The sequence below is a fragment of the Spinacia oleracea genome, chromosome 1, assembly GCF_020520425.1.
Source record: "Spinacia oleracea cultivar Varoflay chromosome 1, BTI_SOV_V1, whole genome shotgun sequence".
In the NCBI taxonomy this organism is placed as follows: Eukaryota; Viridiplantae; Streptophyta; class Magnoliopsida; order Caryophyllales; family Amaranthaceae; genus Spinacia; species Spinacia oleracea.
In genome coordinates, this window is record NC_079487.1 from 50649234 (window position 1) to 50793412 (window position 144179).

Sequence of the window (144179 nt, forward strand, 5' to 3'; positions counted from 1 at the left end):
CTAACTTATGAAAAAAATTCCATGCACTTTTTCTTTATGAGGATAAAGGATTTTTTATTGTTGTGTACAAAAGAAATAATAAATGCATAAAAGAACCATAAAACAGGGAAGTTTTCATTTTCGGGCCTTCAATCAATATTGAACTCTATAGTTAGCTTCTCGAGTCATATATTCCTAAAAACTTTTTGCTTTCTCATGGGATATTCTTGATCTTAGTACTTGGAGATGTGGTAAAAGAATCTTGGGCCATCAAGAATTATGGCGAGAAGTTGTGATTAGTATATAGAAATGCTTAGTGAAGCTACCATATATTGTGGGTGAATACTCATGCATTGTACAAACCAAAATTTATTTTTGAACTTTTGGTCTCTTATTTCACATGTTAAAAGCTACGGAGCATATTGTAAAATGAACTATCACTTGGTACATTATCTTTCTTATGTTAAAAAACTATTTTGAACTTAAGGTATATTTCAATATTGCATTTATGTTGATCTCCAAAAACCGCAAGCGGAGCATGATGGGAAAGCATGTGCTGTTGTTGGGCATAATGGTCTCATGGCTCTCTATGACACATAATTTAGTTAGGTCAATATTTAAGTAACTAAGTCTTTATTTATGATTGTGGAAGAACCTGCCCTGCCTCTCTTTAGTCGGGCTTGTTAGCATATGTTGATTATGTAGTGAATGTTTTTTCAGTTGGACCTGACTGCTGCTCAACTTCTTGTTACAGACAACTATTTTAGGGATCCAAATTTTAGATCACAACTTTCTGAAACTGAAATCAGTTACTGGATTCAGAAGTGGTACCTGTACTAAATGAAAATAATGCAGTAAATACTAGGAATGCACCTTATGAGGTATGTACTTTTATAAACTTAATTTTCGTTGATGGTTTTCTTTTCCCCTTTGTAATCAGGGTTCTACATTAAACAGGGTAAAACTCGTGACCAGGATATCTCAAAAAAGTAATATCATTTGAATACTCACTGAATTCACAGGGGGGGGGAGCAGAGCAACTGAATCGTTTGATTTTATGCAATCCAGAAAGTCAAATATTTTGTAATATTAAATATGCTTAATGTAAACAGTAAATCTATTTTAATTAGCGAGCGGATATAATAAATTATTTGTTGTCAATGCGACCAAGTTTTTACATAGCATTTTGTTTTTCCATGGAGGTAAATAACAGGAAGAAAAGGATATTATATAGTGTATTTGTTCCTCATATAATAACATGATTTTTATGTTATTGAGGGTTCCAGATCAACAACAAAAGATATTGTTAATTTTCTTGTTAAACTTTTTTCTTGATTATCTTACACAATTTCCTTTACGTGAGTGTTATTTGTAATTTCTTTGAAATTGGCAAGGCAACCAATAATATTATCAAAGTGGCACTCTAAAGAAGAAGCTGGTTTACTACAATTTTGATCGATAGCTAGGTATAGAGAAAGCGTACATGGAAGGATATTGGTTTGGAAATGGTGGCGAGCTTCACTTCAATTTTATGGCAGATGATAGTCCATCTCTAAAATATACTTCTTACAAAGTATTATGTTAGTTTTTTAGCTTCTTTTGTTGAAACTTTGTTTCTTAGCTAATTTAGTGGCATTTCATTTTGTAAACCCACTAATGGGAAAGGCTAAATTGTATGTACATTTTCAATCTCAATGAAATATCATTACTTATTACCATGAAATACCATTATCAGTATATAATTATTTTTATATATTACTGTTATTTATTATTATATTTAAGCGTCTCATTAGGTTCATATGAATACAATTGTACTTCAACAACTACCACCGTTGCATTAGGTAAGATCCGTTGTAAAACCTCTCAAAACCGTTGCAAACACGTCCGTTGCATCACACATAAAGCTAATGCAACAGATATTGTAAATGGTAGCAAGCCGTTGCATCAGGTACCAATTGCCGTTGCATTAGGCCTGATGCAACGCCAGCGGATGCAACGGTATGGAGTCGTTGTATTAGGTCTAATACGACGGTATTTAGGGCCTATTGCAATGGAATTTGCCGTTGCATTTGCTCTTTAATGTAGTAGTAGCTAAATAAATCTGACTTCTCAATAAAATACTATACCCAAACAAGCTTAATAGCTCAGTCATACTAGTCAAACTTAACTTCATGCTCAATCGCACATGGTTACGTACAAAACTCTATCACATAGATCTTATAACTAATTCTCATTAGGGTTAAAGTATAAAACGGATATATAAATCCACAATTTAATCGTGTTGAAATATAAATATATTATTTCATCTTATTCAAAGAATAATCTTGGTCTTTCAAATTCAAACATACTCTTTACAGAAAACCATATAAAGATCTCAAACGAAATAATTTAATAAAATGTTGAGCTTCCCAACTCGATAAAGGATAACTTGCTAAATATAGGTCATACTTCATAATTCGGAAAATCAAGTAATTAATTAAAATACATAATATATCGAGTAGTTCAAAAACTAGATTCTAGAAGATCAATTAGTTTACTTTCTATGATTACTCAAATCATAAAACTTAGTTCAAAAAGTGTTTTTCGTTGTAACCAATCATTTTCGTCATATTCGAACTAAAATCATACAATAACTGGTATATTGGTGAAACTATCATTTAGAGATAACTTTAATCATAACATAAATAAAGAAAATAATAGTCTCATAAAAGTAATTTGTAGATCTTGTTATAAAATTTTATGGCTCAAATAATGGTTCAAGAAAACAAAGAGTACAAAAGAAATCTATCTCTCACGTATGGGTCAACTAGTAGTTCTTGATAAACCTTATTAATCCGAAAATAGGTCAATATATATATGATTCACGTACTCATAATTTTTTAATCATGTACTCCGTAGGTTATTTCAAAATTTGTCACACCATAGCTCGAAAACTTAGAAAGATGCTCAAACACTATTTATCAAACATACCAACATAATTACACTAGCATAGTCTTGCCCATAGCTTTCCGTAATGCAAATGACTAATAACTTCACAACCCATATCATTCTTATATAGGCATAACTATTTTCAACAAAATCTAGCACCGAACATATACCAAGACACACGTTACTTTTCACAAATCTCACACTCAAGCTTTCACAATTCACACATTCATATCAATCATATATTTCACATTTGAAAACAAAATAGGAAGTTCTTTGAAATGTTAAAATAAATGTACATTTCATACTTTCTTTCCGAAATCTCAAATTCCAAATCACAGCAACATAGTACTTGAACATAAATCAAAATTTTATTCTTAAATGTAAATCATATAATTCTTAAAATCCAGGAAAAAAAAGCAAACTTTTAGCAAAATGGATGGACAATGTGTACCTTCAATCATCACACCCAACCTCCAAGAATCTCATTTCTCGATTACCATCGATCGCTTAAATCCGAATTCAATCTTCCAGAACACATCCCATACTTTAATCTCCAAAGATGACTCATAATCTTGACTTCCAATTTTATCCTGAACATCATAAATTAATCACCAACACTTGCCCTTTATAAGCCAACAACACAACTAAGAAGTTGGGGAAGTGAGAAGTAACAAGGAAGAGAGGCAACAACAACAACACGTTGGCAGCATTAACTGTCAGCTTCGGAAGACCGTATCTCTTAGCTCAGGGTTCCGATTTTAGTAATTCTTGAGCCTAAATTAATCAGCTTGAAGAGATATACAACTCTTGTTCAGAGAATAGAGTCTCAAAATGATCAGAAGATCGTTGAAATAAGAGAAACAAAATCTGGTGCTGACATCACAACAACAGCAGCATCACCTAGTTTTATAAGGGATTATCTCCTAGAATAAAGCTCCGAATTGAGTGATTCTTGAGCCTAAATTCATTAGCACAAATAGCTCTACAACTTTTATGAAGAAATAATTTGCGAAAAAGTAACTAAATGTAGACATATTGAGAGAAACAGATGCAACAGTAGTAGAGGGGAGAATATTAGTGAGAGTAAGATCAGTTTTTCCATTTGATTAGCTTGTGTGAGGGGGTCGAAAAAGCACGAGGCTAATGCGTGACCTCGTCCCTCATGGGTGTGACGATTCATTTTTATTCAATCAAGTGTAATTGGATTTCCTGTGAGTTTACACCCAATTGACTAGTAATATAGGAGTCGCCATTCAGTTTTTAACAACAATGAGAAAAACTGACAAAACCCGGTTATCGTGACATAAAGGGAGTGCAATTATGTTTGACCACGACAGCCGTAGGTTCCCTTGTGATCCCTGGTGTGGGGATCTCTCAACATACACCCGCAAGGTAGAGATTGAGGGTTCAAGGGACTGTAACTACCGAGAGGAGTACTCGCTCGTCGCTAACTCCAGAGGCAGGATATCCTTAGTAGCTCAGCATAAATAATTGAAGGGATATGCGTTAACTATTAAACTAATCTGAGTTGATTTTAGCAATATGCAACATATAATACTAGATCGATCGCGATTATCTGATTTAAATAGCATTAAGGGACCTAGCATGATAATCCAATTTCCCAAAAATATTATATTTGTTAGGCGTGGTAGAACAATCAGATTTAGTTAGTTTAACAGTTCATAAAAAGGGCGAGGAAGGCAATTAAATCATAGAAAAGGGACACATTACGACGCACCCTTGAGAGGTGCGTCACGGTTCTCAGAAAACTAACCACTTTGACTTTGCTATTTCTCCTTTTTATTTAACGAATCTCAAATTATGGGACAGGATACGTTCTGTTCGATTTATGGATCGATTGCGACAGAACGCGTGAACAATTTTGCAGCGTGAGGCTTAGGCTAGGGGTTGGAGTCAATACTCAGAATATGAATTGTGTGTTGTTGTTGTTTTCACGTCGAACTTAAGGCCCTATTTATAGAAAAGAGTTCGTGGAAAGATAGAATTGCAGAGTTCTAACCCACAAAGAATTAGGAAAAAAACATGTACCAGGTATTTTCAGCGCCCAGTGCTGGGCGTCAAAGATTTCGACGCCCAGCTCTGGGCGTTGAAAATAGGATCCAGGCAATTTCAGCGCCCAGGGCTGGGCATTGAAATTGCTGTTTGGGCCGTTTCTTTGTCAGATTCGGATTCCTAGAATCCAGAGTGTTTGAGATTTAATCGAGTCTTTCATTGCGTATCAATTTTATGACGGAATGCGTCTGGGCCCGTTACGAACTCTAGGCTCGTTAGGATTTTAATTAATACGTAACTCTTATTTCCGAATCATATTAGGAATAGGATTCTCGCAGTTTTCTATCTCATTTAGGATTTATGTTGGAGTGCAACACCTAATTCTGACAGGTTTCTATCTTTTATGACTTGCCACTTTTAGAAGCTACCCTTTACGGCAGTTACTATTTTTAGCAGGTTTCCATAAATAGCAGGTTTCTATAAATAGCAGGTTTCGGGTGAAATGAAAAGGGGAATTGAGATTCGTTATTTTATAGGAGATGCGTTGTCAAGTGGAGATTTATGCTTTCATCATCGAACCTTCCCTTTCGGGAATGGGGACAAAAGTAGGTGTCTACAGTTAGCCCCCACTTTGACTGAGTCTTGGAGTAAGACGATGGTCAAAGTATTAGACGGAGTGCGTCACACAAGTCATGGTGACCTGCTTTTGCGAGGGTCTCACGAGCCCCCGAGTGATAACATTTGACTTAAGGGTCATCACTTGAAGTGTCGACATATCCCTCACGTGTCATTGGGATTTATCAACGGATAGTATAGAAACTCCCTCACTTTGTCATTGGAAGTATCTAAAGAGGCGTAGAAACTCCCTCACCTTGTCATTGGGAGTAGCTACAGATGTTTTCGAAATCAAAGCTATAAAGTGTAATTGGGCCTGGCCAAGCCCAACCACGAGGTAAAAATGTTTTTAAAGATTCTCATTTTCAGGGCAGTGAAACGAGAAAACCCCCTTGTTTTTATGGGACGTAAAACGAAGGAAAATCCAGCACATGCTCTTTTTTGGAAAAAACGGAAAACCAATCCTTTTAATTTTTGGAAAAGGGAAAACCAGAAAAAGTTATCGCTGCAGCGACTTAGGACCTACGCGACTTGTGACGTAGACCCCGCCGGCTAAAGATGGCGAGCCTGTCCGCTAAGGGTGGACGCCCCGTCCGAAAAAGTGGACGAATCTTGTTTTTTGAATATTTGAAAATAAGGACCTACGCGGCTTGTGACGTAGACCCCGCCGGCTAAAGATGGCGAACCTGTCCGCTAAGGGTGGACACCCCGTCCGATAGAAGTGGACGAATCTATTTTTGAAATTTTGAAAATAAGGACCTACGCGTCTTGTGACGTAGACCCCGCCAAGATGGCGAACCTGTCCGCTAAGGGTGGACACCCCGTCCGATAGAAGTGGACGAATCTATTTTGAAATTTGTTTTGTGTTCATTTTTTGAAAATGAGGACCTACGTGGTTTGCGCCGTAGACCCCGCCGGCTGAAGATGGCGAGCCTGTTTCATTTTGTTTTTTGAAGATTCTATTTTTCGAAAACTGAGGATCTGCGCGGCTAGTGACGCAGACCCCGCCCGCTAAAGGTGGGCGAGCCCTGTCCGCTAAGGGTGGACATCCCTGAATTCGTTTTTCTATTTGGAACTCGCGCGGTTCGTGGCGCGATCTTGCCCGATTGAGGTGGGCAAGTCCCTATTTCATTTGTTCTTGTGATTTCTTTGAGAATTTCTTTTCTTATTCATTCTCGCAGGAGCGAATTCTTTCGAGGGATGCTCGGGTTTAGTTGTAACCTGAATGTGGGTTGACAACGTGCTTAGACGGACCATTGTCTTGTGGTCATCATCTTTCATGGTTTTGAGCTAGTCCTTACGGCTCAATCTTGCCACTACCTGGGTCCTTGATTAGGGGACTATGTATAAGCATCAATGGCGACCTTTGTCTTGAGGTCGTAAACCGGTTTTATTTTTTGAGACATCCAAACACGGGACTTCGTACATCGTAGTCCGGGAATATTGTTTTTACTTTGCATAATATATATTTTCCTTCGAGCCCCCCAAGTATTCGTGCTTGACGGTCATTTCTTGTCAAAGAGGTTCCTTGGGGATACGCATTCTGTAATGTCCTTGATCGTGTTTGGGATTGTGCTCGTAAGTGCGAGCGATCTTTGTAGTGGTGTGCTACTCTTAAGAAAGCCGTGAGGTGCGACTTTCAGTAAAGAAATCGGCAACTTTCAAGTCAAATGAATATGGCAGGGCCCTATAGAAGTCAGAGAGGGTCTGGGATCATTTTCGGCGCCCAAGCCTGGGCGTTAAAGATTTCGGCGCCCAGCGCTGGGCGCTGAAAATAATTCCTGGCGAGCTTTCTTGATGACACAGTTGGCCTCTTGTTCGTTCGTTCGTTTTTTTTTCTTTTGAACGCGTTCGTAAATGTTCGATACTTAGAAAAGGTGATATGTATGTGCGAACGAGCGTTCATAGAATGGCCGTTGTGTGCGGTCCATTAATCAGTTTGTTTGAATCATATTTTTTTGAGCAATGACTGATTTTGAATAGTTTTCTTAGAAGCTTGATAGGGTTCAGGCCCATTCATGAAGTGGGCTCAAGCATCGTGCCCTTCTTGATCGTTCAAACATTTGCTTCGAGTTTTTTATTTTGCTCTGGTCGTTTCGTAGCTTGGAGCCCCCAAGTATGCATGTTGGGATGCTTCCTTTTGGCGTACGATTTTTGTAAGTTCTTTCGAAAAAGATGCCTTGGGGTTCCGCTCGTGTAGGTGCGAGCTATCCCTTTCGTGGTAGGTAATATTTTGCTACTTTCAATCCTTAATGTGGAAGTCGTGTGGCTTGCATTTTGAATTTGGGCGATAAGTAGTCTTTGCCTCTTTTACACATGCTCTTTGGTCGTGCCTACATTAGTGCAATATGCCTTACTCTTCTTTTAGACTTGCACCGTGGGACGGTTGAACTTATGGTGCGACGTAGGCTTGTGTGGCCTAACGGCGTGTCTTAGAACATTCCTCCAGGTGTTGGGATATTATTATTTTTTGCATTGGAGTACTTCATCATGCCTCGTTCAGGTGTTCGAACAAGTGTAGCATCTTCTGTGTGGGTTTGCACGGCTTATTACTTCGTTCGATGCGAGGATTCATAGGTGTTTCTTTCTTATTTTTATATCTGGGCAAAACTTGGCTAGCAGAAAGAATCAGCGCCCAGGCTGGGGCGTTAAAGATATTGGCGCCCAGCTCTGGGCGTTGAAAATTATCTCTGGGTATATTTTGACAGTTCTTATCCTTGATTTTTCTTTCGCTTTTGCTTTGGAACGAGGTAGACTGTGTAACGGGCGCTTGTAGGGCGAGCGTTAAGTGCAGTAATTTGATCGGAGTTTTGGTGACTCGCGATTTTCAGTTACCCTTGTTAGTGGGGTGACTTTATATATTCTAAGTAGTGCTTAGAATTTGGGAGGGGTTGTAGCCATTCTAAGGTTTGTTTTACACGATTAAAGCTTAGGATTGTGCCCCTATGATGTATGTATAGCATTAGCGTCGAGAATTTGCGATAAAATCGTCATTTTGAGCATTTTTAGAGTGTTTTTCTCAAGCCCCCAATTGTAGCTACGGGATTGGCTTGGTGCTATAATGCTTGGCATACGTCTTTATGCATTCATGGTGACATGGATCATGAATAGTTTGAACCAGACTCGTTTAGTGCGAGGTATGTTCGAGTAGTGACCTGCTACTTCTCTTGTAAATGTCGTATTATGCGACATCGCCATGGTCAAGGTAGTAACATGTGGAAGTGTGCCTTGACCAAAATTAGGTGCCTTTCTTTACCCATAATCATATTTAGAAATCTTTTTGACTCACTTGCAACATCGGGATAAACGCATACTTAGATTAAACCAACGACACTTTAATATGTTCGAAAAAGTCTTTGAAAATTATTTGAAAATTATTTAAAATCCGAATCCTACTGTGTACAATCCGAGGTGTCCTAAGCAAGTTGACTTATAGAAGGGTTCGTACAGGATCACATGAGTGAATCAAAATACTGTTACGATTTTTGGAATGCTGTCTAAGGGTTTGCTGGAAGCCAGGGTGCAGGCGTCAAGATATTACTTGTGCCCGTTTGGCATATGCTTTTAGGCTTTTAGGGCCATCTTTTCCAGAATTGCGGGAATATAAACCGTTTTCAAATTGACTTAGATTTACTTGGTGTATGTCTGCACAAAAGGTGAAGGTATACTTAGTTCTTTCCCTAGCTCTTTCATTTCAATTTTTAGCCCCCAGTTGCTGTTATGTCTTCCCATTAATGATGCTTTCAGATTTCGATTTTAGATGCCCATGCCATATTCCTGAGTAGGGTGAGCCTTGGTTAAGTGCCAAGTCCTATTGACAATGTATGATTTTTTCAAAGGAGATTCGCAAGCATTTGAATTACCATGAACGGATACCCTGAGTTCGAAGGAACGATGGGGCGATGCCGTAGAACAATCCTCTTTATTGCAAGCTTACTGCCTTTACTACTTGTTGGCGATTATGACTGTGTCTAGTGGTGAAAGAAGGTCTTTAAGCTAACGACTATGTCTAGTGGTGAAAGAAAGTCTTTAAGTGAGTTAGTTCGCTTTAGGGAGGGTCAAGTCGAGTACTTTAGAGGTCATGGACGCTTGCGCTAGCCCCCATTCAATTGAGGCAAAGCGATCTTTTGAGTCTTGGCTAAGTGCCTAGGAGTGTAAGTGCTCCTTCTGGCAAGGGTACGTGCCCTTATTATGTTTCGATGTGTGCTCGCTTTGGCATCTTGATGACTTGGATTCTTCCTTTGACTTAAATTTTTCTTTCGACTTGGGTTGCAAGTAATTAAATTTCAATAAGGGACTTCTATTTTTTATTCTTGTTTTTCTATAGGCTTTAATATTTTTGCAAATTGGTTGGACCGAATCATGGATTGCCTACGTATCCACCTTAAATAGATTTAATTTGGAATCAGGTCTTGCGTAGTTCTTAGCCTAGAAAATGGTTTCTTAGAATGCCGATTTTAAACAAATACGTTCTGAGGTGGAAACATATTATTTGAAACGGTAGAATAAGTGAAGTTTTTTATTATTTTAATCCGTTGCCTTGCCGTAAGCCAAAAATTTGTTTTATATATTTTTTTTTGAGTACATGTATATTTTTTGGTGGTACGTATATCTGAATACGTGCTGTACCCCTCCAAGTGTTCGATATTTTTCCGTGCATGTGCGGATAAAATGACGAGCATTTCTGGACAAAATTTGGCGAGCAGAGAGATTCAGCGCCCAGGCAGGGGAGCTAAAGATTTCGGCGCCCAGCTCTGGGCGCTGAAAATGACTTCTGAGCGGATCTTTTTTGGTGCGCTAGATGTTTCTTTTCTTTTTAGAATAAATTTAGAGGCGCTTTGCAAAGTTTTCTTTTGTATTATTTACATTTTTTGTACTTTTCATTTGTCTTCTTTTTTTTTATATTCGTGACTCAAGACGGTTTGAAAGATGGGTTGAATGAGATAGGATAATTTGTATAGGTATTGGTCAAGCATGAGGATTATATTTGCTAGGGCTCACAATTTGCAGCCTCGAACTAGTGTCATGGGTTTACCACAACCAAGGCCAATGAGTAGCATGGGGACGGCTCAAGGGAATATCAACAGGACGCATTCAAACAAGTTATATGGTCATTATGCTAACGGTGGTGTAATAATGGGTTTGGGCTTTGGAAATAACGGGTATGACGCACGTGTCAATGGCCGTGCGTGGTTTGCGGTTGACAACAAGTTCAAGAACAAGAGTCGAGGTAATGGTTTCTTGGGTTATGGCAATGAGAACATGGATGGGTCAAATGAGCTGAACAGGGACCCCAGAGCGAAGGCGTCTAAGAGCATAAGGATTGGAAAGGGTAGATATCGTAGAATCTTATGATTTGGATTGGTTGACTCGATTCTTTTCCTTCGTTCACTTGGGTAAATTTCGCACTTTGGGAGGTACGGGCTAAGTATTTCATGGCTCGCTCTTTTCGCTCTCCCTTTTCTCTTTCTATTTTTTCCTTTTTGCATGGGATTTCTCCCCAACATAAAGGTAGATGGTTGTGGTTTTTGAGTCACGAGGCGAGACTGAGTGAGCCTCGTTTGGTAGGCCTATAGTGGACCTTTAATTTTAGTAGGCCTAGGGTGGACCTTTAATTTTAGTAGGCCTAGGGTGGACCTTTAAATTGTCTTACTTTGCAAGCGTATTTAGTTGTTTCTTAAAATGTGCAAATAGCGTAGATCCAAAAATGTTGTTTTTACCTTATTGAAATTTAACGAAAGAATTACTTCGAAAATAATTTTTTGCTTCTTTTTAGATTTCAGTTTCTGGGATTTAATTGGAAGTTGTGATTTAGACTCGAACTTTCATTAATCTTTCTGATTATAACCCGTGTATGAATATAAGGAAGTGGCCTAGACTCAAAATAATGACGCGGCGTAAGCCTATAATACTTGACCCAGCGACTCTAAGACTTAGGCTAATTGGACCATAACTTTCGTTGGTTGACACTTTAGATTTTAACCCTTGGGTGTTCATTTGTCATGCGTCATTTTTCTTAATGTTGGCAAGGTAGTTAATTGGGGAGATCGAATTTTTATTTTTGCAAGACTAGAATCATTAGTGCGGCTTCTCTCTTAGTGTGTATTGCTTTACCCCAATGGTAGCCTTATGGCATGCCGATTTGGGTATTTTCATGGTTTGTCATGTTGCATTCATGGAAAATCTTTTAGTCCGTACTTAGTAGTATTTCAAGGAGCGAGTGACTCGAGAGGACTATGATAGTCGTGACCCAATGTGATTATAAGCCTTGAGGCCATTAATTTTTGCTAATGGTATTGACACCTTAGGTTCACTTTGGGGGTTGTGCGACTATGGGGGAATGATTTTCAGAATGTGACCGTTTCCATTTTGCAAATACATAACATATTCTTTTTATGGGTGAGAGAGAGTATTGAGGCCGTAGACTCTTAGCAAGGGATGACAATTACATACGGGTGCTTATTGATTTAAATGTTAGAAAGGGAGACTCAATATGGTTTAACCTTTTAACTTGCGGAACGACACCAAGCATTAGGACCGATTCTATGGATAAGACAACTACGACTTTAGCATTTGGATTGTACTTTGGCATAGCCTAGTCTAGACTCGGATTTACTTACTTATTTATTTGAACATTATTTTTTCTTGAAGACTTTATTCGAACATCATTTTTTGAATACTTTGCCCATGTGACATTCAAGGTTATTTAATTAGCATGCTCGGTTTTGGTGCCGAGCATTGTCGTCGTAGGAGGCCTAACAACGACACAAAGAGTTATTTATTTTTATTTTTTTAGTCGCTTTTAGAATCGAGTGCCTTTTCATACGCCCTTGCAGCAATTTTTACGAAAAGTGTTTTTTTTTGCTACTTGTCTTTTTTTGCGCGGGCACCGAGGCTGCTGTGCCTGACCAAAAAGGCCAGGCAGCAATTTCAGCGCCCAGTGATGGGCGTGAGAAATTTTAGCGCCCAGCCAGGGGCGTTGAAAATGCGTCCCTGGCTGGTTCTCGTTTTCAGTTTTCGTCTACTTTTGTTTTTGCGACTTTAACTTTGCGTGCTTGCCTTATAACGTCCTTACGCGTTGCAGCGTTTTGTGGGATTCGTTACAGGCCATCCCGAGCGTCTCTTATTTTTGTGGCGATCGTTCGGGCTTGCGGAACACGTATTTTGGTATAACTCTTTGATAAATTAGTCTATGAATGTTTGGGCAATTTTTAAGGTCGTTGGTTTTCTAGGATAGTTTGTCACACACAATCACATATTTCGCTACACATAACTAACATTAATCATGAGGCGATAATAACATGTTATGTAGTTTATGATAGGCTTCTATGGGTAGTTATTTGCGCCTGGCTTGGTACCGCTTCTATAGTAGATCCAACACGTGCCCCGGTCGAGGTAGTGTCTTCAACAGACGAATTTCGCCCAAGAGGCCAACCCGCAAGTGCAAGCCAAGGGGGCATGCAGGCGAGAGGAACCTAATGAGCGAGCGATTGGGTTCGGGATAGGTGTACTACCTGCACAAGTACCGAGTGGGCAACATGCGCGGCGTATGCACCCCCCTATTGGCGAAAAAAGGTATCCTTAGTCCCAACTCCCGAGGGAGCCGAGATTCGTTATGCGGTTCTGCCCGTTCACATTAATATGCTGATTTTCAGGTCGTCCCAACTTGATTGGGAAATAAACGCGGGGTAGGATCGTTTCACCCTTCGGCTATTTTGATTACCTACAAGCACGAGTATTTCCTTCACTATCCCCAGTGGAGTCACCACTGTGAGGGGGTCGAAAAAGCACGAGGCTAATGCGTGACCTCGTCCCTCGTGGGTGTGACGATTCTTTTTTATTCAATCAAGTGTAATTGGATTTCCTGTGAGTTTACACCCAATTGACTAGTAATATAGGAGTCGCCATTCAGTTTTTAACAACAATGAGAAAAACTGACAAAACCCGGTTATCGTGACATAAAGGGAGTGAAATTATGTTTGACCACGACGGCCGTAGGTTCCCTTGTGATCCCTGGTGTGGGGATCTCTCAACATACACCCGCAAGGTAGAGATTGAGGGTTCGGGGGACTGTAACTACCGAGAGGAGTACTCGCTCGTCGATAACTCCAGAGGCAGGATATCCTTACTAGCTCAGGATAAATAATTGAAGGGACATGCGTTAACTATTAAACTAATCTGAGTTGATTTTAGCAATACGCAACATATAATACTAGATCGATCGCGATTATCTGATTTAAATAGCATTAAGGGATCTAGCATGATAATCCAATTTCCCAAAAATATTATATTTGTTAGGCGTGGTAGAACAATCAGATTTAGTTAGTTTAACAGTTCATAAAAAGGGCGAGGAAGGCAATTAAATCATAGAAAAGGGACACATTACGACGCACCCTTGAGAGGTGCGTCACGGTTCTCAGAAAACTAACCACTTTGACTTTGCTATTTCTCCTTTTTATTTAACGAATCTCAAATTATGGGACAGGATACGTTCTGTTCGATTTATGGATCGATTGCGACAGAACGCGTGAACAATTTCGCAGCGTGAGGCTTAGGCTAGGGGTTGGAGTCAATACTCAGAATATGAATTGTGTGTTGTTGTTGTTTTCACGTCGAACTTAAGGCCCTATTTATAGAAAAGAGTTCGTGGAATGATAGAATTGCAGAGTTCTAATCCACAAAGAATTAGGAAAAAAACACGTACCAGGTATTTTCAGCGCCCAGTGCTGGGCGTCAAAGATTTCGGCGCCCAGCTCTGGGCGTTGAAAATATGATCCAGGCATTTTCAGCGCCCAGGGCTGGGCGTTGAAATTGCTGTTTGGGCCGTTTCTTTGTCAGATTCGGATTCCTAGAATCCGGAGTGTTTGAGATTTAATCGAGTCTTTCATTGCGTATCAATTTTATGACGGAATGCGTCTGGGCCCGTTACGAACTCTAGGCTCGTTAGGATTTTAATTAATACGTAACTCTTATTTCCGAATCATATTAGGAATAGGATTCTCGCAGTTTTCTATCTCAATTTGGATTTATGTTGGAGTGCAACACCTAATTCTGACAGGTTTCTATCTGTTATGACTTGCCACTTTTAGAAGCTACCCTTTACGGCAGTTACTATTTTTAGAAGGTTTCCATAAATAACAGGTTTCTATAAATAGCAGGTTTCGGGTGAAATGAAAAGGGGAATTGAGATTCGTTATTTTATAGGAGATGCGTTGTCAAGTGGACATTTATGCTTTCATCATCGAACCTTCCCTTTCGGGAATGGGGACAAAAGTAGGTGTCTACAGCTTGACAAATTATTTTATGTGAATATGGAGAGATGAAGTGATCTTATAATTTGACAACAATGCAAGTTTGGTGGCACTTCCTCTATTTGACACCAATCAAAGAAGAGAAAAGGAGAGTGGAGATGGCTTTCTCATTTTTAGTGTAATAAGGGTAATTTCGTAATTTAGGCTTAAAAAATATCTGATTGATTTTGATAAAAAAATAACTTGTTTAATAACATGTAAGTAAGCCAGAAATTGAAAATTAATCTTAAAATAATTTTAAGACTTAAATTTAGCCAATGAAATATATTAGCATTTACTTAAAAGCTGCTTAAAAATCAGGTTATTACAGAGTAGCTCCCAGCCTTGGAGTGCAGGATCTTGGGCTTACTGGTATGAGGTGGACTGGATGCGCCAGGTCCGTGATTTTGAAATGCTGCGCCAGTTCATGGCGATTCCGCAGCCTTATCAGTACCCTTCCTATCAGCAGGGAACTCGTCGGCCTCCCGGTACCCTTCGTATTTCGGAGCAGGAGCCTGTTACCCCTAGGATGGAGCTAGACCAGGATCTGGAGCGCTATATGAGCCGAAACAGGGACAAGGAGCCTGCGATTGACATTACGGCTGATGATGATTCTGATTGATCCTACATGGTAGCGAGTTCCGGCTTGCCTTGACTGGACTTTTGTATGAGGACTTTTGTATGGATTTTTGTAGCTGGTACTTGGATTTATATTTGTATGGATTGTACTTGGATTTTGTAAAGTTTGGAATTTTTGGATTTTGTATGATCGAAAATTTGGATTTTTTATGGTTTGAATTTTGTATGTGTCTTTGCAGGGTTTGAATTTCGTACACGTTGTGTGTGCTTTTGAAATTTGTAGCTATATGTATGCATGCAAAATTGAAAAAAATTGCCCATTTTTTCGGGTGTACATACCCACTATAAGCCCCCACTTTGACTGAGGTTTTTTGGTTAGAAAAAGCGCAAGTCAAAGTATATTCAACTCTTGCTTATGCAAATGCAGATTCAAGAAAAAAATTTGCCAATTTTTTCGGGTGTACATACCCACTATAAGCCCCCACTTTGACTGAGGTTTTTTGGTTAGAAAAAGCGCAAGTCAAAGTATATTCAACTCTTGCTCATGCATATGCAGACTCGACTTAGGACGCCGATCTAGAACTAGAATGCTTGAATTTTGAACAGATTGACCCGAAATCGACCCGAAGTGCTGATTCGGGTTGCTTGAATTTGCGCTACTTGCGGCTTTTGGAATCTTCAGCATGACTTATTGGGGCTGCACTAGCTGTCCAAAGCTATAAAGAGTGCGTACTCGGAATCATAAAGGGGACATTGAGCTCGTCCTTGTTGTAGGCCCTGCGCCTGGCGCAGGCCATGGCACCCAGAGCCGGTTTACCACCATAAATGCCGATTTTTTTATAAATAGGGAGCTTTCCGGATCACATTCTTGCACCAATCCTTCCCTGCTCTTCTTTGCATACTGCTTCTTCACGAAAAAGAAAGAATGGCTCAGATCCATTAACTAAACCTTTGCCGCAAGCGAAGCACAACTCGCACACTGCAGCTATGGGAATCAAGCATATTGGAGAATGGCTTTGATGTCCTTAATAAATGTTTTAAAGTTTTAGAGTTTAATACTTTGTAAAACTTTTTGGTTAACCCTTCATATAAATGAATAGAAATTCATTTTTCCATTTAATTTTGTGGTTTATTAAATGATGAGTCCCTTCAATTTGACGAAATATTCAAGATAGACTGTCAGGACCAGTCCTGTGACTAAGAAATGTTTATCAAGTGAACTTGAATGTCAAAAGTTGAAAATGGTCCCTGGTCGGAAGTTTTCTATAAAGGTGGATGCATAGAAAACGCTAGACGACTAGAAGGCAAGATGACTAGTAGTTCTGTTTCTTGAACTATGTGGACATGGAAATGTCGCAATCATTTGCATAGATACTTACTTGAGAAGACTAGTATCGGACAGACCTATAAAACTTTACTGTAAGAGATGAAAATCTGTCATAAGTAAATTTCATTAGATTATTAGACACTAATCCTCAATACCTGAGTGATTTGAAATTACTTGTTTGAGAACTGGTTACTTTGACGTTATCAAGCGTCGCACCGTAAAAGGAGACTATAACGGCAACGCTCAGGTAATCACCTATCAAACAAAGTCTAACCTCAAGATCACAAGATTGGGATTTTCCTCCCATAAATCGAGATGAGACACTGAAAGTTGTACAAGGCCACTCGGAGAGCTAGAAACTGAAAAATGCATGGCCGTGCTCAGATGAATCATAGGCTATGATTATCTGTTTATTTGATCAGTTGAACTCTAAAACCGAGAAATGCCTCTGGACATAATAAGGATGACTACTCTTACCTTATGTTCATGAGCAGGCATCAAGCGACAAAGGAATTAGGCAATGCACACTTGTCCCTAAGGACAAGTGGGAGACTGAAGGAAATAATGCCCTTGGTCCAAGTATGCATTCAATGCTAAGTCTAATAAATGCGGTTCAGTATTATTATGCCTAGCTAGAGGTCGCTTCAGTTCGAGTGGAATTATTAATATTAATCCACAACTTACTCTTGACTGAACCGGTAGGGTCACACAAATAGTACGTGAACGGACCAAGTATTTAAGTGAATTAAATAATCTATTTATGAACATTCAAAAACGACGGATCTCGGCTCCAGTGGGAGCTGAAATAGTCAAAAGGAAAACTAAAGAATGCTCCGGAAATGATGATATTGCCAGAAACGGAAATATGGATCATGACGGAAATATAAATATTATCCAAGTCGTAGATGTTGCCGGAAACGGAAACATGGTATGTATCGGAAAATATTATCGGAAATAGAAATATTGCCGGAAACCGAAATGTTACCGGAATCGGAAATATTGTCGGAATCGCAAATAAATTCCGGAATCGGAAATATTAAATATTTGTTCGAATCGGAAATGAATTCCGGAATCGAAAAACGAATTGGAAGCGCGACGTAAGAAACGATCGACAGACGAGCTTGCAAGACGTAAACCCAGCACGAAGCCAGGCCCAACGCCCAGCAAGTCGACCGAGCAGCAGCAGCGCCCAGTGGGCCGCGTGGAGTTGCCAGCGCCCAGTGGGCCGCGTGCAGCTGCCAGTAGCAAGCAGCAAGCACTCGTGGGCTACGGGCTGCTTGGCTGCGAGCTGCACAACAGCGTGGGCTCAAGGGCCACGCATTGCCTTGGCCGGTTAGGATTACTTGTTTGTGAAGTAATCTCGTTTTCCTAATTCTACTCAAATTGAATGTTTTTGTTAAATCTGAAATACTTAGGTGTTTTATTAAACATAAAATTCTAATGATATAATTTAACTAGAATCCTAATGGAATTAGTTGTTGGAAACCTAGTAGAATTCTAACTCCGTTATTTCCACCCTATAAATATGTGGTTCATGATCACAATTTATAATGCAATTTCAATACGTATTCACATACATTAAGTTCAAGAGAGAATTTAATAATTTGCCTAAATTAATAATAAAGCTTTCCGAGTAAACATAAAACATGAGATAATATTCTAGTTAATTGAATCTAAGGCAGATCCGAATGTGCTGTGGACTATCTACGGAGGGACGACATTTGGAGTCCTAAACTTGTTCTTGTTCGGTTCGGGAGCAGCTAGGGAAGGCTCCTATCACATTGTATGTATCCTAATTATGCTAATTGACTATGTGTCAATTAATTTGGATTCCTAGCTTTATGGTTTTTCCGCATGAAATATATTGTTTATATTTGTCATAACCTAACACTTGTCAGGGAATTAGCGATAGATTTGGTACCTTTTTGACACCCAAGCCTATTACTGACCATAGAGACTTACATAAAAGTAAATGTGCATATTTTAAATTCCGCAAAATCATGCTCGTTGTTAGTTTCATGTAGAAAATTATGTCCTATGTGCAAAACTAATTAACCGGACGCAAAGTTTAAAGTCAACGATATTAAAAGTTAATTAATAAAAAGGGTTTAAAACGTTGAAAAATAAAAAAAGTTAGCTATGGATTGATTCAGGAAACAAAATTAAAAGCTAGGGGTCGGAACTCGGCAAAAAATAGTGTCTCACGCCAGCCCGATGTGTAGGGGTTTACAATTAAATACATAACATGATAGTGGAATAACGCAAAAGCCAGGAAGCATGTATAAAGTACAGATTAAGCATAACTTACGTTTGTAGCGTGTTTTACCCTTAGTTCAACGTACACGAAAAATAACTCCAAATGTCGTTCCTCTACTTGGTTCACCGACACGTTCAGACCCGTCTTGAGATTGATGGCTTAGATCTCCTTCAAGATATTTTTCTTTTGCGAAAAACATTCTAATGGAGGAAAAGAGAGAATTATGGTTTCTCTTTTATCCTAGGGTTGTGTGTACAATCTGAATTGTGTGTATTGGAAAAGTGTACTAAGGTTATTAAAATAACCTAGTAGTAATAATAAGCAAACCAACCAACTTGGTGGGAAAGCCAACCAAGTTGGCCGACCAAGCCCACACGCGAAGCAAGCAGCAGGCGTGCAAAGCTGGGGCGTGGGCCGTGTGTTGCTGCTGCTCCCTTCTCCTGTGATCCGCGCACGCCACACAGCCAAGGCCTTTGGGCCAGCATTGCATTTCCATGCGCGCTGCGCCCATGGTCCTTGCGCTTGTGCGCTCCGACTTGTGGGTTGCTTTCGTGTTGCGATTAAATTATCCTTCGACAATTTATTTATGGTTTCGTACTCGACGACCCAATGTCGTACAATACGATTATTCGTTTCACCTAGATTACGAATATACGCAATACGATATACGATTTCACGATCCATTGTTAAATCGTACTATTATGTTTTCCGAACTAATTTCCCGAAAAGCTATTAAATTAATTTCTGATTCATTTAATCCGGTAATCTGTTACATGCCAATGGTGTGACCTTATAGGTTCAGTCAAGAGTAAGTTGTGATCCTAATTAGGATTAGAACTCACTGATCGGAAGAATTGCTCCAATCAGCTGTTCCGATCACTTGATCTCACTGAATTAATTGTTTGTAATTAATCCGAACCTTGGTATTAGACTAATGCACATTGGGTGAAGGACATATTGAAGGAAATATGTCCTTCAACCAAGGTGCATTTAACATTAGATCGTGAAATCGTATATCGTGATTGCACATATTCGTAAGCTAGGCGAAACGAATAATCGTATCGTACGAAAATGGATCGTCAAGTACGAAATGATAAATGAATTATCGAATGATAATTAATTAAAGCAAACATGAATGCAAGCCCACGAGCAAAGCGCAAGGAGCAAATGCCCATGGCCTTGCTGCCTTGGCTGTGCACGCACGGAGAAGCAACAGCAACAACAACAGCGTGGCCCAGCCCACTACGTGCTGTGTGTTGCGCGTTGGTGCAGGGTCGTGGGCCTTGCTGGTCGGTCGGGCTCTATGCTTGGCCGGTTGGCTTGGCTCACTTAACATGTTATTGATATAACCTAGTCCATTATGTTTTTTATAAGGATAATGCAACAAATCAGATTACACACATCAAACCCTAAGGAGGAGAGAGAAACCCTAATTCTCTCTCAGCCTCCATGGATGTGTTCTTCCCAAAAGCACAAACTCTTGATCGATTGTCTAAGCTACGCGTATCAAGACGGATCTGATCGTGTTGGTGAACCAAGTAGAGGAACGACAAGTGGAGTTCTAAGTTCGTCTTCGTTGACAGATTACTGGGGAAAACACGCTTCAAACGTAAGTATGCTTAATCTGTGCTTTATACATGTTTCCTGGATTTGGGGATTGTTTCCGCACATGTTATTATGTTTAACTGTATTCCCCTACACATATTTCCTTCACGACCAGCGCAACTAATTCCCAACGCCCTAAAGGTAGCACAAGAATTTTGTGTAGGGGTTTACAGTTAAATACATAACATGATAGCGGAATAATCCGAAAGCCAGGAAGCATGTATAATTTAAAGATTAAGAAATACATAGGTTTGTAGCGTGTTTTCCACTTATGTCAACGAACATGAACAAGAAATCCAATCGTAGTTCCTCTACTTGCACCGACAATGCAGATCCGCCTTGATTGTTGATAGCTTAGATCTTGATCAAAATTTGAAACTTTGGGAAATACTTAACTATGGAGGCAAATTAAAGAGAAATTAGGGTTTTCTCTTTTCCTAGGGTTATGTATAATCTGAGTTGTGTGTTGCAAAAACATGTACATAGGTTACTAAAATAACCTAGTAACATTAGCAAGCTAACCGGCCAAGGCCTAAGGCCACTGGCCGACCAACAGGTGTAACGCCCCGATTTCTAATTAATTTTATTAAGTTAATTAATATATAACTAGCAGCAGAATCCTAGTTGAGTTAGTGTGTCACATGACGTACCTCTCTATTGAGAGATACAAGCCGTATAGTTCAATATTAATCAAAACAAAGATTAATGAAACATAAGACTTGTGATATTAACTAAATTGTCATAAAACAAACAATAATAATTCTTAGAATTAAAGCTAGAGTTTTAGTACAATATAACTAGTGAAGCTCACTTATTAAACTAAATAACCTTGCTTTAACTGTTAGTCCTCACCACTAATCCATCACGTTGTACTCTTCAGTACCTAAAACCAAAATCAACATCATGAGCCGAGGATCAGTAACAACTACCCTAACAACATAAATTCATTTTATTTGCAAACAGAGGGAGAGTAGAAATTTGTTAAACCTTTTGAAAAACATTTTATAAAATCCTTTGCAATTCAAGATAAAAAAAATAAGATGAACATAATAGGTTTCCATTATTATTATAAAACATTCATTCATGGTTACTGGCAAGTATGACCAGAATGTAGGACATCTCCTACTAGATCGTACCATCATGACAGAAACATACGTTACCCATCATGGGGTAACGGGGTACGAGGGTACGTGCATGACCATAATCAGAATCAGAATCATAACATAACAGATCAAATACTTCCAGAACCTTGTCTTCCACTTTTCATTATCATGTTGCGTTTCTTGTTCATGTGTTGACAGAATAACATTTCATAATCATAAATCATGCCTCGCAAAGCTCATTGAAATCATTCCTAATTTCATAAAATCATCTTGAAATCAAAAGAGCATCCCACAATCCAATCAAAAATTATATCATAAACATGGTTGTAAATCATAACACATTTCTCAAATTCATAAATCATTTTCATAAACGCATTTGCGAAGGGGATCATGGGTGTTAGCAATAGATGTTACCTTATACGCAATACATAATTCTTACTCCTTAACTTTAATGGATCGATCATCTTGAGTTCCGAGAAATGAATCTTGTAATGTAGGAATTTAATCACGATGTTAGTAATTATTCTAACTCAATCATTAAAGCTTATTGAAGTACCCTTAGTTTTTAATTAAGTCTTTCATTATAGAAAATACTTTGAGAAAATATATATTTTATAAGAAAAATCTTTATAAAACGAACATACTTTAGCTCATTAATATTTTTAAAATAGTTACTTATATAAAAACATGTTTATTTTGAAAAATATGACATTATTTACTTTAGTGTTTAAACATATATGCTTTGATAAACTTATCATGAAAATAGTATAGATCACCATATTTATAATCAATAACAATAAAAAAATTAAAGTAATAACGAATAATCCATTTTATTTACTTTAAAAATAGGAAAATATTATATAATAGCAATAGTAACAATATAATAATGATAATAATAATAATAATAATAATAATAATAATAATAATAATAATAATAATAAAATTAATAATAATAACTAATAATAATAATAAATAATAATCGTCATAATAATAATAATGAAAGTAATAACAATAATAATAAATAAATAAATAAAACATCGTTAGAATTTATATTTTATCATCAACGACTTTATCTAATAATTAAATTAGCTTAAAAACGTTATAAAAATATATGAACAATTAGAACATTAAGATTTAAAATAGAAACATAAATGGAAGTAATATATTACTCAAAATAGGAATAACAAATAAACAGGGCCGTCCCAATCCATATAGAGGCCCTGTGCTAGTGTTAAAAATATGCCTGCGTATTTATGTTTAAAATTTTGTAATTGCAATATTAATGGAGAAATATTTTTATTTTTTACTTGGTAGAGTATGAAATTAGTATTAGCTCAAGATCAATATGGTTTTTTGTTAAAAAAATTTAAAGAAAATGATAATGACCTAAAAGTAAAGCTGATTGGAGAAAGTAGTTATTACATTGGAAAGTTATCAAAAAAAAAAAAAAGTGGAGCGCTAAACCCCGCCCCATTAATACTTACCCGCTCTATTAAATGTCACAACTACCCCTCCCTATATTTACCCCATCATATTTTACCTTCCGCCTTACTTTTACTCACCATCTTACCTTCAACCTTACCACCCACCTTCAACCTTCCAACATTTCCTCCACTCCGGTCAGACCTCCGGCAGACCTCCGACGACCCAAATTCCGGGTAACCACCACTCCGGCAAGGGAATTGTTTTTTTTTTTTGTCCGGCAAAACTTACAGAGGCTTTTTCAGTTTGAGTTTCCACCATGGTAGAGACTTCTGCAGTTTAAGCTCGTACCATGGTAGGAGCTCAAACTGCAGAAGTCTCCACCATGGTGGAAGCTCAAAATGAAGAAGGCTCCATATTAATTCAATTTTAATTATTGTTGAACTTGAAACTAATATTCCGGAAAATATAAGGTAGACTTTTTCGTTTTAAGCTCGCACCATGGTGGAGACTTCTGTTGTTTGAGCTTATACCATGGTGGAAGCTTAAAACGAAGAAGTATCGACCGTTGTAGGAGCTTCAAACATATTAGTCTTCATGCGAAAAAAATGTAATAGTATAATTTTTATTTAATTATTGTAAAATATATTAATAAATTAATCAAATAAATATAATCAAATAATTAATAAATTAATCAAATAAATAACTAATATCAATTACAAATTCAATCGAATAAAAGTAAAATAAAATTCTATGTAAAAAAATTAGTTAGACTTTTTCGTTTTGAGCTTCTCCCGTGGTGTAGACTTCTTCGTTTTAAGCTTCCACCCTGGTAGAAGCTCAAACAACAGAAGTCTCCACCCTTGTGCGAGCTCAAATCGAAAAAGTCTAAGTAATATTTTCCGGAATCATTATTTCAAATTCAACAATAATTAAAATCGAATTAATATGCAGACTTCTTCATTTTAAGCTTCCACCATGGTAGAGACTTCTGCAGTTTGAGCTCCTACCATGGTACGAGCTTAAACTGCAGAAGTCTCTACCATGGTGGAAGCTTTAAAATGAAGAAGCCTCTGTAAGTTTTTCCGGAAAAAAAAAATTATCTCTTGGGATGACGTGGATGTTCCCCCGGATTACTCGTTAATTCATACCCTAACTTTATGTTTTCTTGTTTAATCCTTCTTCATTAGTGACTAATATTTGGTATCTATGTTCATTTTCTTAAAATTATTTCCCTTGAATCCATATTATATTTTCTTTTAGCGTACAAGATGATACTTTCAACTTCACATGAAATCAACAAGGAAAATAAAGCATGCGAGTTTAGTGCACAAGGTGATACTTTCAAATTTACATGAATTAAACATGGAAAGTAAATCATGTTAGGTACACAAATTTATGAGCACCCATATTTAGATATAATAAACAAGAGGTAAAAGATAAAAGAAAATATCCAAGTCAAATGTCTAATAACCAACTCAAATATCCAAGTCAAAAGAAAATATCCCTACCTTAATTACTTCATTCTCAACATTGATCAAACAATTTAGGTTATGTTTGCAACTAATCTAGCACTAAAGTCAAACAAACAATCATATGCTCATGCTAGGCAGCAGCCTTAATCGTCTGATGGGTTTGTGAGTGGTACAAACAGACAGTTAATGAAAGAATGCACACATGAATTACGTCATGTTGAAAATACAATTCTGATCAAATCAGTTCAGTTCTTTAGTTCAGTTTAAAAAAATACAGTCAACCTAATTTTGTGGTGTCTAGTCTATTTCTTTCTTTAGTTTCTATGGATTACAAATTCCATTCATGTTAGGTCTCAGGTTGGTTCGATTTTTCAAGTCATTATCGATTTACTTTATCATTCTATTTCTAATTAATAAGCTATTAATCTACGTCTCTACGAGTATTTTTAATTTAATGAATCACAACAATGTAAAACGAAGTACAAAGTATTAATTAAAGTTTGCTGTAATTTATAAGATGATGAATATGTTAGGTTATGATTCATATGACAATTCATAAATCATGCGGAAACAACCATTTAGCCAGGAATACATATTATTTACACATAATCATATAGCATAATTTAGATGCATACTCTTTGTTGCGTGCCTTCCCTAGCTGCGCCCGAACCGAACAAGAACAAGTCTTTAGGACTCCAAGTGTCGTCCCTCCGTAGATAGTCCACAGCACGTCCGGATCCGCCTTAAGATTGACCAACTAGAATCGCCCTTAAGGTACTAAAGATTTTCGGCACTTATAGTCAAGAAATGTGTCTGAATTTTCTCTCAAAAACTCACTTTGAATACTTGAATAATCTCTCTAAAATATGTGACCCTAGGCACGTATTTATAGAGTTATGGAAAGGGAATTGGAATCCTAGTAGGATACGAATTAATTAAACTTAGAATCCTATACGAACTCTAATTAATTAATTTATCCTTTTAGGAATAGGAATTTAATCATATACTAATTCTAATAGTTTTAGGAATCATGCATGAACACAAACTCACACACACACGGCAGCCACGAGGGCCGCCCATGCGTGTGCGTGCGAGCAGCAGCCCACGCAGCGAGGCCATGGCCTTGGCGCGCGCTGGGCCTGCCTTGCGGTGGGCCTGGGCGCTGCCTTGGCTGGGCGCGCGTTTGGCTTGCTGGGCGATGGCCCGACTTCGTGCTGGGCCTTCGTCCGGCAGGCCTCGTCCGATGCTAATTCGTACGATACGCTTCCGATTAAATTCCCGGTTCCGGAATTCATTTCCGATACGAACAATATTTAATATTTCCGATTCCGGAATCAATTTCCGTTTCGAACAAATATTTAATATTTCCGTTTCCGGAATTATTTTCCGATTCCGATAATATTTCCGATTCTGACAATATTTCCGTTTCCGGCAATATTTCCGATTCTGGCAATATTTCCATTTCCGATAATATTTTCGATTCTGACAATATTTTCGTTTCCGGCAATATTTCCGATTCTGGCAATATTTCCATTTCCGATAATATTTTCCGATACGTACCATGTTTCCGTTTCCGGCAACATCTACGACTTGGATAATATTTATATTTCCGATACGATCCATATTTCCGTTTCCGGCAATATCATCGTTTCCGGAGTATTCATTTCTTGCCTGTGACGATCTCAGCTCCCACTGAAACCAAGATCCGTCGATTCCGAATATCCATAGATGGAGTATTTAATGCCATTAAATACTTGATCCGTTTACGTACTATTTGTGTGACCCTACGGGTTCAGTCAAGAGTAAGCTGTGGATTAATATCATTAATTCCACTTGAACTGAAGCGGCCTCTAGCTAGGCATTCAGCTCACTTGATCTCACTGAATTATTAACTTGTTAATTAATACTGAACCGCATTTATTAGACTTAACATTGAATGCATACTTGGACCAAGGGCATTATTTCCTTCAGTCTCCCACTTGTCCTTAGGGACAAGTGTGCATTTCCTAATTCCTTTGTCGCTCGATGCTTGCTCTTGAACATAAGGTAAGAGTTGTCATCCTTATTATGTCCAGAGGTGTTCCTCGGTTTCAGAGTTCAACTGATCAAATAAACAGATAATCATAGCCTATGATTCATCCGAGCACGGCCATGCATTTCACAGTTTCTAGCTCTCCGAGTGGCCTTGTACAACTTTTAAGCATCTTATCCCAATTTATGGGAGGACAATCCCAATCTTGCGATCTTGAGATTAGACTTCGTTTGATAGGTGATTACCTGAGCGTTGCCTTTATAGCCTCCTTTTACGGTGCGACGGTTGGTCAACGTCAAAGCAACCAGTTCTCAAACAAGTAATCTCAAATCACTCAGGTATTGAGGATTTAGTGTCTAATAATTTTAATGAAATTTACTTATGACAGATTCTCATCTCTTACAGTAAAGTTTCATAGGTCTTGTCCGATACTAGTCTTCCCAAAGTAAGTATCTATGCAAATGATTATGACATTGCCATGTCCACATAGTTCAAGAAACAGAACTACTAGTCATCTTGCATTCTAATCGTCTAACGTTTTCTATGCGTCCAATTTTATAGAAAACTCCGACTAGGGACCATTTTCAACCTTTGACATTCAAGTTCACTTGATAGACATTTCTTAGTCACAGGACTGGTCCTGACAGTCTATCTTGAATATATCGTCAAATTGAAGGGACTCATCATTTAATACTAAACCAAGATTAAATGGAATATGAAAATACATTTCATATATGATAAATGTTCAACCCCAATGTTTTACAACCATGGGCCTCTAACCCATCTTTAAAACATTTCATGGAATTCAAAGCTATGCTTGATTTCCAGTGCTACAACGTGAGTATTGCTTCTCACTTGTTGCATAGGTTTAGTTATCATGCTTTGCCAATCTTAATATCCTTTTCATCGAATGTTCTTCGAGATATGATGATAAGATCTTTTCGAGTTTGTTTATTATGTGATCTAGTCTTTCTTACTTCGATGGTGGTTTTACTCATTTTGCAATGAAGAACCATCAAGTTAACAGACGTTTTTCTTGCTTCAAGAGTGGTTCTACGCATTTTTCAATGAAGAACCATCAAGCCAGCAGATAGGTGATCTACCCAAGTTCAGTGAAGAACTTTAAACAACCCTGTTTTATTGCTTCTTAGGCAATAATTACTTTTACTTCAACTGTATAGGTTGCTAGTGATGCTTTGTTTGGATTTACCTATCCAAGCAGTTCATAGATATGTGGAAGACTCTCCAACTATATCTTAGAACATAGAAATTATTATTTTAATTTCCCACGCAACAACTCATGGTCTCCAACCCATGTTGCCATTTTCAAAACACGATGCTCTATAGCTCGTCCTTATCAATGGTTAACTCCAAGGGAATCTTGCTTGATCCTTTGCCAGTGTTTATGCGTGTAGCATCAATATTTTGCATATCTTTATTTCCTTGAATCAAGAACTATTCCTATGTACCTTTTTAAGTACCATAAGTTTTTTCTTGATCTCAATCTAGTTGATCTTTACTTAGATCAATAGAGATTGGTATATGTTCGTCATGCCTAAAGTCATACGATACGTTTTTGGCGATCCTCATATTATATCATACATGATAAATTCTTTTGCAGAATAATTCCCAATTGAATTCTATTCATGTAACTTTAGCTTATCTAGTTTCAGTAGATACTAAATTCAGCTAAATTCTTTGACATATAATATAGGTTAAGAATTTCCTTTAGACTCTTTGATGTTTAACTTAGTAAATGCTTATACATAGTTCAAACATCCTTTACTTAGATTTATTCACATGGGTCAAATATCTCCAATGGAGACTTTCGTGTTTGATTTAGTAAATGCCATTACTTAATCCAAAACAATATCATAAGATCTTTGTAAATAGATCTTAATACCCAGTATGTACTAAGTTTCGCCATGGTCCATCATTGATGAATAATTTCAAATCTAAGTCATTAGCATTTGAATGTTATTTCACAATAGAGAGATATGTGTGTAATACACATAGGACCAATTAAGTTTTAAGTACTCCCACTAAACTTCTTATATATCTATAAGAATCATGTATATTTTATGAAACTAAAATATAGTTCCAATTCCCAATTGCTTGCTTAAATCTGTACTTAGATTTTATAAACTAGCTTTCTTTTTCAAGCATTTATTTGGATCCACAAATTTTATGACATACCATGTACATATTATATTCCAACATTTGATTGAGGAATACGTTTTGTCATCCAATTGCCATATGTACCAATATGCAATCATTGCTTGAATTATAGACTTAAGCATTACGATTTTGCATGAGGTTTCAACACAATCCATGCCATGAATTTGCTTGTAACCTTTAGCAACTAATCTAGCTTTGTGTGTGAACACAATTCCATGTTTGATGGTTTTTATCCTTAAAACAAACTTGCAACCAATAGGTGTGAAACTATTCTTGCAAATCAACAAAATTTCAATTTTGTCATCAAAACATTGAGTATGTTTTATGGCCTTTAACCAATTAAACATATAGTCTATATATGGCCTCTAACCATTTTAGGGAATCTGGGTTTCGTCATAGCTTTCTTACAAGTCACATCTTTTAGTTTGACTGCAAGTTGTAGGTTTCTTTACTATCTAATAGAAGAATTGCATAGTTTCAGTGACTTGAACTCTATGCCTACTAGGGTATAGAACATCAAACAATAGAATATCAATAGCCACTTGAAAGTCCTTTGAATATTCTGTTCTCCTTGAAGCACTTGTAAAGTCTTCTAAGAGATGTCTATTCTTTAAAGCCACTTCTAAAGTCCTTAAAGAATAAGTTCGGATTTTCTGAAGCACTTCGAAAAGCCTCCGGAATGTCCGTTTATGTTTGTTGTTCGCCTCGAAGACTTTCGAGGTCTATTTTCTCCCACTTGTCATTTTGGAAACGAATCTCCAAAAGGACATCATTTCGAGCAACCAAACATTATGTTCTCAAAAATTCGTGGTAGAAACAATACCCTTGTGTCTCATTTGAATAAATCACAATGAAACATATATCTATACTTGGGCCTTAGTTTGTTGAATAACAAACACTAAGCTCCCACTGAGTTTAGCAACTCTCTAGATATATATTATCGAAAAGATATTCTGAAATTTCTTTTCTATAGCTTTGACGAATTTAGTTTAGTTTGGTGGTAGTTGAGCATTTTGTTTTAGAAATTAAAGGAAAAGTCTTTATGATCCATCATTGATCGAATCAAGTACTAATCGACTTCGATCATTTCAACTTAGATATGCCATATCTTATGGAGCTAGATTGTGAAATTACAACACACAATCATTGATGATCATATTTGGTCTCAAGTAATCATCAACATGATCTAACCTAGATCTTTATGATTTCTTGCCAAGTGGATTTTATACTTCGAATCTTTGAACTAGCCAAACAGATTCAACTTATATCACATTTGAGTAAATAAACCTATATTCACTCAAATCCATGTGAAATAATAAAGTCATAAAATCTTTCTTTAGCTTTGAACTCTATTGTCTAGGCGTTCTAACAATAGTTCATATCTTTTGTTACTTTCAACAAGTAAGACTAGCTTGTCTTAAGTTGATCTAGAAATCAACCAACTTTCAAAAGTCCATTAAAATAGAGCTTGTGAATGTTAACTTGTTGACATGGTCTAAGCAACAATGCCAAAGATTAGTGGAACTCAAATCAAGGGGTTGATTTGAACCTAGTAAAGTTCTTTAAAGAGTTGTTTGTTTTAATCAAGCATATTGACTCAACCTGCAATTGACCATTTCATTCAAATAAACAAACAAACATTGTTTTTATTTTTCTTGAATGTGAGTCTTTCTGTGTTTGAAAACAGAAATTTAGGTATGTTGATTATGGAACAAAATAGCCATTAAGTTCCAGCCTTTGAAAGGACTTAAAACAAACTAGATGACCCTACAACTAATGCAGCATTGCCATGCTTCATTTCCCACTTGTAGGTCATTAGTGTATCCTAGCTTCCATTGTTTGAGTTATTACCGAAGTAAGAACCTCAAGCGGTATATGATACCAAGGAAGTTTGATTGCTAGGTCACTTATCTTTAAACATAAACTTATAGGTAGAAACGGAATCGTAAATTCCTTTCATTTGTTCCTCGTTTTCCTATTTCTTGTACCCTTTCTTATAGTCTTAAGAATTAATTTCTTTAGTGTTGACTTTTATACTTTGTTAGACATGTCCAATGTCACCAACAAGGTTTTTACCATTTTAATTTATGTTGAATATTCTGTTTCAACTAGATGATCTTACAAGAAGCTTCCAAAGTTCTCTAAGCATCGATCTATTCGAATTTCTAGAGACTAGACTCATTCGAGAATTAAATGGACAAAGATATTAGGTTGTTAACCATTGGTAAGGCTGAGCATTTAAACTCAATGCTTCATGATTTCAAAACTACAGTGTATTTTGAATTCACAAGCAGCAATTGGTTTGCCATTCGACTTTGATGTTCGAAAACAACCATAAAAGTCGCTATAAGAAACGTACATTTTAAATTGCTCACTTTCTCTCATTTCCGTGAATCGTTCTTGGATTCACTACCAATCGAGGAAATTTACTGTTACCTTTCTAAAAGGATTTATTGCAGTGCAAGATATTTAATTATAAACAATAATTAAAACATACATTGAAGCATGCAAAGTCTAAACATTTATCATGAATAATAACTTGAAAATAAAAGCATTCATGCAATTTATTCAAGTCATTAGCATTTTATTCGAATTATGTGTTCCGGCAGGTGTGAATAAAATGATTCCAAGATCCTAAAATCATTGAAGAACTAAGCACAGTTTGTTGACTTAATCCTAAAACATCTTAGGTAAGCAAAAGCCTTTTGCTAATAGTCTAGAAACTATTCTTGGTTGATAGGTACGTCTAAGAACTTATTAGGTAAACCTATCGATTTTGCCACGACATAAAAGGACTCCTTACTTATATCGTTGAGTTTCACCAAAACTAACATGTACTCACAATTATTTGTGTACCTTGCCCCTTTAGGACCAATAAGTAACACCTCGCTGAGCGAAAACTATTACTAGATTGATGTAAAGGATATCCAAGCAAGTGTATATTTTGGCATGGCACCTTTTAACTCAATTTTTAAGTTTGGAACTTAAGGCTCTTACTATGTTGGTTAGATTTTAAGTGAACTAAAATCCTTAATCATGCAACATAATCAAGCCACAATCTTATGCATAATTAAGACATATTTAAAGCAATAAATAACTTAAAGCATGCATAAGATAAATGTGATCTAGTATGGCCCGACTTCATCTTGAAGCTTTAACTTCAAAGTCCGTCTTGAAAATCTCCGTGGGAGGCACCATTTTCTTCAAATAGGATAAGCTATAATTAAAACTAATTACAACTATTTGATGGTACGCACACCATATTTGAATTGAAAAACAACTTTGGTACTTTAGACCAATTACCTTCAAATTAATGGTACGCAGACCATATTTTCTATCCTATTTGGGCCATACTAGTCACTTCATAACCTGCAAAACAGTACATATACAATATATACCATTCACCCATTCATTATCATGAATGGCCCACATAGCTGGTTAGTAAAACACATTATGCATCACGTAAACATTTGCAGCAATTAATCAAGGGCACCAATAATCTACCAATTATTCAGTCCTTATTAATTCTAATCAAGTTGTTTTAACCTTAAGGATTTGTAGACCTAATCAAGAGTTTATGACTAAAAGCGTTCCCACTTAAACCAATAAATTCATATGCTTTACTAATTTTAAACATAAAAATGTATTTCTAGTCTAACCGGAAACATACAAATTTAATTAAAATTTAAAGCTCATATGAATTTATAATTGAATCCAAAAAGTTTAATTTAATTTCAGTCGTATTTAAATTAATTCATGATTTTAATTTTAGTAAAATAATTAGAATAAATAAAATTTATTATAATTACAATATTCAAAATTAAAATCCAAGAAAATAATTTAAATTATTAATTTTAAAATTAATTAAAATTACGTAAACTGAAAATTTCAAATTAAACATTCAAAACGATCTAATCGCAACGCAAACACCCTACGCATCGCACGCCCATGGGCCGCACGCACACAGCCATCGCTGGCCATGTGCGCGCAGCCCATGCGCTCGTCGCATAGCTGCTGCATCTTCCATCGCAAGCCATCGCACGCTATGGTGCTCGCTGCGCGCGCGCCAGCGCTCGACGCACGCGAGCCATCGCTCGCTGTGCGCGCGAGCCAGCGCTCGCTGCGCGCGAGCCATTGCTCGCTGTGCGCGCGAGCCATCGCTCGCTGTGCGCGCGAGCAATTGCGCGCGATCAATCGCTGGGCGCAGCGCTCGTGGCACGCGAGCTTGCGCTCGCTGCACGCGAGGCTGCGCGCGCTTGTGCGAGGCAGTGCGCGTCGTGGCGCAGCTCGCTTGCTGCCCACACGCGACTGCCTTGGCTTGCCTTTCGCCCATGCCCATTTGTTCATAGCTCGTGGTCCACGACACAAGGCAGGGCTGCTCCCCTGTGCTCGTGCACCATGCCCTTGCTCATTGCATTCGTGCCGCACGGGCGACGAGCTCCCTTGCTCGCCGTCGCATGCCCGCACTATACAACACCCCTTATGGGTAACACGAAGCGTCCATTGCTTTGTGCGTGCAAGTTATATGAACGAATCGCATAAAAATTAAAATTTATATTTAAAATTAATGACAAATTAATAAATAATATTAATTTCATAATTTTAGGGCGAAAAATCGAAAATTTATTATCCAATTGATTTCCGATTATTATGGATTCAAGTCTAGGTCATAAAAATTTAAAATTTATCATAAAATTACAATTTTTATGGTGGTTTTTAATCATAGGTTTCTAATTAAATTATAATTAATTATGAAAATCAAATTAATTCTAAATTATTCTAATTTTCAACAAATTAATCATAATTACAAATTAGATTGCATAATTAACAAGGCTAGGCATTCAAACTTGTTAAACATATACATTAGGTCAATCGAAAATTCAAGATTTATCAACAAGAATCGCAAATATTTAATTTAACATCTTAAATTTACGAAATTTTGCATTCGAAAAACTAAAACCTTCGAAAAGTCATAGTTAGGCTTCGAATTTGAGAATTCTGGGTTCGGCAGAAAAATACTAGTTTTGTCAAAATTTTAGAATGCCTTTTACATGCGGAATTGACACAAAAATCACTCGATTTGGATGAGTAACGAAGAAACTGCCGAAAAACTGCGTACGTATAATTAAATAAACGCAATTTGCAATTAATTAACAATTACGAAAATTAATCACCCCTTTTAATTCTTGCAAATTTGTAATATTTAACCATGTTCATGCAATTTAGATTATGAAAATAATAAGAGGCTCGTGATACCACTGTGAGGTTATGATACATATGACAATTCATAAATCATGCGGAAACAACCATTTAGCCAGGAATACATATTATTTACACATAATCATATTGCATAATTTAGATGCATACTCTTTGTTGCGTGCCTTCCCTAGCTGCGCCCGAACCGAACAAGAACAAGTCTTTAGGACTCCAAGTGTCGTCCCTCCGTAGATAGTCCACAGCACGTCCGGATCCGCCTTAAGATTGACCAACTAGAATCGCCCTTAAGGTACTAAAGATTTTCGGCACTTATAGTCAAGAAATGTGTCTGAATTTTCTCTCAAAAACTCACTTTGAATACTTGAATAATCTCTCTAAAATATGTGACCCTAGGCACGTATTTATAGAGTTATGGAAAGGGAATTGGAATCCTAGTAGGATACGAATTAATTAAACTTAGAATCCTATACGAACTCTAATTAATTAATTTATCCTTTTAGGAATAGGAATTTAATCATATACTAATTCTAATAGTTTTAGGAATCATGCATGAACACAAACTCACACACACACGGCAGCCACGAGGGTCGCCCATGCGTGTGCGTGCGAGCAGCAGCCCACGCAGCGAGGCCATGGCCTTGGCGCGCGCTGGGCCTGCCTTGCGGTGAGCCTGGGCGCTGCCTTGGCTGGGCGCGCGTTTGGCTTGCTGGGCGATGGCCCGACTTCGTGCTGGGCCTTCGTCCGGCAGGCCTCGTCCGATGCTAATTCGTACGATACGCTTCCGATTAAATTCCCGGTTCCGGAATTCATTTCCGATACGAACAATATTTAATATTTCCGATTCCGGAATCAATTTCCGTTTCGAACAAATATTTAATATTTCCGTTTCCGGAATTATTTTCCGATTCCGATAATATTTCCGATTCTGACAATATTTCCGTTTCCGGCAATATTTCCGATTCTGGCAATATTTCCATTTCCGATAATATTTTCGATTCTGACAATATTTTCGTTTCCGGCAATATTTCCGATTCTGGCAATATTTCCATTTCCGATAATATTTTCCGATACGTACCATGTTTCCGTTTCCGGCAACATCTACGACTTGGATAATATTTATATTTCCGATACGATCCATATTTCCGTTTCCGGCAATATCATCGTTTCCGGAGTATTCATTTCTTGCCTGTGACGATCTCAGCTCCCACTGAAACCAAGATCCGTCGATTCCGAATATCCATAGATGGAGTATTTAATGCCATTAAATACTTGATCCGTTTACGTACTATTTGTGTGACCCTACGGGTTCAGTCAAGAGTAAGCTGTGGATTAATATCATTAATTCCACTTGAACTGAAGCGGCCTCTAGCTAGGCATTCAGCTCACTTGATCTCACTGAATTATTAACTTGTTAATTAATACTGAACCGCATTTATTAGACTTAACATTGAATGCATACTTGGACTAAGGGCATTATTTCCTTCAAAATAATCATATAACGAGAAACATATGTAAACACTCTAGTAGATAATATATATAAGTCTATATAATTATTTAAGTTGACACGAAATAAAACTTGACTACATAATGAACGATTATAGTATATAAGAACATACATCAAAATATAAATAACAACTCCGTATAAATTATCACATATATTCTTCAATTTATTAGTAGTCCTATCAAGTTTAAAGAACACAATATTTATTTATATATCATGACCTTGATCATATCATTAGACATTTAATGATTATCACTCGTATACAACTACTTAACATGATGTAGCTAGTTGGAACTGATAACGTTATATCGAGACAACATAGACATTAATGTACGAAACAATAAATTTAGAAAGCGACGAAGTGATAGCGAAGTTATAGGGGACTAATGGTCAGTGGATGATTCAATTGTGGGTAGGCAATAAATCTGGAGTAGCTATTAATATGTCAAAATTAAACTTAATATAACGATTCATATGTTTATCAAAATATTTTATAATCGTAATTGGTGGGTGATAATCACAAAACTTTAACAAATTAAAGGTTCTCGATCATATATACACAGTAAAATTAAGTTACAATCCCTAATTTTTTGTATTTATAGACAACGTAATAATAAGTGTGCTTGTTATTATTCGAATAAAAGGTACTATGTATTACATTGTAACTATAAGCTATTCAAATTTACATTTATGAGTAGTAAACATAGAATATAATTAAGTAACTATAACCTTATGAGTACTTAAAAAGTAAAGAAAAGTGATGTTAATAAAATTGGATTTTCAATTCAATATTTCGTTTTGGATAAAAAAGGAAAATAAGTTATTAATTTAAGTAAAAAATAGACAAATACTCTTTTAAAGTAATTACGAGGGGTCATGGTTCAATACTAGGCCGGTTAGATAAAAGGAAAATTTGGTAATATTAATCCAACCTTTGGCCGATTTTCTTTTATTAATCCCACCTACGACATATTTTTTAATAATCCCACCTTTACTACCCGACGACTTTTATTGGGCTTAAGTGGCCGGTAATCGGTGAAAAAGTCAACGAGATGGTGATGAATTGATGATGATGACTGAATATATCGAGAGAGAGTACTGCCATGTAGAGAAATAATGCCGCTTACAACAGTTTTATGACCTGTTGGGCCCAATAAAAGTTGTTGGGTAATAAAGGTGGGATTATTAAAAAATATGTCGTAGGTGGGCTTAATAAAAGAAAATCGGTCAAAGGTTGGATTAATATTACCAAATTTTCCTAGATAAAATGAATTTGAGTAATTAAAAAAGTTGAAGGTAAAATTATGAGGGGTCAGATATAGGTCAGGTTAAAACCAAATCGATTCAATACTAGGCCAGTTAGATAATAATTCGAGTCAAACCAGATCGGGTCAAATCGATGTCGGTTAAATAACAGTTCGGATCAAACCAAATCGGGTCAAATCAGATACTTACCGGGTCAAATCGGTATCCGGTGGAGTTCTGGTTGGGTAAAATCGGTATCGGGTGGAGTTTGGGTCGAATCCAACCGATGGCAGGTGGAGTTCGGTTCAGATCAAGCTCGTTACCGGTGGAGTTCAGATTGGGTGAAACGGATGTCGGGTAGAGACGTAGAGTCAAGTTGGTTACAAATCGAGTTTGGGTACTTAATTTTCCAGGTCAAATCAATTTGATTAGAGTTCGAAACAGGTTGTTTTTTCAGGTCGGTCAGCTTCCGACACCTCTATCCATACTTTGACAGTGAGCTTGTGCCCTATCTCTATAAACACGTGGCTGGCAAAAGTATATCTCCTTTTTCCTCCAAAACAATCCACTGCTTCACCATCATCATCATCATATTCTCATTTATCATCAAAACCATCAATCCACCACCAAGTCCATACGGGAATTTGTTTCAATTCAACCAAAACCATAGCCTCCAAAATTAATTTGCTTCAAATAAACGAATACTACCCACAATGAATAATTAATGGTTGAAGCATAAATCAAAAGTTTTGGAAACAACAAGAAAAAATGGTAGTGAAGCAGCAGCTAGTGGTATCAAAGTTTGTCAACGTTGGTGCGGGATTGCTTCCGTTGTTAGCTGCTCCATCTTCACTCCGCTCAATTCCCACTACACCCACACGCCGATTTTCTTTCTCATGTAATTATTCTCTCTCCGTTTTCTAGTTTAATGTTTTAATTGGGTTTTTAATTGTGCGTAATTTGTGTTTAGTTTATCTTTATTGGACTTCCATTTTATAAAAATAAAAAAATTGATTCATGAGTAGGAATTGGCAGTTTGACACTTTGTTTCAGTTTGGTAAATTGTGTTATTTGATTTAATTAATTAGGGGTTGTTTGGGAGGGTTTCTAAACCTCAACACAAGTGATCCAAATACAATCATCTTGAGTATCAACACATAATATGTCAGTACCAAAATGCAAAATTGCTTAGAAATACCACCAATATAAGTCATATGTGTTATTATTGGTATTCACATAATTTGTATTGATACTAACATATTCGGTACTCCAAATTCTGTATTGGTACTCACTTGTGTCCAATATGGACACAAGTCACTTGTGACAAAGACTTCCTCGGTTGTTTGGTGAAGCTGTTGAAGAATATTAAATATCTGGTGGTTGATTTGTCTTGCTATTATTTGGAAAGAATAAAACTATTTTGGTTGGATTTGTTTTATTTCAAGTAATTGTGATGCAAGAGAGAGCCGCTGATCAAATGCACACAAAACCGGGGAATTAGCTATTACGGAGTACCATTTGTCAAATGTGCATGAAAAATTGACAGATTCAGCAGTTTTGGCATCCAAATGTATCATATCAGATACTTAGGCCATAATGATGTTTGACAACTAGTTATTAAGTAGAAGATAGCATAGTAGATTAGCAGACTTTAATGGCGAAATGGCAAATGGGTTCGTAGGTTTGTAGGGAGTAAGTAGACTATGTAAAGTTAAGGTATTTGATAAATTAGCAAGCGCATTGGCTTTTACATTTGATTTCAGAAACTGAAATGCTGGCTGCCGGTAGGAAGAGCCTTAGGAAATTAGCAGACTGGGACAAATATGCTCTCCTTGAAGCACATCCATTGGCATGTTTCAGGTGGTCAAACATATGATTCAAAAACTATTGTGTGCCCCCGATCTACGGTATGGTATTGTACTGCACATTTAACCTAGCGCGTAAAAAGTGAAAAATAGAACTCACCCAAAGTAAAAAGTGACCGACACCAAAGTGTACCCGACCAAAGATATAAGTGACCTTATTCGAGTAAAACAGTTACCTTACCCAAGGATAAATGTGACCTTAACCAATGAAAAATGTTAGACCAACAATAAACAATGAAGTGATCATGTTCAAGAGTGATATGCTTCTTACAAGTTATAACTATGACCAATACAGCACCAACCATGATAATACACTAATACACAAGTGTAATATAGGTAGTAGGCTGTGTGGGGCTTGAATCCACACCATGTACAATATTGTATACTAGTCTTATATGCACGCGATGCGTGCGAATTCATATAAAAACTTAATATTGTGTTGTTACAACTAATATATCACAACGGTAGATCAAAATTTCATTACTGAAGTGGAAAATGTTCGCAATTGTTCTCAAATCTATGAATCTATTTCAATGAATTTTCATTCTTGGAGATGACATTGGTCAAGTCCGAAGGCTTGAATTGTTGCCCGAGTTTGAAGTTGTGAGCTCAAATCTTCAATCTTTTGCTAGTGCAATCCTTCCACTGAGCTACCTATATACATACAATATAGTTTAGTGTTGATGTCACTGAAAGTTGCATCCATGAGCTATGTGCATGTTGTAAAGCTTATAAAACCCAAAAAACCTCTATAAACACAAAAGTAAGGAGCTAGAATTAGATCAAGGTAGATCAATATGATGCACTCTTATTTTCCCCGAAAGACCCTCAAAAACCTCTAATTATCACTCCCTACTTAGGAAGATCAATCAGTCATCGACACCCCTGTGTAAAATAAAAATGAGATACCATGGAGTTTTCTTGAGATGCACTTTCTTCAATTTACCTTAAATTCAACACAATCTAAAACCAACAAAAGCTCACTATACTCGTACATAAGGAACCGGTCCAACATAATTTGGCTAAAACCAAAAAAATACTAATAGGGATTTTGCAACAAAAGGTGGAAAAAACAGAGTTAAGGAAAGAAACAACAACCAACAAAGAAGGGTGCACAAACCGCACCCTAAAAAAACAAAACAGTTTAGCAAAAACAGAACAACCTAGCAACAATAATGCTAAGACAGCAGCAGAACAGTGCAGCAGAATACAATAGCTGCTGTTGGGAAAAACAGAAGAAAAACAACACTTGAAACAACCTGCGTACAGCAGGAACAACCTAGCAACAGAAAGTAGAGCTGCAGCAAAAAAGCACACTCACACTACACATTGTAGAAACACAGCAGCATCCAAAAAACAATAGAAGTAGAAGCTGCAATGAACAACCCATAGCAGCAGACCGTAACAACACAACAAACAGCTTGCAAACACTAACAGCACAACCAATTTGCACATATCAGAAATCTGAAAATCAAACTGCACCTACAGAACACAGTTGTGTACTTCTGCAGAATCTTCTTCCCCAACATCTTAGAACCAGTTTTCATGCACTTTTTTTGAAATTAAATTTGCTATTATATAAATTTCATACGTAATTGCATATAAGACTGATAATTTAAGCATTTTCCAGACAAATATTTCATTGGGTATCTGCAAATTGAATTTTTTTTGTTTAAGTAGATATGTATCTACACAGGAGAAGGATTCACATTTGATTGGCTTCTTATTCTATACATTAGATTGGCTTCTTATTCGTATTTTATGCATTAGATTCACATTAGATTGGCTTCTTATTCTATCTCTATTATATAAGCTAACGATGCATAGATAGTTGGAGATTAAACCAAACCCATTAAAGTCATCATTCAGATAAAGACTAATAGAGGATTAGGTGTACATTAGGTTTACCCTTCCAGATGAGATTTTAATTCGTTTACGGAAGCCAATCTAATATCACTATTAGATTGGACATTAATATCACTAATTTATATTATTGAGGATGACTATTAGATTCCTATTAGATTGTCATATCTAATTATGAGTTTACAGATCGCGAATCATCTAACTATATAATTAGATGATTCGCGATATAATTATTTGCGTCCAATAGCATTTGAACCTATACCAAAGGTTTAGAAGACCTATGTCCTATCCATTAGACTACGGACGCTTTTCATTCCTTACAAAATTTGATATGATGTGATTAAAATTATTTGTGACGGACTCGCTGACTTGGTATCAACTTTAGGATTTAGAAATCTAGTCCATGCCTTGAGACATGAGTTTACTTTACAAATAAGCCTATTTGTTTAGCAAATATCTGAATCAGGTTGGAATAAGAAATCTCATTCCTGCTGTTTGCTTTTGCCTTTTTTATATTATTTGTTTTTTGAAAGTCCGATACCTTGAATCCCCCAAGTATCAGATTAAGCTCCCAGCAAACTAACACAAACTTATTAATCTGGGATCTCTATTACGTTGTCACAAACTTCTGATCATCTTTATATCACAAACTTTCTGATATAATACGTTGTCCAGAGAAATTAGAAATTATATAATCAACTTAAAAACATGAAAGAAAAGCTGTATATCTTCAGCAAATTGGGATTATAAAAATGAGGTAGTGAAATAAGCTACTGCGTAATTTTGCAGCTCAATTAGACGTGTCTTTCCAAACAGGTGGAAGGTCATCTAGACCTATCACACGGGGTGAGGGCATTCATAAATGACAAAATTATTGAGCTCAGTAGTTGAGATTTTTACTTTACCAGGAGTGTAGAGTATTGACACGTAGTTGCCTCTTTTAATTCCCGCAGCAGCAGAACTGCCAGGATCGCGCCAAAATCATCAAGTTGGATGTCAACACTTTTATGGGAGTTTCTTGCATAAAGACGGTATCTGAAGTTGAAACATCGAGAAGGTGTTCACGTACTGAAATCATTGAAATTGAGTGTTCGGATAAAATTTTAATAAAGATCTAAATCGTGGGTGCTAGATTTTAAACTTAAATTAGGTAAGATGTCATACCATTTGATTATTGAAGAGCCTGTTAAGAAATTCAAACAAAAATAGGAAAAAAAACACATTAAATCAACAAAATCTCCAGAATCAATTCGAAAAAAATGAAAATTTAATAAAAATTGTTGAAATCTCACCCGAATTCAATAACGCATTATCAAGTTCAATAGCTTGCGCGCAATTCGAATAGAAACCTCTTTATGAAGAAACTGAGCAGAAATCAACAAATTACCATATCAGAATAAAAACCCTAAAACTGAATTTTGTGGCTGTTATTTCAGAATAAATTGGAATTAGCTCAATGTCCAGAAAGAGGATTCAATAAGCTAATTAAGACATGAAAGAGGAGTCAGTCTTCACAGGAATTAGCAAGAAGAGGAATTAAATCAATTGAATCAATTGGAGTATAAGAACCCGTTTATATTTTATTCTCATGCTTCCATCTACTGAAATAAAATATTAAAATTGGAATTTGGATAAAAACCCTAAAACTGAAATAAAACCCGAAAAATAAAAAAAAGAGATAATTACTTTGAATTTCGATTGAGCCTTCCTAATTATTTTAGGGTTGATCCTTCCTAGTGACATATAGCATGAACATTCAAATTTAATTGTAAGTTATAAGTAGTAATTTGTCCTCAAAATTGATTTTAAATTCCACAGCAGCCCATCTAATTGAAACACTACTATTTTTCAAAAGTCATACTAAGAACAAATCAATGACTAAGAAATCTAAAATCTCGTTAAGATAATCGACATTAGAAAAATAAAGAAACAAAATCAGAAAGATTCATATAATTTCAAAACAATATACAAACGTGAATAAATGATCCTACTCGAATTCTACAACGAAGATACTCCAGAAACACAACCTTCAACAATTTTACACTAAATATAATTAACCAAATAATCACAACCAAAACATCCAGATAGACTATATTCAAATTTCCAACACAAAATTCATAAGCCTGATCAAAGAATCACTCAAAAGTTAAAAGAAGCGGAGAAGTAAAAGACTGACATATACCAAAAACAATGTTCGTAGGCTTCATGGCAACCTGATTCTTAGCAGCATCACCGATCAAACGCTGCACAAACAAACACAATCAAACTAATCAGATTACCTTTTATTAACCCCATTAAAGCAAATCATCTTTGTATCTAATTAACATAAGTAACCCGTGAAAAACTAAAAAAACTACATCTTCTTTGTTAATTGTTAATTTACATGGTCACTCTCAAATATTAATCCAACAATTTACCAAAAAGCAGCAGCAGAACTGCCCAGCGCTAAGAAAGCGGCGGAGTATACGGTGGTCGGCGACTGAGCGACAACGGTGATTTGGAGGAGGGTGAATTTGGATTGCAGGATCCTAATGCGGAGGTCGTCTTTTCAACGAACATTAACAATGGCGGCGACTCATCCATGTTTACCTCCTCCCGTCACGCTTTAAAGTTTCCGGCGTTTACAACGGCTTCGTGACGAAGATAGAGAATAAAAGACGGTGATGGTGATGGTGATGGCGATGGACGGAGGAGAGGATGAATCGAGGAGAAGGATTTGGGGGAGTAGAAGAAATCAGAAGAGAAGAGAGAGGGGGAGGAGAGTGTGCGGTGACGTCGGTGAGAGAGCACAACATTTTTAGGGTTTGGAATGGGGCTGGGGTTAAAGTGAGGGTGGGGTAATTTGGTCTTTTTGCTTGGGGACACGAAAAGTGTATTTACCTATTTAACCTCAGCTGTTCCTTTATATAATAGAGATTGTTGTACCATTTGAGCTAATAGCCTTGAAAATAAGGTAAATTATAACTACAATAAAGAAAACTAATAACATCAATAAGGGTAACTAAAAGAACAGAACATGTGCGGATAACCTTACTCTTTTGGGCCGCTACACAATATATTGTCGTAGATTGGCCTTTCTTGAAAGTTTGTGCATACGATTAGCTTAAGTAGTACCCCCTCCGTCTTTTAGTTGGACTTGCTACATTTGGTTGAGGGTCAAAATTCATGAACTTTGACCAAGTTTTATCACTATGATAAAAGACGTAATAGTATTATGTTGGATCTTGTTCGATTTGTCTCAATGTGTATATTCTTAATATCGATTGTTTATGGTTTGTAAATACACAATTAAAGATATTTATGGTCAAATGTGTGTGTTAAATACAGTGAAATAGCAAATAAAAAAAGACGGAGGGAGTGTAGAATATGCCTCCTTAGCATGGTTGGTGGTAACATCTCATTTGACTTATGGGTTTACTACCCCATAGTATCATTACCTAGTATAAAGAGAAAGGGAAATAGTATATCAGTAACTAGTATGCTGTGTGTTTAGTTAGATTCATACATATCTAATTTTCTCTTATCCAAAACTTGGAAGATGCATGGATTTATTAATTATATTAGGTGTTGTTTGGCTAAGCTTCTACAAAACAACTTTTGTTTCCTAGAAGTAGTTTTCTAGAAACAGTATCTAGTAAAACACTTTTGAGAAATAGGAGCGTTTGGCCACAAAAGTTTAGAAGCACTTATGAGAAGTAGAACCAGTTTTATACTGTTTGGCCCTTTTTTTTTTTACTACGTATTGTAATTTTTTCCAGTGGATACTATAGTTATTTTTGGCCCACTTAAAAAAAAATCATTTGAGCAAATTGATTTTGAATTTTTATTTTAGAAAATCAATCAAATGGAAAAAGATGGAAATACCCTCATGAGAAAACATCGAAACCATTTTATTATCTCTTCTTCCACATGTCTAAGAGATGCCCATCGACACCTTGCAATCTATCCATTTTAATGACTCCAGTTTACAAAATATCAACAATAAGAGAAGAAAAAATTGCATTGTCATCTTCTTTTGGTTCGAATCACTCGAATGGTCAATAAAAAAATCAATGAAATGGTACCAGTGAAAGAAACAATAAGCAATTGCCGTCATCGCCGCCCAGACCCCACCACAATAAACCATCTTCTTTGCCACTTATTATGGATTGCCACCTAACTCACTCCCATTAATTTCCGAAAGTTGGAGCCAGAAATAAAAAAGTATTCTTGCTCTCATCTCTCTCTTGCTACCGTATTTTTCTCTCTCCTCTGGTGGTGGAGACCACTTCTGTTGTTGTTCCACCACGTCTGCTTCCATGCACCATCACCGTTGCTCCCTCGGATAGAAGTCTGCAACCAGTTTTACCTACGTTGTTGTTCGATTACCGACCTGCTGCTAGGTTGTTGGGTCTTTCTTGGGAAACCTAGTTTAACGAGGAGAGAGATAGAGGGGTATTTTCATATGGGACATGGAGGGATATAATTGTAAAGATGAGAGCTTGATTGTCCAATTTCATTACAACAACAACAACAACAACAAAGCCTTAGTCCCGAAATGTTTTGCGGTCGGCTAACATGAATCGTCGTAGGAAATCGTCATTGTCACCAATCAAACCAGAAAGGAGTGGGAAGGTAAAAGAATAAACAAGGAAGAGGGAGAAAGTGGAATTTATTAAAGTAAGATAAGAGGAAAATATATATATTACAGAAAAATATTATAAGGGACAATAAAAATAAGTGAAGTTTATAATACATAAATAAGTAAAATAAGTATATTTCAAAATAGCATGTCCCGTAAAAAAAAAATGCATGTAAAAAAAATAAAAATAAGGAGAGAAGTTTAAATGGAAGCTGTATAAGTCAAATGAAGTCATCAATGTATATTCTCTCCCTCCACTCTGTCCTATCCAACGCCATATTTTCCTAAATTCTAAGAAAGCTCATATCGTGCTCAATCACATTCCTCCAATTTTTCTTAGGTCTTCCCCTACCCCTTTCAATTCTATCACTTTGCCACCCTTCTATCCTCCTAACCGGGGCATCACTTGATCTTCTACTTACATGCCCAAGCCATTTAAACGATTTTCCATCATCTTAAACTCAATCGGTACAACCCTACTTTCTTCCTAATAATCTCATTCCTTAAACGATCATTTCTTGTATGCTCACACATCCAACGTAACATGCGCATCTCCGCCACATTCACCTTATGCACGTGACAATGTTTCACTGCCCAGCATTCCGTGCCGTATAACATCGCCGGCCGAATTGTCGTGCGGTAAAATTTTCCCTTTCAATCTTTGGGGCATGCCGCATGCCTGAATCACATAGGAACCCCGTGACACTTTTCCACTTCAACCAACTTGCTTTGATTCTATGAGCCACATCGCCATCCAATTCACCATCCTTTTGGATAATAGATCCTAAATAATGGAATATTTCAGAGCCTTGGACAATTTTCCCATCTAAGGTAATCGCCTCTGTCTCTCTGTCTTGGACTCCACTAAACTTACACTCCATATATTCCGTATTGTTTCTACTCGGCCTAAAACCCCGAGATTCCAAAGTTTGTCTCCATAACTCCAACTTACTTTCCACTCCTTTTGTTTCATCAATCAACACAATATCATCTGCAAACATCATGCACCAAGGTATACCATCTTGAATTGACCTCGTCAATTCTTCCATGACTATATAAAAAAGAAACGGGCTAAGCGCGGAATCTTAATGCACTCCAATTGTAATGGGGAATTCTTCGGTCTTACCAACATTAGTTCTCACACTCGTGCTAATTCCCTCATACATGTCCTTGATGATATCAATATACTTACACGGGATTCCTTTCCTACTTAATGCCCTCCAAAGAATTTCCCTCGGTACCTTATCATACGCCTTCTCCAAATCAATGAAAACCATATGTAAATCCTTCTTCTTATCCGATAATTCTCCATTAGTTGCCCTATAAGATGAATGACCTCCATAGTCAATCTCCCAGGCATAAATCCAAACTGGTTCTCCGAAATCTTCACAGTTCTCCTTAATCTTTGCTCAATAATCCGCTCCCAAAGTTTCATAGTATGACTCATTAGTTTGATTCTTCGGTAGTTGACACAACCTTGGACACCACCCTTATTCTTGTACAAGGGGATGATAGTACATTTCCTCCACTCTAATGACATCCTATTACTTCCCCAAATCTTGTTGAAAAAAGTTGTTAACCATACAAGCCCTCTCTCTTCCAAGCATCTCCAGACTTCAATAGGTATGCCATCGAGCCCCACTGCCCTCTTGCGTCCCATCTTTTTCAATGCCATTTCGACTTCTCTCTTTTGAATGTTTCGAATAAAGTCTAGGTTACCATATCCCGAGGGATATTTCTATCTCCAATGTCGCGCCCTTGATCCCCATTGAACAAGTTATCAAAGTAGAACCTCCATCTATCCTTGATTTCCTTATCTCCCACCGAAACTTTTTGATCAACATCTTTCACACATTTAATCCTCCTGATGTCTTGCGTCTTTCTATCTCTCATTCGAGCAAGTCTATAGATGTCATTTTCCCCTTCTTTTGTATCCAGTCTTGCTTAAAGATCCTAATTTACCTTTGCTCTAGCCTCTCGTACGACCTTCTTTGCTTCCCTTTTAGCCTCCTTGTACTTCTCGTAGTTCTCATCACTTCTACATTTTTTCAACTCTTTATAGCATTCTCGTTTGCTCTTTATAGCTTGTTGCACAACTTCGTTCCACCAAGATGTGTCCTTACTTGGTGGCATGATTCATTTAAATTGCCCTGGGACCTCTTTTGCCACTCTCTTTATGGTGTGCTCCATTCTTGTCCATAATGAGTCTATATCCAAATCCATATCACCGGCCCAAATACCTTCATTTGCCAACTTTTCCACGAATTTTAGTTGTTGCTCCCCTTGAAATTTCCACCACTTGATCCTAGGCTCCACTAGTGGTCTTCTCCTCCTTATATAACTTCTACCTCGAAAATCAAATACCACAAGTCTATGTTGGGTTGATGTACTCTCACCCGAAATCACCTTATAATTGGTGTAGCACTGTCTCAAAGCAATCCTTACTAAAAAGAAGTCGATCTGACTCGTATTACCTCCACTCCTATAGTTTACTAGGTGAGAGTGTCTTTTCTCAAACCAATTGTTCATTATACCAAGTCATATGCCAATGCAAAATCCAAAATAGCATTTCCCTCTTCATTCCGATCCCCATACCCAAAACCACCATGAATGCTTTCAAATTCATCGCGACTCTAGCCTACATGTCCGTTGAGATCCCCACCAATGATCAGTTTCTCAATTTTAGGAACGCGTTGCACCAATTCTTCCAAATTCTCCCAAAATTCTTGTCTAGTTGAAGCATCTAGTCCCGCTTGTGGTGCATAGGCACTCACAATAGTTACAACTTCATCCCCTATCACAAGCTTAATACTCATACTCCGATCATTCTTTCAAGACACGTCCACTACATCATCAATATATACTCGTTCAGTAAGGATACCTACCCCATTCCTACCCCTAGTTTTTCCGGAATACCAAACCTTATAACCCCATGAAGCTATTTCTCTTTCATTGTTTCCAACCCACTTGGTCTCTTGCAAACGTAATATGTAATTCTCCTCCTTCTCACAACCTCTAATAATTTGACTGATCTCCCTGTCAAAGAGTCATAGAGCCAATGTTCCAAGTTCCAAAACGCATCCTACTACCCTTACCCCTACCCCTACCCTACCATGAAACCTTGGATAGTTAACACCACCCTCGGGTGGCGTGTCACTTTCGGGCAATGACCTAGCAACCCGTGCATATTTTCCACTACGCCCGGGCCTAGGAAGTGTAGCGCACTCTTGCATATTTGACACCACCCCCAGGTCTAGGGGTGGCGCGCCGCTTCTGGGCGACGACCAAGCAATCCTCACATATTTTTCATTACACCCGGGCTTAAGAGGTGTAGCGCGTCGCCAGGGCCGGTCCTAACATTTTGGTGGCCTATGGGCGAAAAAATAAACATGGCCCATATTTTATATGGTTAGGGAAAAAAATTCTCAAAGATGTGGTGTTCTTCTTTTTTATTGATTTTTTTTAGATCATCGGCTTTTCACTTCTTAACAATTAATATTACTCTATATCTAATTAAACTCGCAAAGAAAATTTAACTCGATCAGAACAATATTAAGGCTCGCATACTTTTGACCTCGTGCTATAAAGAATGAATTATATTTAAATATTTCACACATTTATTATCAAGTTAACATAAGACAATATGGAATCTTCCAACCTCAATTCAGTTCATTTTTCTAAATCTTAAATTAAACAAGAAGTGTGATTAACAAAAGAAGAAGAAAAAAGTAGGATTGTACATAACTCTCTTTTTGGTGTTCATCTGAATTTGAATTGGGTACTTCGTAACAGAAGTAATGAAGTATCAACCAAATTATCAAAAGAAAAAATGGCAAAAATAAAAAAGAAAAAAGAAAAAAAAACCGATAGTATAAACGTGAAAAAAAAAACAAAGTTTACAAAAAAAGCTACAGTATAGACATGGAAAAAGAGAACAAAATAGGGAATGTTGACACTGCAAATTATCAAAAGAAAATTGACAAAAAAAGAATAAATAAAAACTACAGTTTTAAAGGTGAAAAAAAATACAAAAGATTACAAAAAAAACCTACAATATAAAACGTGGAAAAAGCAAAAACAAATAATGCAATGTTGACGTCCGTGCACGGAATCGAACCCAGCGCTTGTGTTAGCTGAGATGAGGTACCAAACCACCGGGCTAAATTAATTATAATTACATATTCGCACGCATAAATATATGGCACTTATTCTAGTTGATATAGGAGGTATTGGGCCCTTTTCCTTGGGGCCCAGGGCGACGGCCCCTTATGCCCTGCCCCAGGGCCGGGCCTGCGCGTCGCTGAGAAGGGGACGCCCCCACGATATTATATTGTCGATTCATGTCATGATATGTGACTTAGTTTTACCACTTGTCGCCACCAACCTACCGCAACCCCCCTCCCTTACCCGGGCTTGGGATCGGCAGTGAATGCCGCATACGCGACACTCACAAGCGGAGTTAACAAAAAGTTTCTTTAAAGGGATAAAAAGCTCCCCTAAAAACAGCTTTAGATGCTCCAAATTGGAGCTTCTCCTTCTCTTCCTTCCAACAAGCTATTTTGAGCTTCTAAAAAAATATTTTCTCCTCCTTAAAAGCATCCTGTATGGCCAACGAAGTGTTTCTGAAATTGAGAAACAGTTCAAGAAGCTTGGCTAAACAACTCCTTAACAAGTAATGCCATCGTAGTTTCAAAATTGCGAAAGATGATTATTGTAATCACTTCTGCCGGCTGCCACCCTTGCGTGACTTCTGTAATGGACCATACCAACCCTGACTCACCTGTATTGGTCTATTACAGGAGCAACAGGAAAGGGGGTAGGCACTACAACCACAACAACACAACTACAGCAGGAGCAGCAGTTGGCACAAACCGACAAAGAAGCAGAGGAAGCATTAATGTTTTGTACTTGTTTGTTTTACTTCCTAGTTTCTATGAATAAGAGAGGAGAGGAAAGAGAATGGCATTGAGAATTAATCGGTGAATTGGAGATTAGTAACCTCAAGTTACTTACCTGAGAGTTGTAGCCGACTGTATTTTGTAATCTTTTGACCGTTGAGTCCTAGCAATCAACAACTCCTTTCTGTACTTCTGTTCTTGTATCTGTGTGTGGGGTGAAGCCAACCTAGGGCTTTGCAGTTGGTATTAATCCCGGGGGTGACAAGAGATATGGTGCAATCGTCGTCGCAGCGGTTTAAAACCCTAGATAGTGAGCTTGCTGAGGTCCAACAACGGATGGGTACGCTACGCTGGAAGAGAACAACTTTTGGCGGAGGGAATGACCACCTTCCAGAGGACCCTGGTCGAGAAATTCGCCACCAAGATCGCGGAAGACACCTAGAAAATTTACGAGGCCACCACTCGTTTAGAGGGAAGGATTGACCAGTCAAGAGAGGAACAAGGAACACACATGGCCTTGTTGAAGAGTAATCAGGAGAAGTTCCAAGAAGACTTGAAGGCTTTTATGGAGAGCAGATCTATCCCTGTTAACTCACCACGACATGAGCCGGAGAACGAAGGGGAATTTTCATACCGCCGGATGCAGGGAAGATAACGAAAAAGGGAGGGGTAGTAACTGGAAATACATGAAGCTTGAAATGCCTCAGTTTGAGGGTCTTGACCCTTGACCCAGATGGGTGGATTCTGAGGGGGGAAAAATATTTCGTTTTCTATAAGTTGTCGGAGACTGAGAAGATGGATGTTGCCGTGGTATCGATGGAGGGGGATGCTTTGCGATGGTTCACGTTTGAGTCTCGTCGGAGGCCGATAAGGTCATGGCCGGACCTAAAGGCGAGAGTTTTGCTGAAATATCGGCCAACAAGTGCCGGCACGCTGCACGAACAGTGGCTGGCCACCGTGCAAACCACCACGGTGGCTGACTACACTCACCGCTACATTGACTTGGCGTCGCCGTTGGAGGATATACTAGAAAGCATAATGATGGCCCAATTTGTTAATGGGTTAAAAGATGAAATTAAAGTTGAGATTCAGGTCCTAAACCCGTATACCTTGGATGACGCTATGGATATTGCTCTTCGGGTGGAGAGGAACCGTACCCGAAGAAACGGATATGGATCCACCAGAGGTGGACCATTTTCATACTTCAGTAAAAGCCCCATCTCATCGAGCCCAAATCCCACCCCTTTAGCACCTCAAACACATGGCCTTCCTTCCAATTATTAAAGCCCAATCCACAAAACTTCACAAACCAAACCACTTTTTCAGCTCAAGACTCCACATCCCACAACTATCCCCCCACGAGACAAAATCAATCAATGTCTTCAGCCTCACGGTTCACCGGTGAAACCCGCCGAGTAACGGAACGGGAGTTACAGGAGAAGCGGGCTAAGGGGCTTTGTTTTAGGTGCGATGAAAGGTGGGGCGTCGGTCATCAGTATAAGAAGAGAGAGATGAGCGTATTATTGGTGGATGAAGAGGAGTTAGACGGAGAAGTCATCGGGGAGGAGTTTGGAGGCGAATTCCAGTCGCTGGAGGTACCCCAAGAGGAGGAGCTACCGACTACCCTCCCCATCAATTCAATCGTTGGCCTTACCAACCCAAAAACACTTAAGTTGGTCGGGCGCATCGGGGACTGTGAGGTGGTGGTGATGGTGGATCCCGGAGCCACCCATAACTTCATTTCGCTCCGGGCGGTGGAAAAATTGAAGGTACTTGTTATGGAGTCAATGGGGTTTGGAGTGTCACTTGGTAATGCTGAGGCAGTAAAAGGCAAGGGAATTTGTAAATAGGTGAAATTGAAATTACATTCAGAAAATGAAATAGAAGAAGATTTCTTACCTCTGGAGTTGGGGAATTCGGATGTAATATTGGGCATTAAGTGGTTAGAGAAGTTAGGGCCAGTGATCACCAATTGGAAAACGCTGCTTATGAAATACCAGGTCAATTGGCGTGACTGTCACATTGCAAGGGGATCCCTCGCGAGCCAAGTCAGTAATTTCCCTGAAGGTGATAAGGAGAAAGGGTGGAGGGATTTTGTTGGAGTTTAACCAATTGGAGGAAATCACCAGTGAAGGGCCAACTGTACCCCAAGGGATTACCGCCGAGCCGGGGGCTTGAACATTCGATTGTCATGAAAGAGGGTAGCGACCCGGTGGGTGTCCGACCTTATAGATACCCACAAGTGCAGAAAGATGAGATAGATCGGCTAATCCGAGAGATGTTAGAAGCCGAATTATCAAGCCATCCACCAGTCCTTTTTCGAGCCCTTTTTCGAGCCCTGTGTTGTTAGTTAAGGACGGTTCTTCGCGATTTTGTGTGGATTACCGGGCTCTCAATGAAGAGACCATCCCTGATAAATATCCAATTCTCTTAATTGATGAACTACTTGATGAGTTGCACGGTGCTAAAGTGTTTTCTAAGCTTGACTTGCGAGCAGATTACCATCAGATTCTTGTGATGCGGGAGGATACACACAAGACGGCCTTCCGCACTCACGAAGGTCACTATGGATTCTTAGTGATGCCTTTCGGCCTCACTAACGCTCTGACGACGTTCCAGTCACTTATGAATGAGGTATTTCGACCATACTTGAGGAAATTTTTTCTTGTCTTTTTTGATGATATATTAGTATATAGGAATTTGTTCTTGTCTTTTTTGATGATATATTAGTATATAGTTCCTGTGAAACTGGCCATGTGAAGCATATGCAATTAGTGTTGACATTGCTGGAAAAAAATCAGTTATTTGCTAATTTCAAAAAGTGTGAATTCGGGAAGGAGGAGGTATCTTACCATGGGCATGTAATATCCAGCCGTGGTGTGTCTGTAGACCAAGAAAAAATCAGCGCCATGAAGGACTGGAGCACCCCGAGTAATACGAGGCAGCTTCGGGGATTCCTAGGTCTTATGGGTTGTTACCGGAAATTCATTGCCGGCTACGCCTACATTGCACAACCACTCACCGATCAATTGAGAAAGGACAATTTCGGATGGAGTGAAGTAGCCACACAAGCGTTCGAAAAACTGAAGAGATCCATGACTACCGCCCCTGTATTAGCTATGCCAAACATTAATAAGGAGTTTGTGGTAGAAACGGATGCCTCGGAATGCGGTTGGGGGCTGTGATGATGCAGGAAGGCCGCCCAATCGCTTATTATAGTCGTGTGCTCGGCCCAAGAGCAAGGGGAAGGTCCATATACGAAAAAGAGCTTATGGCACTCTGTTTTGCAGTTGAGAAGTGGAAGCATTACCTCCTTGGAAGACACTTTGTGATCAGGACCGACCAACAAAGCCTAAGGCACATCACCCAGCAGCGAGAGATCGGGGCTGACTATCAAAAATGGGAACGAAAGTTGATTGGCTTTGATTTTGACATACAATATAAACCCGAATCATCTAACCGGGTGGCTGATTCGCTTTCAAGGAAAGGTGAAGGGGAGCTTGAATTTGGCACAATTGAATTGGGTACATTGCTGACTTCGCAAGGGGTAAATTGGGAGGCCTTAGAGGAGGAAGTCAAGCTAGATGAAGGGCTGGGAAAGATTAAGCCGGAACTTTTGGAAGGCAAACAGTTGGCTGGTTTCATGGTGGTGGGCGAGAGACTCTTGTACAAAGGGCGGACTGTGCTGTCACGGTCCTCCGCCTTCATTCCCCTACTGCTGCGTGAGTATCATGACTCACCCGTTGGACGACACTCTGGCGAAGTCAAGACTTATCTCCGTCTCACCTCGGAGTGGTTTTGGTAAGGGATAATGAAGAGTGTAGCGAGATACGTACGGGAATGTCGGGTGTGCCAGCAAAACAAGCACTCGCAACAGCAACCCGCTAACCCAGCTGGTTGCTGCAACCATTACCCGTGGCTGTGTGGGAAGACATTAACATGGATTTTATTGAAGGATTACCTCTCTCCAAAGGGGTGGATACAATATTAGTTGTGGTTGATAGATTGTCAAAGTATGCTCATTTGATTGGGCTTAAGCATCTGTTCACCGCGTTCTCTGTGGCAGATTGTGAAGTTGCACGGCTTCCTTGCGTCCGTTATTTCAGACAAAGATAGAGTTCTTCTCAGCATTTTTTTCACTCAAGAATGGGACGGCAGTGGTCCGCCGGCATTTTTTGGCGAGAGCTGTTCAAATTACATGGCACCGAGTTGAAGAGGAGTACTTCGTATCATCCCAGACGAATGGACAATTTGAAAACGTTAACAAAGGGCTGGAAACATACTTGCGTTGCTTTGCGGGTGAGAAGCCGAAAGAATGGGCTAAGTGGTTACCGTGGGCTGAATACTCTTATAATACCCCACCCCACATATCCACAGCCATGGCCCTTTTCAGGGTTGTCTATGGCAGGGATCCACCACGTCTGATGAGACTAGAAGCAAGGCAGACGCCAGTTGATTCCTTGGATGAGTTAATACGCGAAAGAGATGGAGTCCTAGATGAACTCAAACTCAACTTGCTGCGTGCCCAACAGAACATGAAAAATAATGCTGACAAAAAGAGAGGGGATGAGAGTTTTGAAGTGGGGGATAAAGTCTTTCTGAAATTACAGCCATATAGGCAACGTTCGTTAGCGAAGAGGCCCAATGAGAAATTATCAGCCCGTTTTTATGGCCCATTCGAGATTATACAGAAGATTGGTGTGGTAGCTTACAAACTCAAGTTACCCCCCTGTATTCCATGTTTCACAGCTGAAACGAGCAGTTGGAGAGGTGGTGACAGCATCATCCTTGCCTGCTCAACTCACTCCTGAGTTAGAATTGATGGTAGAACCGGAGGCACTGCTGGATGTGCGTGCGAATGTGGGAGAGGAGACCATGGTCTTGATCAAATGGAAAGGGTTTCCTCGTTTCATGCTACTTGGGAAGTTGCGGCTTTGATCAATGATCGTTTTCCGGACTTCCACCTTGAGGACAAGGTGTTGGTTTGGGGGCGGGGTGTTGTAATGGACCATACCAACCCTGACCCACCTGTATTGGTCTATTACAGGCGCAACAGGAAAGGGGGTAGGCACCACAACCACAACAACAACACAGCTACAGCAGGAGCAGTTGGCACAAACTGACAAAGAAGCAGAGGAAGCATTAATGTTTTGTACTTGTTTGTTTTACTTCCTAGTTTGTATAAATAAGAGAGGAGAGGAAAGAGAATGGCGTTGAGAATTAATTGGTGAATTGGAGATTAGTAACCTCAAGTTACTTACCTGAGAGTTGTAGCCTAAAGCTACTGTATTTTGTAATCTTTCGACCGTTGAGTCCTAGCAATCAACAACTCCTTTCTCTACTTCTGTTCTTGTATCTGTGTGTTGGGGGTGAAGCCAACCTAGGGCTTTACAACTTCTCATATGCATTGATTTTGTTTCAGTGATAACAGTTGTGTTATTTCACCGATGTTGTGTGGTTGCCGGGAAGGGTGTAGAATTCGTTTACTGATAACTAAAAATGCTGGATGGCAGGATTTGTGTTTCATCGTCTGCTTCTGTGTCTCTTGGCTCTGACTGTCATTACATTGAGATATTTGAGGCTGTGCATACTGTTTGTTATGTTTGGTGTCTTTCACTTTGTAAGTGCTTCAGTAAGCTAAGGTATTTGCGCGTGGCAATCAATGTCACCTAACGCCGAAATACATGTTTTATGGACTCTTCTATATTCCATACTATGATGATGTGTTAAATATACCAAGAGAAGTTTACGAAGTACATGTTTTCTTCCTTGAATCATTTGTATCGATACTGTCTTGTATGAAATGCGTAGAGAATGAAGAAGGGACCAAAATTTTGTAGGATTTGATGATGGTTAACTGGAAGCAGTTGATGAAGCAAATTTTTAACTCACTCCTTGCTTGGTTGATGACCTGTCAAGAGACCAAACTTGTACCATGGCCTCATTATAGGTGTCTTTCTCTTCTGATGTGGTCTGTAATTTACTTGAAATATTGTGTTTTTCTTGTCAGGACTTTATGTTTCTTTTTCTGCTGTTGAAATGGTGAGGCTTAGTTTGGTTTTATCCTTGCATATTAACAGTTTACTGGGTAGTGTACCTATTATTTTTACTGAATTCCATAATAAACACTAGATTCCACAAAGAACCCACACTTTATGTTAGACATTCTTTTTACAAACCTATTCTCTACATTTTTGGTATTTGTACATTGGTACGCTAAACTTGATTTAATGATAGGGATACTATTAATATTTTGTAGTAAGACAAAAGGAAACAAAGAAGTTCAAGTCAGTTTTCAGCCCAGTCCAAAGCCAGGCGTCAAATGTTGGTGTTGGATCAAGCAACTATGATGGGAGAGAGGAGTTTAACAGTCAGAATGTATCTTCAAATGACTCATCCAGTAAAAGTTCCTCTCAAATGTGAGCATCTGTTTTTGTTGCTGCAGCCCAGCAGCTTCTAGTATGGTGTTACTCATAATTGTTAACTCTTAATCTTTATGTCATAATAATCGTATTTTGAAATGTATGTGGTTGATTATCTACAGATTCCAATTGCCTAACATGATAAGCTGCAAAGGACAATATGTCAATAAGTATTTTGTGTGAAATTTAAGTTGACTAACTCAGACTTGGACTAGTATGCAATACTTACTGATGTAGCATGAGAGCATTCTTATCAGTTATTTGTTCAATTTCTGTTGTCATCTCATGTTTTATAGCGACGTATGTTACTTCAACTTACACTTGCTTGCATATCATGTTGTATAACTCGACACTCTGACAAAGGTATGAAGTCTTTACCCTGTCTTACCTACGAAGTATATCTTAAACCACGTATTCACAAAGGAAATTGTAAAAAAAGGGAGGGAACAAGGAGATGTGATGCAGCTCACAAATGAGCTTGAAATTTGATTTTTTTTAAAACCATCCCATAAAAAATAATTGTTTTAAGAAACAGTAAACAAGTCAACTAGAAATGCGTGTATATCTATATTGTAATGTTAAAAGCACATGAAAAAAGTCTTCTAAAACTAGGAATAGGTTTCATGATTGTTGTGTTCTCTCATCTATGCCTAAATTTAGGATAGTTCTCGTGTCTAAAATTCAACCTGATGTGTCTGACACTGTGCTACATTAACAAACATGTTACTTAAATACCTTCATTATATGGTATTTTTATGGATGTTACCTTTTTATGGTTCACCTTGTAAAATTTTATAACTCTTTCATAGTGCATTTTTAACTCATCAGCATATTGGTATAAGCTGTGTTGCGACTTTTATTTGCATGATATTAGCTCATGTTTAAGTTTGAATTGTTTGGCAGTGAAAAACATCCAAGTCGAATTCCTTATCCTTTCTCTATAGCTATGGTGCTATTTGGGTGTGCTTTAGCATTTTCCCTCATTATATTTGTGAAAGGAGGTCCTTCATCAATTTTGGCGGCAATTGCAAAGACTGGATTTACTGCTGCATTCACATTAATATTTGTCTCAGAAATCGGGGACAAGGTATACATTTGCTGATTTGAATGATAAAGCGTTATCTTTTTTGAAGTATACATTATTTTTGGAGAGGGGGGGGGGGGGGGGGGGGGTGGCGCTATTACAACATACTGGCTTCCAGAATTGTGATTTTTTTTGGATTTTGGTAGTGATCCTGCTTCGTTTCTGGTTCTTTCTTAATTCTAGAACGTTAAGCATCATAATATGAAGCCATATACTTATTGAAATTTTAGTTTTGTTTAAAGTTATTTGGCAGCATTGACAAAACATGAAATATTTTCTTTTACCATATGACGGGTATTGAATGTGCTCCCAGCTGATTGGCAGAAGCTGCATTTATTGGAATTACTTGAGTTCTTTTTGCCTGTGAAGGAGCGTTTCCTCTTTGCTAACTGTTTGGGTTCAATATGATAATAATCTTTGTTGTTTGAGACTTTATTCCTCCTTGGCGCTTTACGGGCTTTAGTGACTTAAATCTTATAGGGGCTGATATGGGAGCATCTCATGATTCCTCTCAGGTTCCAAGTTAGATAGCTTATTTCAACAGAATCCTGTGGCCTGGTTAGGGTATGATGCTCCTTGCATATAATTTGGAAGGACAAGTTCAGTAAATAGTGAATCAAGATCAATTCAATTCGTGATGTTTATATTGTTCCATTCACACTTTTCTACTCCCTTCGGTTTGAGTGTTTCCTAGTTGACCTTTCACACACAAAGGAAAGTAGAAAAATTGTGAATTAGTTGACTAGTTGTACTGGAGTAGTGAATTAATAGGATAGAGTGAATAAATAATAGGATAGTGAAATTGAAGCAGCCTAAAAATAGAAAGGAGAGCGCTGGCCACGCTGAAATTGCAGCAATGTTGTCTTTAAGTATTTAGTTCTTGGGGCGTTTCTTTAGAGCATAAAAGCAACCCCATTTCTGCTATGTCCTATGCTGTTAGTCATCTTTCAGAACTCATTGACTAGGTTATCACTAATATGGGATATGGAATTGAAGAGCCTTGAAATTTGTAAAAACTGTAAATTCACAAAAGAAAGTATTTGGACTTGTATTTCAGGAGTTCCTGTAGTTGTCAGTCTTGTCACTATCAGTATATCTAGATATTCCCACGTATATCAGTGTTTCTAAGTGACACTAATGTCTTGGACAAATTTTTCTTGCCAAATTGGGAAAATATGTCAGTTTACGTTTTCTTAATAATTTTTTCTTTTGGTGTGGCAATTAAAGTGAGATATACAAATAAGAAGTGAATACATCTAGCAAAAGCTAGTTCTAACCAAAAACCACTAATGAAATTTGTTAGGAAGGGCCTTAATTATTCAATCATCATTTGCAAATAAAATCAATTCAAAACAAGCTAATTCATAAGTAGCAGCTTCTGAGTATCAGTAGCTTTACAAGCTACTCTGAATCTAATATGCTGCATCAGATATGAAGGACGTCTGCATCTCTTGTTAAACACTTTGTCATTTATCTGAATCCAGATGATGCATAACTCAGCAAAGAACATCATCAGCAGCTTTTATGTTTCCTACTCTTTTAGAATTCTTCATTACCCACTGCAACTCCTGATCAAAATGAGAAGGACTTCTATTGAATATATGAATAACAAATGCCTTATAGATTCAGGGCCTACTAGAACACAAAGGATATAAGTAAACAGTTGCCAGTTTCCACTCAAGCAGCCTATCAAAAGTAGGCAGTCTTTTCCATATTGTCAGCCTGGTTATGAACAAGCTTTTTGGTGTAGCCTTGTGACCTACTCATGGCTACCTAAGAGTTTCTGGTACATGTTTTTCATATAAAACTTTCCATCCTAGTACACAGAACTCCAGCCGCCAACAGCAGTGAGTTAAAGCTCACAACAGCTAAGCAACTCCAGCTTTGTCCCACAAGGCCCTTCCTTCAGATTCCAAACACCAGCACACCTAGGGAGACAGAGAGTATGCCAAGCTACAAGGGATGTTCTAGATGGATCAGTGTTCCCAGTCCATTAAAAAATTCTGCAGAAACATTGAATCTCTTTTGTAACATCTTGCCAAGGATGAAAATCTGACACTAGAAAGATTGCAAACTTAACAAAATAGTTTTACTAAAGGAAGAGATACAAATTAACCACTTGAAGGGACAAAAAGAATCTGTCTTTCAGCAACTTTCAACTGCTGCCTAGCCTTTCTACTCATTTCTCATGTGTTTTTCTGGGTTATCTCACTTTCATTTGCTCCTAGATGTTGATGAAACCCATTTGATTTTCATTTGTTTGTTGGACATCCTTGAGGCGTACAAAGAACTCTATGAGAGAGGTCAAACTAATCAAGGAAATGGTGGTGCAATTACAGATCCTTGAAGCCGATCTCCCCTTATATCCCATTGGGGCAACAAGTTCTGATAAGAGTACAATTTATAATGAAACTTGATTTTTGTACTGTCGAATTTTTTTAGAGCTAAATAAATTTTGGAAAGTGTCCAGCTAAATAAGAAAATACTTGACGGGTACATTGATTCGAACAGCAGCAAAATATGTGAACTAATATTTTGAAACTGACATGAATTAGATTTATCCTTGAACAATATCACATCATTAGCTAGCTTGTCATTTCCCACGTCTATTTTTGTTACGAATTATGTCACTTTCATGGGCATTTTATATATAAGGAATGTGTTTACATAGTCAGTTTTTTTTCTATACTTTAACCCTTTTAGTTTCTTGCTTTCTTATTATGTTTTGGTAATTATTCCCTTTTACATTTTAAAAGCTTAAGAATATGAACAAGCTTTCAGTTTGGATAATGTTTTTCTTAATTATTGCTATTTGATGTTCGATGGGATACAAGATGTAATTAGTGAAGTAAATTGTAGAAGGCCTTGTAATCAGAGTCGGGATTGGTCCTTGGAAAACACGTTTTTTTATCCTGTCTGTTTATGCTGGCGTGTCTTTACCTATTATACTGTCAATTTGCAGTAACATGTTTCACAATAATAGGCCTGAGGTCAAGTAAACTCATGCATCTTTCAGCTTTCTTTAATTTACGAGGAAGGTTATATTTCCATTTAATATACCTTCAGAGTTCAGACTGCCTTTACAACGTTATTTTAGAACTTGAAATATTGATAAGTTGTGTTTTGTGCATGGAGCAGACATTTTTTATTGCTGCTCTCCTGGCCATGCAGTATAAAAAAGGACTGGTATGATTCTCTCTCTTTCTCTCTCTATCAAATAAATTCATTCTTCTTTCAGTGTCTTTTATAGTTTTATCACATTATGACATTATCTATCTATCTATGCGTGTGCGTGCCTGTGTGCACGAGTATGCACATCGTTTGCACTTTCATGACTGTGCACTTCATTAAATCTCATCCCAAGGTCTGATGCTTTCATATATTCTATTAGTGTGTGGCTGCAAAATACAATTCTCACAAGTTTAAGAACTTTAAGTTGGCAAAAACATCTAATAGCAGGGCATAACTACATATTCATGCTCAGTCTCATCAGCAGGTGGCTGACATACCAACTTACTGTAGAATTATGATGGATGATTATAGTTTCACTCTTAGTAACCACTAACCAGTGAACTGATGCAATTTGAATATCTAAATAACAGCCTTCTAGTAGTTGTAGCAATATTTTAGGTCGCACTCTTATAGTCATTCTACAAGAAATGCCTCCTGTTTCCTCTTTGTATATGCAGCATAATTTAGGCATAGTTTGAACGTGCCTTTTGCTTAGAATTAGTCAATAGTGGATGTCATTTGGTTATAGCTACTTCCTTTGTGTATAGTACTGGTTGTCAGAACTAGGAGTGAAAATAAAGTAGTTGTAATAAGAAGATGCTTTGCCAGGGTTGTAATAAAGTAGTTTTAATAGTACTCGTTGTCAGAACTAGGATGTTGTTTGTTTGGCAGTTTGGCTTAAACTTAGGATCTTTACCGGGATTTGAAAGACTGTAGACCTGAGCCCCGGGCCCGACGTTATAGTGTCAACCATTTGACTTTTGACCAATAATGTCCGACGTGGCACGTTAACAAATTTCCGGTGCCTACATCCAGATATGCATATAGAGCAGATGATATGAAAATCAAATCAAATCAAATATTTAGTGCATTATTGATCGTATTTCCCCTGATGGAAATCCTATTTTACAGCCTTTGTTTTCATGAACCAGGTGCTGTTGGGATCAATGGGTGCCCTTGGATTGATGACCATTCTCTCCGTTGTTATAGGACGGATATTTCAGTCAGTACCTGCTCAATTTCAGACAAGTAAGTGTTAACACCTCACATTTTAGGAGTTGAGTTTATGATGTTTGGTTTAACTTATGTATGCATATATATGAGTCAACCGTTTACTCGGTCAGGTCCATGGTATCTCCTTTTCATTTTTTTTCTTTTTTCTCTTGTTTTCTTTTTGGTTTCTGTAAGGTTAAATTACAAAAATTCATAAACCCTCCCCTCGAGGTTCATAATGAACCACATTGCTTATCACATAAATAAGTACCAAGATATATGTATGTTTTTAGATATGCATAGTTCTTCGGTCATGAAAATAAAAAAGAATAGTTCTTCGGTCTTGGAAAATATCATTCATGCACTTCTAGACTCCTTGATAATTTGTGGAGAAATAAGTGGTTATCTTTGAATGTGTTTTTTCGCTGCAGCAAGGTGGAAATCAGTGGGAAGTTGCACCTTACCATAAACAAGTTCCTCATACTTATAGGAAATGATTGGTAGGGCTAGTTAAAAAAAAACAAGAGGAACAAGTGGAAGGTCCAACAACAAGTTAAGAGAGCCAATCATAAGAAAACAATAAATTCGGTTCCTTTTTAGTTCCACGTGAATCTTGAAATGATGCTAACACAATCAGAATAGAAATAAAACCCTCTTCACAATAAAATGTTATAAAGGTTGTTTCTTGCAAATAATTTTTTTTAAGGTCTAAAATTGCCAAAAAAAACTATAAAAAGGTTGTTTCTCGCAAAGTTAAAAACATCTAAAAGGTTCGTTTTAACAATTTTTTCAAGAGAAAAAGACGCCGGTACGTCGCAAAAAAAAAAAATTAACATCTGAAATTGCTAAAAAAATTATAAAAGGTTATCTCTCGCAAAATTTGACATATAAAAGGACTGTATTGGCAAATTTTCCAACCTTTTATGATAAATAAACATTTTGCATATTGTATGCATTACTCACGTACTCGGTCTTAAGAACATAATAGTAAGAGACTAAGAGCAGTCAAAACTATTGTAGGAAATGGGACAATATTTTCATGAATCCTTAGTATATGTGTGTGTTATTTCCATGTGGTGGCATTAATATACAATATATCATAGAAATATATAAGCATACTACTCTTTAAATAAAAGAAAAGAAGCAAGTAAAAGCAAAGGGAGGTAACGTGAGAGTGAAAGGGAGTTTTTGAACCCAGCATTGGCAACATTTACCTTAAAACATGGGCTACATTGTTAATGGGTAGACTGGTAGAGGATGAGGAGTGCAATGTCAGGTTTGCAGTTGACCGAGACTGGCCTTTCACTCCTATGTCTCTAACTTACTCTTAACATTAAAACCTCCAATTTTGAACCTTCGTCAAAATAAATTCCTTTGTCACAGTTTTTGGGGTGCCCCAAAGGTTATAATTTCTTTTCTGGAATGTTTTCAAATATTTCCCTTCCAAATGATTTGTTGATTGGAGTATTTCATAGGGGAGAATGTGTGAAGTAAAGAAAGATATGTCCTCCCTTGATGCCTTGCCTAACGTGAGGATCTTATTTTAGGACACAGGAGTACTTTGTCTCAAACTGTTCCACTTCACATCTTGTTCTTTGTGCTGTATACTCATGTACGCCTGAAGAGGGGGGAGGGGGGGGGGTGATGTTTTTCATTTCTATTTTATATTCCACGTGATCTTGGTCTAGATTAGGGCACCAGCTACAAACATGGGTGCTATTTAGAGTGGATTTCAATTCACAAGCAGCCAAGGTGGAGAGCTGCATTTCAGTAATTACCTGTTCATATGAATGTACTCCTCGTTGCGGAATTGTTATTTTTAGCTTATCTGCCATAGACCTATAGTATGTATTCCATAAATGCAATTTGTTTCTGTCATGACCCAGAGATTCATGCATTTAGCTTTATCTCCAGGTAATCTGTAGTATTTACCGTTTAGGTGGTGTTTCACATATAGCTGTCAAATATCTATAGATAATGGGTCAGTGTGAAACTGGCTTTCAGTTTTAATACTTTAAAGAGGAAGTTTGATGCTAATCATGAATGGTCTCCTTTACAGCTCTTCCAATTGGAGAATATGCTGCTGTGACTCTACTGCTATTCTTTGGGTTGAAGTCAATAAAGGATGCATGGGACCTTCCGGCAGTTGATTCCAAGGGAGAAAATAAGGATGGCTCTGAACTCGGTGAATTTACCGAGGCTGAGGAGCTTGTGAAGGAGAAGGTCAGAAACACCATATTCCTTGGATACTGTGATTGCATATTTTTCAATTCTCCAATGGAAAACCTTATCTCTCACTTCTTTTCAGTGTTCTGTTAACTGCCCGAACACTTCACTTCACTCAAGTATTTCTCTTTATCACCACTCGATTACCTATAATGCCAATCAAATACTTATATAATTTCATTCTATGTTTTTATCTAGGATTTTATTTGCTTGGGAAAAACAAATAAATCACAACTTTCCTGTGTAGTTTGTTTGATCCGAATCAGATTTAAATAGTGAAGGTTACATTAATACCAATAATTGGTGGTGTTCTCAATATAATCCCACTATTAACTCATAACAACACCAATTATTAATCTACCCTTCCCAACAACAGTACCACCTAATTTTTAATTTTTTTGTTGATCTTCTCTCTCTCGCTCTCTCCTCAACACAACGATAGCCTACTGCAACACCTTAATCCAACACCCTTACCCCCTCCCAACACAACCATATCCCTGCCACACTATCAACCCAACCTTCCATTCGTGTACCCTCTGCCAACACCATATCCCACCCAAATGGCTACGTTCACTACCACAACTACTTTCAACATTCACCGCCACCAGCCATGACCAACCTGCCAACTTCCCCAGCAATAGCCATTTTGCACGATAATCACCAACACCATCAGTCCAACACCTAACCATTTCAAAGACAAGAACCCAACCCTTCTATCTCTTGCACTCTCGATCTCCTCCATTCCTGCAACCACCCCTTACATACGTAAATATCAGAATTCAGAACGGGTTATTGGTTATGGAGCTCACCCCTGATGTGCCCTCAAACACCCAGAGAGATGCTCCTTTTTTTTGTCACTAGAAATAGGCTTCTTTTATGGATGAGAGAGAAAGTCAAGGTGAGGAAAAGAGTGGGAAGTGGGATGGGGAGGAAAGAGATGGAGAATCGGAAACAGGGTGTGCTGGGTTGTGGGCCTATCGGCAAAGGGGTCTGCGACTGGGGTTACACAAAGAGAGGAAGGGGAGATGGAAGGGGTAGGGAAAGGGGGGGAATTGAGGGGAGGATTTTTTTCTGACCAATATACTTTGACACAAAAACAATTTTAGCAATTGAAGAGGTTAACTAAAGACGAGGATATTTCAGAAGGGTAGGCCAATAGGCTAATAGTTGGGATCATAAAGAGTCAATCAATAATGGAGATCATAATGAGTCGATCAACAGTTGAGATTATTTTTTGGAAAAACACTGACAGTCGGATTCATTTTTTCTTTTGGCTGTGGGATGTAATGGACTAAATCAAAATGACTCTTAATACCTCTTCGCTTCCTTTTCATGAAGTAGAAGATGGTTGTCCCGTAGTCGTCCCGTTATCGCTTTTCGGTCAATTGGAAACAACCTCTCTGCAATTGCAGGGGTAAGGTTGCGTACGTCCGACCCCCCTTACCCCGCTTCTTGCGGGAGCCTCTTTGACGCAATGGGGTAATGATAATGATAATGACTGACAGTTGGATTATTGGTGTTAATTTTTCCAGTAGAAAAAAGATGCTCCATCTATATTTTAATATGTGTTGCACTTCGACCGGCACACAGTTTTAGGAGGGTGAGTTGATTTTTTTAAAATAAGATGCAAGTGGGGTTAGTGGGAATAAACAATTGTAAGAAAAAATAATGGGGGTATTAAAGTATTCAAAGATAAGGCATAATGATAAAATATTAACAGTGGGCCTTGTGAGGTAAGGACAAAATAATAAATTAGGAGAAAAATATACAAAAAATAGAAATGCAAAACATATTACAACATGCCGCTTTTAGAAAGTGTAATACATATATATGCCATGCGTATTTTATTAAATGATGCACTTTGACCGCCATAGTTTAGGGAGGGTGAGTTGATTTTATTAAAATAAGATACAATTGGGTACATGGGGAATAAACAATTGTAAAAAAAGATAATAGGGTATTAAACTATTCAATGAATGTAAAAGGTAATGAATAAATAATAAAATAGGTGAGAGTGGGGAACATGAGAGGAGAGAGATATATTACTAAAATGTAAAAACATACAAGAATGGAAAATGCACCATTTAATAAGAAACTGCATCATTCAATAAAATACGAAGGGAGTTCATTCATTATCATTACCCCATTGCCTCAAAGAGGCTCCCGCAAGAAGCGAGGTAAAGGGGGGTCGGACGTACGCAACCTTACCCCTACAAATGCAGAGAGGTGGTTTCCAATTGATCCAATAGCGATAACGGGACGACCATCTTCTACTTCATGGAAAGGAGGCGAAGGGGTTTTAAGAGCCATTTTGATTATTAAGGAAAAAAATATCCCCCGTAACATGAAAGAAACATTTTTCCGTCGTGAGTCGTTGAAGAAAATATGTTTTTTTTGTAATTAGGGCCTGTTGTTTCAACTTATTTTCACCGGCCTATTTTCACTTATTTCGGCTAAAATAAGTTAAAATAAGTTCAGATAAGTTCCTAATTCCTATATTTCTTCCGTTCTATATTTATTGTGCCATGGGGGTTTGACACTAGATAGAAATACAAACTTGTCCATGCGATTGAAGTATTAAATAAAATAACAAGAGTTAACATGTGAGGGTATATTAGATATTATAGTGTTAAAGTAAATATTATATTTCCTAAAATGGTTATGGTGCAATATTTGTGAAACTTTCTTAAAAGGTAAATGGTGCAATAATATTGGAACGGAAGAAGTAAGTTCATTTAAGATAAGTTCAACAAAAATAAAATTAGGTCTTTCAGACAATTTAACACAAAAATTAATTTCAGTCAAATTCAGTTGAAGCACAAACAGATAGATGATGAAAATGAAGGTCTTGCTGTCAAACAGAACTGTTCTTAATCATCCTGCCATTTCCCCACTTACCTCTCTCTTTATTAAAACAGGAATGATAACCTTTGCATTAGTGGCGTGCTGACGGCCAATGATTTATTTGTGCAGGCTTCAAAACAACTGTCAAACCCTTTTGAAATTCTGTGGAAGTCATTCACCCTTGTGTTCTTTGCAGTGAGCATTTAATATGATCAGTTAAAATGTGTAATTTTAACTCATATATTTATCTAAAACATGCCTAACCCTTTGTTTTTGCAAGGAATGGGGTGATCGCTCAATGCTTGCTACCATTGCCCTTGGTGCTGCACAGGTACCGCACAAAACTAGCAGTTGTTATTCAATATTTATGCATGCATAAGTTTGACTATGATGTCCTATTTCTCAAATTTCAGTCTCCATGGGGCGTGGCAAGTGGAGCTATAATGGGACACCTAGTTGCCACATCTGTTGCAGTTCTTGGAGGAGCATTTCTTGCCAAGTACATTTCTGAAAAGCTGGTAGGTCACTGAAATCTTTCTGCTATTAAGTTGTGTGCTATCTCATTGTTCTTTGTTATATAAAAACTCACTATATTTCCTCTTAGGTTGGCTACTTGGGAGGAGTCCTGTTTCTTCTTTTTGCTGTAGCAACATTCTTTGGATTTTTCTAGTTCTCCCTGTTAAACAACAGAGTTGAAGGAGAGAAGAAGATTTCCCTAAGATTCAACTCATTTTTCAACTTTCGAACGTTACTCTTCAAAGGAAAAAGTTTCAGAAGATCTATTCTCCAGATCATGAACTCCTCGCCACTGATGCATTAGTCGGATTGTGCAAGCAGAAACTGTTAGCTCTATAACCAGCTCGGATGATATAGAAGTTACGGCATGCCATATTAGTGAGAGGGCATCTTGAGCAGAAATTTTGACAAATTCCAATAACCCAGATAAACCAAGTTAAATCTGTTAATGATAGGTATTTCTTTCTTTGTTAATGAAACACGGTATTTTGTATTTATGATCCACTTTGTAGATAATATATTTCAAGGACCAACTTGCTGTTACAATGTTTGTGTTCATAATGAAATTCCCTGAAATGGTCCAGAACAAATTTAGTGTTGATAAAATATTGAATATTTGGATAAGTTTTCATCTTTTGGCTGATGTACGGGCTGTAACTACGTCGATGTTGATGGAGAAATGTATATGGAAATCTGATTTTAATTGTTCTCGTAAGCAACCTTCTATCAGCCCCAGATTAAACATGCGGGGTTACACGGTTGCTAAACGCAGTCTGGTTTTACTCGACGCAATCCTTTTTACTTCACTTTTTCTTTCTAGAAAAATCATAACCCTCACTTTTACTATTTTCTCTCAACATTTTTTGATATTATTTCGGTACAAATACATTTAATTTTTTATTAGTGTCACGTGTATCTAATCAAATTAGAATACATATTTTGATTGCAATGGACGATATTTTTGACTTGGAAGACCTTGGAAATGCGGTAATTTTCGTTTTTTCCTAGTTTTTTGAGCAATTCATGCAATTGGTATGAAATAAATACGTCTATTTTGTACAGATTGAACAGAATATAATTAATTATTTCTTACAGATTGAACAAAATATAATTAACTAGTTCATACAGATTGAACATAACAGAACTAAGTGTTCCGTACAAATTGAACAAAATGATGATACTAGTTCTTTCTATTGTCTATAATGAAAGAGTTGTCGACTGGTCATGTAGTGTTTGTTTGTTATACATTAGTAGTGATGATACAACTTATTTTTGTTATGTTCAATTTTGAACGGGATTATATTTTGTTCAATTTATACAAAATACTTAGTTCTGCTATGTTCAATCTGTACGAAATGATTAATCATATTATGTTCAATCTGTACGAAATAGTTAACTATATTTTTTTTCAATTTGTACAAAATAGAAGTTTTACTTTTATACAAGTTGTATGAAAAGACTCAAAAAAAACGAAAATTACTTCAATTCCAAGTCAAAAATATTATCCATTGCAATCTAAATATTTATTCTAATTGATTAGATATACATGAAACTAAAAAAATCAAATTTATTTGAACTAAAATAATATCAAAAAGGTTGAGAGAAAATAATAAAAGTGAGGGTAGAGTTTTTTTTAGAATGAAAAAAATGAAAGTAAAAAGGGTTGCGCCAAGTAAAATCAGGCTGCGTATAGTACTCTCCGGTTCTTGAACGACTGCTTTTGGTTGATCGTGGAAGTAGAACTTCTTAGGAATAAGTTTTTCTCATGTATTACTCCCTCCGTCCCGGAATACTTGACCTGTTTTCCTTATCGGGTCGTCCCTTAATACTTGACCTGTTTCTAAAAATGGTAATATTCTAACAATATCATATTATTTCTCACTCCACCCCTATTAACCCACCTACCCCCTACTCCATACAAAAAATAATTAAAAATTCAACCCCTACTCTCCCCCAACCCCACCTCTTAACCCACCTCCCACTAACTACATTAAAATAATACCCCACTATCAACTACTACCTATTAAATTAAATAAGTCAATTCAAGTCCCTTAAACTCTGTGCCGGTCAAACCGGGTCGAGTATTCCGGGACGGAGGGAGTAGCATTTTCTAGAAAGTGGGTGATATTGTTTGGTTAATCATAGGAATTAAACTTCCGTAGGAAATCAGGTAATCAACTTCCTACATTTAGTAGGAAGTGTGATTTCAAATGTTTTTGTTAATCAAACAATACTTTAATTTTCCACCTCCTAGGAATCATATTTCCTATGTTTTTTCATATCAACCAAACATAACCTAAGTATAAAGGAAAGAAAAAAGATAACGACTCATTTTGGTCTTATAAATCAGTCATTATAACTAGTTCACTGTTTTAAAAAACAAACGGCGTATTTTGTGAATTGAGTTTCAGACTAATCTCTTAACGGATAGTTAAAATTTGGGTTCACCTAAATCAATTGTCCACATTTTTTTCCACAAACTTTCCATTCTTCCCTTTCTCGTTCCTCATCCACCATTGATAAACTCTCAAGCTCCTCTATCCGATCTCTCATCCTCTCAACCTTCTCTTTCCGATCTCTCATCCTCTCAACCTTCTCTTTCCGATCTCTCATCCTTTCAACCTCCTTCGAATTCTTCTCTCTCATCTTCACCCCTACCTCCTGGACACCTCCATTCATTGCCTCAGATCCCCACCTCGCTGGTTATTGCCGTCGACAACAACTAGTTCTCAGTCAAGACTATCAAAGACGTCGTGACAATAATGACGATGATGGCAACGATTTTTGAAGAATTAGGGTTCGGTTTTCCCCAATTAGAATGTTGTAAACAAGCTAATTTAATTTTTTTTTTAGATAATTGTTAATTAATACAACAATTCAATACATAAATTTATTAAATTGTTGGAATATTTTCATTCGATTTTGCCTAAAACTTAAAATAAAGTTTTTGTGCATGTTTCCTACATGTTATTATTAAAGTTAGGGAAACTTAGGGTTTTTCTATTTCCTGTATATATGTGATCAGTGATCAATGATCATAATATATATAGACGAGTTTTTATATATACTTTGCCTATCACATTCAAAGTGAGATCCAGAATTAATAATACCTTAGATCAAATTCTAGTTGGTTGAACCTAAGGCGGATCTGAACATACTGTAGAGTTTCTACAGAGGGACGACGATTAAAATTTATAAATTTGCAAAGAATTAAAGGGGTGATTAATTTCGTAGATGTAATTAATTGCAAATTCGTGCGATTATTTAATTATATGTTCGCAGGATTTTCGTCAGTTTTGTCAATAATGGTCTCAATCTTATGTTTTTATAGTGATTTCCGCATGGAAATGGAGTTTTAAAATTTTGACAAAAAAGAAATTTTGTGTCGAACCCAAAATTCCCAAATTTGAAGTCTAGCTATGACTTTTCGGAGGTTTTAGTTTTTCAAATGCAAAGTTTGTAATTTTTAGGATGTTAAATTAAATATTTTCTAATCTTGTAGGTAAATCTTGAATCTATGATTGACCTACTGCATATGTTTAACAATTTTAAGGTCTAAACTTGTTAATTATGCTACCTAATTCGTAATTATAATTAATTTGTTGAATTTCAAATAAATCGAATTTGTTTTGATTTTCATAATTAATTAGTAATTTAATTGGGATCTTATGATTAAAAGACCGCCTAAAATTCGTTAAAGTTTGAATATTTAAAATTTTATGAACCTTGTTTTAATCCCTAAAGTTTATGTAATCAGAAATTTGTTTTAATTAATGAATTTTCGATTAATCGCCTAAATATTTATGAAATTAATATGATTTATTAATTTCTCATATATTTTGAAAAGTTGTAAAATTTTGATTTTATAAATTCGTTCACTAAACTTGCACGCACGAAGCAATGGAAGCCTAGTGTTACCCTTAAGGGGTGTTGCAACGGTACGGGCATGCGACGACGAGCAAGGGAGCTCGTCGCCCATGCGGTGTTGTGGCAACGAGCAAGGCACAAGCACGCACATGGGCTATGGCATGTGCGTGTGTACTTGTACGAGTGATCGAGGGCGAGCAAGCAAGCACAAGGCAGCAGCGCTGGGCGAGCCGCACATCCGTGTGCGCACTGTGTCTAGCACTCGCTGCTTGTGCGAGCAGAAGCATAGCAAGGGAGTGTATGAGCGAGCAATGTGCTGCTGCGCCACACCACTGCCCAGCGCGCGCTGGTGCGTACCAGCGAGGGATGCCTCGCACTCACTGCTTGGTTGTCCTAACGTGCTGTGTTTTGCTATGCAGCGACGAAGAGCACGCACATGGGCTCTGCACTTGTGCACACGACCCATGGCTTCTTGGCGTAGAGATTGGTGTGGTAAGGCATTTTGCTCGTCGCATTGCCTCGGATTTTCAATATACGTTTAATTTTTCTTTGAGCGATGAATTTAATTAATTTTAAATTCGTGCTTATAATTTTTCTCGGAATTTAACTTTATTAGTTTAATTATTATAATTACTTTATACTAATTATTTAATAAAATAAAAACCTTGAATTAACTATAATTAATTCATTTTAATCAACTAAAAATCTTTCAAGGGATTTAATATAATTATACGAGCTTTAAATTTTAATTACATATGTGGTTTCTGATTGGACTTGGAAAAACATTTTTATCTTTAAAATTAGTAAAGCACATAATTCTTGGTTTTTGTGGAAGCTTTTTAGTCATAATGGTTAAACTCTTGATAACGTATTTATTCCTTTAAGGTTAACAACTTGATTAGAACTAATAAGGTCAAATAATTTGTAGATTCTTGTGCCTTGATTAGTTGTTGCAAATATTTATGTGATGCATATTTTTCTGCTAACTTGCTAAGTGGGCCATTCATTGATAAATGAATGAGTGAATGGTATATTGTAAATATATTGTTTTGCTAATTGCGGAAAGTGACTAGTATGGTCCAAATAGGATAGAAAATATGGTCTGCGTACCATTAAATTTGAATGTAAAATATGGTCTAATGCACCATAAGTACGTTTTAATTTAAATATGGTCTGCGTACCATCAAATTGTTGTAATTAGATTAATTGTTGCAAATCCTATTTAAAGAAAATGGAGCCTCCCATGGTGAAATTCAAGAACGAAGTTCCAATCCATTTTAAAGACGGAATTTGAAGTTGAAGCTTCAAGATGAAGTCGAGCCATACTAGATCACAAATATTTTATCTTATGGATGTTTTAAGATATTTATTGGTTTAAATATGTCTTAATATTATGCTTGATATTATAGTTTGCTTATGTTGCATGATTAAGGATTTTAGTTCACTTTAAATCTAACCAATATAGTAAAATCCTTAAGTTCCAAACTTCAAAATTGAGTTAAAAGGTGTCATTCCAAAATAACACTTACTTTATAGAAACCTTTATGTCAAGTTAGTGATAGTTTTCCGCCAGAGCGAGGTGTCACTTCTTGATTTTATTGGGGTAAGGTACACCATTCAATTATGAGTACATTTTTAGGTCGATTAGTGATAGTTTCCTGCCAAAGCGAGGTGTCACTTCTTGATGCTAAAAAGTTGAGGTACACGATTAGTGGTGAGTACAAGTTGATTTTAATTGAACTCAACGATATATGTAAGGAGTCCTTTTATTTCGTGGCAAATGGGATAGGTTTTCTTAATAAGTTCTTAGACGTACCTATGAACCAATAGTAGTTTCTAGACTATGAGCAACGCTTTTTGCATACCTAAAATATTTTAGAATTAAGACAAGCCATAGCATGCTTTGTTCTTTAATGATTTTGAGGATCTTGGATTCATTTTATTCACACCTGCCGGTACAATAATTTCGAATAAAATTCTAATGACTTGTTTAAATTGCAAGATTTCTTTAATTTTCAAGTTATTACTAATGATAAATGTTTAGACTTTGCATGCTTCAATGTATGTTTTAATTATTGTTTATAATTATATATCTTCTACTGCAATAAATCCTTTTAGAAAGGTAACAGTGAATTTCCTCGATTGGTAGTGAATCCAAGAAACGATTCACGGAAATGAGAGAAAATGAGCAATTTAAAATGTATGTTTCTTATAGAGACTTTTATGGTTGTTTTCGAATAACAAAGTCGAATGGCAAACCAATTGGTACTTGTGGATTCAAAATACAATGTAGATCATAAAGCATTGAGTTTAACACTCAAATTTAACAATGGTTAACAACCAAATATCTTTGTCCATTTAATTCTCGAATGAGTCTACCTTCTAGACATTCGAATAGATTGATACTCATAGAACATTAGAAGCTTCCGGTGGGTCATCTAGTTGAAGTGAATGTTCAAAATGAATGAAATGGAAAGAACTTTGTTGAAATGACATAGGAAATGTCTTACAAAGTATAAAAGTCAACACTTGAGAAGTTAATTCTTAAGACTATAAGAAAGGGTACAAGAAATAGGAAAACAAGGAACAAGTGAAAGGAATTTACAATTCCGTTTCTACCTATAAGTTTATGTTTAAAGAGAAGTGGCCTAGGCAGCAATCATACTTCCTTGGTATCATATACCGCTTGAGGTTCTTACCTCGGTAATAACTCAAACAATGGAAGCTAGGCTACACTAATGACCTGCAATTGGGAAATGAAGCATGGCAATGCTACATTAATTGTAGGGTCATCTAGTTTGTTTAAAGTCCTTTCAAGGGTGGAACTTAATGGTTATCTTGTTCCATAATCGACATACATAAATTTTTGTTTTAAACACATAAAGACTCACATTCAAAGTAAACAAAAGCAATGTTTGTTTGTTTGTTTGAATGAAATTGTCACTTACGGGTTGAGTCATGTATGCTTGGTTAAAACAAACAACTCTTTAACGATAAATTTTTTTACTAGGTTCAAATAAGTCTCTTGATTTGAGTTCCACTAATATTGGGCATTGGTACTTAGACCATATCAACAAGTTAACATTATAAAGCTCCATTTTATGGAATGTTGAAAGTTGAGTGATTTCTAGATCATTGAAGACAGTCTAGTCTTATTGTTGAAAGTAACAAAATGAATGGACTATTTTTAGAACTCCTAGACAATAGAGTTCAAAGCTAAAGAAAGGTTTTATGACTTTATTATTTCACACGGTTTTGAGTGAATAAGGCTTTATTTACTCAAAGTGATATAAGTTTGATGTTCAAAGATTCATAGAGAAGTATAAAATTCACCTGGAAAGAAATCATAAAGATCTAGGTTAGATCATGTTGATGATTACTTAGACCAAGGATGATCATCAATGATTGTGTTTTGTAATTTCACGATCGAGCTCCATAAGATATGGTATATCCAAATTGGAATGATCGCAGCCAAATGGTACTTGATTCGATCAATGATGAATCATGAAGATTTTTCCTATAATTTCTAAACAAAATGCTCAACTACCACCAAACTAAACCAAATTCGTCAAAGCTATTGAAAAGTAATTTCATAATATCTTTTCAATAATATATATCTAAGAGTTCCTAAACTCAGTTGGAGATTGGTGTTTGTTTCTTAACAAATTAAGGCCCAAAAATAGATATATTTTTCATTGTGATTTATTCCAATGAGACACAAAGGTATTATTTCTACCATAGATTTTGAGAACATAATGTTTATTTTCTCGAAATAGTGTCCTTTTGGAGATTCGTTTTCCGATTCCAAAATGACAAGTGGGAGAAAATAGACCTCGAAAGTCTTTGAGGTGAACAACAAACATAAACGGACATTCTGGAGGCTTTTAGAAGTTCAACAGAAATCCGAACACTTATTCCCTAATGGATTTTAAAAATGGCTTTAAAGAATATATCTCTTAGAAGGCTTTACGAGTGCTTCAAGGAGAATAGAATATTCAAAGGACTTTCAAAGTGGCTATTGATATTCTATTGTTTGATGTTCTATACCCATGTAGGCATAGAGTTCAGGTAACTAAAGCTATGAGATTCTTCTATTAGATAACGAAGAAACCTACAACTTGCAGTCAAACTATTATCATTAATGAGTTTGTGACTTGTAAGAAAGCTATGACGAAACTCAGATTCCCTAAAATGGTTAGAGGCCATATATAGACTCAATGTTTTGATGACAAAATTAAAAATTTTGTTGATTTGCAAGAATGGTTTACATATTGGTTGCAAATTGGTTTTAGGATAAAAACCATCAAAACATGGAATTGTGTTGTCACACAAAACTAGATTAGTTGCTAAAGGTTACAAGCAAATTCACGACGTGGATAGTGTTGAAACCTCATGCATAATCGTAATGCTCAAGTCTATAAATCAAGTATTGGATTTCATATTGGTACATATGGCAATTGGATGACAAAACGTATTCCTCAATCAAATGTTGGAAGAAACTATGTACATGAAATGTCATAGGATTTGTTGATCCAAATAATGCTTGAAATGAATGCTAGCTTATGAAATCCAAGTATGGATTTAGGCAAGCAATTGGGAATTGGAGCTGTATTTTAGCCAAGCTAATAAGTATTTTATTTTCATAAAATATACATGAATCTTATATAAGAATTTTATTGGTAGTACGTAAAACTCAATCGGTCCTATGTGTATCACACATATCTCACCATTGTGAAATAACATTCAAATGCTAATGACTTAGATTTGAAATTATTTATATTGATGGACCAAGGCAAAATGTAGTACATACTGGGTATTAAGATCTATTAACAAAGATATTAGAATATTATTTTGGATTAAGTAATGGCATTTACTAAATCAAACACGAAAGACTCCATTGGAGATATTCAACCCATGTGAATAAATCTAAGTAATGAATGTTTGAACTATGTATAAGCATTTACTAAGTTAAACATCCACGAGTCTAAATGGGATTCTTTACCTATATTATATGTCAAAGAATTTAGCTGGATTCAGTATCTACTGAAACGGGATAAGCTAAAGTCACATGGATAGAATTCAATTGAGAATTATTCTGTAAAAGAATTTACATGTATGATATAATATGAGGATCGTCAAAAATGTATCATATGACTTTAAGCATGACGAACATATACCAATCTCTATTGATCTAAGTTAAGATCAACTAGATTGAGATCAATGAAATCCTATGGTACTTGAAAAGGTAAATAAGAAAAGTTCTTGATTCAAGGAAATGAAGATATGCTAAATATTGATGCTACACACATAAACACTGGCAAAGGATCAAGCAAGATCCCTTTGGAGCTAACCATTGGTAAGGACGAGTTTTAATGCATCGTGTTTTGAAATGGCAACATGGATTGAAGACCATGAGTTGTTGCGTGGGAAATTAAATATTTCTATCTGTGAACTGCTTGGATAAGCAAATCAAACATAGCATCACTAGCAACCTACCATGTTGAAGTAAAGTACTTATTGCCTAAGAAGCAATAAAGAAGAGTGGTTTATGTTAAAGAGTTCTTCACTGAACTTATGTGAATCACATGTCTGTTGACTTGATGGTTCTTCATTGAAAAATGTGTAAAACCACCATTGAAGAAGGAAATACTAGATCACAAAATAAACATACTCAAAAGATCTTATCATTCTGTCTCGAAAGACATACGATGAAAAGGATATTAAGATGGGCAAAGCATGATAACTAAACCTCTGCAATAAGTGAGATGCAACACTTACATTGTGACATTAGAAATCAAACATAGTTTTGAATTCCATTAATTGTTTTAAACATGGGTTGGAGGCCCATGGTTATAAAACACTCGGGTTGAACATTTATCTATATGAAATGATTTCATATTTCATTTAATCTTGGTTTAGTATTAACTGATGAGTCCTTTTAATTTGACAATATATTCAAGATAGACTGTCAGGACCAGTCCTATGACTAAGAAATGTCTATCAAGTGAACTTGCATGTCAAAAGTTGAAAATGGTCCCTAGTTGGAAGTTTTCTATAAAGGTGGACGCATAGAAAACGCTAGACGACTAGAGTGCAAGATGACTAGTAGTTCTGTTTCTTGAACTATGAAGACATGGCAATGTCGCAATCATTTGCATAGATACTTATTGGACAAGACTAGTATTGGACAAGACCGATGAAACCTTACTATAAGAGATGAAAATCTGTCATAAGTAAATTTAATTATCTTATTAGACACTAATCCTTAATACCTGAGTGATTTGAGATTACTTGTTTGAGAATTGGTTACTTTGACGTTGTCAACCGTTGCACCGTAAAAGGATACCATAACGGCAGCGCTCGGGTAATCACCTATCAAACAAAGTCTAAACTCAATATCACAAGATATAGGTATTGTCCTCCCATAAATCGGGAAAAGATTCCAAAAGTTGTGTAAGGCCACTCGGAGAGCTAGAAACTGTAAAATACATGGTCGTGCTCAGATGAATCATAGGCTATGATTATCTCTTTGACCAGTTGAACTTTGACACCGAGAAATACCTCTGAACGTAATAAGGATGACAAGTCTTGCCTTATGTTCAAGAGAAGGCATCGAGCGATAAAGGAATTAGGAAATGCACACTTGTCCTTAAGGACACGTGGGAGACTGAAGGAAATAATGCCATTGGTCCAAGTTTGCATTAAATGTATTTAATGCTAAGTCTAATAAATGCGGTTCAATATTAATTACGGATTTTTCATGAAATACCCCTCAATTTTCACGAAATTCACCAAATGCCCCTCAACTTTCAGAAATTCACCAAATGCCCCTCACCTTTAATATAATACCCAAACTACCCTTACTAATGACGCGCCGTTAGTCCGCCGTTAGTCCGCCGTTAGCCTACTTTTCTAATTCACCAAATGCCCCTACAATGTAACTTATTTCACCAAATACCCCTATTTTAAAATATAATTCACCAAATGCCCAAATGTAAAAATTACCTTTTTAAAGCCCAATGGCTAGTTTTTTGGGATTGAAAAATAGCCGTAGCTTATTGTTTTAGTCACCAAAACTTTCCAGTCATTTGAGAGTTGAGACTATGGAAGATATAAGGCAGTGTGATGATAGATACTGTGGCAATGGTATGTTACAGTTTAGAACTATTCGGCCCGAGTTAATAAGTAAGCCCCTTGAGTATAAGAGGATACTCAAGGGAAGGGAATCCTCACCCCCAAAATACAACTTTGAGGTTGTAAGATACAATCTCAACAACTAGGTTAGGCCAAGTACTACTTGGTACTTTGTATATGCAAGCAATACACTTGATACAAATATATAATGCCTCAATTTACTTATTTACATTTCTTATAGAGTGGCATATGAAAAGAGCGATACAATTAAGAGAATGTCTCTAAAATAAAAGACCAACCAAATGAAACTCTACTCAAAAGACTAACACCACTTAATGAGTTTGATGCGTGTTTGGTTCACGGTTATTTGAGGCCACGAAACGAAATTAAGAACATGACTTTCTTCCCACTTATGTGCTTGGATAACAGGAATATGATACTCCATTACTAGAGGTAATAGAGTGTAATATCAATTGGTTATCTGCAATATGGAGGCCCTTTTTTCCTTTCCTTTCCTTTCCTTGAGTAGTGATTTTAACTTATATTCATGCAAAACAAGAGGTAATAGACTCATTATGTGTGGATGATGATTTTGAATGATAACTCATGACACAAACTGAGATGAAACTACAACAAAACAATTTGGTGACTAAATAAACACTCAGAACAAGGTTATTTATACTAAAACAATAAGCTACGGCTATTTTCCAATCCCAAAAAACTAGCCGTTGGGCTTTAAAAAGGTAATTTTTACATTTGGGAATTTGGTGAATTATATTTTAAAATAGGGGTATTTGGTGAAATAAGTTACATTGTAGGGGCATTTGGTGAATTAGAAAAGTAGGCTAACGGCGGACTAACGGCGTGTCATTAGTAAGGGTAGTTTGGGTATTATATTAAAGGTGAGGGGTATTTGGTGAATTTCTGAAAGTTGAGGGGCATTTGGTGAATTTCGTGAAAATTGAGGGGTATTTCATGAAAAATCCGTATTAATTAAGCAAGTTAATTATTCAGTGAGATCAAGTGATCTGAATGCCTAGCTAGAGGCCTCTTTAGTTCGAGTGGAATTAATGTTATTAAGGCCACAACTTACTCTTGACTGAACTCGTAGGGTCACACAAATAGTAGGTGAACGGATCAAGTATTTAGGTGAATATTATATTCATTAAACAAATACTCTAATTATGGATATTTGGAAATGATGGATGTTGGTTTCAGTGGGAGCTAAACAAACTGTCAAAAGGCAAAGAAATAATATTTGCCAGAAATGAAGATATTACCGGAAACGGAAATATGGTTCATAACGGAAATATAAATATTATCGAAGTCGAAGGTATTGCCGGAAACGGAAATATGCTTCGTATCGGAAATATTATCTGAAATAGAAATATTGACGGAATCGAAAATATTGCCGGAAACGAAAATATTATCGGAATTGGAAATATTGTCGAAATTGGAAATATTGTCGGAATCGGAAATATTATCGGCAACGTAAGTATTGTTCGAATTGGAAATATTTTCCGGAATCGGAAACCGAATCGGAAGCACGAAACGAGTGACGAGCCATCGTAAGAACAATAGCCCATCGATCGATGGGCCGTGGCAGCAGCACATATTAGTTGGGCTTGCGCGCCAGCAAACTAAGGCAAGCGATGCTGGGCCGAAGCTTAGGCTAGCACGCATGGCAGCTTGCGTGCCAAGCTTGCTTGTTACGCAAGCAGCTTGTGCACCAAGTTGTTGGTTGCCTTAAATGGTTTATTTGGTTTTGGTATATTTGTGAAAGTTTCCTAAAACTTAAAATAAAGATTTTGTGCATGTTTCCTAAAATCTAATGTTTCCTAAACTTTATTATTAAAGTTATGGAAACTTAGGGTTTTCCTATTTCCTCTATGTATGTGATCTATGATCATAATATATACACGAGTTTTTATATATACTTTGCCTATCACATTAAAAGTGAGATCCCCGAATTAATAATACCTTAGATTAAATCCTAGTTGGTTGAACCTAAGGCGGATATGAACGTACTGTGGACTTTCTGCGGAGGGACAACGGTTGATGTTCTAACTTGTTCTTGTTCGGTTCGGGAGCAGCAAGGGAAAGGCACGCATCACAAAGTCTGTTCACTAAATTATGCTAAATGATTATCACTACTACAAAAACGGGAAAAGAGACCCTTAAGAATTGACCCATTAGGCGAGATAACGGGTCTCTTTAATATAAGAGAACCAATATTAAAGATAATGGGTCTCTAATGACTGAAATGGTCCACAATGTATCCACGGAAAATAGAGTGAGAAAAACAAGAGAACTTTCATTTAAGATAACAGGTCTCTAACTTAAGAAAGGGCCCGCATTTTTTGAATTGGCAATCAAGAGAGAAAAACAAAAGACCCGTTATTTAATTTAACGGGTCTCTTATATACACTGGACCCAAAAAAATTTGTAGGAGAAAAGCAAGAGACAACCCCTCATTTCCTTCCATTTTCCATCTCTCTTTCTCCACACTTCAACTCTAGATCTAGAAACCCGAATGAGAAAATATCCGCGATGTTGGCGCCTCATTACTTGAAAGCACTTAGAAGCGAGCACCCACAATGCAACGAGCTACAATCTCGCAGATCTAAACCAGAAAAACCTATGACATCTGCTTTTTTCCAGGTCTGTAATTTTTTAGCTTCAATCTCTGATTTTCTGATGTTTTTATTAATTTCTTTTGAACTTCATGTTGATTTTGTTGCAATTGTGTTTCGTTTTTTTTATTATTTGATATGGATTTCACAAAATTTAGGGTTTTTTTTAACTTGCACGGTTAGTATTATGAGATTAGGGTTTTTAGGGATTGGTCTTCGGGAGGATTTGAGGGGACTTAGGATTTCAGATTGGTTAAAAGTTTCGGGGGTGGAAAGGTAATCGAGGTAATAATCGGAATATGAAGAATTGCGGTTAGTTTGTGTGTTTATTTTGCGAAATTAGTACGGTATGAATGCAAGAACTACTGATATTATGTGATTAGTCATGTTTTATTTTCTGAGTTTCTTTGCTTGATTTGTAGTATACTATTTCCATATTGTTATCGGTTCTGCAAATGTTGATTTTGCCGATCTAGAGTCAAATGTAATTGTCTCGTTTAATTGGTTGATCTCTAATGGTCTAATGAGTCTGAGTGTTATAGTAATAAAGAAATTCTTTGTTCTTTGGTAATGCATAGGAAAAATTATTTGTTTGTTTGTTATATGCTTATTGTTTATTGGACTTATTGATAATTTTTAGGAATACTTATTTGTTTTGATTTTCATATGCCTATTGTTTATTGGATTTTATCGTTTCACATTTAGGTAGCTCTTAAATTATGTTAAAGGTGAATTTCTTCAAGTTGGAGAAGGAATCTAGTTCTGCATTGCTGGAACATATGGTAAGGTATGAGTGTACGACACATCAAGCTTTTCATATGATAAAAGCTAAGGACTTTGCTTCTTAATATGGTTGGATTATTACATATTGAACTATAGCTTTTGGGCTCAAACGCACACCTCATTGTCGTGTTTTATTCATCTGCTTTTATTTATAAGTGATTCATGTTTGATATTTTGAACTTGGTATTGCAATGTATTTTCTAGAGACCGAAATAAGAGAATAAGAGTGGTTGACTACTTGGGAGTAGGAATCCAACATGAGAAATTCCTATGATTAAATTTCGAGGTCTGATTTCTCCAAAAATATTTCTTGATTTATCTATTGTTCTTACTGGAAGATATTTCTGTCTTTGTTTTGTGATGGTTATGCAGCTCGAAAACTTCTTGTCGTTTGAAATATTGATTAGGTTGTTTGTTGACTCTGTTTCCTAAGACTGTTGTGACTCACAAATGATCTGCCTTGGGTAGGGATGGCAGTGGGTAATGGACCCGGCCCGGATCCGTGGATCCAGATCCGTTTTCAACGGATCTGGATCCTCAATTTTTGGACCCGACGGATCCGGGTAGGATATGGATCCTTGGTTTTAAAAACGGATCTGGATCGGGTCCTAAGTCATTACCCGGATCCGGATCCGTTTACCCGTGTTTATAAAAAATATATATAAAAATATAAAAATAAAGACTTAAGAATTGTAGTATTATTGAAGTTTTTGATTGAAGTTTTTGAACTTTTAATATTATTTATGTTGGATTTGTTAAATTTTATTTTAGTGAATGCTTGTATGGACAAATAGCGTTGTTATTGAAGTTTTATCGTTTTAAGGTTAAAATGAAAATTAAGGTCGTTTGATGAAAAAATAAGTTAGGATCCGTTTTGGATCCGTTTTGGACCCAGATCCGTAGGATCCGTCGGATCTGGATCTGGATCCTCAAATTCATTACCCAGCGGATCCGGGTAGGATTTGGATCCTTGCCTAAAAAACGGATCTGGATCTGGATCCTATAGGATCCGGTCCAGATCCTACCCGTTGCCATCCCTAGCCTTGGGTGATTTTGGTCTACATACCCCTTGATTGATTTGAGCTTCCAAATAGCTGTTTTGACATATGCTTTGGTGTTTGTAATTCTGTAGACACCTACTTTTGTCCCCATTCCCGAAAGGGAAGGTTCGATGATGAGAACATAAATCTCCACTTGGCAACGCATCTCCTATAAAATAACGAATCTCAATCACCCGAAACCTGCTATTTATAGAAACCTGCTATTTATGGAAACCTGCTAAAAATAGTAACTTCCATAATGGGTAGTTGTTAAAAGTGGCAAGTCATAAAAGATAGAAACCTGTCAGAATTAGGTATTGCACTCCAACATAAATCCTAAATGAGATAGAAATTACAAGAGGAATCCTATTCCTAATATGATTCGAAAATAAGAGTTACGTATGAATTAAAATCCTAACGAGCCTAGAGTTCGTAACGGGCCCAGACGCATTCCGTCATAAAGTTAATACGCACTAAAATACTCGAATAAGTCTCAAACACTCCGGATTCTAAGAGTCCAAATCTGACAAAGAACTCGGCCCAAACATCATTTTCAACGCCCAGCCCTGGGCGCTGAAATTGCCTGGACCCTATTTTCAACGCCTGGCTCTGGGCGCCGAAATCTTCGGCGCCCAACCCTGGGTGCTGAAATTACCTGGGACGTGTTCTTTCCTAATTCCTCGTGGATTAGAGTTCTATAATTCTATCTTTCCACGAACTCTTTTCTATAAATATAGCCCCAAGTTCGACGTGAAGGGAACACACACAATTCATATTCTGAGTATTGACTCTAACCCCTAAGCCTAAGCCTCACGCTGCGAAATTGATCACGCGTTCTGTCGCAATCGATCCAAAAATCGAACAGAACGTATCCTGTCCCGTATTTTGAGATTCGTTAAATAAAAGGAGAAATAGCAAAGTCAAAGTGGTTAGTTTTCTGAGAACCGTGACGCACCTCTCAAGGGTGCGTCGTGATGTGTCCCTTCGCATGATTTAATTGATTTCCTCGCCCTTTTATGAACTGTTAAACTAATCAAATCTGATTGTTCTATCATGCCCAATAAAGATAATATGTTGGGAAATCGGATTATCATGCTAGGTCCCTTAAAACAATCTAAATCAGATAATCGCGATCGATCTAGTATTATATGTTGCATATTGTTAAAATCAACTCAGATTAGTTTAATAGTTAACGCATGTCCCTTCAATTATTTATGCTGAGCTAGTAAGGATATCCTGCCTCTGGAGTTATCGAAGAGCGAGTACTCCTCTCGGTAGTTACAGTCCCCCGAACCCTCAATCTCTACCTTGCGGGTGTATGTTGAGAGATCCCCACACCAGGGATCACAAGGGAACCTACAGCCGTCGTGGTCAAACATAATTGCACTCCCTTTATGTCACGATAACTGGGTTTTGTCAGTTTTTCTCATTGTCGTTAAAAACTGAATCGCGACTCCTATATTACTAGTCAATTGGGTGTAAACTCACAGGAAATCCAATTACACTTGATTTGACAAAAAGAAACGTCACACCCACGAGGGACGAGGTCACGCATTAGCCTCGTGCTTTTTCGACCCCCTCACAGTGGCGACTCCACTGGGGATAGTGAAGGAAATACTCGTGCTTGTAGGTAATCAAAATAGCCGAAGGGTGAAACAATCCTACCCCGCGTTTATTTCCCCATCAAGTTGGGACGACCTGAAAATCAGCATATTAATGTGAAGGGCAGAACCGCATAACGAATCTTGGCTCCCTCAGGGAGTTTGGACTAAGGATATCCATCGCCAACCGGGGGGTGCATACGCTTCGAATGTTGTCCACTCGGCACTTTCGCTAGTAGTACACCCGTCCCAAACCCAATCGCTCGCCTATTAGGTCCCTCTCATTGGTGCATGCCCCCTTGGCTTACATCGTGATTGGCCTTTTGGGCGAAATTCTTCTGTTGAAGGCACTACCTCGACCAGGGCATGTGTTGGATCTGCGATAGAAGCGGTACCAAGCCAGGCGCAAATACTACCCATAGAAGCCTATCATAAACTACATGACATATTATTATTGCCTCATGATGTAATGTTAGTTACGTGTAGCGAAATATGTGATTGTGTGTGACAAACAATCCTAGAAAACCAACGACCTTTAAAAAATTGCCCAAACATTCATAAACCATTTGGCCAAAGAGTTATACCAAAATACGTGTTCCGCAAACTCGAACGATCGCCACAAAAATAAGTGATGCTCGGGATGGCCCGTAACGAATCCCACAAACGCTGCACAACGCGTAAAGGACGTTATTAGGCAAGCACGCTAAATCAAAGTCGCATAAACAAAAAGTAGACGAAAACTGAAAACGAGAACCAGCCAGGGACGCATTTTCAACGCCCAATGCTGGGCGCCAATATTTCTCACGCCCTACGCTGGGCGCTGAAGTTGCTGCCTGGCCTTTTGGTCAGGCACAGCGGCCTCGGTGCCCGCGCAAAAAATACGTAGCAAAAAAAAAACCCATTCGTAATAATTGCTACGAGGGTGTAAGAAAAAGCACTCGATTCTAAAAACGACTTATAAAAAATAAATAACTCTTTGTGTCGTTGTTATGCCTCCTACGACGACAATGTTCGGCACCAAAACCGAGCATGCTTATAACCTTGGATGTCACATGGGCAAAGTATTCAAAAAATGATGTTCGAATAAAGTTTTCAAAGAAAAAAAATAATGTTCAAATGAAATATAAGTAAATCCGAGTCTAGACTAGGCTATGCCAAAGTACAATCTAAATCCTAAGTCTTAGTTGTCTTATCCATAGAATCGGTCCTAATGCTTGGTGTCGTTCTGCAAGTTAAAAGGTTAAACCATATTGAGTCTCCCTTCCTAACATTTAAATCAATAAGCACCCATATGTAATTGTCACCCCTTGCTAAGAATCTACGGCCTCAATACTCTCTCTCACCAACAAGAAGAATATATTATAGTATTTGCAAAGTGGAAACAGTCACATTCTGAAAATCATTCCTCCATAGTCGCACAACCCCCAAAGTGAACCTAAGGTATCAATACCATTGGAAAAAAATTAATGGCCTCAAGGCTTATGATCACATTGGGTCACGACTATCATAGTCCTCTCGAGCCACTCGCCCCTTGAAGTATTCCTAAGTATGGACTAAAAGATTTTCCATGAATGCAACATGACAAACCATGAAAATACCCAAATCGGCATGCCATAAGGATACCATTGGGGTAAAGCAATACACACTAAGAGAGAAGCCGCACTAATTATTCTAGTCTTGCAAAAATAAAATTCGATCTCCCCAATTAACTACCTTGCCAACATTAAGCAAAATGGCGCATGACAAATGAACACCCAAGGGTTAAAATCTAAAGTGTCAACCAACGAAAGTTATGGTCCAATTATCCTAAGTCTGAGAGTTGCTTGGTCAAGTGTTATAGGCTTACGCCACGTCATTATTTTGAGTCTAGGCCACCTCCTTGTATTCATACACGGGTTATAATCAGAAAGATTAATGAAAGTTCGAGTCTAAATCACAACTTCCAGTTAAATCCGAGAAACTGGAATCTGAAAAGAAGCAAAAACAATTATTTTCGATGTAATTCTTTCGTTAAATTTCAATAAGGTAGAAGCAACATTTTGAATCTATGCTATTTGCACATTTTAAGAAACGACTAAATACGCTTGCAAAGTAAGACGATTTAAAAGGTCCACCCTAGGCCTACTAAAGCTAAAGGTCCATCCTAGGCCTGCTAAGGTTAAAGGTCCACTATAGGCCTACCAAACGAGGCTCACTCAGTCTCGCCTCGTGACTTAAAGACCACAACCATCTACCTTTTAGCCCAAATAAAATTTTTTGAAGGATTTATGTTGGGGAGAAATCCCAAGCAAAAAGAGAAAATAGAAAGAGAAAAGGGAGAGCGAAGAGAGCGAGCCACGAAATACTTAGCCCGTACCTCCCAAAGTGCGAAATTTACCCAAGTAAACGAAGGAAAAGAATTGAGTCAACCAATCCAAATCATGCCACAAAAACTACATAAAAGTTCTGCGATGTCTACCCTTTCCAATCCTTATGTTCTTAGACGCCTTCGCTCTGGGGCCCCTGTTCAGCTCATTTAACCCATCCGTGTTCTCATTGCCATAACCCAAGAAACCATTACCTCGACTCTTGTTCCTAAACTTGTTATAAACTGCAAACCACGTACGACCATTGACACGTGCGTTATACCCATTATTTCCAAAGCCCAAACCTGCTCTTACACCACCATTAGCATAATGACCATATAACTTGTTTGGATACATCCTGTTGATATACCCTTGAGCCGTCCCCATGCTACTCATTGGCCTTGGTTGATGTAAACTCATGACACTAGTTTGAGACTGCAAATTGTGAGTCCTAGCAGATGTAATCCTCATGCTTGACTAAATACCTATACAAATTATCCTATCTCATTCAACCCATCTTTCAAGCCGTCTTGAGTCACGAATAAAAAAGAAGACAAATGAAAAGTACAAAAAAATAATAAATAATAAAAAAGCAAACTTTGCAAAGCGCCTTTAAAAGTTCGTCTAAAAAGAAAAAGAAGCATTTAGCGCACCAAAGAAGATCCGCCCAGAAATCATTTTCAGCGCCCAGAGCTGGGCGCCGAAATCTTTAACGGCCCAGCCTGAGCGCTGAATCTCTTTGCTTGCCAAATTTTGTCCAGAAGTGCTCGTCATTTTATCCGCACATGCACGGAAAAATAACGAACACTTGGAGGGGTACAACACGTATTCAGATATACGTACCAAAAAACACATGAAAAGATATACGTACCAAAAAACACATGAAAAGATTTTTGTGCAAATACATGTACTTAAAAAATAAAACATAATTTTGGCTTACAGCAAAGCGGCAGATTAAAATAATAATAAACTTCACTTATTCTACCGTTTCAAATAATATGTTTCCACCTCAGAACGTACTTGTTTAAAAACGGCATTCTAACAAACCATTTTCTAGGCTAAGAACTACGCAAGACCTGATTCCAAATTTAATCCATTTAAGGCGGATACGTAGGCAATCCATGATTCGGTCCAACCAATTTGCAAAAATGTTAGAGCCTACAGAATAACAAGAATAAAAAATAGAGTCCTTTATTGAAATTTAATTACTTGCAATCCAAGTCGAAAGAGAAATTTAAGTCAAAGGAAGAATACAAGTCATCAAGATGCCAAAATTAATGAGCACACATCGAAAAATAATAAGGGCACGTACCCTTGCCGGAAGGAGCACTCACACTCCTAGGCACTTAGCCAAGACTCAAAAGATCGCTTTGCCTCAATTCCATGACCTCTAAAGTACTCGACTTGACCCTCCCTAAAGCGAACTAACTCACTTAAATACCTTCTTTCACCACTAGACACAGTCATAATCGCCAACAAGTAGTAAAGGCAGTAAGCTTGCAATAAAGAGAATTGTTCTACGGCATCGCCCCATCGTTCCTTCGAACTCAGGGTATTCGTTCGTGGTAATTCAAATACTTGCGAATCTCCTTTGAAAAAAAATCAGACATTGTCAATAGGACTTGGCACTTAACCAAGGCTCACCCTACTCAACATATGACACGGGCATCTAAAATCGAAATCTAAAGGCATCATTAATGGGAAGACATAATAGCAATTGGGGGCTAAAAATTGAAATGAAAAAACTAGGGAAAGAACTAAGTATACCTTGACCTTTTGTACAGACATACACCAAGTAAATCTAAGTCAATTTAAAAACGGTTTATATTCCCGCAATTCTGGAAAAGATGGCCCTAAAAGCTCAAAGCATGTGCCACACGGGCGCAAGTAATATCTTGACGCCTGCACCCTGGCTTCCAGCAAATCCGTAGACAGCATTCCAATAATCGTAACAGTATTTTGATTCACTCATGTAATCCTGTACGAACCCTTCTATAAGTCAACTTACTTAGGAGACCTCGGATTGTACACAGTAGGACTCGGACTTCAAATAATTTTTAAAGACTTCTTCCAACATAATAAAGTGTCGTTGGTTTAAGCTAAGTATGCGTTTATCTCGATCTTGCAAGTGAGTCAAAGAGATTTCTAAATATGATTATGGGTAAAGAAAGACACCTAGCTTTTGGCCAAGGCACACTTCGACATGTGACTACCTTGACCATGGCAATGTCGCACAATACGACATTTACAAGAGAAGCAAATCACTACTCGAACATACCTCGCACTAAATGAGTCTGGTTCAAACTATTCATGATCCATGTCACCATGAATGCATAAAAACGTATGCCAAGCGTTATAGCACCAAGCCAATCCCGTAGCTACAATTGAGGGCTTGAGAAAAACACTCTAAAAATGCTCGAAATGACGATTTTATCACAAATTCTCGACGTTAATGCTATACACACGTCATAGGGGAAAAATCCTAAGGTTTGATCGTGTAAAACGAACCTTAGAATGGCTACAACCCCTCCCAAATTCTAAGCACTACTTAGAATATATAAAGTCACCCCACACGAGGGTAACTGAAAATCGCGAGTCACCAAAACTCCGATCAAACTACTGCACATAACGCTCGCCCTACAAGCGCCCGTTACACAGTCTACGTCGTTCTAAAGCAAAGGCGAAAGAAAAATCAAGGATAAAAAAAAAGGGAACATCTATGAATCCTCGCATCGAACGAAGTAATAAGCCGTGAACACCCACGCAAAAAGTGCTACACTCGTTCGAGCACCTGAACGAGGCGTGATGAAGTACTGTAATATCCCGAGTATTTTATATAGTAAAGTTTGATACAAATTTTTGTTTTTTTTTCTAATTAGCGTTTGAAACTAAAGTAACAAAGTTTTTCTAAATTAAGTTTCGGGACGAAACTTATTTTAAGGAGGGTAGATTGCAATACCCTGTAGTTTTATAACCTTAAGTTTCGGGACGAAACTTGTTTTAAGGGGGATAGATTGTAATACCCCAATATTTTATACTTTCATAACATATATTTGTTTTAGAGTATTGTGTAAATTTTCGGATTTATAGTAGTTATTTCTTTAAAGTTCCGGAAAGAAAAAAAGAGACCTTATTTACTATTAATAGAACTCTCATATGTATATATATATACTCTTTTAAACCCTAAAAGTATTATGGCCGTCAAATTAGTTTTATATATCTCCTACTTAATTCCTCTTCTTTCTACTTACTGTGGATTGTGCGTGAGGAGCAAAGAAATAAAATTCCTTGATTTTATTTTGGTTATCAAAGAGATTAAGCTCATGCGCATCCTATCATCATTGAGCAGCAGCCGCCCGCATCCCGTACCCGATTGTTTTAAAAGTTCGCTTGAATTTAACTATTTGGTATTATTATTCGGAAAGGTAATCACTGCACGTCTACCCCTTTGAGATTCTAGTCTATATACTAGCCGTAGTTGTATTGGAATAGTAAAGTACTTACTGTTTATGTGTGTTTATATGATTTCATGTTATTATATTGGATGGTAGATGCGTGTAATTGCTTTGCGTGACTCACTTTTGATATACTTGCGCTTGATCGTATTGCAAATAGTTAAATTAATTAGTTTATAGTAGTAGCACTTTTATTTCGTGTAGATTATATTGGCGGGTTGTTATACAAATTCAGTTAATATTGGAAAATTCAATATCGGTATTATATTTGAGATTGATCGTATCATATTATGGGATTGATCCATAGTTATATTTGGGTACTAGTTTTTGTTAGGTTATGATACATATGACAATTCATAAATCATGCGGAAAAACCATAAACCCAGGAAAACATATTATTTACACATAATCATTTAGCATAGATTAGATGCATACTCTTTGTTGCGTGCCTTCCCTAGCTGCGCCCGAACCGAACAAGAACAAGTCTTTAGGACTCCAAGTGTCGTCCCTCCGTAGATAGTCCACAGCACGTCCGGATCCGCCTTAAGATTGACCAACTAGAATCGCCCTTAAGGTACTATTATTTTCGGCACTTTATAGGCAAATGTGTGACTGAATTTTTCTCTCAAAAACTCACTTTGAATACTTTGAAACTTGTGTTATAAATTGTGAGCCCTAGCCTCATATTTATAGCGGTATGGAAAGGGAATCGAAATCCTATTCAGATACAAATTAATTAAACCTAGAATCCTACAAGAACTCTAATTTAATTAATTTATCAAATAGAATTAGGAATTTAATCATTAACCGAACTCTGCATGTTTTAGGAAACGTGCACGAACACAAACACTTGCACACACACGCACGGCATCCACGATGGGCCCCATGCGTGCGCGCGAGCAGCAGCCCACTCAGCGCCCGCGCGCGCTGCGCGTGCTGTGCGCGCTGTGCGCGCTGCGCGCTGCGCGCTGCGCGCTGCGCGCTGGGCCTGGCCTTGCGCTGGGCCTGGCATGGCTGTTTGTGCGGCGCGCTTGGCTTGCTGGGCGATGGCCTGGCTTCGTGCTGGGCCTCGTCCGGCAGGCCTCGTCCGATGCTTATTCGTACGATGCGCTTCCGATTAAATTTTCCGATTCCGGAATTCATTTTCGATACGAACAATATTTAATATTTCCGATTCCGGAATTAATTTCCGTTTCGAACAAATATTTAATATTTCCGTTTCCGGAATTATTTTCCGATTCCGGTAATATTTCCGATTCTGACAATATTTCCGTTTCCGGCAATATTTCCGATTCTGGCAATATTTCCATTTCCGATAATATTTTCCGACACGTACCATGTTTCCGTTTCCGGCAACATCTACGACTTGGATAATATTTATATTTCCGATACGATCCATATTTCCGTTTCCGGCAATATCATCGTTTCCGGAGTATTCATTCCTTGCCTGTGACGATCTTAGCTCCCACTGAAACCAAGATCCGTCGGTTCCGAATATTCATAGATGGAGTATTTAATGCCATTAAATACTTGATCCGTTTACGTACTATTTGTGTGACCCTACGGGTTCAGTCAAGAGTAAGCTGTGGATTAATATCATTAATTCCACTTGAACTGAAGCGGCCTCTAGCTAGGCATTCAGCTCACTTGATCTCACTGAATTATTAACTTGTTAATTAATACTGAACCGCATTTATTAGACTTAACATAGAATGCATACTTGGACCAAGGGCATTATTTCCTTCAGTCTCCCACTTGTCCTTAGGGACAAGTGTGCATTTCCTAATTCCTTTGTCGCTCGATGCTTGCTCTTGAACATAAGGTAAGAGTTGTCATCCTTATTATGTCTAGAGGTGTTCCTCGGTTTCAGAGTTCAACTGATCAAATAAACAGATAATCATAGCCTATGATTCATCCGAGCACGGCCATGCATTTCACAGTTTCTAGCTCTCCGAGTGGCCTTGTACAACTTTTAAGCATCTCATCCCGATTTATGGGAGGACAATCCCAATCTTGCGATCTTGAGATTAGACTTCGTTTGATAGGTGATTACCTGAGCGTTGCCTTTATAGCCTCCTTTTACGGTGCGACGGTTGGTCAACGTCAAAGCAACCAGTTCTCAAACAAGTAATCTTCAAATCACTCAGGTATTGAGGATTTAGTGTCTAATAATTTAATGAAATTTACTTATGACAGACTTTCATCTCTTACAGTAAAGTTTCATAGGTCTTGTCCGATACTAGTCTTCCCAAAGTAAGTATCTATGCAAATGATTATGACATTGCCATGTCCACATAGTTCAAGAAACAGAACTACTAGTCATCTTGCATTCTAATCGTCTAACGTTTTCTATGCGTCCAATTTTATAGAAAACTCCGATTAGGGACCATTTTCAACCTTTGACATTCAAGTTCACTTGATAGACATTTCTTAGTCACAGGACTGGTCCTGACAGTCTATCTTGAATATTTCGTCATATTTGAAGGGACTCATCATTTAATACTAAACCAAGATTAAATGCAATATGAAAATACATTTCATATATGATAAATGTTCAACCCCAATGTTTTACAACCATGGGCCTCACACCCATCTTCTAAAACAGTTCATGGAATTCAAAGCTATGCTTGATTTCCAGTGCTACAATGTGAGTGTTGCTTCTCACTTGTTGCATAGGTTTAGTTATCATGCTTTGCCAATCTTAATATCCTTTTCATCGAATGTTCTTCGAGATATGATGATAAGATCTTTTCGAGTTTGTTTATTATGTGATCTAGTCTTTCTTACTTCGATGGTGGTTTTACTCATTTTGCAATGAAGAACCATCAAGTTAGCAGACGTTTTTCTTGCTTCAAGAGTGGTTCTACGCATTTTCAATGAAGAATCATCAAGCCAGCAGATAGGTGATCTACCCAAGTTCAGTGAAGAACTTTAAACAACCCTGTTTTATTGCTTCTTAGGCAATAATTACTTTTACTTCAACTGTATAGGTTGCTAGTGATGCTTTGTTTGGATTTACCTATCCAGGCAGTTCATAGATATGTGGAAGATTCTCCAACTATATCTTGGAACATAGAAATTATTATTTTAATTTCCCACGCAACAACTCATGGTCTCCAACCCATGTTGCCATTTTCAAAACACGATGCTCTATAGTTCGTCCTTATCAATGGTTAACTCCAAAGGGCCTTGCTTGATCCTTTGCCAGTGTTTATGCGTGTAGCATCAATATTTAACATATCTTTATTTCCTTGAATCAAGAACTATTCCTATGTACTTTTTCAAGCACCATAAGTATTCTTGATCTCAATCTAGTTGATCTTCACTTAGATCAATAGAGATTGGTATATGTTCGTCATGCCTAAAGTCATACGATACGTTTTTGGCGATCCTCATATTATATTATATACATGATAAATTCTTTTGCAGAATAATTCCCAATTGAATTCTATTCATGTAACTTTAGCTCATTCAGTTACTATAGATACTGAATCCAACTAAATTCTTTGACATATAATATAGGTGAAGAATCTCATTAGATTCTTTGATGTTTAACTTAGTAAATGCTTATACTTAGTTCAAACATTCATTACTTAGATTTATTCATATGGATCGAATATCTCCAATGGAGTCTTTCGTGTTTGATTTAGTAAATGCCATTACTTAATCCAAAACAATATCATAAGATCTTTGTAAATAGATCTTAATACCCAGTATGTACTAAGTTTCTCCATGGTCCATCATTGATGAATAATTTCAAATCTAAGTCATTAGCATTTGAATGTTATTTTACAATAGAGAGATATGTGTGTGATACACATAGGACCAATTAAGTTTTATGTACTCCCACTAAACTTCTTATATATCTATAAGAATCATGTACATTTTATGAAACTAAAATACTTATTAGCTTCACTAAAATACATTTCTAATTCCCAATTGCTTGCTTAAATCTGTACTTAGATTTCATAAGCTAGCTTTCTTTTTCAAGCATTTATTTGGATCCACAAATCCTATGACATACCATGTACATAGTTTATTCCAACATTGATTGAGGAATACGTTTTGTCATCCAATTGCTATATGTACCAATATGCAATCATTGCTTGAATTATAGACTTGAGCATTACGATTATGCATGAGGTTTCAACACAATTCACACCATGAATTTGCTTGTAACCTTTAGCAACTAATCTAGCTTTGTGTGTGAACACAATTCCATGTTTGATGGTTTTTATCCTTAAAACAAACTTGCAACCAATAGATGTGAAACTATTCTTGCAAATCAACAAAATTTTAATTTTGTCATCAAAACATTGAGTATGTTTTATGGCCTCTAACCATTTAAACATATAGTCTATATATGGCCTCTAACCATTTTAGGGAATCTATATTTCGTCATAGCTTTCTTACAAGTAACAAACTCATTAATCTATATGATAATAGTTTGACTGCAAGTTGTAGGTTTCTTCACTATTTAATAGAAGAATCTCATAGTTTCATTGACCTGATCTCTATGTTTCTTCACTATCTAATAGAAGAATCTCATAGTTTCAGTGACTTGAATTCTATGCCTACTTGGGTATAGAACATCAAACAATAGAATATCAATAGCCACTTGAAAGTCCTTTGAATATTCTGTTCTCCTTGAAGCACTTGTAAAGTCTTCTAAGAGATGTCTATTCTTTAAAGCCACTTCTAAAGTCCTTAAAGAATAAGTTCGGATTTTCTGAAGCACTTCGAAAAGCCTCCGGAATGTCCGTTTATGTTTGTTGTTCGCCTCGAAGACTTTCGAGGTCTATTTTCTCCCACTTGTTATTTTGGAAACGAATCTCCAAAAGGACATTATTTCGAGCAAACAAACATTATGTTCTCAAAAATTCGTGGTAGAAACAATACCCTTGTGTCTCATCACAATGAAACATATATCTATACTTGGGCCTTAGTTTGTCGAATAACAAACACTAAGCTCCCACTGAGTTTAGCAACTCTCTAGATATATTTTATGAAAAGTTATTCTGAAATTACTTTTCAATAGCTTTGACGAATTTGGTTTAGTTTGGTGGTAGTTGAGCATTTTGTTTTAGAAATTATAGGAATAGTCTTTATGATTCATCATTAATCGAATCAAGTACTAATTGACTTCGATTATTCCAACTAAGATATGCCATATCTTATGGAGTTAGATTGTGAAATTACAACACACAATCATTGATGATCATATTTGGTTTCAAGTAATCATTAACATGATCTAACCTAGATCTTTATGATTTCTTACCAAGTGGATTTTATACTTCTGAATCTTTGAACTAGCCAAACAGATTCAACTTATATCACATTTGAGTAAATAAACCTATATTCACTCAAATCCATGTGAAATAATAAAGTCATAAAATCTTTCTTTAGCTTTGAACTCCATTGTCTAGGCGTTCTAACAATAGTTCATATCTTTTGTTACTTTCAACAAGTAAGACTAGTTGTCTTAAAATGATCTAGAAATCAATCAACTTTCAGAAGTCCATCAAAATAGAGCTTATGAATGTTAACTTGTTGATATGGTCTAAGCAACAATGCCAAAGATTTGTGGAACTCAAATCAAGGGGTTGATTTGAACCTAGTAAAGTTCTTTAAAGAGTTGTTTGTTTTAATCAAGCATATTGACTCAACCTGTAATTGACCATTTCATTCAAATAAACAAACAAACATTGTTTTTGTTTTTCTTTGAATGTGAGTCTTTCTGTGTTTGAAGCAGAAATTTAGGTATGCTGATTATGGAACAAAATAACCATTAAGTTCCAGCCTTTGAAAGGACTTAAAACAAACTTAGATGACCCTACAATTAATGTAGCATTGCCATGCTTCATTTCCCACTTGTAGGTCATTAGTGTATCCTAGCTTCCATTGTTTGAGTTATTACCAAAGTAAGAACCTCAAGCGGTATATGATACCAAGGAAGTTTGATTGCTAGGTCACTTCTCTTTAAACATAAACTTATAGGTAGAAACGGAATCGTAAATTCCTTTCATTGTTCCTCGTTTTCCTATTTCTTGTACCCTTTCTTATAGTCTTAAGAATTGAATTCTTTAGTGTTGACTTTTATACTTTGTTAGACATGTCCAATGTCACCAACAAGGTTCTTTACCATTTATGTTGAATATTTTGTTTCAACTAGATGATCTTACCAGAAGCTTCTAAAGTTCTCTAAGCATCGATCTATTCGAATGTCTAGGGACTAGACTCATTCGAGAATTAAATGGACAAAGATATTAGGTTGTTAATCATTGGTAAAGCTGAGCGTATTAAACTCAATGCTTTATGATCTCAAAACTACAGTGTATTTTGAATTCACAAGCACCAATTGGTTTGCCATTCGATTTTGATATTCGAAAATAACCATAAAAGTCGCTATAAGAAACGTACATTTTAAATTGCTCACTTTCTCTCTTTTCCGTGAATCGTTCTTGGATTCACTACCAATCGAGGAAATTTACTGTTACCTTTCTAAAAGGATTTATTGCAGTGCAAGATATTTAATTATAAACAATAATTAAAACATACATTGAAGCATGCAAAGTCTAAACATTTATCATGAATAATAACTTGAAATTAAAGCAACCATGCAATTCAAACAAGTTATTAGCATTTTATTCGAATTATGTGTTCCGGCAGGTGTGAATAAAATGATTCCAAGACCCTAAAACCATTGAAGAATTAAGCACAGTTTGTCGACTCAATTCTAAAACATTTTAGGTAAGCAAAAGCCTTTTGCTAATAGTCTAGAAACTACTCTTGGTTGATAGGCACGTCTAACAACTTATTAGGTAAACCTATCGATTTTGCCACGACATAAAAGGACTCCTTACTTATATCGTTGAGTTTCACCAAAACTAACATGTACTCACAATTATTTGTGTACCTTGCCCCTTTAGGACCAATAAGTAACACCTCGCTGAGCGAAAACTATTACTAGATTGATGTAAAGGATATCCAAGCAAGTGTATATTTTGGCATGGCACCTTTTAACTCAATTTTTAAGTTTGGAACTTAAGGCTCTTACTATGTTGGTTAGATTTTAAGTGAACTAAAATCCTTAATCATGCAACATAATCAAGCCATAATCTTATGCATAATTAAGACATATTTAAAGCAATAAATAACTTAAAACATGCATAAGATAAATGTGATCTAGTATGGCCCGACTTCATCTTGAAGCTTTAACTTCAAAGTCCGTCTTGAAAATCTCCGTGGGAGGCACCATTTTCTTCAAATAGGATAAGTTATAACTAGTTACAACTATTTGATGGTACGCAGACCATATTTGAATTGAAAAATAACTTTGGTACTTTAGACCAATTACATTCAAATTAATGGTACGCAGACCATATTTTCTATCCTATTTGGGCCATACTAGTCACTTCATAACCTGCAAAACAGTACATATACAATATATACCATTCACCCATTCATTATCATGAATGGCCCACATAGCTGGTTAGTAAAACACATTATGCATCACGTAAACATTTGCAGCAATTAATCAAGGGCACCAATAATCTACCAATTATTCAGTCCTTATTAATTCTAATCAAGTTGTTTTAACCTTAAGGATTTGTAGACCTAATCAAGAGTTTATGACTAAAAAGCGCTCCCACTTAAACCAATAAATTCATATGCTTTACCAATTTTAAACATAAAAATGTATTTCTAGTCTAACCGGAAACATACAAATTTAATTAAAATTTAAAGCTCATATAAATTTATAATTGAATCCAAAAAGTTTAATTTAATTTCAGTCGCTTTTAAATTAATTCATGATTTTAATTTTAGTAAAATAATTAGAATAAATTACATTTATTATAATTATAATATTCAAAATTAAAATCCAAGAAAATAATTTAAATTATTAATTTTAAAATTAATTAAAATTACGTGAACTGAAATTTTCAAATTAAACATTCAAAACGATCTAATCGTAACGCAAACACCCTACGCATTGCACGCCCATGGGCCGCACGCACACAGCCATTGCTGGCCATGTGCGCGCAGCCCATGCGCTCGTCGCATAGCTGCTGCATCCCTATCGCAAGCCTCCGCACGCATTGGTGCTCGCTGCGCGCGCCAGCGCTCATCGCACGCGAGCTATCGCTCGCTGGGCGCGCGACGTCGCTCGCTGGGCGCGCGAGCCATCGCTCGCTGGGCGCGCGACATCGCTCGCTGGGCGGGCGACATCGCTCGCTGTGCGCGCGAGCCATCGCTCGCTGGGCGGGCAACATCGCTCGCTGTGCGTGCGAGCAATGCTAGGCGCAGCGCTCGTGGCACGCGAGCTTGCGCTCGCTGCGCGCGAGGCTGCGCGCTCTTGTGCGAGGCAGCGCGCGTTGTGGCGCAGCTCGCTTGCTGCCCACACGCGACTGCCTTGGCTCGCCCTACGCCCATGCCCATTCGTCCATTGGTCGTGGCACACGACACAAGGCAGGGCTGCTGCCTTGTGCTCGTGCACTACGCCCTTGCTCATTGCATTCGTGCCGCATGGGCGACGAGCTCCCTTGCTCGTCGTCGCATGCCCGCATTATGCAACACCCCTTTAGGGTAACACGAAGCGTCCATTGCTTTGTGCGTGCAAGTTATATGAACGAATCGCATAAAAATTTAAAATTTATATTTAAAATTAATGACAAATTAATAAATAATATTAATTTCATAATTTTAGGGCGAAAAAATCGAAAATTTATTATCCAATTGATTTCCGATTGTTATGGATTCAAGTCTAGGTCATAAAAATTTAAAATTTATCGTAAATTTACAATTTTTATGGTGGTTTTTAATCATAGGTTTCTAATTAAATTACAATTAATTATGAAAATCAAATTAATTCTAAATTATTCTAATTTTCAACAAATTAATCATAATTACAAATTAGATTGCATAATTAACAAGACTAGGCATTCAAACTTGTTAAACATATGCAGTAGGTCAATCAAAAATTCAAGATTTATCAACAAGAATCGCAAATATTTAATTTAACATCTTAAATTTACGAAATTTTGCATTCGAAAAACTAAAACCTTCGAAAAGTCATAGTTAGGCTTCGAATTTGAGAATTCTGGGTTCGGCAGAAAATTACTATTTTTGTCAAAATTTTAGAATGCCTTTTACATGCGGAATTGACACAAAAATCACTCAATTCGGATGAGTAACGAAGAAACTGCCGAAAAACTGCGTACGTATAATTAAATAAACGCAATTTGCAATTAATTAACAATTACGAAAATTAATCACCCCTTTTAATTCTTGCAAATTTGTAATATTTAACCATGTTCATGCAATTTAGATTATGAAAATAATAAGGGGCTCGTGATACCACTGTTAGGTTATGATACATATGACAATTCATAAATCATGCGGAAAAACCATAAACCCAGGAAAACATATTATTTACACATAATCATTTAGCATAGATTAGATGCATACTCTTTGTTGCGTGCCTTCCCTAGCTGCGCCCGAACCGAACAAGAACAAGTCTTTAGGACTCCAAGTGTCGTCCCTCCGTAGATAGTCCACAGCACGTCCGGATCCGCCTTAAGATTGACCAACTAGAATCGCCCTTAAGGTACTATTATTTTCGGCACTTTATAGGCAAATGTGTGACTGAATTTTTCTCTCAAAAACTCACTTTGAATACTTTGAAACTTGTGTTATAAATTGTGAGCCCTAGCCTCATATTTATAGCGGTATGGAAAGGGAATCGAAATCCTATTCAGATACAAATTAATTAAACCTAGAATCCTACAAGAACTCTAATTTAATTAATTTATCAAATAGAATTAGGAATTTAATCATTAACCGAACTCTGCATGTTTTAGGAAACGTGCACGAACACAAACACTTGCACACACACGCACGGCATCCACGATGGGCCCCATGCGTGCGCGCGAGCAGCAGCCCACTCAGCGCCCGCGCGCGCTGCGCGCTGCGCGTGCTGTGCGCGCTGTGCGTGCTGTGCGCGCTGCGCGCTGCGCGCTGGGCCTGGCCTTGCGCTGGGCCTGGCATGGCTGTTTGTGCGGCGCGCTTGGCTTGCTGGGCGATGGCCTGGCTTCGTGCTGGGCCTCGTCCGGCAGGCCTCGTCCGATGCTTATTCGTACGATGCGCTTCCGATTAAATTTTCCGATTCCGGAATTCATTTTCGATACGAACAATATTTAATATTTCCGATTCCGGAATTAATTTCCGTTTCGAACAAATATTTAATATTTCCGTTTCCGGAATTATTTTCCGATTCCGGTAATATTTCCGATTCTGACAATATTTCCGTTTCCGGCAATATTTCCGATTCTGGCAATATTTCCATTTCCGATAATATTTTCCGACACGTACCATGTTTCCGTTTCCGGCAACATCTACGACTTGGATAATATTTATATTTCCGATACGATCCATATTTCCGTTTCCGGCAATATCATCGTTTCCGGAGTATTCATTCCTTGCCTGTGACGATCTTAGCTCCCACTGAAACCAAGATCCGTCGGTTCCGAATATTCATAGATGGAGTATTTAATGCCATTAAATGCTTGATCCGTTTACGTACTATTTGTGTTACCCTACGGGTTCAGTCAAGAGTAAGCTGTGGATTAATATCATTAATTCCACTTGAACTGAAGCGGCCTCTAGCTAGGCATTCAGCTCACTTGATCTCACTGAATTATTAACTTGTTAATTAATACTGAACCGCATTTATTAGACTTAACATAGAATGCATACTTGGACCAAGGGCATTATTTCCTTCAGTTTTATTACTTAAAGGAGTGATATTATTATATTGAATGAGTTACATTATTTGGGAATTTGTGCCGTTATTGAGAAGTATAGATTCTTAACCCTAAATGGGTGTTGATCATGTTGATCAGATTATGAGAAAAGGTTTGAGAATAATTATTACATTTTTGGTTTGAGGCTCAGCGTTATAGACCTTAGTCCTTGGCATGTTGGTAAGGAGATGATAACCATTAGTAGAGGAGCAAGATACAATCTTTATTATTTTCTTAATATCTCCAAAAGTGGGATTTGGTCCAAAAGTGGGATTTGGTCCAAAAGTGGCCTTGACTCAAAGAGTCTTTCTAGTAGCTATTGAGAGTTTCAAGTTTTTATACTTATTGGTTTATTTATTCCAATCACCCATGTCCAAGGCTAGGTATAGAACAAAGAGAAAATATGGCACCTATTGGTTTAAGTAAGTCTAGTAGAGGAAAGAATTGTATCAATATATTTGAGGTTCATATGAAGAGGAGATTAATAGTTTCCGTAGAGTACGTAGTTAGTTTTATCTTTGGGATCGTACTTGAAATGTGGTTTCATACTACATTGTTTACATGAGACTTTATTGTTCTATATTAGTATGTTTCTGTTTGTAACAGGTGATTACTCAGCTTTTGCTGCCGTGTGTGTTTATTTGTTATGTGTGTTTGTGGCCATGTCTTTTTCTTATGGTGGCCCTGCAACGATCCTTTTGGAATTTGTCCTCTATGGTGAGCAGTCAAGATTGACTGAAGCAGATTGATCGTGAAGGATGCAGTTACAAGTTGAAGGAGCTCCAGTATTATCGTTTAGTCTTGTATGACAGTTTAATGTTTTTCAGTTGTAAATAGACCACCTAGTAATTGAGTTGTAACAGTTTAAGTCTTGTAAGCCTTAGCACTTGACAATGTGGTCAAGTGTGGCAGTGATACATCCGATTTAGGTATAAGCTTCCGCAATATTTTTATAAATTCTTTGTAGACCCCTACTTTTGTCCCCATTCCCGAAAGGGAAGGTTCGATGATGAAAACGTAAATCTCCACTTGACAACGCATCTCCTATAAAATAACGAATCTCAATTCCCCTTTTCATTTCACCCGAAACCTGCTATTTATGGAAACCTGCTAAAAATAGTAACTGCCGTAAAGGGTAGTTGCTAAAAGTATTAAGAATAAAAAGATAGAAACCTGTCAGAATTAGGTGTTGCACTCCAACATAAATCCTAAAAGAGATAGAAATTGTAAAAGGAATTCTATTCCTATCGCAGTTCGATAAAAGAGTTAACGTATTAATTAAACTCATAACGAACCTAGAGTTCGTAAAGGGCCCAGACGCATTCCGTCGTAAATTGATACGCACCAAATAACTCGGATTAAGTCTCTTAATGAACTCCGTACTCTAGAGTCCAATCTGACAAAGAATTCTGCCAGACCCTATTTTCAACGCCCAGCCCTGGGCGCCGAAATCTTTGACGCCCAGAGCTGGGCGCCGAAAATACCTGGGACGGATTCTTTTCCTGATCCATTTCGTATTCAAATTCCTGAAAAACTATCTTTCTACGCCACTCTTTCCTATAAATAGACCCTTAAGTTCGACGTGAAAAAGAACACACACAACACACAATTCATATTCTGAGTATTGACTCCAACCCTTAGCCTAAGCCTCACGCTGCGAAACTGTTCACGTGTTCTGTCGCAATCGATCCATAAATCGAACAGAACGTATCCTGTCCCATAATTGAGATTCGTTAAATAAAAAGGAGAAATAGCAAAGTCAAAGTGGTTAGTTTTCTGAGAACCGTACGCACCTCTCAAGGGTGCGTCGTAATGTGTCCCTTTTCGATGATTTAACTGCTTTCCTCGCCCTTTTTATGAATTGTTAAACTAAATAAATCTGATTGTTCTATCACGTCTAACAAATATAATATTTTCGGGAAATTGGATTATCATGCTAGGTCCCTTAATACTACTTAAATCAGATAATCACGATCGATCTAGTATTATATGTTGCATATTGCTAAAATCAACTCAGATTAGTTTAGTAGTTAACGCATGTCCCTTCAATTATTTATGCTGAGCTAGTAAGGATATCCTGCCTCTGGAGTTATCGACGAGCGAGTACTCCTCTCGGTAGTTACAGTCCCCCGAACCCTCAATCTCTACCTTGCGGGTGTATGTTGAGAGATCCCCACATCAGGGATCACAAGGGAACCTACGGCCGTTGTGGTCAAACATAATTGCACTCCCTTTATGTCACGATAACCGGGTTTTGTCAGTTTTTCTCATTGTCGTTAAAAACTGAATGGCGACTCCTATATTACTAGTCAATTGGGTGTATACTCACAGGAAATCCAATTACACTTGATTGAATAAAAGAATCGTCACACCCACGAGGGACGAGGTCACGCATTAGCCTCGTGCTTTTTCAACCCCCTCACAGTGGCGACTCCACTGGGGAAAGTGAAGGAAATACTCGTGCTTGTAGGTAATCAAAATAGCCGAAGGGTGAAACGATCCTACCCCGCGTTTATTTCCCCATCAAGTTGGGACGACCTGAAAATCAGCATATTAATGTGAACGGGCAGAACCGCATAACGAATCTCGGCTCCCTCGGGAGTTGGGACTAAGGATACCTTTTTTCGCCAATAGGGGGGTGCATACGCCGCGCATGTTGCCCACTCGGTACTTGTGCAGGTAGTACACCTATCCCGAACCCAATCGCTCGCTCATTAGGTCCCTCTCGCCTGCATGCCCCCTTGGCTTGCACTTGCGGGTTGGCCTCTTGAGCGAAATTCGTCTGTTGAAGACACTACCTCGACCGGGGCATGTGTTGGATCTACGATAGAAGCGGTACCAAGCTAGGCGCAAATACTACCCATAGAAGCCTATCATAAACTACGTGACATATTTAATTTTCAGATCCATGTTTGTAATGTAGTTATGTGTAGCGAACTATGTGACTATGTTATGATTGTGCGTACGAATAATGCTAGACAAATAATGCTAGAAAACCAACGACCTTAAAAATTGCCCAAACATTCATGTACCAATTGGCCAAAGAGTTATACCAAAATACGTGTTCCGCAAGCCCGAACGATCGCCACAAAAATAAGCGACGCTCGGGATGGCCGTAACGAATCCCACAAACGCTGCACAACGCGTAAAGGACGTTATTAGGCAAGCACGTAACATCGAAGTCGCATAAACAAAAGTAGACGCAAACAGAAAACGAGAACCAGCCAGGGACGCATTTTTAACGCCCCTGGCTGGGCGCCAAAATTTCTCACGCCCACTGCTGGGCGCTGAAGTTGCTGTCTGGCCTTTTGGTCAGGCACAGCAGCCTCGGTGCCCGCGCATAAAAAAAAATATACGTAGCAAAAAAAAACTTTTCGTAAAAATTGCTGCAGGGGCGTATGAAAAGGCCCTTGACTCTAAAAGCGACTAAAAAATAAAAAAATAAATAACTCTTTGTGTCGTTGTTAGGCCTCCTATGACGACAATGCTCGGCACCAAAACCGAGCATGCTAATTAAACGACCTTGAATGTCACACAGGCAAAATATTCAAAAAAATAATGTTCGAATAAAGTCTTCAAGAAAAAAATAAATGTTCAAATAAATCCGAGTCTAGACTAGGCTATGCCAAAATACAATCCAAATCCTAAGTCTTAGTTGTCTTATCCATAGAACCGGTCCTAATGCTTGGTGTCGTTCTGCAAGTTAAAAGGTTAAACCATGTTGAGTCTCCCTTCCTAACATTTAAATCAATAAGCACCAATATGTAATTGTCATCCCTTGCTAAGAGTCTACGGCCTCAATACTCTCTCTCACCAATAAAAAGAACATATTATTTATTTCAAGTATTTGCAAAATGGAAACGGTCACATTCTGAAAATCATTCCCCCATAGTCGCACAAACCCCAAAGTGAACCTAAGGTGTCAATACCATTAGCAAAAAATTAATGGCCTCAAGGCTTATAATCACATTGGGTCACGACTATCATAGTCCTCTCGAGCCACTCGCTCCTTGAAATACTACTAAGTACGGATTAAAAGATTTTCCATGAATGCAACATGACCAACCATGAAAATACCCAAATCGGCATACCATAAGGCTACCATTGGGGTAAAGCAATACACACTAAGAGAGAAGCCGCACTAATGATTCTAGTCTTGCAAAAATAAAAATTCGATCTCCCCAATTAACTACCTTGACAACATTAAGCAAAATGGCGCATGACAAATGAACACCCAAGGGTTAAAATCTAAAGTGTCAACCAACGAAAGTTATGGTCCAATTAGCCTAAGTCTGAGAGTCGCTTGGTCAAGTATTATAGGCTTACGCCACGTCATTGTTTTGAGTCTAGGCCACCTCCTTGTATTCCTACACGGGTTATAATCAGAAAATTAATGAAAGTTCGAGTCTAAATCACAACTTCCAATTAAATCCCGGAAACTGTAAAAAATTATTTTCGATGTAATTCTTTCGTTAAATTTCAATAAGGTAAAAACAACATTGTGAATCTACGCTATTTGCACATTTTAAGGAATGACTAAATACGCTTGCAAAGTAAGATAATTTAAAGGTCCACCCTAGGCCAACTAAAATTAAAGGTCCACCCTAGGCCTACTAAAATTAAAGGTCCACTATAGGCCTACCAAACGAGGCTCACTCAGTCTCGCCTCGTGACTCAAAGACCATAACCATCCACCTTTTAGCCCAAATAAAAAAAATTTGAAGGATTTATGTTGGGGAAATCCCATGCAAAAAGGAAAAAATAGAAAGAGAAAAGGGAGAGCGAAAAGAGCAAGCCACGAAATGCTTAAAAAAGAGAGAGAAAAGGGAGAGCGAAAAGAGCGAGCCATGAAATACTTAGCCCGTACCTCTCAAAGTGCAAAATTTACCCAAATAGACGAAGGAAAAGAATTGAGTCAACCAATCCAAATCATGCCACAAAGACTACATAAAGTTCTACGATGTCTACCCTTTCCAATCCTTAGACGCCTTCGCTCTGGGGCCCTTGTTCAGCTCATTTAACCCGTCCATGTTCTCATCGCCATAACCCAAGAAACCATTACCCCGACTCTTGTTCTCGAACTTGTTGTCAACCGCAAACCACGCACGGCCATTGACACGTGTGTCATGCCCATTATTTTCAAAACCTTCTCTTACACCACCATTAGCATAATGACCATATAACTTGTTTGAATGCATCCTGTTGATATTCCCTTGAGCCGTCCCCATGCTACTCATTGGCCTTGGTTGATGTAAACTCATGACACTGAGGCTGCAAATTGTGAGCCCTAGCAAATATAATCCTCATGCTTGACCAATACCTATACAAATTATCCTATCTCATTCAACCGATCTTTCAAACCGTCTTGAGTCACGAATAAAAAAAAAAAGACAAATGAAAAGTACAAAAAATGTAAATAAAAAGCGAACTTTGCAAAGCGCCTCTAAAGTTAGTCTAAAAAGAAAAAGAAGCATTTAGCGCACCAAAAAAGAACCGCCCAGGAAACATTTCCAGCGCCCACACCTGGGCGCCGAAATCTTTAGCGCCCCTGCCTGGGCGCCGAATCTCTCTGCTTGCCAAATTTTGTCCAGAAGTGCTCGTCATTTTATCCGCACATGCACGGAAAAATAACGAACACTTGGAGGGGTACAGCACGTATTCAGACATACGTACCACCAAAAAATACATGTACTCAAAAAAAAAATATAAAACAAAATTTTGGCTTACGGCAAGGCAGCGGATTAAAATAATAATAAACTTCACTTATTCTACCATTTCTAATAATATGTTTCCATCTCAGAACATACTTATCGAATTCGGCATTCTAAGAAACAATTTTCTAGGCTAAGAACTACGCAAGACCTGATTCCAAATTAAATCTATTTAAGGCGGATACGTAGGCAATCCATGATTCGGTCCAACCAATTTGCAAAAATATCAAAGCCTATAGAAAAACAAGAATAAAAAATAGAAGTCCCTTATTGAAATTTAATTACTTGCAATCCAAGTCGAAAGAAAAATTTAAATCAAAGGAAGAATTTAAGTCATCAAGATGCCAAAATGAGCGCACATCTAAAAATAATAAGGGCATGTACCCTTGCCAGAAGGAGCACTCACACTCCTAGGCACTTAGCCAAGACTCAAAAGATCGCTTTGCCTCAATTGAATGGGGGCTAGCGCAAGCGTCCATGACCCCTAAAGTACTCAACTTGACCCTCCCTAAAGCGAACTAACTCACTTAAAGACCTTCTTTCACCACTAGACATAGTCATTCGCATAAAGACCTTCTTTCACCCCTAGACACAGTCATAGTCGCCGACAAGTAGTAAAGGCAGTAAGCTTGCAAAAAAGAGAATTGTTGTACGGCATTTCCCCATCGTTCCTTCGAACTCAGGGCACCCGTTCATGGTAATTCAAATGTTTGCGAATCCCCTTTGAAAAAAAAACAGACATTGTCAATAGGACTTGGCACTTAACCAAGGCTCACCCTACTCAGACATATGACACAGACATCTAAAAATCGAAATCTAAAAGCATCATTAATGGGAAGACATAATAGCAACTGGGGGCTAAAAATTGAAATGGAAGAGCTAGGGGAAGAACTAAATATACCTTGACCTTTTATACAGACATACACCAAGTAAATCTAAGCCAATTTGAAAACGGTTTATATTCCCGCAACTCTGGAAAAGATGGCCCTAAAAGCCTAAAGCATATGCCGAACGGACACAAGTAATATCTTGACGCCTGCACCCTGGCTTCCAGCAAATCCTTAGACAACATTCCAAAAATCATAACAGTATCTTGATTCACGCATGTACGAACCCTTCTATAAGTCAAACTTACTTAGGACACCTCGGATTGTACACAGTAGGACTCGGATTTCAAATAATTTTCAAAAGACTTCTTCGAACATAATAAAGAGTCGTTGGTTTAAGCTAAGTATGCGTTTATCTCGATGTTGCAAGTGAGTCAAAAGATTTCTAAATATGGTTATGGGTAAAGAAAGACACCTAACTTTTGGTCAAGGCACACTTCAACATGCGACTACCTTGACCATGGCAATGTCGCACAATACGACATTTACAAGAGAAGTAGCAAAATCACTACTCGAGCGTACCTCGCACTAAACGAGTCTGGTTCAAACTATTCATGATCCATGTCACCATGAATGCATAAAAACGTATGCCAAGCATTATAGCACCAAGCCAATCCCGTAGCTACAGTTGGAGGCTTGAGAAAAACACTCTAAAAATGCTCGAAATGACGATTTTATCGTAAATTCTCGACGCTAATGCTATACATACGTCATAGGGGCACAATCCTAAGCTTTGATCGTATAAAACGAACCTTAGAATGGCTACGACCCCTCCCAAATTCTAAAGCACTACTTAGAATATATAAAGTCACCCCACTAACAAGGGTAACTGAAAATCGCGAGTCACCAAAACTCCGATCAAACTACTGCACATAACGCTCGCCCTACAAGCGCCCGTTACACAGTCTACGTCGTTCCAAAACAAAAGCGAGTACCTTTAACGCGAAGAAAAATCAAGGATAAGAACTGTCAAAATATACCCAGAAATCATTTTCAACGCCCAGAGCTGGGCGCCGATATCTTTAACGCCCCAGCCTGGGCGCTGAATCTTTCTGCTAGCCATGTTTTGCCCAGATATAAAAATAAGAAAGAAACACCTATGAATCCTCGCATCGAACGAAGTAATAAGCCGTGCAAACCCACGCAGAAGGTGCTACACTTATTCGAGCACCTGAACGAGGCATGATGAAGTACTCCAATGCAAAAAATAATAATATCCCAACACCTGGAAGAATGTTCTAAGACACGCCGTTAGGCCAAACAAGCCTACGTTGCACCATAAGTTCAACCGTCCCACGGTACAAGTCTAAAAGAAGAGTAAGGCATGTTGCACTAATGTAGGCACGACCAAGAGCACGTGTAAAAGAGGCAAAGACTACTTATCGCCCAAATTCAAAATTCAAGCCACACGACTTCTACATTAAGGATTAAAGGTAGCAAAATATTACCTACCACGGAAGGGATAGCTCGCACCTACACGAGCGGAACCCCAAGGCATCTTTCTCGAAAGAACCTACAAAAATCGTACGCCAAAAGGAAGCATCCCAACATGCATACTTGGGAGCTCCAAGCTACGAAACAACCATAGCAAAATAAAAAAAATCTCGAAGCAAATGTTTGAACAATCGAAAGGGCACGATGTTTGAGCCCACTTCATGAATGAGCCTGAACCCTATCAAGCTTCTAAGCAAACTATTCAAAATCAGTCGTTGCTCAAAAAAAAATGAAACAATTCAAGCAATCTGATTAATGGACCGCACACAACGGCCATTCTATGAACGCTCGTTCGCACATACATATCATCATTCACGAACACGTTCAAAAAAATATAAGAGAGATCAAAGTCTTACACCTCAAGGTATGTTCCTCGGGCCATATAGACTCACCCAACTATCGCAATTACTGTACGCCTTAAGAGCAACAATTCCTTAAAATAATCGCCCCAAAGCAACAAGCACCGTAGTCCACCAATCGGCTACGGCTTCTCAAGAAAATCATCACGTTCTAAAAACAAAGAAAAAAACAAAAGAAGAGAGAATACATAGAACTTCCAAGTGAAATAAGCGAATGAACAAGAGGCCAACTATGTGATCAAGAAACCTCGCCAGAAATTATTTTCAGCGCCCAGCGCTAGGCGCCGAAATCTTTAACGCCCAGGCTTGGGCGCCGAAAATGATCACAGACCCAAAAAAAAACAGCTCTGACTTCTATAGGGCCCTGCCATATTCATTCGACTTTAAAATTGCCGAAAGTCGCACCTCACCGCTTTGTTAAAAGTAGCACGCCACTACAAAGATCGCTCGCACTTACGAGCGCAATCCCAAACACGATCAAGGACATTACGAAATGCGTATCCCCAAGGAACCTCTTCAACAAGAAATGACCGTCAAGCACGAATTCTTGGGGGCTCGAAAGAAAATATAGAGTATACAAAGTTAAAAACAATATTCCCAGACTACGCTATACGAAGTCCCGTGTTTGGATGTCTCAAAAAATAAAAAATAAACTGGTTTACGACCTCAAGACAAAGGTCGCCGTTGATACCTATACATAGTCCCCTAATCAAGGACCCAGGTAGTGGCAAAATTGAGCCGTAAGGACTAACTCAAAACCATAAAGGATGATGACCACGAGACAATGGTCCGTCTAAGCATGTTGTCAACCCACATTCAGGTTGCAACTAAATCCGAGCATCCCTCGAAAGAATTCGCTCCTGCAAGAATAAATGAAAAGAAATTCTCAAAAGAAATCACAAGAAAAGAAATGAAATAGGGACTTGCCCACCTCAATCGGGCAAGATCGCGGCACGCGAATCCCAAATCGAAAAGACGAATTCAGGTTCGCTCACCTCCAGCGAGCGGGGCGTCCACCCTTAGCGGACAGGGCTCGCCCACCTTCAGCGGGCGGGGTCTGCGTCACTAGCCGCGCAGGTCCTCAGTTTTCGAAAAATAAAGTCTTCAAATTTAAAATAGGCTCGCCCTCTTCAGCCGGCGGGGTCTACGTCACAAACCACGTAGGTCCTTATTTTCAAATTTTAAAAACAGATTCGTCCACTTCTATCGGACGGGATGTCCACCCTTAGCGGACAGGCTCGCCATCTTTAGCCGGCGGGGTCTACGCCACAAACCACGTAGGTCCTTATTTTCAAATTTCAAAAACAGATTCGTCCACTTCTATCGGACGGGGTGTCCACCCTTAGCGGACAGGCTCGCCATCTTTAGCCGGCGGGGTCTGCACCATTAAACCGCGCAGGTCCTTAAATTAGTCGCTGCAGCGATAACTTTTGCTGGATTTTCCTTCGTTTTACGTCCTATAAAAACATTGGTGCTGGATTTTCCTTCGTTTTACGTCCTATAAAAACCAGGGTGCTGGATTTTCCTTCGTTTTACGTCCTATAAAAACAAGGGGGTTTTCTCGTTTAACTAGCCTTGAAAATGAGAATTTTTAAAAATATTTTACCTCGTGATTGGGCTTGGCCAGGCCCAATTACCCTTTACAGCTTTGATTTCAAAAAACTCTGTAGCTACTCCCAATGACAAAGTGAGGGAGTTTCTGCGCACCTTTAGATCCTTCCAATGACAAAGTGAGGAAGTTTCTATACTATTCGTTGACAAATCCCAATGACACGTGAGGGATATGTCGACACTTCAAGTGATGACCCTTAAGTCAAATGTTATCACTCGGGGGCTCGTGAGACCCTCGCCAAAACAGGTCACCATGGCTTGTGCGACGCACTCCGTCTAATACTTTGACCATCGTCTTATTCCAAGACTCAGTCAAAGTGGGGGCTAACTGTAGACACCTACTTTTGTCCCCATTCCCGAAAGGGAAGGTTCGATGATGAAAACGTAAATCTCCACTTGACAACACATCTCCTATAAAATAACGAATCTCAATTCCCCTTTTCATTTCAACCGAAACCTGCTATTTATGGAAACCTGCTAAAAATAGTAACTGCCGTAAAGGGTAGTTGCTAAAAGTAGTAAGAATAAAAAGATAGAAACCTGTCAGAATTAGGTGTTGCACTCCAACATAAATCCTAAAAGAGATAGAAATTGTAAAAGGAATTCTATTCCTATCGCAGTTCGATAAAAGAGTTAACGTATTAATTAAACTCATAACGAACCTAGAGTTCGTAAAGGGCCCAGACGCATTCCTTCGTAAATTGATACGCACCAAATAACTCGGATTAAGTTTCTTAATGAACTCCGTACTCTAGAGTCCAATCTGACAAAGAATTATGCCAGACCCTATTTTTAACGCCCAGCCCTGGGCGCCAAAATCTTTGACGCCCAGAGCTGGGCGCCGAAAATACCTGGGACGGATTCTTTTCCTAATCCATTTCGTATTCAAATTCCTGAAAAACTATCTTTCTACGCCACTCTTTCCTATAAATAGACCCTTAAGTTCGACGTGAAAAAGAACACACACAACACACAATTCATATTCTGAGTATTGACTCCAACCCTTAGCCTAAGCCTCACGCTGCGAAACTGTTCACGCGTTCTGTCGCAATCGATCCATAAATCGAACAGAACGTATCCTGTCCCATAATTGAGATTCGTTAAATAAAAAGGAGAAATAGCAAAGTCAAAGTGGTTAGTTTTCTGAGAACCGTGACGCACCTCTCAAGGGTGCGTCGTAATGTGTCCCTTTTCGATGATTTAACTGCTTTCCTCACCCTTTTTATGAACTGTTAAACTAACTAAATCTGATTGTTCTATCACGTCTAACAAATATAATATTTTCGGGAAATTGGATTATCATGCTAGGTCCCTTAATACTACTTAAATTAGATAATCACGATCGATCTAGTATTATATGTTGCATATTGCTAAAATCAACTCAGATTAGTTTAGTAGTTAACGCATGTCCCTTCAATTATTTATGCTGAGCTAGTAAGGATATCCTGCCTCTGGAGTTATCGACGAGCGAGTACTCCTCTCGGTAGTTACAATCCCCCGAACCCTCAATCTCTACCTTGCGGGTGTATGTTGAGAGATCCCCACATCAGGGATCACAAGGGAACCTACGGCCGTCGTGGTCAAACATAATTGCACTCCCTTTATGTCACGATAACCGGGTTTTGTCAGTTTTTCTCATTGTCGTTAAAAACTGAATGGCGACTCCTATATTACTAGTCAATTGGGTGTATACTCACAGGAAATCCAATTACACTTGATTGAATAAAAGAATCGTCACACCCACGAGGGACGAGGCCACGCATTAGCCTCGTGCTTTTTCGACCCCCTCACAGTCTTTTATATTCTTATTTATTTAAAGTTAGTAAATGGGGGGTGTTACAAGTACTCCAATGCAAAAAATAATAATGATATCCCAACACCTGGAGAAATGTTCTAATACATGCGGTTAGGCCACACAAGCCTACGTCTCACCATAAGTTCAACCATCCCACGGTACAAGTCTAAAAAAAAGAGAGTAAGGCATATTGCACTAATGCGGGCACGACCAAAGAGCATGTGTAAAAGAGGCAAAGACTACTTATCGCCCAAATTTAAAATGCAAGCCACACGACTTCTACATTAAGGATTAAAGGTAGCAAAATATTACCTACCACGGAAGGGATAGCTCGCACCTACACGAGCGGAACCCCAAGGCATCTTTCTCGAAAGAACCTACAAAAATCGTACGCCAAAAGGAAGCATCCCAACATGTATACTTGGGGGCTCCAAGCTACAAAACAACCATAGCAAAATAAAAAAATCTCGAAGCAAATGTTTGAACAATCGAAAGGGCACGATGTTTGAGCCCACTTCATGAATGGGCCTGAAACCTACCAAAGCTTCTAAGAAAACTATTAAAAATCAGTCACTGCTCAAAAAAAATGATTCAAGCAAACTGATTAATGGACCGGACACAATGGCCATTCTATGAACGCTCGTTCGCACATACATATCATCATTCTAAGTATCGAACATTCACGAACGCGTTCAAAAGAAAAATATACACGAGCGATAAAAAATATACGCCTCAAGGCATGTTCCTAGGGCCATATAGACTCGCCCACTATTGCAATAACTGCACGCCTTAAGAGCGACAGTTCCTTTGAATAATCGCCCCAAATAGATAAACACCGTAGTCCACCAATCGGCTACGGCTTCTCGAGAAATCATCACGATCACTCAACTCGTTGTGATCTCCGATAAAATTCTACGTTCCAAAAATAAAGAAAAACAAAAGAGAAGAGAATAAGTAGAATTTCCAAGTGAAGAAAACGAACGAACAAGAGGCCAAATGTGTCATCGAGAAACCTCGCCAGAAATCATTTTCAGCGCCCAGCGCTGGGCGCCGAAATCTTTAACGCCCAGGCATGGGCGTCGAAAATGATCCCAGACCCAGAAAAGGCTCTGACTTCTATAGGGCCCTGCCGTATCCATTCGACTTAAAAGTTGCCGATTTCTTTACTAAAAGTCGCACCTCACGACTTTGTTAAGAGTAGCACACCACTACAAAGATCGCTCGCACTTACGAGCAAGATCCCAAACACAATCAAGGACATTACAAAATGCGTATCCCCAAGGAAACCTCTTCAACAAGAAATGACCGTCAAGCACGAATGCTTGGGGGCTCGAAAGGAAATATATATTATGCAAACTTAAAACAATATTCCCAGACTACGCTGTACGAAGTCCCGTGTTTAGATGTCTCAAAAAAAAAAAAACGGTTTACGACCTCAAGACAAAGGTCGCCGTTGATACTTATACATAGTCCCCTAATCAAGGACCCAGGTAATGGCAAAATTGAGCCGTAAAGACTAGCTCAAAACCATGAAAGATGATGACCACGAGACAATGGTCCGTCTAAGTACGTTGTCAACCCACATTCAGGTTGCAACTAAATCCGAGCATCCCTCGAAAGAAAATAAATTCTTCAAAAAACAAAACAGGGTTCGCCCACCCTCAGCGGGCGGGGTCTTCGTCACTAGCCGCGCAGGTCCTCAGTTTTCGAAAAATAAAATCTTCAAATTCAAAATAGGCTCGCCATCTTTAGCCGGCGGGGTCTACGTCACAAACCGCGTAGGTCCTTATTTTCAAAAAAAACAAACGAACTTCAAAACAGATTCGTCCACTTCTATCGGACGGGGTGTCCACCCTTAGCGGACAGGCTCGCCATCTTTAGCCGGCGGGGTCTGCGTCACTAACCGCGCAGGTCCTTAGTCGCTGCAGCGATAACTTTTTCTGGTTTTCCGTTTTTCCAAAAAAGAACGATGTGAGTAGTTTTCCTTTTTTTCAAAAATTAAAGGATTGGTTTTCCGTTTTTTCCAAAAAAGAGCGATGTGAGTAGTTTTCCTTTTTTCCAAAAATTAAAGGATTGGTTTTCCGTTTTTTCCAAAAATGAACGATGTGCTGGATTTTCCTTCGTTTTACGTCCCATAAAAACAAGGGGGTTTTCTCGTTTAGCTAACCCTGAAAATGAGAATCTTTAAAAACATTTTTACCTCGTGATTGGGCTTGGCCAGGCCCAATTACACTTTATAGCTTTGATTTCGAAAACATCTGTAGCTACTCCCAATGACAAAGTGAGGGAGTTTCTACGCCTCTTTAGATACTTCCCATGACAAAGTGAGGGAGTTTCTATACTATCCGTTGACAAATCCCAATGACACGTGAGGGATATGTCGACACTTCAAGTGATGACCCTTAAGTCAAATGTTATCACTCGGCGGCTCGTGAGACCCTCGCAAAACAAGTCACATACACTATGGCTTGTGTGACGCACTCCGTCCAGTACTTTGACCATCGTCTCATCCCGAGACTCAGTCAAAGTGGGGGCTAACTGTAGACACCTACTTTTGTCCCCATTCCCGAAAGGGAAGGTTCGATGATGAGAACATAAATCTCCACTTGGCAACGCATCTCCTATAAAATAATGAATCTCAATCACCCTTTTCATTTCACCCGAAACCTGCTATTTATAGAAACCTGCTATTTATGGGAACCTGCTAAAATAGTAACTGCCGTAATGGGTAGTTGTTAAAAGTGGCAAGTCATAAAAGATAGAAACATGTCAGAATTAGGTGTTGCACTCCAACATAAATCCTAAATGAGATAGAAATTACAAGAGGAATCCTATTCCTAATATGATTAAAATCCGAACGAGCCTAGAGTTCGTAACGAGCCCAGACGCATTCCGTCATAAAGTTAATACGCACTAAAAGACTCGAATAAGTCTCAAACACTCCGGATTCTAAGAGTCCAAATCTGACAAAGAACTCGGCCCAAACATCATTTTCAACGCCCAGCCCTGGGCGCTGAAATTGCCTGGACCCTATTTTCAATGCCTGGCTCTGGGCGCCGAAATCTTCGGCGCCCAGCCCTGGGCGCTGAAATTACCTGGGACGTGTTCTTTCCTAATTCCTCGTGGATTAGAGTTCTACAATTCTATCTTTCCACGAACTCTTTTCTATAAATATAGCCCCAAGTTCGACGTGAAGGGAACACACACAATTCATATTCTGAGTAATGACTCTAACCCCTAAGCCTAAGCCTCACGCTGCGAAATTGATCACGCGTTCTGTCGCAATCGATCCAAAAATCGAACAGAACGTATCCTGTCCCGTAGTTTGATATTCGTTAAATAAAAGGAGAAATAGCAAAGTCAAAGTGGTTAGTTTTCTGAGAACCCTGACGCACCTCTCAAGGGTGCGTCGTGATGTGTCCCTTCGCATGATTTAATTGCTTTCCTCGCCCTTTTATGAACTGTTAAACTAATCAAATCTGATTGTTCTATCACGCCTAATAAAGATAATATGTTGGGAAATCGGAGTATCATGCTAGGTCCCTTAAAACAATCTAAATCAGATAATCGCGATCGATCTAGTATTATATGTTGCATATTGTTAAAATCAACTCAGATTAGTTTAATAGTTAACGCATGTCCCTTCAATTATTTATGCCGAGCTAGTAAGGATATCCTGCCTCTGGAGTTATCGAAGAGCGAGTACTCCTCTCGGTAGTTACAGTCCCCCGAACCCTCAATCTCTACCCATGCGGGTGTATGTTGAGAGATCCCCACACCAGGGATCACAAGGGAACCTACGGCCGTCGTGGTCAAAAATAATTGCACTCCCTTTATGTCACGATAACCGGGTTTTGTCAGTTTTTCTCATTGTCGTTAAAAACTGAATGGCGACTCCTATATTACTAGTCAATTGGGTGTAAACTCACAGGAAATCCAATTACACTTGATTTTACAAAAAGAAACGTCACACCCACGAGGGACGAGGTCACACATTAGCCTCGTGCTTTTTCGACCCCCTCACAAGTTCCAAAACGCTTGTAGATTTAGGCATTTATTTTAATTTGATTTTGGCTCCTCGTTTCATGAACAAATGATCTGGCTGACAATGAGCTCCACAAAGTTCCTCTTGAAAACCAAATTGGTATTGATGCCTGCATTATACTTGATAGATTTATCTGATGGTATGCCTCATGTTTCACAATTAATTATCCAATTTTATACTTGACTTATTCTGTCTATTTATTGTTGTTCGTTTCCGCTATTCTTGTTTCGTCATGGGTTTTAATTCATATGTAAGCAACACATGCTTGTTCTTCGTGGCGTTGTTAAGAGTTGCTCTATTTTTTTGTTATTATGCTGGTGTTCTCTATCTTTCAGGAGCTCACTAAAGTTGTAATAGGTTGCTTCTCGGGATTGCCTTTTCTTGATCTGGATTACAACGATATATTCTACTCTTCATGATATTTTGTATGAATAAAGGACTTAGATTTTGTGATTGCTTATTTATTGTTTTGTCAAATTTCCAGAACTAGAATGAAAAACTATCGATTTTGGGTTAGCCATGGATGGACCATCTGATGACAAAAGCTATGTTTCTACGAAGGTCATGGGAACTCATGGTTAAGCTGCACCAGAATATGTCGCAACAGGTACAGTTTCCAAGTTCTCTTAGTGCCTTATGCTTCCCATATGCGGATTATTTTCTTCCTATCCACCCATATTGTTACCCCTTAACCATGCATTTGAATGATGCTATATGTCACATGTCCTCTTGGGTTGTTGTTAACTTTAACCTATCTTTGTGATGTTGATGAAGCACAAAGTCTGTCACTGTGATGAATTGAGACTTGAGAGTGCATATTTCAGATTATAATCCGGTGATGTCAAGAATTGTTCTAAATACGCATGAAAGGTAAATATTGTCAAGAAAGCTTTCATGCATATTTAATATTTAGATTATAAACCGGTGATGTCAAGAATTGTTCATGTATGTTTATTGTAAACTGTAAGAAGTGTTATGTTGCGACTTTTCTAGATTTCTCAAGTCTATACTGGTGTTGCTAGTTGAGTTTTATGGCTCTGGAACTGTTAGATTGAGTGAGCTAGAAAACAAATTCTCTTAAACGATTCATTATGGAAGCTAAATTTATTTTATATATATACTTCTGCAGCATGTGCAAGATTGATTCAACGGGGAAAGTAAGAAAAGTATTCGACTGCTCATTTTTGGTTGTGATCCTTCTGATGGTATATCCCTTCCATTATCCCTTCGATTATTGTTGTTGGTGCTTTAAGAGCAACAATTTTCTACTTGGATTGCTAAACCCTTTATTTGTTTGATGTTTTAGGACTTTGGTGAGGAGTCGAAAGAGCTCATTGTGGTTCAGCAGCACATCAAGTCTCACTAATATGCTCACGAGATTCTTATCTAACTAACTAAGTTAGGCCACCACATGTGCTCGTACCTGAATTTGCCAATAAGTATATCATCTAATCTTGTCAGTTTTCATAGTTATGTAAACTTTTGAGTTGTTATTTTTAGTTTTTTGAGATTATAGTTGATGTAAAGTAAGAAATATTTTTTTTGGTAATGGTATGAATTATTTTGGAATTATCATCTTTAGCTTTTGGAATTATCATGGTATGTATATCCCTTCCATTATGCTGATTTTTTTGGCTGATTTGGGTACAACGTTTATGTAGATTTTTTTTGTTTTTAATGCATTGGAAAGAGACCCGTTGGTTATAAAAAAGGCTCTTTTAGGAATAATAATAGTAAATATTAAAGAAAACAAAGAGACCTCCTTTCTAATATAGGGGGTCTTAATTTCTTGAATAAAAAATATTACAAAATTCAAAGAGACCCCCTGTCTTACCTAGGAGGTCTTAATATTTTTAATAAGCAGACCTCATATCTCTATTAAGGGGTCTCTTTCCCTTCTAAAATATTTTTCATACACTTTACATAACAGACCCCATTTCTTAGGTAAGAGGTCTCTAACTTTAACAAACAAACCCCTCTGGATGAGGAGGTATCTTAATCAAAGAGACCTCTGAGATAGAGACCCTCTCAAAGGAGGTCTCTTTGGCCATTTTGGAAGGGTCTCTTTTCCTATTTTTGTAGTAGTGTATATGCATTTAATTTGGATCTGGCATTTATGGTTTTTCCGCATGACATTGGATTGTTCATAACCTAACAGGAATGGAAGGAGTATGTCCTAGATGAGGATATGCCCCAAGCCGCTGACGAAGGGGTCATTCAGGCTGCCATGAATTGTTGGATTGAAGCCAACAAGGATATGAAGTGTCTAATGCTTGCTACTATGGGAGCATATCTACATAAAACGTTCATCAACTCAGATGCTTTCACGATCATCGATGAGTTGAAGAACATGTTCCTAGATCTTGCTAGAGTCAAAAGATTCGAAGCCCATAGGGAAATTCTTTAGACCAAGCTCAAGAAAGGCGAGCCCGTAAGTCCACATGTTCTCAAGATGCATGATTGGATTAATTGAGAATATGAGTAGGTTGGATCAACAATTCTCTCAAGAAATAGTTGTAGACACCATCCTCCACTCTCTTCATAGCGGGTATGATCAATTAAAACTGAACTACAACATGAATAATATGGAAAAATCGCTTACTAAGCTTCACGGTATGCTGAAATCGCTGAAACTAAAATGCTCAAGAATGATAAGCAAGATGTGCTTATGGTGCGAGGGGGGAAGTTAAAGAAATCTGGTAAGGAGAGGAATGCTAAGAAGGGTGGTAAGAAAGCTAGCCCACCTAAGCAAAGTTCCGCCAATTCTGAAAAGAAGAAGGTGAGCCAACCCACTTCTGAATCTGAATGCTTCTACTGCAAGAAGAAGGGGCATTGGAAGAGAGATTACTTGAAGCTAAAGGAAGATCAAAAGAACGGAACAATCGTTCCATCTTCAGGTATTTTCGTTATAGACTGTAAACTTGTTAATTCAATTTCCATTAGAGGAAAAATCCTTATAAGTTGCTCATCAAAGGTTTCCCTTATCACACAAGAGTCACCTTTGATGATTGGGAAAACTGCTGCGTAGCTTACTGACTTTTTTGGATTATTTGAGTTGAATCAACCGAAAATGGAGATGTCCAGGGTCAGGAGAGTCTTCAGCATATTGGTTACAATCATCAAAGACTGGAACAAAAAAAAAGTTAAATCATTTAATTCATTCCCTCCAAAAGAAACAACGCAACCTAAAGCTAACAAAAACATTTCTTTCGCCGTAATTCATTCCCTGCTGCAGCCACCTTCACCGTACTTCATTCCTCCCTCTGCCCCTTCACCGTACTTCATCATGGCCGCTGCTCCCTCCTCCCTCTCCTCCTTCACCGTCGCTGGTCGCTGCTCCCTCCTCCCTCTGCTCCTACCTACTAACCTGGCTATGCACGTGCATAACCATTCTCGTGAGTCCCTCCTGAAGGAAATAATGCCCTTGGTCCAAGTATGCATTTAATGATAAGTCTAATAAATGCGGTTCAATATTAATTATGCAAGTTAATATTTCAATGAGATCAAGTGAACTGAATGCCTAGCTAGAGGTCGCTTTAGTTCAAGTGGATTAATGATATTAATCCACAGCTTACTCTTGACTGAACCCGTAGGGTCACACAAATAGTACGTAAACGGATCAAGTATTTAATGGCATTGAATACTCTATCTAATACATATTCGGAATCGACAGATCTTGTTTCAGTGGGAGCTGAGATCGTCAAAGGCAAATAAATGAATACTCCGGAAACGATGATATTGCCGAAAACGGAAATATAGATCGTATCGGAAATATAAATATTATCCAAGTCGTATATGTTGCCGGAAACGGAAACATGGTACGTATCGGAAAATATTATCGGAAATGGAAATATTGCCGGAATCGGAAATACTGTCGGAAACGGAAATATTGTCAGAATCGGAAATATTATCGGAATCGGAAAATAATTCCGGAAACGGAAATATTAAATATTTGTTCGAGACGGAAATTAATTCCGGAATTGGAAATGTTAAATATTGTTCGTATCGGAAATGAATTCCGGAATCTGGAAATTAATCGGGAGCGCGTTCGTACGAATTAGCATCGGACGAGCTTGCTAGACGAAGGCCCAGCACGAAGCCAGGCCCACGTCCAGCAAGGGAAACACGCGCCACAACACGCCAGCCCAAGGCTACGCCAGGCCCACCGCAAGGCAGGCCCAGCGCGCGCCCAAGGCTGCGGCAGCGTGTGGGCTTTGTGGCAGTGGGCTGCGAGTGCTCGGGCTGCGCGCGCGCGCATGGCGCCCCTCGTGGGCTGCTGTGCATGCGTGTGTGTTTGTGTTCACTTATGAAACATAAAGCGTATAGGATTCATTTGTTGATGATTGAATTTCCTAATCCTAAAAATATAGATTAATTAATTTAGAGTTCTGCTAGGATTCTAATTTAATTAATTCGTATCCTAGTAGGATTCGATTACTTATTCCATGGCCTATAAATATGAGATCAAGGCTCATAATTTATAACGAGTTTCAAGTATTCAAAGGTAAGAATTTGAGCAAAAATTCAGCCAAACACTTGCCCATATAGCCGAGTATTATTAGTACCTTAAGGGCGATTCTAGTTGGTCAATCTTAAGGCGGATCCGGACGTGCTGTGGACTTTCTACGGAGAGACGACACTTGGAGTCCTAAAGACTTGTTCTTGTTCGGTTCGGGCGCAGCAAGGGAGGGCACGCTACAAAGTGTATGCATCTAAATTATGCTAATTGTTATGTGGCAATTAATTTGGAATCCTGGCGTTTATGGTTTTTCCGCATGATTTATATTCGTTTATATGTATCGTAACCTAACAGTGGTATCACGAGCCTCTAATTAATTCCATAATAATTGCTTAACATGGTTAAATTTTACAAATTTGAAAATAATTAAAAGGGGTGATTAATTTTCGTAATTGTTAATTAATTGCAAATTGCGTTTATTTAATTATATGTACGCAGTTTTTCGGCAGTTTCTTCGTTACTGAACGAAATCGAGTGATTTTTATGTCAATTCCGCATGTAAAAGGCATTCTAAAATTTTGACAAAAATACTAGTTTTAGGCCGAACCCAGAATTCCCAAATTCGAAGCCTAACTATGACTTTTCGGAGGTTTTAGTTTTTCGAACGCAAAAGTTTGTAATTTTAAGATGCTAAATTGAATATTTGCGATTCTTGTTGTTAAATCTTGAATTTTTTATTGACCTACTGTATATGTTTAACAAATTTGAATGCCTAAGCTTGTTAATTATACAACCTAATTTGTAATTGTAATTAATTTGTTGAAATTAGAATAATTTAGAATTTGATTTGATTTTCATAATTAATTGAAGATTTAATTAGGCATCCATGATTAAAAACCACCATAAAAATTGTTAATTTATGATAAATTTTAGATTTTTATGACCTAGATTTGAATCCATGATAATCGGAAATTAATTGATTAATAAAATTTCGATTTTTCGCCCTAAAATTATGAAATTAATATGATTTATTAATTTGTCATTGATTTTAAATAAAAGTTTTAATTTTATGCAATTCGCTCATAAAACTTGCACGCACAAAGCAATGGACGCTACGTGTTACCATTAAGAGTTGTTGTATAGTGCGGGCATGCGACGACGAGCAAGGGAGCTCGTCGCCCATGCGGTACAATGCAGCGAGCAAGGGCCACGGCACACGAGCACAAGGCAGTACGCTGCCCTTGTGTCGGGTGTTGTGTGCAGCATGGGCGAAGGGGCAAGGGCGGGGGCGATGGGCACAGGCGCAAGCCAAGCGTGCACTCGCGTGTGGGCAGCAAGCGAGCTGCACCACAGCGCGCGCTGCCGCTCCCAGCGAAGCAAGCAGACGCGTCGAGTGAGTGGGCTGCGCGCAGCGTGGCCTGGGCTTGCTGCGTTGCGTGTGGCCTGCTCGCATGGCACCGTACGATCAGTCGAGGGGCGTTGCTGCCTCGTGCACTCGACGGGGCTTGGGCGCAAGCCCAAGTGCCTCGTCTTGTTACGATTGATTCGCTTTGATTTTAATTTTAAATTTTCAGTTCGGAAACGATTTTAATTAATTTTAAAATTCGTAATTTAAATTTTTTTCTCGGAATTTAATTTTGAATAATCTAATTATTATAAATTTTAATTTATACTAATTATTTTACTAAAATTAAAACCTTGAATTAATTTAAACTCATTTTAATTCAACTGAAAATAAATTAAATGGATTCAATTATAAATTTATATGAGCTTTAAATTTTAATTAAATTTGTATGTTTCCGGTTAGACTAGGAAATACATTTTTATGTTTAAAATTAGTAAAGGATGTGAATTTATTGGTTTAAGTGGGAGCATTTTTAGTCATAAACTCTTGATTAGGTCTACATTCCTTTAAGGTTAAACAACTTGATTAGAATTAATAAGGACTGAATAATTGGTAGATTATTGGTGCCCTTGATTAATTGCTACAAATATTTATGTGATGTATAACATGTTCTACTAACCAGCTATGTGGGTCATTCATGATAATGAATGGGTAAATGGTATATATTGTATATGTACTGTTTTGCAGGTTATTGAAAAGTGACTAGTATGGCCCAAATAGGATAGAAAATATGGTCTGCGTACCATTAATTTGAATGTAATATTGGTCTAAAGTACCAAATTTTATTGCTTTTAAATATGGTCTGCGTACCATCAAATAGTTGTAATTAGTTTAATTATAGCTTATCCTATTTCAAGAAAATGGCGCCTCCCATGGTGAAATTCAAGACGGAGTTTCCAATCCATTTTCAAGACGGACTTTGAAGTTGAAGCTTCAAGATGAAGTCGGGCCATACTAGATCACATTTATATCTTATGCATGTTTTAAGTTATTTATTGCTTTAAATATGTCATAATTATGCATGAGATTATGTCTTGATTATGTTGCATGATTAAGGATTTTAGTTCACTTAAAATCTAACCAACATAGTAAGAGCCTTAAGTTCCAAACTTAAAAATTGAGTTAAAAGGTGCCATGCCAAAATAACACTTACTTGGATAACCTTTACATCAATCTTAGTAATAGTTTTCCGCCATAGCGAGGTGTTACTTATTGATTCTAAAGGGGTAAGGTACACAAATAATTGTGAGTACATGTTAGTTTTGGTGAAACTCGACAATATAAGAAAGGAGTCCTTTTATGTCGTGGCAAATGCGATAGGTTTACCTAATAAGTTCTTAGACGTACCTATCAACCAAGAGTAGTTTCTAGACTATTAGCAAAAGGCTTTTGTTTACCTAAAATATTTTAGAATTGAGTGAAAATACATAATGTGCTTAATTCTTCAATGATTTAAGGATCTTGGAATCATTTTATTCACACCTGCCGGAACACATAACTTGAATAAAATGCTTAATAAATGATAAATTATGCGTGTATGCTAGAATTTAAAGTTTATTAAGAGAAACTGTGAATGATTATTTATTTGTTTATTCTTTTTCATTTGTAGTTTTAACTATGGCAAACAACAATTCATTCAACATCCGATCAATTCTCGAAAAGGAGAAGTTGAACGGGAAAAACTTCCTTGACTGGTAAAGGAACTTGCAAATAGTTCTTATGCAGGAAGAAAAGGAGTATGTCCTGGAAGAGGCGATGCCCAAAGCCGAGGGCGACGGGGTCACTCAGGCAGCCCTCAATCGTTGGATTGATGCCAACAAGGATGTGAAATGTCTAATGCTTGCAACCATGGGTGCAGATCTACAGAAAACGTTCATCGACTCAGATGCTTTCACGATCATCAATGAGTTAAAGAACATGTTCCAAGATCTGGCTCGAGTCGAAAGGTTCGAGACCCATAGGCAAATTCTTGAGACCAAGCTTAAGAAAGGCGAGCCGGTAAGTCCACATGTTCTCAAAATGATTGGACTCATTGAGAATATGAGTCGGCTGGATCAACAATTCTCTCAGGAAATGGCTGTAGACACCATCCTCCATTCTCTTCGTAGCGGGTATGACCAGTTCAAGCTGAACTACAGTATGAATAGTTTGGACAAAACGCTCACTGAGCTTCACGGTATGCTGAAGACCGCTGAAAAGACGCTCAAAAGTGATAAGCAAGATGTGCTTATGGTGCGTGGGGGCAAGTTCAAGAAATCTGGTAAGAAGAGGAATGCTAAGAAGGTGGCAACAAGGCCAGCAAGACTAAGCAGCCAGGCGGCACCAAATCTGAAAAGAAGAAGGTGAGCCAACCCACTTCTGAATTTGAATGCTTCTATTGCAAGAAGAAGGGGCATTGGAAAAGAGATTGCTTGAAGCTTAAGGAAGATCAGAAGAACGGAACAGTCGTTCTATCTTCAGGTATTTTCGTTATAGACTGTATACTTGCTAATTCAACTTCTTGGGTATTAGATACAGGTTGTGGCTCACACTTATGTTCCAATTCACAGGGACTAAGAAGAAGTAGAAGGTTAAGCAAGGGTGAAGTCGACCTACGAGTGAGAAATGGAGCACGGATTGCTGCATTAGCTGTAGGAACTTATTATTTGTCGTTGCCCTCTGGGCTAGTTTTGGAACTAGAAGAATGTTTCCATGTTCCAAGTCTTACTAAAAACATGATTTCTGTTTCTTGCTTGGATGCTAAGGGATTTTCCTTTTTAATAAAAGACAATAGTTGTTCGTTTTATTTTAAAGAGATGTTTTATGGATTTGCTAGATTAGTCAATGGACTTTATTTATTAGATCACGAAAAACAAGTTTATAACATAAATACCAAAAAGGCCAAAAAGGATGATTCAGAACTCACCTATCTGTGACATTGTCGATTAGGCCATATTAACTTGAAACGCATAGAAAGACTTCAAAAGGAAGGAATTCTAGAACCATTTGACTTAGAGGATTATGGTAAGTGCGAATCATGTTTACTTGGCAAAATGACAAAGAAACCTTTCTCTAAAGTTGGAGAAAGAGCAACTGAACTATTGGGTTTAATCCATACAGATGTATGTGGACCAATGAGTACAAATGCTAGAGGTGGTTTCAGCTACTTTATCACTTTTACTGATGACTTCAGTAGATATGGTTATGTCTACCTAATGAAGCATAAGTCTGAATCCTTTGACAAATTCAAGGAATTTCAGAGTGAAGTAGAGAATCAATTAGGCAAGAAGATTAAGGCACTGCGGTCTGATATAGGCGGTGAATATTTGAGCTATGAATTTGATGACCATCTGAAAGAATGTGGAATTCTATCAGAATTGACTCCTCCTGGAACACCACAATGGAACGGTGTGTCGGAACGGAGGAACAGAACCTTGCTAGACCAATGATGGGTCAGGCCGAACTTCCAATAGAATTTTGGGGACATGCACTAAATACAGCTGCACTCACTATAAATAGAGCTCCGTCTAAAGCTGTTGAAAAGACTCCATATGAGTTATGGTTTGAAAAGCCTCCAAAAGTGTCTTTTCTTAAGATTTGCGGATGTGAAGTATACGTCAAACGATTAATTTCAGACAAACTTCATCCAAAATCTGACAAATGTATCCTTGTGGGCTACCCAAAGGAAACAAAGGGGTATTACTTCTACAATACATCTGAGAACAAGGTGTTTATTGCTCGAGATGGTATCTTTTTGGAAAAGGATCACATTTCCAAAATGACAAGTGGGAGAAAAGTAGACATCGAAGAAATTCGAGTCGAACAACAAACTCTAGAGAATGCTCAAGATGACATTCAGGATGAAACTCAGAGATCTTTAGAAGCATCTGGTGAGAATCAAGGACCATCTAGAAATATAACCCCGCGTAGATCGCAGAGATATAGATCTCAACCGGAAAGGTACTTAGGTATTTTCACGAACGAGAGCTATGACGTTCTATTACTTGAAAGTGATGAACCTGCGACTTACAAACAAGCTATGACGAGCCCTAGCTCCAAGAAATGGCAAGAAGCCATGCAATCTGAATTAGAATCCATGTCTGAAAACCAAGTTTGGGATTTGGTCGATTTTCCAGATCGCTACCAAGCCATAGGAAGCAAATGGGTTTTCAAACTGAAAAAGGACAAGGATGGGAAACTTGAAGTTTTCAAAGCTAGATTGGTTGCAAAAGGTTACAGGCAAGTCCACGGTGTGGATTACGATGAAACCTTTTCACCAGTTGCAATGCTAAAGTCTATTCGGGTAATGTTAGCAATCGCTGCATATTACGATTACGAAATATGGCAGATGGATGTCAAAACCACTTTCTTAAACGGTGTTTTAACAGAAAGGTGTTTATGACACAGCCTGAGGGTTTTGAGGATCCAAAGAATGCTAAAAAGGTATGCAAGATTAAGAAATCAATCTACGGATTGAAGCAGGCATCAAGGAGCTGGAATATACGTTTTGATGAAGCAGTCAGTGGCTTTGGATTCATCAAGAACGCAGACGAATCTTGTGTATACAAAAAGGTCAGTGGGAGCAAAATTTATTTTCTAGTATTATATGTCGACGACATATTACTTATCGGAAATGACATTCCTATGTTGAACTCTGTCAAGATTTGGCTTGGGAAATGTTTTTCGATGAAGGATCTAGGAGAAAGCACAGTACATACTGGGCATCAAGATTTACAGATATAGATATAAGAAGATGATTGGACTTAGTCAAAGCACTTATATCAATAAGGTGCTTGAAAGGTTCAAGATGGAAGACTCCAAGAGAGGCTACCTACCCATGTCTCATGGAATGACTCTAAGCAAGACTTAGTGCCCAAAAACACTAGATGAGCGTAGACGAATGAGTGGGATTCCATATGCATCATTGATTGGTTCAATAATGTATGCTATGATATATATGTACACGCCCGGATGTTGCGTATGCACTCAGTGCTATGAGCAGATACCAGTCAGACCCAAGAGAGGCACATTGGACTGCTGCCAAGAACATTATGAAGTACCTGAAAAGGCACAAAGATGATTTCCTCGTCTATGGTGGAGATGATGAATTAATTGTTAAAGGCTATACGGACACAAGTTTCCAAACCGACAAAGATGATTTCAGATCACAGTCTGGGTTTGTCTTCTGCCTCAACGGAGGTGCAGTATGCTGGAAAAGTGCTAAGCAAAGCACCATTGCGGATTCTACAACTGAAGCGGAGTACATTGCTGCAGATGAAGCAGCAAAGGAAGCTATATGGCTAAGGAAGTTCATAGGTGAACTTGGTGTAGTCCCCTCCATTAAAGGACCAAAGCTCTGCATTGTGATGGAGCTATTGCACAGGCAAAGGAGCCTAGACACCACCAGAGAGTCAAGCATGTACTTCGTAGATTTCACCTTCTACGAGAGTTCGTTGAAAGAAAAGTAGTCGAGATAAGCAAGATTGGAACTGATGAAAACATCTCAGATCCATTGACTAAACTTCTGCCGCAGGTGAAGCACAACTCGCACACTGCAGCTATGGGAATCAAGCATATTGGAGAATGGCTTTGATGTCCTTATTTAATGTTTTAAAGTTTTAGAGTTTAATACTTTGTAAAACATTATTGGTTAATCATTCACATAAATGAATAGAATTCATTTTTCCATTTAATTTGTGGTTTATTAGATGATGAGTCCCTTCAATTGACGATATATTCAAGATAGACTGTCAGGACCAGTCCTGTGACTAAGAAATGTCTATCAAGTGAACTTGAATGTCAAAAATTGAAAATGGTCCCTGGTCGGAGTTTTCTATAAAGATGGATGCATAGAAAACGTTAGACGACTAGAATGCAAGATGACTAGTAGTTCTGTTTCTTGAACTATGTGGACATGGCAATGTCGTAATCATTTACATAGATACTTACTTTGGGAAGACTAGTATCGGACAGACCTATGAAACTTTACTGTAAGAGATGAAAATTTGTCATAATTAAATTACATTAAAATTATTAGACACTAATCCTCAATACCTGAGTGATTTGAGATTACTTGTTTGAGAACTGCTTACTTTGACGTTGTCAACCGTCGCACCGTAAAAGGAGGCTACAAAGGCAACGCTCAGGTAATCACCTATCAAACGAAGTCTAATCTCAAAATCGCAAGATTGGGATTGTCCTCCCATAAATCGGGATAAGATGCTGAAAGTTGTACAAGGCCACTCGGAGAGCTAGAAACTATAAAATGCATGGTCGTGCTCAGATGAATCATAGGCTATGATTATCTGTTTATTTGATCAGTTGAACTCTGAAACCGAGAAACACCTTTGGACATAATAAGGATGACAACTCTTACCTTATATTCATGAGCAAGCATCGAGTGACAAAGGAATTAGGAAATGCACACTTGTCCCTAAGGACAAGTGGGAGACTGAAGGAAATAATGCCCTTGGTCCAAGTATGCATTTAATGATAAGTCTAATAAATGCGGTTCAGTATTAATTATGCAAGTTAATAATTCAGTGAGATCAAGTGAACTGAATGCCTAGCTAGAGGCCGCTTCAGTTCAAGTGGATTAATGATATTAATCCACAGCTTACTCTTGACTGAACCCGTAGGGTCACACAAATAGTACGTAAACGGATCAAGTATTTAATGGCATTGAATACTCTATCTAATACATATTCGGAATCGACGGATCTTGGTTTCAGTGGGAGCTAAGATCGTCAAAGGCAAATAAATGAATACTCCGGAAACGATGATATTGCCGAAAACGGAAATATGGATCGTATCGGAAATATAAATATTATCCAAGTCGTAGATGTTGCCGGAAACGGAAACATGGTACGTATCGGAAAATATTATCGGAAATGGAAATATTGCCGGAAACGGAAATATTGTCAGAATCAGAAATATTATCGGAATCGGAAAATAATTTCGGAAACGGAAATATTAAATATTTGTTCCAGACGGAAATTAATTCCGGAATCGGAAATGTTAAATGTTGTTCGTATCGGAAATGAATTCCAGAATCGGGAAATTAATCGGCAGCGCGTCGTACGAATTAGCATCGGACGAGCTTGCTAGATGAAGGCCCAGCACGAAGCCAGGCCCACGTCCAGCAAGGGAAACGCGCACCACAACACGCCAGCCCAAGGCTGCGCCAGGCCCACCGCAAGGCAGGCCTAGCGCGCGCCCAAGACTGCGGCAGCGTGTGGGCTTCGTGGCAGTGGGCTGCGAGTGCTCGGGCTGCACGCGCGCGCATGGCGCCCCTCGTGAGCTGATGTGCGTGCGTGTGTGTTTGTGTTCACTTACAAAACCTAAAGCGTATAGGATTCGTTTGTTGTTGATTGAATTTCCTAATCCTAAAAAGATAGATTAATTCATTTAGAGTTCTGCTAGGATTCTAATTTAATTAATTCGTATCCTAGTAGGATTCGATTACTTATTCCATGGCCTATAAATGTGAGATCATGCTAGGCTCATAATTTATAACGAGTTTCAAGTATTCAAAGGTAAGAATTTGAGCAAAAACTCAGCCAAACACTTGCCCATATAGCCGAGTATTATTAGTACCTTAAGGGCGATTCTAGTTGGTCAATCTTAAGGCGGACCCGGACGTGATGTGGACTTTCTACGGAGGGACGACACTTGGAGTCCTAAAGACTTGTTCTTGTTCAGTTCGGGCACAGCAAGGGAGGGCACGCTACAAAGTGTATGCATCTAAATTATGCTAATTGTTATGTGGCAATTAATTTGGAAACCTGGCGGTTATGGTTTTTCCGCATGATTTATATTCGTTTATATGTATCATAACCTAACACCTCCCTCCCTCAATCTCTCTCCTCTCACGTAGACTCACCATCATCGGCAGCCGGCAGTCGTCGAGTAGCAACTAGCAGTTGTCACGGAAAGAAGCGGTGCGGCCGACGAATTTCTCCTTGTCGGTTTAGGATTTTTGAATTGAGGATTTTTGGAAATTAGGGTTCATTACATTGTAGACTTTGGAATTGAGAATTGAATACAAAACACCAACGGCACCACCACTGCACCTGGGGCGGCGTGGCTGTGGAATTCGACCGCGAGCAACCAGAGCACAGGTTTTTTTTATTCTTATTATTATCTTTTATCGTTTTTTCCATTTAAATTGATATTTTGAAATTAAAATGGATGAAAATTGCACAAATAATAAATATTGTCTTTTGTTCGAATGCATTGGCAGTTGATCTTCTAATGTTAATTGTGTTCTTGGCATTTTTTGCAACTTAGGTATTTGTAATAGTTAAATTTAATTCGATTTTGCATGTATATTTTGATGTGTTCATTTTGTTTATTTGTGAGTTTATTGAGTATTTGAAAAGAGTATTGAGATCATATTGTCTTTTGGTGGGGATGGAATAATAATGAATTAATGATGGATGAAAAATTGGAAATGTGACTTAATATTTCAATATTTGACATTCTTCATTTCAGGCCAAGGTAGCAAATTTTTAGGCCATTAAAACCCCATAATCCCAATGAATATTGTTGTTAAGGCCTTTGATTTAATATTGTTGTTAAGGCCATTAGACTGAAACAAATAATTTCTTTCATGGTTTGATAATATTTGTTAGGTTTCAGTTAGATTATCGTCTTTGGTGGGAGCTATAAACATTATTTAATTACCATCTTTTGGTGGGAGAAATATAGCTATGTTGAATGAAATTAGGATAAATAAACATATCACAAATCATATGAATCATGAAAAAGGTTTAGAATGTGGAAATAGGTTCGTTTGTTGATTGTTGGGATCGAAAATGCCATTTTTGGCCATAAATGACTTATATCGACCCAAATGACCCATAGGCGTGCATAACGAACTTGATATGAGTTTCATAAACCTATAAATAATCATATGAATCATGAAAAACGTTTAGAATGTGGAAATAGGTTCGTTTGTTGGTAGTTGGGATCTAAAATGCCATTTTTGACCCATAAATGACCTATATCGACCCAAATGACCCATAGGCGTGCTTAACGAACTTGAAATGAGTTTCATAAACATATAACTAACCATATGAATCATGAAAAGGGTTATAATGTGGAAAGAGGTTCGTTTGTTGGTAGTTGGGATCGAAAATGCCATTTTTGGCCATAAATGACCTATATCGACCCCAAATGACCCATAGGCTTGCATAACGAACTTGAAATGATTCTTATAATCATATAATTAATAATATGAATAGTGAAAAAGGTTTAGAATTTGAATATAAGTTTGTTTGTTGATAGTTGGGATCGAAAATGCCATTTTTGGCCATAAATGGCCTATATCGACCCAAATGACCCATAAGCGTGCATAAAGAACTTGAAATGAGTCTTACAAACATATAACTAATCATATGAATCATGAAAAAGGTTTAGAATGTGGAAATAGGTTCGTTTGTTGATAGCTGGGATCGAAAATGCCATTTTTGGCCATAAATAAACTATATCGACCCAAATGACTCATAGGCGTGCATAAAGAACTTGAAATGAGTTTCATAAACATATAACTAATCATATGAATCATGAAAAAGGTTTAGAATTCGAATATAAGTTTGTTTGTTGATAGTTGGGATCGAAAATGCCATTTTTGGCCATAAATGGCCTATATCGACCCAAATAAACCATATGCGTGCTTAATGAACTTGAAATGAGTTTCATAATCATATAACTTATCATATAAATCATTAAAAAGGTTTAGAATGTGGAAATAGGTTCGTTTGTTGGTAGTTGGGATCGAAAATGCCATTTTTGTCCATAAATGACCTATATCGACCCAAATGACCCAAAGGCGTGCATAACGAACTTGAAATGGGTCTTATAATCATATAACTAATCATATGAATCGTAAAAAACGTTTAGAATATGGAAATAGGTTCGTTTGTTAGTAGTTGGGATCGGAAATGCCATTTTTGGCCATAAATGACCTATATCGACCCAAATGACCCATAGGCGTGCATAAAAACTTGAAATGAGTCTTATAAACATATAACTAATCATATGAATCGTGAAAAAGGTTTATAATTTGAATATAAGTTCGTTTGTTGATAGTTGGGATCGAAAATGCCATTTTTGGTCATAAATGACCTATATCGATCCAAATGACCCATAGGCGTGCATAACAAACTTGAAATGAATCTTAGTAACCTTTAAATAAGCATATGAAACATAAAAATGATTTAGAAAGTGTCCTTAGGTTCATTTGCTGATATTTGGGATTGAAAATGCCATTTTTGGCCAAATATGACCTATATCGAGACAAATGAGCCTTAAATGTGCATAAAGAACTTGAAATGGATCTTAGTAACCTCTAAATAAGCATATGAGACATAAAAAGGATTTAGAAAGTGTCCTTAGGTTCATTTGTTGATATTTGGATCGAAAATGCCATTTTTTTCCATAAATGACCTATATCGACCCAAATGACCCATAAGCGTGCATAACGAACTTGAAATGAGTCTTATAATCATATAACCACTCATATCAATCATGAAAAACGTTTAGAATATGAAAATAGGTTCGTTTGTTGGTAGTTGGGATCGAAAATGCCATTTTTGGCCATAAATGACCTATATCGACCCAAATGACCCATAGGCGTGCAAAACGAACTTGAAATGAGTCTTATAAATATATAATTAATCATATTAATCATGAAAAAGGTTTAGAATTTGAATATAAGTTCGTTTGTTGATAGTTGGGATCGAAAATGCCATTTTTGGCCATAAATGACCTATATCGACCCAAATGAACCATAGGCGTGCATAACCAACTTGAAATGAATTTCATAATCATATAACTAATCATATGAATCATTAAAAAGTTTTAGAATGTGGAAATAGGTTCATTTGTTGGTAGTTGGGATCAGAAATGCCATTTTTGGCCTTAAATGACCTATATCGACCCAAATGACCCATATGCTTGCATAACGAACTTGAAATGAGTTTTATAATCATATAACTAATCATATGAATTATGTAAAATGTTTAGGATATGGAAATAGGTTCGTTTGTTGGTAGTTGGAATCGAAAATGCAATTTTTGGCCATAAAATGAACTATATCGACCCAAATGACCCATAGGCGTGCATAACGAACATGAAATGAGTCTTATAATCATATAACCAATCATATGAATCATGAAAAACGTTTAGAATATGGAAATAGGTTTGTTTGTTGGAAGTTGGGATCGAAAATGCCATTTTTGGCCATAAATGACCTATATCGACCCAAATGGCCCATAGGCGTGCATAACGAACTTGAAATAAGTTTCATAATCATATAACTAATCATATGAATCATTAAAAATGTTTAGAATTTGGAAATAGGTTCGTTTGTTGGTAGTTGGGATCGAAAATGTCAGTTTTTGCCATAAATGACCTATATCGACCCAAATGACCCATAGGTGTCCATAACGAACTTGAAATGAGTCTTAGTAAACTCAGAAAGTTGTTTTCGCTACCAATATAATTTCTGTTTTCGCATATGAAACTTAATTTAATTTATTGGTTTTCATGTACGTTGTTCTTTTAAAGGTTTTCAAAACTCCAAGGAAGGGGCCCTTTACCAAAGAGGATCGGAGTTGGATGAAGTTCGAGACAAGTGGGCTACTTACTTCAACGATTGTGAAAGAGAGCAGGCTTGTAGTTATCTGTGACTCTTACATTTGCTTCGTTATTTATTGATTTAATTAATTACATTTGAATTAATTCGGTAATATTATTGGAAATTTGAAATTTATATCATTTTTGAGGAATGTCAAGCTGATGTTTGGTGAAACAGTATTCTATAAATTATAATGCAGAATTTCATATTGCAAAATCAGATATTATATTGCAGCATCAGGAATTATATTGCAGATTTTTTATTTTATTTTTTATAAAAAAAACTTAAAAGTTGCCCTTGTTTGCAACAAGAGCAACTTATGTGACTCTTATAAGTTGCCCTTGTTGCAAACAAGAACAACTTATGTGAAGCTTATAAGTTGCCCTTTTTTGCAACAAGGGCAACTTATAAGCTTATAAGTTGCCCTTGTTAAGGGCAACTTTTGATAATTTGCCAAAAGTGACCCAGCCATATGTTGCCCTTATAAAGGGTAACTTATAAGCCTATTCAACTTCTTGGGTATTAGATACAGGATGTGGCTCACACTTATGTTCCAATCCACATGGACTAAGAAGAAGTAGAAGGCTTCGCAAGGGAGAAGTCGACCTACGAGTAGGAAATGGAGCAAGGATTGTTGCATTAGCTGTAGGCACTTATCATTTGTCGTTGCCCTCTAGGCTAGTTTTGGAACTGCAAGAATGTTTCCATGTTCCAAATATTACTAAAAACATTAATTTTGTTTCTTGCTTGGATGTTAAAGGCATTAATTTTGAAATAAAAGACAATAGTTTCTCGTTTTATTTTAAAGAAATGTTTTATGGATCTACAAAATTAGTCAATGGACTTTATGTGCTAGATCACGACAACGAAGTTTATAACATAATACCAAAAGGGACAAACAAATTATTCAGATCTCACCTATCTGTGGCATTGTCGATTAGGCCATATTAACATGAAACGCATGGAAAAACTTTAGAAAGAAGGAATTCTAGAATCATTTGACTTAGAGGATTATGGTGAATGTGAATCATGCTTATTTGGCAAAATAACAAAGTAACCTTTCTCTAAAGATGGAGAAAGAGCAAGTGAACTATTGGGATTAATCCATACAGATGTATGTGGACCAATGAGTTCAAATGCTAGAGGTGGTTTCAGGTACTTTATCACTTTCACTGATGGCTTCAGTAGACATAGCTATATCTACCTAATAAAGCACAAGTCTGAATCCATTTCCAAATTCAAGGAATTTTAGAGTGAAGTAGATAATCAACTAGGCAATAAGATTAAAGCACTGTGATCTAACAGAGGCGGTGAATATCTGAGCTACGAATTTGATGACCATATGAAAGATTGTGGAATCTTGTCAGAATTGACTCCTCTTGGAACACCACAATGGAATGGTGGGTCGGAATGGAGGAATAACACCTTGCTAGGCATGGTTCGTACAATGATGGGTCTGGTCGAACTTCCAATAGAATTGGGACATGCAATAAATACAGTTGTACTCACACTAAATATAGCTCCGTCAAAAGTTGTCGAAAAGACTCCGTATGAACTATGGACTGGAAAGCCTCCAAAATTGTCTTTTCTTAAGATTTGGGGTTGTGAAACATACGTCAAACGATTAATTTCAGACAAACTTCAACCGAAATCTGACAAATGTATCTTTGTGGGCTACCCAAAGGAAACAAAGGGGTATTACTTCTATAATACATCTGAGAACAAGGTGTTTGTTGCTCGAGATGGTATCTTTGTGGAAAGACAACGCATTTCCAAAATGACAAGTGGGAGAAAAGTAGACCTCGAAGAAATTCGAGTCGAACACCAAACTCTAAAGAATAATCAAGATGATATTCAGGTTGAAACTCATAGATCTTTAGAAGTATCTAGTGAGGTTCAACAACCAACTGGAGTTGATGCCCCACGTAGATCGCAAAGGTATAGGTCTCAGCCAGAAAGTTACGTAGGTATCTTAATGTCTAAGAGCCATGAAATTCTATTGCTGGAAAGCGATGAGCCTGCGACTTACAAACAAGCTATGACGAGCCCTAGCTCCAACTATGGCTAGAATCCATGCAATCTGCATTAGACTCCATGTCTGAAAATCAAGTTTGGGATTTGGTCGATTTGTCGGATGGCTACCAAGCTATAGGAAGCAAAATGGGTTTTCAAATTGAAAAAGGACAAGGACGGGAAACTAGAAGTTTTAAAAGCTAGATTGGTTGCAAAAGGATACAGGCAAGTTCATGGTGTGGATTACGATGAAACGTTTTTTCCAGTTGCAATGCTAAAGTCTATTCGGATAATGTTCGAAATCGCTGCATATTACGATTATGAAATATGGCAAATGGATGTCAAAATCGCTTTCTTAAACGACGTTTTAACAGAAACTGTGTTTTTGACACATCCTGAGGGTTTGGAGGATCCAAAGAATGCCAAAAAGGTATGAAAGCTTAAGAAATCCATTAATGGATTAAAGCAAGCATCAGGGAGCTAGAATATACGTTTTGATGAACCAGTCAGTGACTTTGGCTTCATCAAGAACGCAGACGAATCTTGTGTATACAAGAAGGTCAGTGGGAGCAAGATTGCTTTCCTAGTATTATATGTCGATGACATATTACTTATCGGAAATGACATTCCAGTTGAACTCTGTAAAGACTTGGCTTGGGAAAAAAAATCGATGAAGGATCTAGGAGAAGCACAGTACATACTGGACATCAAGATCTACAGAGATAGATCTAAGAAGATCATTGGACTTAGTCAAAGAACTTATATCAATAAGGTACTTGATAGATTCAATATTGCTGACTCCAAGAGAGGTCACCTACCCATGTCTTATGGAATGACTCTTAGCAAGACCTAGTGACCAAAAACACCAAATGAGCGAAGACGAATGAGTGGGATACCATAAACATCATTGATTGGTTCAATAATTTATGCAATGATATGTACACGCCCGGATGTTTTTTATGCACTCGGTGCTACGAGTAGATACCAGTCAGACCCAGGAGAGGCACATTGGACTGCTGCCAAGAACATTCTAAAGTACCTGAAAATGCACAAAGATGATTTCCTGGTCTATGGTGGAGATGATGAATTGATTGTTAAAGGCTATACAGACGTAAGCTTCCCAACCAACAAAGATGATTTCAGATCATAGTCTGTCTTTGTCTTCTGCCTAAAAGGAGGAGAAGTGAGATGGAAAAGTGTTAAGCAAAGAACTATTGCGAATTCTACAACTGAAGCGGAGTACATTGATTCACATAAAGCATCAAAGGAAGCAATTTGTCTAAGGAAGTTCATTGGTGAGCTTGGTGTAGTCCCCCTCCATTAAAGGACCAGTAGCTCTAAATTGTGACAATAATGGAACTATTGCATAGGTAAAGGAGCCTTGACACCACCAAAGAGTCAAACATGTACTTCGTAGATTTCACCTTCTACGAGAGTTCGTTGAAAGAAATGAAGTCGAGATAGGCAAGATTGGAACTGATGACAATTTCTCAAATCAATTGACAAAATCTTTGCTGGAAGCGAAGCACAACTCGCACACAACAGCTATGGGAATCAAGCATATTGGAGAATGTCTTTGATGTCTTTCAATTTTTTAAAGTTATAAGTTTTGAATACTTCGTAAAACATTATGGTTAACCATTCATAGAAATGAATTAATTTTATTTTTCCATTTAATTTTTATGGTTTATTAAGACGAGTCCTTTCAATTTTACAAAATTCAAAATAAACTGTCAGGATCAGTACTGTGACTAAGAATTGTTATCAAGTGAACTAACTTGCATGTCAAAAGTTGAACATGGTCCCTAGTCGGAAGTTTTCTATAAAGGTGGACGCATAGGAAACGCTAGACAACTAGAATGTAAGATGACTAGTAGTTCTGTTTCTTGAAATATGAAGACATGACAATGTCATAATCATTTGCATAGATACTTGCTTTACAAGAATAGTATCGGACAAGACCTATGAAAATTTACTGTAAGAGATAAAAATCCGTCATAAGTAAATTTCATTATCTTATTAGATACTAATCCTCAATACCTGATGTAGGGGAATACAGTTAAACATAATAACATGTGCGGAACAATCCCCAAAGCCAGGAAACATGTATAAAGCACAGATTAAGCATACTTACATTCGAAGCGTGTTTTCCACAATAATCCGTCAACGAACACGAACAAAGAACTCCCATTGTCGTTCCTCTACTTGGTTCACCGACACGATCAGATCCGTCTTGATAATCGTAGCTTAGACAATTAATCAAGATACTTTGCCTTTTGGGAAGAACTCACTTTGGAGGCACAGAGAGAATTAGGGTTCTCTGTGTCTCTAGGGTTTTGAGTAATCTGAATTGTGATTGCAGTAAGTTGGAAATTAAGTCATAAGGTTATTTACATAACCTTACTAACCGACCAAGCCTGGAGGTAAGGTCGGCCAGCAAGCCACGCGTGAGACAAGCACAGCGCGCTGGGCCATGGGCCTCGCTTTTGTGGTTGTGTCGCAGCACAGTGTGAGGGGGTCGAAAAAGCACGAGGCTAATGCGTGACCTCGTCCCTCGTGGGTGTGACGATTCTTTTTATTCAATCAAGTCTAATTGGATTTCCTGTGAGTTTACACCCAATTGACTAGTAATATAGGAGTCGCCATTCAGTTTTTAACAACAATGAGAAAAACTGACAAAATCCAGTTATCGTGACATAAAGGGAGTGCAATTATGTTTGACCACGACGGCCGTAGGTTCCCTTGTGATCCCTGGTGTGGGGATCTCTCAACGTACACCCACAAGGTAGAGATTGAGGGTTCGGGGGACTGTAACTACCGAGAGGAGTACTCGCTCGTCGATAACTCCAGAGGCAGGATATCCTTACTAGCTCAGCATAAATAATTGAAGGGACATGCGTTGACTATTAAACTAATCTGAGTTGATTTTAGCAATATGCAACATATAATACTAGATCGATCGCGATTATCTGATTTAAATAGCATTAAGGGACCTAGCATGATAATCCAATTTCCCAAAAATATTATATTTGTTAGGCGTGGTAGAACAATCAGATTTAGTTAGTTTAACTGTTCATAAAAAGGGTGAGGAAAGCAATTAAATCATAGAAAAGGGACACATTACGACGCACCCTTGAGAGGTGCGTCACGGTTCTCAGAAAACTAACCACTTTGACTTTGCTATTTCTCCTTTTTATTTAACGAATCTCAAATTATGGGACAGGATACGTTCTGTTCGATTTATGGATCGATTGCGACAGAACGCGTGAACAATTTCGCAGCGTGAGGCTTAGGCTAGGAGTTGGAGTCAATACTCAGAATATGAATTGTGTGTTGTGTTCCTTTCACATCGAACTTAAGGCCCTATTTATAGAAAAGAGTTCGTGGAAAGATAGACATGCAGAACTCTAATCCACGAGGAATTAGGAAAAAACACGTACCAGGTATTTTCAGCGCCCAGGCCTGGGCGCCGAAGATTTCGGCGCCCAGAGCCAGGCGTTGAAAATAGGGTCTAGGCTGTTTTTCTTAGTCAGTTTCGGATTCCTAGAATCCGGAGTATTTGAGATTTAATTGAGTCCTTTAGTGCGTATTAACCTTGTGAAGGGATGCGTCTGGGCCCGTTACGAACTCTAGGCTCGTTAGGATTTTAATTAATACGTGACTCCTATTTTCGAATCATATTAGGAATAGGATTCTCTCGCAATTTCTATCTCATTTAGGATTTATGTTGGAGTGCAACACCTAATTCTGACAGGTTTCTATCTTTTATGACTTGCCACTTTTAACAATTACCGATTACCGCAGTTACTATTTTTAGCAGGTTTCTATAAATAGCAGGTTTCGGGTGAAATGAAAAGGGGAATTGAGATTCGTTATTTTGTAGGAGATACGTTGTCAAGTGGAAATTTACGCTTTCATCATCGAACCTTCCCTTTCGGGAATGGGGACAAAAGTAGGTGTCTACAGTTAGCCCCCACTTTGACTGAGTCTCGGGATGAGACGATGGTCAAAGTACTGGACGGAGTGCGTCACACAAGCCATGGTGTATGTGACCTGTTTTGCGAGGGTCTCACGAGCCCCCGAGTGATAACATTTGACTTAAGGGTCATCACTTGAAGTGTCGACATATCCCTCACGCGTCATTGGGATTTGTTAACGGATAGTATAGAAACTTCCTCACTTTGTCATTGGAAGGATCTAAAGAAGTGTAGAAACTCCCTCACTTTGTCATTGGAAGTAGCTACAAATGTTTTCGAAATCAAAGCTATAAAGTGTAATTGGGCCTGGCCAAGCCCAACTACGAGGTAAAAATGTTTTAAAAGATTCTCATTTTCAGGGCTAGTTAAACGAGAAAACCCCCCTTGTCTTTTTGGGACGTAAAACGAAGGAAAATCCAGCACATCGCTCTTTTTTGGAAAAAAACGGAAAACCAATCCTTTTAATTTTTGGAAAAGGGAAAACCAGAAAAAGTTATCGCTGCAGCGACTAAGGACCTACCCGGCTTGTGACGTAGACCCCGCCGGCTAAAGATGGCGAGCCTGTCCGCTAAGGGTGGACGCCCCGTCCGAAAAAGTGGACGAATCTTGTTTTTGAATATTTGAAAATAAGGACCTACGCGGCTTGTGACGTAGACCCCGCCGGCTAAAGATGGCGAACCTGTCCGCTAAGGGTGGACACCCCGTCCGATAGAAGTGGACGAATCTATTTTGAAATTTGTTTTGTGTTTATTTTTTGAAAATAAGGACCTACGTGGTTTGCGCCGTAGACCCCGCCGGCTGAAGATGGCGAGCCTGTTTCATTTTGTTTTTGAAGATTCTATTTTTCGAAAACTGAGGACCTGCGCGGCTAGTGACGCAGACCCCGCCCGCTGAAGGTGGGCGAGCGCTGTCCGCTAAGGGTGGACATCCCTGAATTCGTTTTTTCGATTTGGGAACTCGCGTGGTTTGTGACGCGATCTTGCCAACTGAAGATGGGCAAGTTCCTATTTCTTTTGTTCTTTGTGATTTCTTTTGAGAATTTCCTTTTATTCATTCTTGCAAGAGAGAATTCTTTCGAGGGATGCTCGAATTTAGTTGTAACCTGAACGTGGGCTGACAACGTGTTCAGACGGACCTTTGTCTTGCGACCGTCCGCTTTCGTGGTTTGAGCTAGTCTTTACGGCTCAATTTTTGCCACTACTTGGTCTTTGATTAGAGGACCATGCACAAGTGTAAATGACGACCTTTCTCTGAGGTCGAACCTGTTTTTTTTTAGATATCCAAACATGAGATGGTGTATGGCGTAGTCCGGGAATGTGATTTTGATCGTGCGCTCCTTGTTGGAGTATATTTTTTCGCGAGCCCCCAAGCACTGGGGCTCGTCGGTCGTTTTTCGCATCTTGTAATCATGTTTGGGGTCATGCTCGTATGTGCGAGTGACCTTTAATAGTAGTCTGCTACTTTAGCGAAGCCGTGGAGTGCGACTTCGGTTTTCAGGCGACATCCGGTTTTAGCTTGGCCCGGATTAATCCTTTGACAGACAAACATTTTTATTTGGGAGACCAACGACTTAACGACACACATTTTTGGTGTTTCGAAGAATGGCCATGATATTTATCTTGATTTGAAAAGTGTACATAAGCATTTTCTGAAACAAGTCTAAGTTTCGACCAAGTTTTAATGTTTATATTTGTTTATTTGCGAGCTAAAGGTGCTTTGGGCTTTATCCTACTTGTAATAGGGCCTCGTGTTTAGTAACACGGTCTTAAGTCCTTTCATGTTCCGCGTTTTGTGAAATCTGGGCCTTGGGCTGCACTTCCGGCGCCCAAGGCTAGGCGTTAAACATTTCGGCGCCCAGCCGTGGGCGCTGGAAGTCTTTTCCTGGTGATATTTGACTTTCGGATTTCCTAACACGTTTTCGAATGGGATCAGGATGTCACTGGGTGCGTTCAGCTATATATAGGGGCTAGATACGTCCCTATTTTCCACCACTCTCAATTTCTTTCTCTCTTTTTTGCTGTGTTTTAATTACTCATTGCTTTTGCCATGTCGATCCCTACTTTCTCACTCCAACAGACTGTTAGGCGTTGGCTACGGGCCCTTACTTTCACAGAAAAGGCTTTGTTAAAAGAATACCACTTAGAGGCACTTTTAGGCTTACAACAAATTAACATTTATTATAACTTTCTGCATGCTGCCCTAAGCTTTTGGGACTCCGATCATCATGTTTTTGCCTTTCGGGGCAACGAAATATGTCCTTTGCCAGATGAATTTGCTGCGATCCTTGGTTATCCTACTAATGCTACCCCTACCACTCCTGGCACTATTGAAGAGAGTAAAACAACCATAGGGGCTTTCCTAGGACTAGATGCTAACATGCTTGCTGAAGTTGTTGTAGGTGATGAGGTTAATTTGGTGAAACTTGTAAAACACCACTTTAGGCCTAGTAAGAATATTACCGAACAGAAATTGAATATTCGAGCCCTTGTATTTTGCTTGTCAAATAACAATGGCGCGTTCGGTGACATAAGGTTGATCCCCTTGATTAGCCAGATGGAAAGTTGCTATTCTATTATGTCGTTGGTTGTTGCCGAGACTTTGCTGAGTGCGGATGAGCTGAAGAAGGATGCCAAATCTGAACATTTTAAGGGAATCCCCCTATTACTGCAGGTAATCGATTTTTCCTTGCGCATGTATACACCTTTTTTTTGCGTACACAATGAGTTTCAGCGCCCAGGGTTGGGCGCTGGAATTTTCGGCGCTTGGTCCTGGGCGTTGAAACTGCGCACCGGGAACCGTTTTCTTTTATTATTTTTTTTGATCGTGCCCGCTTTTTGCAGATTTGGCTCGTGGAGCGGCTTAGACTTTTGGAAGCTCCTGCCGATCCTAAACATTATCGCCCTATAGCCTTGGGTAACCGAAAATACTTGCACCAAGGCCAGGACGAGGCCGAATGGACCTCCTTTTTTACTTATGGCATTTGTTCTATTAAGTGGGTGGTACCATGGTGGGGTTTGACTACTATGACAGGGGGTTCTGATGTATCGGTTTATGTTTCTTTGTTGGGGCTATCTCATCCCATTTATATTTTCCCTTACCGAGTCATGCGTCAATATGGTTTAAGGCAGACTATCCCCTTTTCTGATACGGTGCCACCTAAGGTAGCGGCCTTTTCACAAGCACGGGTTCTAGCGTGGGCTAAGTATTATGATGGTCTCCCGCGTTGGGCCGTAGCTACAAATGGCTTTGTGGGTCTTTCTGAAAACTACAAGTTGTGGATGAGCTCCGATGATAAAGATGTGAGGACCGAGGCTCGAAATGGGGAGCCGACTGAGCTTTTGATACCTCGTATTCATGTTAGGTATGAGGGTCCTGATTCTGCCAAACCTCGTCCTGATCGAAAGCGAAAGGAAGTTCCTCCCCGTTCCAGTTTCAGGCCTAAAAAGATGCCTAACATGAAGGGGCATGTTGTTGTTAAAAGAAATGCAGGCTCTCGCGGAGATCGTCGCCGGAACAATGTATGGGTTAGGAAGGCTCAGCCGCCTGTAGAAACAGTGGCTAGTCTAGTTGATGATAATAATCCTTCTCCCACCATTGTCTGTGCCCTTGAGGCTGAGCGGGCTATAACTGAGAATGTTTCTGAAGCCTTGGCATCTTTGGAAGTTAGTGTCCAGGAGCCGGTTCTTATGGAGATTGATATTGGGGCAGCGCAGAAGACTGTGGGGGTGGATCCTGCGAACATTGCCCTCTACAAGACTTTATTTGATGATCCGGAAGAACTAGAGTAGTGTAGTTCTTGCTAGGGTGTAGGTGC

The 144179-nt window shown here is 38.0% G+C and overlaps 1 protein-coding gene and 1 long non-coding RNA gene across 4 annotated transcripts; both read left to right on the top strand.

The window, feature by feature from the left end:
- Positions 1-37317: 37317 nt before the first annotated feature.
- On the top strand, positions 37318-67919 carry LOC110775323 (protein PAM71-homolog, chloroplastic). Its single transcript, XM_056837588.1, has 10 exons — positions 37318-37664; positions 56273-56432; positions 57339-57522; positions 60658-60705; positions 61683-61779; positions 63803-63966; positions 66943-67008; positions 67094-67144; positions 67227-67331; positions 67418-67919. Exons 1-10 carry the CDS (start codon positions 37535-37537, stop codon positions 67481-67483), a joined length of 1071 nt encoding a protein of 356 aa, XP_056693566.1. The 5' UTR covers positions 37318-37534; the 3' UTR covers positions 67484-67919.
- Positions 67920-80330: 12411 nt separating this feature from the next.
- On the top strand, positions 80331-118481 carry LOC110775324 (uncharacterized). 3 transcript variants are annotated; one of them, XR_008925894.1, is made up of 5 exons: positions 80331-80991; positions 81669-81745; positions 117376-117498; positions 118021-118096; positions 118198-118481. It is a non-coding gene; the product is annotated as an uncharacterized lncRNA (long non-coding RNA). The 3 variants fall into 3 exon arrangements; XR_008925893.1 differs by having other exon boundaries at positions 80333-80991; positions 81669-81750; XR_002529715.2 differs by lacking the exon at positions 81669-81745 and having other exon boundaries at positions 80354-80991.
- The last annotated feature ends 25698 nt before the right edge of the window (positions 118482-144179 follow it).

Bases quoted from the DNA above. Each gene is read 5' to 3' on its own strand.
- LOC110775323 (XM_056837588.1), top strand. From the start codon at position 37,535: ATGGTAGTGAAGCAGCAGCTAGTGGTATCAAAGTTTGTCAACGTTGGT. The intron at 37,665-56,272 runs GTAATTATTCTC...AATATTTTGTAG, and splicing joins ACGCCGATTTTCTTTCTCAT to TAAGACAAAAGGAAACAAAG. The intron at 56,433-57,338 runs GTGAGCATCTGT...ATTGTTTGGCAG, and splicing joins AGTAAAAGTTCCTCTCAAAT to TGAAAAACATCCAAGTCGAA.